We start from the raw sequence: 144,179 nt of genomic DNA, 5'->3' as shown, positions 1-144,179 counted from the left end.
CTGGTTCATCCAGAGTTGGATATGGATCATTACTGCGTGGAACGTATTGATGGCCTGTGGTGAGTTAAGTGAGAGGATGAGGTGTAAGTCGTCGGCGTAATTATAGATTATGATGTCCCATTTGAGAAGAGATTGAATCAGTGGCCGGAGATATAAATTAAATAGAAGCGGGGAAAGGGAGGAGCCCTGGGGGACTCCACAGGACGTGGGGGATTTTTTGGCCATATAAGGGCCTGTGTTCTTCCAGTGAGGAAGGACTTGACCCACTCAAGAGCAGAGCCCTGGATGCCTGCCTGCTCGACACGGTGGAGGAGGATGTTATGATCCACCATGTCGAATGCGGCCGACAAGTCCAGGAGGACGAGGGCTTGAGGACGCCCGCGTCCGCGTTGCTCCTGAGTGTGTCAAGGACTGCCAAGATGACGGCCTTTGTAGAGTGGGCTGGTCGGACGCCAGCCTGATTAGGCTCAAGATGACAGGGGGATTCAATAAAGTTTGACAGGCACCGGGTGACATGGGCCTCAATGATTTTGGAAAAGTAGGGAAGGAGGGAAATGGGGCGATAATTCGACGGCTCTGCAGGGTCGGCGCCAGGTTTTATGAGGAGGGGTACTAAGATGGCCTCCTTGAAAGAAGTGGGGAAGATGCCACTGCTAAGAGATCTGTTGAGTAAGTATAGAATACAGTCTTGCAGATTGAGACATATGCTCCACAACACAGAGGGTGGACAACAGTCATTGGGGAGCCAGATTTCACACAGGTGGCAAGTTTCGCTAGGGAGGTAGGATCCAGAGCGGGAAAGGTAGTGAAGGTCAGGGGATTATTCGAGGAAAAATCCGGGGGAGATGACTGGGGTAGGGGGGTATAGACTTTTTGATTTTTATGATTTTTTCCAGGAAGAAAGAGTTCAGAGTGTCGCAGGCATCCTGAGTAGGGGTCTAGGCTGGGAGGGTTCAGTCATCTGTGGTTAGCTCGTTCAGGACTCTGAATACCTCCTTGGATTTGTCTGCTGTCGATGAGATCCAATTAGAGAAGTGTTCCATTTTGGCTGACCTGAAGACTGATTTATAGTCTTTTCTTGCGGCCAGATAGGACTGTCTGGCTGAATCAGAGTAGTCACGTCTCCAGGTGCGTTCTAACTGGCGCGTTTTTAATTTATGAGCCTTGAATTCGGCCGAGAACCACCTGTGGGAATTCCGATGCCTGGTGCGAGGGAATTTAACTAAGGGGGCAAACTGGTCGCTGGCCGACTCTAACCAGGAGCCTATGTCTTGTTCTAGTTCGTCGATGTCACTGGAGGGGTGAGAGCCTGGGCGAGAGTCGGCGAGGGCAGTGAGGAAGCCCTGGGCATCGTATGTGTTCCATTTCTGTGACAGGCCCCCGGCCATTAGGGGGGCGGAGATCTGGCCAGCCACTGTGATGGTGGTATCCACCAAGTGGTGGTCTGACCAGACACAGGGGAGAATGTCCGGTAGGGACAGGGCCAGGTTGCAGGACCACAACTGGTCCAGAATATGTCCCTTGATATGGGTGGGTTGAGAGACATGTTGAGTGAGATTCAGATTTTTAAGGGTCTCAAAGAGCACAGTGGCATGGGAGCCGGCAGTGGTGTCGTTAAACCAATAGTTTAGATCGCCAAAAATAGCGAAGCAGGAGTGCATTGTTAACAGGGTGGACAGTTGTTCACTCATGATGGAAGAGAAAGAAGGCATAGAGAGGGGAGGCCGGTATAGGAGGAGGAGGGTGAGGGGGCCGATGTCGGTTTGCACACTGATGAGTACGTTCTCCACCTCAGGGAGGGGAAGAGAGTAAGAGGAGATAGAGGTCAGGCGTTTAGATATAATGACTGCCACCCCACCCCCAGTCCGGTCATCAGGGCGATCGGCGTGAAGAATATAGTAATCAGGGGGAGGGCTGCCAGGATGTCTGGAAGGGACTCTGATGTTAGCCAAGTTCCTGTGAGTAGGAGCATGTCAGGGTTGGAGTTAGATAGCAAGATAAAAATGTCCTCGGAGTGTTTCACCAGCGAACGGGTGTTCATATATAATACCCTGATAGACGTAGCGTCCCTAATTGGCGTAGCTGAGGGTGAGCATCCGCCTGGATGGAGTTGGTCAGGGCGCGTGATGCCAACAGCAGATATGCGTCAAATGGCCGTTGGGGAAGGCGTGGTGGCGAAGTATTGTAGATCTCTAAGGGATTGAGCTGAGTATGTGATAAGATGGTCAGCGTGGCATGCCCTGAGGCCCGTCCTGGCGCGGACGGGCGCAGACAGGCTTGCCTTAGGCGTGCCTTCGGCACGCAAATGGCGCTCCCGCTGCGCTCGTCCGCTGCGCTTCCGGTAGATGCACATGTTTTATGCCGGAAGGAGGGGAGTGAGTGGGCATGGCCTAAAAAGGGGCATGGCCTCTCTTGTGGCCGGGAATGGCGTCAGGGGGAGTCTTGTGGTAGGCTGCGTGGCAGCGCTAGGATCCGCTGTGCGTGCCTGACATGGTTCGAGCGGTGCTCTGTACCAATGGGTAGCAGCAATATTGCGTTAGCGAACGCCTGGTCCCTGCAGAGTGTCACGCCAATGCCCATGCTCTTACAGCAAATGGGAACCGTAATCACAGTAGCCTTATGCATTTTTGTAAATAGCGGTAGGCGTGCTCCCCCACTGCGGGCCAGTCATTGGATACAATTGAAAGATGCACGATTGCAGTAGCGACTGCCTGGCCACTGCAGTGTGTCACCGCCAATGCCCATGACCTTACAGCCAATGGGAACCGCAAACGCGGTAGCTTAAAGCTTTTTTTTAAATAGCGGTAGGCATGCTCCGCCACCGCAGGCCGGTCATTAGATGCATTTGAAAAAAGCAGACCTGGAACACCAATTGCAGCAGCTTAGAACCACAGACATTTCCCCAGGAGGCTATGTATGTATGGGAGTGAGCCTAGAATTTCCACTGATTCCAGATACTGCTGCATGATACTCCTCACCACCAACTGCTGCTGCTCCTGTCTCCAGATACTGCTGCCTGACACCCCTCACCATCAACTGCTGCTGCTCCTGTTTACTGTCTCCAGACACTGCTGCCTGACACTCCTCACCACCACCTGCTGCTGCTCCTGTCTCCTGGACCCAGTGATAGCGAGGACTGAGAACATCAGGGCCAGTCCCTTAACCACAGAGGAGCTTGAAGTCCTGGGGGATGAGGTGCTCACACAGTATGGGAGGCTATATGGTGCTCCAGATGTCATGGTTAGTGTTTCATTGTGGAAGTGAGAGTGCAGAGAGTGCAAACATGAAGTTGATCTGCTGCACTATGTGCCTGAGTGTATGGGTTTGTGTCATACGCTGCCTAGCATGCTGAAAGGGGTGTGTAGCCTATTTTACATATTTTCCTACCTCCACATCAGGGTGAGAGGGACATGGATTGGTTTTGCAGCCATACAGTGACACAGCAAGTTTGTTAAGCTAGAGTCAGGACAGAAATTGCCTGCCTGAATGGATGTGCGGGTCCATGGTGTTCTTCACAGGCTCATCTGAGACATTACTAAGGGTTTCCATCCAGAGGGCACTGATGGAAGTGTGTCTGACTTAATAGTGCCACCATGTTTAGGTAGGCATTATGCACAAGAATGAAATGCCAGAGGGTGACACTCTTGGGGAAAATTAATCTATAACACAGCAGATTGTTGTGCTTTCGAACCAACCTTCTTCCATTTTCATCATCATGTGTACTGACTTGCATGTGTAGGCACTGCTTGCCCACTCATATTGTCCCTGCATGTGATATTTCTGATGCAACATGTTGAACCTCAGTTTGAGCCTCCCTGGCCTGCACAGTCACTGCCCAATTTGATAAGAACACATCACTGGATGTAAAGAGTGAGACATATGGGTTGTCTGCTAGACTATCCATCAAAGGGGCTATCTCAGCCCTTTAGATTGCACACGACAGACCTTGTGAGAAGGGAGTGAGATTGTAGGATCATGTTCCTAGATGTGACCTCCATGACATTAAGGTTTGTGCAGTGTTGGACACAGTGATTCTGCCCCAACACATCATTTCCAATGTGATGTGTGTCTTGCTCACCCACAAACAGGATCGCAGATGTGGGCCTCCTACACATAGCTTTCTGTGCTGGAAACCTGCATGTGTATGAGATGGGCAGGTACTGTGTCCACACTCATACCTGCATGCATGTTGGTCTGATAATCCCATGCTTATATACTGTATGTTGGTCTGTATTGTCTCTGCTAAACACATCTGTGAAGTAGTGCTGAGTTGGTATCATGCTCCTGTACTGAGAGACAGTGGTACATAACCCAGTGTCAAAAAAATGTCCCCTTTTGAATCCCAAGCCTGCTGCTCAAAGTCCAACAGCATAAGGCCGTATGGAGGGACATTGCACACAAGGTGTGGGCTCTGGGTGTCTCCAACCGACGGCACACATGCGGTCACAAGAGGTTGGATGCCATCTGCTGGCTGGGCAAAAACGTGGCAGAGAGGACGCTGGGGATGCTCCCTCGGACTGGCAGGTTGGTGTGCAGGAGCATGAAACTACTAATGGCCCGCATCTTAGCTGTGACACAGCATGAGCTGCATGATTGAAGGAGCAACACCAGCAAGGGTGAGTATTCTATAAAGGGTGACTTTGATTGTGAGTGACTGCATGTATTCCAAGCCTGAGCCAGTGCTGAGCTCTGTGATGTTGCTAGTGTGATGCAATGGCTTGTAAGCGGCCTCTGTGTTGGGTGCAGCTGTCATGCATTTTCCCTACATGTACTTTCTCATGTCATTGACGTAATGGCCCTTGACATTGCATTTTGAGTTGTGGCCTTATGGCATCAGCTGCATTTGGGGGGTCAGGGGCATCCCATGGAAGTGAACGGCAGTGTGCCTCATATGAGTGTCCTTTCATCAATGTGTGCAGCGCCTGACCTCAAAATTGTAAGAACTACACATCTGACACCAATGTGCAACTGTAGTTTTGCCCCAAAGTACGACATGGTGGATGGCATGGGCTCATGGCCATTGTGAACTGATATTTTGGAGTCTGTATCTGTGTTGTCTCCTTATGTTTTCTCCAGATGTGACTGTTACAACCTGTTGGGAGGTACATCTTTTCACCCCTCAGGGCCCTAGGTATGCTCAGAGGGATCTGTATGTCTGGTTACATGGGGGCACGGGCAGCCTTATTGGCTGTGCGGGCATCACATGGGTCACTTATGCTTAGTTTGCATGATAACGTGCAATGTTTGACTTTGGAATTAAGGTTGCACAATGTTACTGCTTTGGGTGGTGTGTAACATGGGGTATCATCATTTTGTTTTGTGCTTTGCTTGCTTATGATGTTTGTGTGAATGACACTGAACTGAACCTACGTCTCTGTTTCTTGCAGCATCTACCATGGGCACAGAAGGACAGGGGACGTATACCAGTTATAAGGCATCAGATACAACTGGTACACACGAGCACACTGACACTGATGAGACCAGCGCCTCTGAGCGGGACAGGAGTCTGCTTGATGAATCACAGAAAGAGACACCAACCTGAATGTCATCTGATGCCAGCGGTGTCTCCTCTATGTTGAGGGGTACAGGGAGCGGAAACTTTTTCTCCTCTTCTACCACACAGCGTCCAGTGCCCACCCTCCCACCTACTTCCATTAGTGCTGCATGTGCTTGCATCAGTAAGAAGAGAAGAGTTACCTTCCCCCCAGACACCGCTGTGACTGGCTCTGTCATCCCTGTTGACCTCAGTGTTGAGGCTGTGGAACTTTTGTGCCAGCTGTGTGTGGATCAGACAACTCTCCTCAATGCCTTCCTAGACCATGACAAGAAGTTGGCGCAGGTGGTTGCCTTCATGGAGGGGATTCATTCTGACGTGGGTGGGCTACACAGAACTGTCCAATCTTTGTTCTCCACAGTGATGGCAGCCATTCAGCTGTCACAGGCTCAGAGTCCAGCTCCTATCCCTTTGGACACCCCCTGCCAGTGGCTACTTCTGACTTGAGTAACCACATACCACATACCTCAGGCTCAAGATACAGCACACACAGCATACATCAGCAGCACCCCAAGCGAGGGTGCTGTAGAGGAGATATACATTTAAGAGGGAGATATTAGTGAATTATGTTTTATATATATTTTTGGGGTGGACTAGAAGTAGTGTTATATTTTAAATACAGTTTTACTTGCTTAGTGCTGTTCCAAAGCTTTTTTCTATAATGAAAATCTGCATTCTAGAAGCAATCCGGCATAATTTCCCCTTCTTTTTTATTGCACGTTTGAAGTGTAAATTAAATATAAATTTTTTGTTGTTGATATAGTGTTTATTTACTTGATAGTTTTATGTTATTGGTGTCTTTATTAGTGTGAGGTTTTCATTCGTTGTAGTTAATTTTTTGTTTTGTTTTGGCAGTTGGTTTTCCTATATGGCAAATGCTAATTAGGAAGTTTTTAGTGCTAACTTTTTTTTAAAACTAGTTTCGTTAGTTCAGTGTGTTTTACATTGATTTTAATGTTAAATGTTGTATGCATTATATTTAATAATATTTTACTTATTATTTATTAGTGTGTTTTGCTAATATTTTATGCTTTTAAATGTTTATATACCGTATTTTCCGGCGTATAAGACAACTTTTTAACCCTTTAAAAGGGTCTCGAAAGTCGGGGGACGTCTTATACGCCATGAACAAAATGTTTGGGAGTGGAAACAACGACCAAACTGTCTTGAGCCTTTGTATTAATGGGAAGGCATGGTGTAAAATATGTATCGTTTTGTCAGTAAAGGGTGCTATTGCGTCAGTAAATGTGCCATGGTTGTGTTTGCACGTCGAAGCCTTTTCTGATAAGCATTGGTCTTCTGTAATCTTGTTTGGCCGACTAAATAAGCATTGCTGTTGCAGAGCGTGCTTAGTTTGGTTTGATGGTTGTGTTTGTATTCTGTTGCAAAGTTTTACACGGCATTATGTACGATGTGCGCGTGATGGAGTTGTACACGGAAGGGGTTAAGGAGTGTTCGTTGTGGGTGTCATGGGCTCCCTTTTCGAGCTGAAATGCGCAGAGCAAGGAATTGAAGGATGCGGTGCAACTTGTGGTAGTGCTGGAAAGGAACCCAGGGCAGACGTGTGTGCTATTCACGACTGACACGCTATCACTAGAGTTATGCTGCTCTATAACAAAGGCCACAAGAGGTATGTGGCAGGGGAAGACCAATGTATGTGCAAGGCTGAGCAGAGTTATGCTGCAAGAAATGCCAAGTTATGCAGTATGATGCGGTACAACATGTAGCAGAATAATGATTGTTTGGGCCTTTTAACAACTACTTATGTTTACCGTACATGTTTGATGAAATGACGTTGGAAGAGGGGTAGTCTTATACGGCGAGTATAGCATGAAACTTACATTTTATCAAGAAAAGTAGGGAGGTCGTCTTATATGCCGGAAAATACGGTATTATAAAAAAGCGTATTCTGTTTATAATGTGTGTAGTGAATGTTTATAGTGTAAAAATACATTTTGGGGTAAAGATATGTTCATTTAACTAATTTTTTAATAGTCTTTTTATATAATATGCATACAGAAGCTCTGATACCATGATTTTAGACACTTTGTGGGACTTGTAACAAGACACTACTGACTCAACATGCTGAAAATTGCCTGGGACTGCCATGCTGCCATGAGAGACTGCAATTTGGAATATTGTCTTTGTTGTGCTGGCCCTGACTGCCGTAAAAACACAAACTGGCGTATCTGCACAAGGGACAGGTGGTGTTAATGAAGGAAGTAAGGTGCATGCGAGGCGTCAGGGTTATGCACCAAAACCCACCTGGGACAATTAACCAGATTTTACTTGGGGAGAGGTACAGCAACTCACTGAAGACAGACAAAGGCCCTACAACTACCAACAGGCCATGCGGGTAGGTACGCCCACTGGAGTGGGGATATAGTTATATAGTTATATAGTCATGAGTGATGTCACTGACCATGTCATGAGTGATGTAATGTGTGACGTCATCAGCAGTGCATTACACGCGCAAGTTATAGTGAGTCCAACTAACTATAACGTGGAATTTCAATGGTTTTAAGTCAGTAAAATTTCCAGCTAACTATAACTGGTGTGAAACCTATGGCTTTTTCAGTGAATTTAATAGGTTTTTTAAATGCTAATTCCTAACTATTACTGGTGTGAAACCTATGGTTTTTTCAGTGAATTTCAAAGGTTTTTTAAATGCTAATCCCTAACTATAACTAGTGTGAAACCTATGGTTTTTTCAGTGAATATATATGCATAATAATATAATACCTTTTTTTTAAAGTATATTCATTTTTTTTTTATGTTTCATCCTGGAGCGCTCCCGGTGCGCGGCCCGGTGCGCGTACCGGGGCGCATCCCGGGAGCGTACCAAAAAAAAAAAGAAAAGAAAAAGTAATGAAGGAGTGAGCATGAGCAAAGGGGACAGAGATAGTGGTGTAAAGAGAAAGAGAGCTAGAAGGAAGAACACAGAGGGACTGTGTAATAGATAATAAAACAGAGAAAAGGTATAAGTCGAAGTAACTGAGAAAAGGAAAATGAATAAGGGAGCAAAAGAAGAGAGGAAAGAGGAAGAAGACTAAAGCAGAGGTTCTGGGAGAATGTGAATGGGTGATGAAAGTAAAAGGAAGGAAATCAGAAACTTAAAACAAGAAGGAAAAAACATGAGCGAGAAACTTGAATCCCTGGAGAACCAGGCCAGAAAAAACAATATAAGGGTCTTGAATGTCCCCGAAAATCAAGAAGGATCCGATATCAAAGATTTTGTAACCACACTTCTTGCGGAATACTTCCCATGGGTGAGTAAAGAAATCCTAGAAGAGGATATTCAAAGGGTTCACTGAGATCCATTCGGAAAAGCTAAAGAAAGGAGAACACCCAGAAAAATCCTCGTCAAATTTAAAACTTATACGTTGAAGCAGAGAATACTCGGTGAAGCTTTAAAAAAGGGAGTTTTCAGTAAAGACAGTTGGTCCTTTAGGATAAGGTCAGACATGTCCAAAGCTTCGCAAGATCGGCAGTGGGAATTGGGACAATTTATGACAGAACGAAAATCCCTTGGGGCTGTAGTGCAAATGAAGTTCCCTCCATCGCTAAGAATTATGTGGAGGAATAAAATGCGAAACATACAGGATCCTGAAGAGGTCAAACAATTTCTCAAGATGGTACGAGACAAAACCAGGTCTGAAAATCCCACGAATCAGTAAGAACATTCAAGAAACATTCAAGAAATAACCCTCGAAAAGCAGAAAAGAGAAAAAAAGAGCGCAAATAGAAAATAGAAGAGTCAAGGAGCCTGAAAGGGGCAAGAGAATAGCCCTGAAAAAAGAAGATGGAGGCTTCCCCAGGGAGGGTAAACAAGATGCACATGAAACAAAATTAAAACATATAAGACAGAAAACGGGTGGGGAGCAAATTAGGGAAAAAAGACAAAAAAAAATCCTCAAAATTTCTGAAAATTCGGGAATTCAGGGTCTCAGCTAGTAAAACCATTTTGACTATCTTGCAATACACAAATCAGGTAATAGATGGGGTCAACTAGCAGAAAATTTAATATAATCTCATGGAACGTAAACGGGCTTAGGGTGAAAAATAGAAGAAACAGAATTTTAGAATATCTAAAGACATCAGATAGTGAGGTGATCATATTACAGGAAACACATCTCCTGAAAGAAGAATGGGGCCAGATAATGAAAAATCCTAGGTGGGTGGACACGTATGTATGCACAAATCCGGATTGCAACGTAAAAGGGATTGCTATTATTTCCAAGAAATCCCTCAAAATCAAGCTCGAATCTTCTGAAGTAGACAGCAAAGGTAGGTGGGCAATAGCTAGGGTAAGATCTGGAAATAATTTCTACACAATAGCAGGATATTATGGCCCAAATACAGATGACTCAGAACCACTACAAAAGCTGTATACCCACTTGCTGTCAGCCACTTCTCAAATATTACTAGGAGGCGACTTCAATATAATCATAGACCCTAAAATAGATAGATTCCCACCGGGAAGACATAAAAATCTCCCAAAAATGAGACAATGGCTTGGAATCTACAAGAGAGACCTAAATTCATTAGATATTTGGAAAATAAAAGGGGATAAAAGACAACCTTTTACCCTACATAATAAGAAACTTGGATATAGGTCAAGAATTGATTATTTTTTAATTGATAGAAGCCTCTCAGAAGATGTACTAAAATTAGAACATCTTCCTGCTAATTTATCAGACCACTCTGCAGTTCAGCTTACGGTGAAAAGAACGGAAATTAAAACACAAAACAGAATGACAATCGAACGGGCTATACTGCTCGACCAACAATGTATACAAGAGCTCAGGGAAGAAACAGAACTCTTCTTTGAAAATAATAAGGTAGGCACAACAAGACAGATTACATGGGATACTTACAAGGCAGTCATAAGAGGAACATTTTTAAGACAAGGAGCATTCAGACTAAAAACAAAAAAACATGAGATATGTGATCTGGAAAACTCAATAAAACTGCTGGATGCACAAATATTGGATGAGCGCAGAACAGATAAAAGAGAAGAGGCGGAGAAGGAAAGACAAAGACAAAAAGAATGTCTTGCTGATATCTTGGAAGATAGAATAAGGACAAAATGGGAAGCGAGCAAATTAGCAAACCATGAATATGGGGAAGGTTGAGGGAAACTTTTGGCCTGGAAACTAAAGTCAGATCAAGCCAGGAATAATAGTAAGTATACAACAAGATACCCAGTCACCTCCATCTTTCGAAGAAACGGTAATTAGGCAGGAATTTACAAAATTCTTTGCAGAGTTATACTCGGAAGACATAAACCCCACGCAAGAACAAATAGAAGGCTATGTGAACACCTTAGCCACCCTTGCCCTACCAGAGGAGGAGAAAAAAGTCCTCAATGAAGAATTTTCTAAAGAGGAAGTGGAAGAAACAATAAAGGGATTGAAAAAAGGAAAGGCTGCGGGCCCAGATGCCCTTCCAAACGAACTATATATGGTGCTTAGAGAAACGCTGTCGCCACAAATCACAGACCTACTTAATCTGGTCTATAAACATCACGAAAAGATCCCAGACTCTTGGAATGACGCTATCATAACAATAATCCTAAAACCCGGGAAAAAGCAAACACTATGTGAATCATATCGACCAATTTCACTGCTTAATTGTGACTATAAGATCTGCACAAAAATCATGGCAAAAAGGCTGGGGAAAATGATGACCCAATTGATTCATACTGATCAGAAGGGATTTATCAAAGGAAGACAACTTCAAGATCTGACCCATGAATTATTTGGGGCAATAGACATTGCAATTTCCGAAAGAACCCCTCTTACAATTCTCACTTTTGATGCCGCAAAGGCTTTTCGACCGGGTGAATTGGGCTTTCTTGAATAAGGTTATGAGAAGGAACAATCTGGGAGAATCCTTTTTACACATAGTTAACGAGATTTATAAAACTCCAAGATCAAAAATGTTGGTGAATGGGTGTTTAACCGATAACATACGTATTGAAAGAAGTACCAGGCAGGGTTGTCCACTCTCGCCCCTACTTCTTAATTTGTACATTGAGCCTTTGGCAAATATTTTAAGGGGAAACGAAAAAATACTTTCATTCAAACATCAGGACTGGTCCAAAAAAGTGGCCCTATATGCCGACGATTTAATGCTCTTCACCAACGATTACCAGTTCTCCATAACTGAAATCAAAACCACTCTAGAGAGCTTCGGGAAAGTTTCAGGTTACCTGGTTAACCACTCGAAGACCGAAATCATGACATGGAATACAAATCTTTCCAATCCAAGTATCAAGAAAGAAATTAAATATTTAGGAATAACAGTAGTTCACGATTTAGAAAAAATACCGCAGATAAATCTAAAAAGAGTGGCAAGCGAAACAAGAAAAGGCAGATCAAACATTATAAAAATGTCTATTTTACCCAAATATACTTATCTTTTCAACACAATTCCATTAGAATTTAAAAAGACCTCATTAAAAAAATTACAGGGAGAAATGTTGAGCTTTATATGGGAGTCTAAGGGAACTAGAATATCCTGGAAAAAAATCAGAAGAAGAAAAGATCACCGAGGGATAGCTAGCCCTGACCTGTGGGAGTACTATAGAGCCTTCCTCTTTAAAAACATGAGACCACTGCTGAGAGTCCATCATTACTACCCTGAATATCTCTAAGCAATGACCATGAAAGTCGACCATTTCCTATATAAATTCGGCCATCCAAAATTCTTTAAAAAAATAAAATTGAAGCTTCTGAAGGATGCGGCCAGAATATGGGTCCAGATTAGAGACACTCTAAACATTTCATACTATAGCCCCCTGGCTCCAATGTGGGACTCCCCATTAACCCCAGATTGCTTAAAAGATAGCTTGGCAAACCCTTTAAAAATAGCTAACATAGTGCACTGGGGTCAAATATTAATTGAACACAAGTCAGGTGCCGGTGAGGCAAAGATGGCGGCTGCTTAGTAGTAGCCGAAAGCAGCAGAGCAGTGCAGCTCGTACGGATTGCCCCTGATGGAGATTCACGGTTATGGGTCATTGTACCGCGTTGGTGATGGATATCTACAACACATGAATGGTCAAGAATTTACTTAAAGCACAGTAATCAGGCGGAAACTTTTTGGAAAAACATTCGGATGATTCTGCCGCTCACCTGTCGCGGCTCGGCAGTACGGCTGCTCCAGGAGTTGACGCGGGCGGCTCTCTCACTGTGCTCCAGCCAGAGAGCAAGAGGGCGGGGCTCGAGTGTAGCTTCGCGGGTGCCGCGGAGCCGCAAAACAGAGCGGAGCAGAGCTGCGTGTGAGGCGTTCGAGGCAAGTTCACCGAGGCGTGCAGGTCGGGACGAGGAGCTTGGTGCAAGGAGGCTTTGGGCAGGAAGGCGGCGATCTACAATGGCTCCAAAAGTCAACGCGGGAGGAAAATCTGCCTTAGAGAAAGAAAAGAAAAAGAAGGCTGGGACTGAAAACACGCAGAGTGACTCGGATGGCAAACTTCAGACCCCTCCGGTAAGAAAGCAGGTGGTGGGCAGAACAAGACAGGCAACAGCTACAGCTACGGCCCCAATCGCTGACATATTTACAAAGGCTGGCAGAGAGAAGAGGGCAAAAACTATAATGCTACCAGAGGAGGGGGGCGAACCTGAACCAGTGATAAATGATACAGGCTCTGTGATTCTCCCAGATGCAACTGATTCGATTGATCCTCTCCCCCTCCAGAACACTATAGAATTAATGTCTGAACCTGACCCTGACCCTCAGCCTAAACTAGATATTCCTGGCAAATATGAGAATGAGGCTATGGGGAAAGAGAAAGAGACTAATAGTAACATCATAATGTGTGAGCCAGGGGACTCTAATGCCGGATTAGTTATATGTGACTCCCAGAAGAGCCCAGCGGCTCTGGTTGAGGGCTTGAATACGGCAGAAGATCAGGAGGGACCTAATGTTGGCGCATCTATTAAGGAGAATTTGGCGGCCAGTGGGGAAGCTGAGAAGGTGAAAGAAAATGAAAAAGTCCCAAGTGAATGCTTCTTCTCAGTGTCGGAGGGGGGGAGTGGTCAGAGGACAATGAAGATGAAGAGCTTGGCTCCAACGCGATCTCAGATCCAGATGCAGAAAGCGATCTCGAGCCCGGCTCTCCCGTAACAGCGGTCAAACCACTAAAAAAGCGCAAGTTCCCTCAGAGTGAGCTCAGTTGGGACCATTCCTCAGCGTTGCCCCTGCAGGGGAGTCCCGAGGGAGGTGCCGCACAAATGTCGCTATTAGAGATTATCCACAGCGGGATCTTGGCCCACAGAGAGGAAGCCCGGCAGGATAGTCGAAAATCCCAAGCAGCCGTGAAGAAAATCCAGGGGGCTGTTAGAAAGTTGTCTAAGGCCTGTATTAATTTGGGAGATCGGGTAACTAATCTGGAAGATAGAGTTGTATCTACGGAGGCGGAAGCAGCAGCCGCAGTCAACAAGGTTGAAGCCCAAAACGCACAAGTCATCGATATTCAATGGAAATTGGAAGACTTAGAAAATAGGATGAGACGGAACAACCTCCGGGTTCTCGGGGTTCCCGAAGGGGCGGAAGGATCTAATGCCAGAGCTTATGTCATCAAAATATTTGAACAAGCATTTCCAGAGCTCACTAATTGGAATTGGGCAGCAGAAATCCAAAGAGCTCACCGCACACCGTTTAAAATCAAAAAAGGTACCAAAGAAGGGGACAAACCTAGAGCTATCCTAATCTTCTTGGGCAACTTTGTGCTGAGGCAGACAATTGCGGAGAAGGCAAGACCGTATGCCAAGAGGAACGTTGATGGGATCTCGTTCTTCGTACGCCCGGATTTTTGCCATATAATAGTGGAGAGACGCTGGAGACTCAGGCAACTGATTAATCCATTTCAGCAGAAGAAAATGCAGGCTTATTTAATCAATCCAGCTCAACTGAAAGTCATAAACGAGGGGAGAACTATGTACTTTACTTCTGAGATTAAAGCAAGAGAGTACCTGGACTCTTATGGGAAGTAGAGCAGCTCTAGATATATATGGTGTACGTCTCTGTCTCTAGTATTGGGGGAATTTTGAGGAAGATTCAGGTGAATTGGTAGTCGGGGTGTTTACTTAAAAAAAGGGGGAAAGAAATAATATAAAATGTCAAAAGGGGGCAACAGAATGTCGAGTTACATTTTAAAATGATATCATGAGCTTCACTGTTCTCACTGCGACCATCACATGCACAGACTTGGTCTGAGCGCCTCACTAGCTAGGGAGCAGGGGTGTAGGGAGAAGGTGGGAGGGAGGGGGGCAAGTGGGGGGAGGCGGGTGAATTGGGTGGTGGGGGCTGTGGGGCAGCCAGGGGGGAGGGAGTGTAAGGGTTTGGGAGAAAAATCTAAAAAAAAAGAAAAAATAAGGTGTATCAAGGTAAAAATTGCTAACATTAAAATGCAGCAGGGAAGCTTTATACAAAAATATGTCAAGCATTAAAATTTGTTCAGCTAATGTAGGCGGCTTGAATGACTCAAGAAAACGTCAAAGGGTGGAGCATTTTTCTAAGTTTAATATTGTTGATATTTTTTGCATACAGGAGACCCACCTTCCTTGGGCAAAAAGAAATTTGATGAAATTCAGGGGGCTCGAAATCTTAGCCTGCTCATCTCAAACGTCAGCAATCAGAGGAGTGGCCATCTTAGCTAAGCCTATGGTAGGAGGAGCAAAACGTTACAAGGCTGACAGCGCAGGGAGATGGGTGATAGTTGAACTTAATCTAGGCTGTACAATATGTGTGATATACGGCTCGAACCAGGATGATCCAGAAATCTTTGACTATTTGGAAGGGGAACCAGCTAATTGGCCAACACCCTTAATGGTTTGTGGGGATTTAAATATTTCAGTAGACTGGAACAAAACAGATGATTATGCTGGGCGGAAACCTAAAGTGTTCCGAGCTCTCGATTCCCTTATGAAATCACATGGTCTTAAAGATGTGTGGGCGGTAAGGCTACACCTACTTTTCTTGCCCTAACTCAAAGTATACTAAATTAGACTACTTTTTGATTTCCTCCACGGAGCTGAATAAGGTGCGAATCAAGAAACTTCCAAAATCAATATCAGACCACAATCCTCTAGTTTTGTACTACGATATGAATAAAATGGAAAGGAAACGAACCAGCTGGTCTTTTGAGAGAAAATTATTATTGGATCCTAGATTTGTTGAACATCTCAAAAAATGGGCTGTGGAGTTTTATGTTATTAATAGGTATAGTGCGTCTAGGAATAACGTTTGGGATGCTTTTAAGGCCACTCTAAGAGGAGAGACGATAAGCTGCTCTGCTAGGATTAGGAAAGACGATAAGAGAGAAATCAAGAAGCTTACAGATTTGCTAGTGGTAGCGGAAGAACAGCATATTAAGGACATAGGTCAGGGACGAGAGGGGCGGAGAGTCTAAAAAGAATAACTGTTCTTAAAGCGGACTTGCAGAAAATAATCACTCAGAAAGAAACTAATGAGTATCAGGTTTCCAAGGCAAGGCGCTATGAAACAGGAGAACAGGCAGGTAAAGCACTTGCTCTGCAGATAAGACAAAAGAGACTATGAATTTAATCTCACATATACAGGATGAGGATAAGGAGTATACGAAGCCTAATGACATCTTGAGAGTCTTTCAGAATTTTTATCAAAATCTCTATAACGAAGAGGGCTCTATGGATGAGCATGGTTTAGACTCTGGCTATGCAGATGGTGGGCCGTGCCTAGACACTCAAACTAGAGAAGATCTTGATAGAAACCTAGATATGACAGAATTAACTAAAGCCTTACAGGAACTAGCCTCAGGTAAGGCAGCAGGACCTGACGGAATCCCCCTCGAGGTATATAAATGCTTAGAAAAAAGGAGATCGCACCAATTTTATTGGATCTATTCAATGGTATTTTGTGGTCAGGTATAATACCCGAGTCCTGGAAGGAGACTAACATCATTATCTTCCACAAGAAGGGGAAACCAAGGGAATTGCCGGGGTCTTACCGACCGATATCGCTAACTAACGCAGACACTAAGCTATACTCTAAGATCTGGGCTGGCAGGTTGGGAGGGATCATTGGACGTCTCGTTTCTCCGTGGCAGCATGGGTTTATACCCGGTAGAGGTACTACCGAGCACACTAGAAGAGCAATTGCACTATTTGATGCCCATGGTGCTACGGGGGGCGAGATGGCCATGATCCTCCTCGACGCTGAGAAAGCCTTCGACCAAGTGGTATGGGATTTTCTTTGGGGGATTTTGGTCGGTAGAGGCTTTGGTAATACATTTCTGAGGGCGATTAAGGCTATGTACCTTGATCTGGTGGCTTGTGTTATGGTTATGGGGGAAAAATCTGATAAAATAATGATTAAGAGAGGGACTCGCCAGGGTTGCCCTTGCTCCCCGATCCTATTTTCTCTATATATAGATCCTTTTATTCAAAATATTTTAGTTTCTCGCCAAATTATCCCTGTAGTGTTTAATGGCTTCACTACAAAATTGCTTGCCTATGCTGATGACCTGGCGATAACTACATCTGACCCACATCAAGCAATGCCAGCTTTGGTTCAACTGGCCAACGAATTTGGTCTTCACTCAGGGTATCGGTTAAATGAGGGGAAAACGCAGATAATATGTACTAAAAATATAGTGAAGTCTGATTATAGATTTGTAAATTCAGCCATATATCTTGGGGTCAGAATTAACACAGCAGTTGAGAAGATGGTCGGAGAGAATTATCTTCCCCTTATTCATGAAATTGAAAAGGACTTGAAAAGAATTGACGTGCTACACTTATCTCTGATTGGTAGAGTGAATGTTTTAAAAATGACAATGTTCCCCAAAGTTTTATATCTGTTTAGGGCTATCCCATTACTGTTAGAGGAAAATGTGCTGAGGAAAATCGAATCCACATTCGTTAGCTTTGTTTGGCAGTATGGCAAAGTGAGACGTTCAATTAATTACCTGTCATTACCTTGGGACAGGGGAGGTCTGGCTATGCCGAATCCGAGATTATATCATTTAGTATGCCTCCTTACACAGAAGAACATATTAGTTCAAGCGGAACCACTACCATCTGAAGATCAAACTGAGAGTCAGGTCCCCCCCTCTATCTTTGAGCTGTTATTGGGGAGGAAGGCTTATGGGCTACCGCAATGCGAGTCAGATCGAAGATATTATAGGAAAGCAAGATACAAGATCATTGAAGGGGTTTGGGGAACTTGGAAGGTGATCAGCAAAATTATGAAGATCCCCAAAATAAACACCAATATAAATCTTTGGAAATCTAATCTATTTCCACATCTGGGCCAAAGTACGTACTGTACTGCATGGAGAGAGCATGGGATAATATCTCTGGGCGATGTCATGAAAGGTGGTGCTGTTCTTAGCTTTGAGTAGGTACAGAAGAAGTATGGGATCCCCGGTAGTCACTGGATATTATATGAACAAATCGCCCAAACATTATTAGCTTACAGACCAAAAATTCTACTACTCCCAGATAGCCAATTGATTGAATATCGAAAAAAAGGGAAGGGGGAAAGAAGATAGGAATTGCTTACAATTTGTCTTTGCCTGGCCTCATAGATGATCTGGAAAAAACTGAGGCCACTTGGGCACAAAAATTGGGAGATCCGGATGTCGATATAGACCTTGCCTTAATATTAAGTAAGAAAGTATTTCGAGCTTCAAATCTAAGGTCTCAACACTATAAGACTTTATTTAATTTATACTATACCCCTGCAAAATTATATGGGTGGGGACTTAGAGAAGACGATAAATGCCCCAAATGCAATTCAGGCCCAGCAGATCTATTGCATATGTTTTATTACTGTCCCAACTTGGTCTTAATACGCAGTGAAATAACTTTATTCTTGGAGGGGCTGCTAGGTATTAACATCAACCTATCCCCTACCCTGGTTATTACAGGTACAGACAATAAACATAATGTGGGGAGAGATACTCAGGCGTTATTGTTTATAGCAGTAGCAGTATTACGAATTCTTATCTTGGCAGGTTGAAAGGATACTGTTGCTCCTACATTTCAAATGTGGCTGTCCAGATTGTTAGGTATACATAATTTAGAGGCATGCCTATACGAATTTAAGGGGAGGAAAGCGCGAGAATTTGGTAGAAATATCTGGGAGCCCCTCAAGAATTGGAAGAATTAATAGAAGACACATTTTATGAATACATTATGTATGAGTGTTTTAAGCTTATTAATGTGTTTATAACAGCAATATGAATTCCCTGTGAGATATGAATGTATGTATTTTTACTTCTTTTGTACTTTGCTGACTAATTTATTGCACATTTGGAATGTTATATACGTATAATCTATCAACTGAATATGAATTGGATCTTAATGGAATTACACCTTATTTATCTTTATCAATAAAAATGTTTTTAAAAAGGTGTCAAATATTAATTGGGTCATCACTGATCTCTTGGGAAAATCTTCAAACCATCACCAACTCTACTATTTCCAAATTCAAATACTATCAGCTATCCAGCTGGGCAAAAACTATCACACTTCAGGAAAATGACACTGAAGAACTGGAGAAAGAAATGCAGAAAGTTTTACCAATAAAGAAGGAGATAGCCAGATGGTATTGGGCCCTAATAACATCAGAAGATGAAAATGCTCAGACCGCAGAACTAATTTGGGGGAAGAACCTACAAATTCCAGACCTTGAGGAGGTGTGGCTAAAATCAATCGAGAAATGCTGGGCTACACTAAAATCAGCAGCTTTAAAAAGGAACCATATCTTCACGATCCATAGGGCTTATTGGACTCCTAAAAAATGTTCCAAATTCAAAGGTGCTCAAATCAGGAAATGCCCGAAATGTGGAAAGGAGAAGGCAGATGACCTACACATCTTTAAAGAATGCCCATCTCTCGACGAGTTCTGGTCTGAAGTGGGTAAGACCTTAAGTTCAATCCTTCAACAGCAACTAACTGTAAGTACCACTCTTGTACTTTTTGGGATTGATAGTAATACAGGAGCAGGTAAGCTTACAAAAGAACAAGAAAACTTGGTTTTTGTTTTGATTCTCCTCACAAGAAGAGAGATATTTATTAAGTGGGTAGGTCCAGTACCCCCTGCGGTTGGGGAATGGTTGAACTCAGTTTTGAAAACAAACAAACTAGATAGAAGGGGAAAACACACTAAGAGAAATAAATTCTGGGAAATATGGGAAAGTCACTTTAATCCTAACTAGTTGTCGAGACGGAGTGAAAATCCTATGATTAAGTGATGGTAACTTCTGTTGATGGGTATACTACTCATTGAGTAGTCAATGGTGGCTATCTCTCCCCTACCAACGAAAAAACAGAAAAGTTAATTATGTGATGGCTCTAAAGGGGACTCCTCTGCAAACCCGATCGATTGGGAAACTCCCCTCGCTCACTCGTATTTAGGGGCAGTGCTGGTACCTTCTTTGCAGAGGCTGAAACCCTGGATTCCTAAAAACATAAAATCGCATTATGAGGAAAAAAAAAAAGGAAGGAAAGTAAAGGATGGGGAATGACGGGTAGAGACGGAACCAGAGAAAAGGAACAGCAGTAACGGAGGGAAAGAAAAGAGCAGTGAGTGTAAGTAAAGAGAAGTGAAAGAGAGTGGATAAAAGTAAATAAGGGTAAGATATGGGGAGTGACAGAGAGAAAGAACAGAGAGAGTAAAGGAAGGAAGGATAGAAAGGGACTGAGTGAACCAGAAAAGAAAGGAAAGTGAGGGAGTGTGGGTGAGCAGGAAGACTGAAAGAAGTTGAATGTGTTAGGAAAGTAAGGAAAAGGGAAATAAACATGGAGGATAAGAATAAGTGAGGGAAGCAGATTAAGGAAATAGAGGTGAGGTAGGGTGTGAGAAAAGTAGTGAGGTTAAAGCAAAGGGTGATGACAAACTACATTTTTTAGTCGCACTTACCATATAATTAATGAAAACTTACTTGCATGTTTAAACTACATTTTATATCTGTGAAAGACAAAAGAAAAAAAAGTTATAATTAGTAAAATATATATTTTAAAATAGAAGAAACAGGTCAAGAGGTAAAAAAAAAGTGTACTAAGAAATAAAGCAAGAGTGAAGGATACAGGAACGTAAATAAAGTAATGTAGAAAGACAAAAAAGAGGGAAAAAGAAATAGAAGGAGAACAAATTACTGAAGGTAAGTAAGATACTAAAAGAATGTGACATACCAAAACGAAATCAGGAAAGAGAAGTAAGTAAAAGGAAAATGAGTGAAAGGGAAAGGAGTCTAAATGAGGATCTATTTACAAGAAAAAGGAATTGAAGATGACTGAGAGTGAGTGAAGGGATGAAAGGAATGAGGTTAATATAGAACGATAGAGGAAAAATGAGTGAGGAAGTAAGTACACAGAAAGACAAAGAGAAGGACTGAGTAAAGTGCAGTACAATGAGTGAAGAAAGGAAAAAGAGTAAAGGAGCAAAAGAAGGAAAGAGAGGGGAAGAGAACTAAAGCAGTGGTACTAAGAGAATGTGAGAAAGCTGAAAAGTGGTGCAAGGGAGAGAGGAAATGCAGACAGTTGAAATTGGATTGAGGAGTTGTGAAAGAAGTGGATTAAAGGAACAGCGATGAAACAAAGTGAAAGAAAGGCAGTGTAAGTGAGTAAAGAGAGCTGAATAAGGGTGGAAAAGGGAAAATGAGTGTGAGACAATGGGAATACAATATAAATTACACAATGCAAACTATAGAATGACTTATACAATATGTTACATTGTTTATTTTTGCTGTTCTCAGAATATATTGAATTTCACTTAAAACAGTGAGTTCAAACTCTTCATCATATAACAGTGGGAAAAAAAACACAATCTAAAAGATTGTGTTTAAAAAAAAACATATAAACACACAGGCCACCAAGGTGGCGGCCACCTGCTTTGGCCTCCTTAGGGTGATAAAAAAAATCCTTCCCCTTCTTCCATTTGAGGCCAAGCAGATAATCATACAGGGCCTTGTCCAATCCCGTTTGGACTTTAACAACGCCCTGTATCTTGGAGCACCGGATTACACCCTAAAAAAGCTTCAGCTCGCTCAAAATTGTGCTGCTCGTGCGTTACTTGGAGTCCCACGAAGCAGGGGTAAGAACGTTGCACTGGCTGCCTGTCAAGAACAGAGTAAAGTTCAAATCTCTGTGTATCGCCCATCAGTCAGGCTTTTTGGAAAATGGGACCAAAAATCAACCACTCTTTGATTTCTCCGTATCTTCCCAATAAGGCGTTCGTTCCTCATCTGCATTTCTGGCTAAGACTCCTAGAATCTTTAAAGCCAGAGCAGGAGGACGCTCCTTCTCGTATAATGTATCAGGATTATGGAACACCCTTCCCTTGTACATGAGAAGCAATTCCAACTTAACCAGTTTTCGGAAGCACCTTAAAACTTTTTTGTTTCAATAACCAGAATCCTTGTTTATTCGTCTGAGGGCAATCCTGTTTAGTCACAGCGCCTGGGCGCCTGAGGGCAACTGTAGCGCTTTACAAATTTTATTTTCATTTCATTTCATTCAAACTTACAAATCATATATGTACACTAATCTTTGATTCACTTACTTTTCCTTGAGGCCAAATAGTTGATAGTGAAGGTCCTTTTCGTAGGAAAATACTCTGTTGTTCTCTAAAACTTCCATTTCATCGACTTTCTATGAAAAAAGATCTAAGAACATCTGAAATAATTCTCAACGTTTTCATTTTCCTCCTTGTGTTAAGTTATGACTTATTACTCATACCTTGAACTTTCCTTACGGCCAAATAGTGTCAGATATATGAGTATATTTTGAATTTTCTCTAATTAAACTCTGAAATTACCGTTTACACGAACTTTTCAAAGAAAAGCTCATATGACATTTTCACAATGTTTAAAAATTAATATTCTCTTTTTTGATCACTCATGTTTAACATTTCCTATAAAACTGATATCACTTACTATGAGATCCACTTACAGTACCTATATGAGATAAATAATTTTAAACATTAGACTAACTAACTAACTACCTTTTATTAACTGCTCCCGTCTTCAAAGGCCAATTACCTTTACTAAAACTTTGGTTCTAAAAACACTAGGTAAGAATTTTTTAAGTCAAAAGGCAAACGTTGTTTATAAGTCAAATGAGAATCATTGCAGTAACTCCAACCTTTTTGACATTTTAAGTAGCATGTATAATGTCCTGATGTTGTCGAAGGACCGTCATGATAAATAATAGTTACAGTTCTAAATGTTCTTCCTGAAATTGATAACTGAGAAGCCACACAATTTTTAATACAAGTTGTCAATTTAGTTCCATCAGGTCTACATCGTTGGAAAACTAAAATGACATACTGACCATAAGTTTGTATAAATAATGTGGACAGCATTGGACACTTACATTGGGTACACACCATATTATGATCAGCTGCTTTAACTAGATTATTAAATGACACTGATTTGCAGTCTGGTAAAGTCAAATATATAAATCTTTCAGTGTCTATTCTAGTAGTACTTGATAAACTACAATTGTGGCAATCATGCTGCCATTGATAAGAAAGGCTAAAAAGATTTTCTACATCTACTCCTTCATCTTCCAAAACACCAAACATATACATTAAAAATTCCTGACAATCCTGCTGAATGTTCTGTGAAAATTTATCTTGACCAGAACACATGTCTAAAATATTTTGAATTTCTGTTACACTTTCTATTTTTGCTCTATCACTACTATATTTCTGAAACACAGAATTCAATAAACCGCAGCATCTTTGATCCCGATTTTCAACAATCTGTTCTTGTAGAGTTTTAAGAAAAAAAACAACATTAACCACTACATTAGCATAGCAGTTGACACCAGAACTGTTTTCAAATTGAAATCCAACAACATCTTGAACAGAATGCTTTTTCTTTCTGCTTACAATTACAGTTTCATCTACTTTTTGTCTTTTTGCTACTACCTCACTGCAATTATTTTCATTTCTTCTTTTTCGGCCTACCACACGTTTTTCAAACAGAGGATATTGAGGCAAATGTGGAGCATACTCTCTTCTTAACCTATTGTATTCTTTAACACAATCTAGATCTGCACAAATCTTTGTCTCATCACACTCAATCAAGTACAATCCTGATAAAGTTCTGACTCGTGATAATGCCACATATTCCATACCCTCTTTAAACACACAACTTCCAATGTTCACCAAAGCACTATCTACACTTAAACCTTGAGATTTATGAATTGTCACCGCATATGCCAAACAAACAGGAAACTGTTTTCGGCGAACATATAAGTCTTTTACAAGCAAAAATCTAGCAGAACAACGACTGATTTGTTGTACTTGCTCAATGCCATCAAATTTTATTTTTAAAAATTCAATTCCATCTCTATTTCTATAATTCACAAAATCAACAACATGACCCATTGCTCCATTTACCAGACCTCTTTCAACATTTAAATTCCTTCTCAAAATGATACGACAATTTAAACACACATTCAGAGTCTTTTCAAAACCAGCTGTTTTAGATATACTCTTCTCTAATGAATCCAATTTTGTTTTCCAATTTTCTGACAAAACAATTGTTGCACCCATATGCTCTATTTTATCTATTGCTTCCAGTTTCACAATCTCTTCATTTTCTAACTTTAACATTTTGTTGTTGAAGATGGAACATTCTTGCAGAGTTGGCATCAAACATATCCCAGATTTCTTCTCAGTAATTTTTAAAAAAATATTCTCTGGAAGAATGTTTTCATTTGGATACAAATTTGAAATTAATCGAGCATGTAAAGCTTCTTTCCCAAGCTCACTTACTTTTTCGATTCTTACATCTTGTAGAATATTTTTATAATCTTCATCCTTTGCCTGTCGCATATTTTGAAGCAGTTCTGCATATTTAAAATTTAACCATATATTAACATTTCCAATGCTTCCAAGCGACTTCCTGGTATCTTCATGCGTGAGCATTTTAAACACTGGTTGTCCTTTTACTGGAGTCAACTGCAGTAGATCTCCAAAAACAATAATGTGTTTTCCTCCAAATAACACATCATACTCTGTTCTAAGAATTTCTTGCATTCTCAAATGCACAAAAGCAAGCATTAGATTTGAGGCCATGCTTACTTCATCAATGATAAGAAGTTTCATTTTCTTCAGGACTCTGGAAAGTTCAGAACACGCATCTTCAGATAGCTTGTTGTAATGCGATTTATTATCATGCTCAACTGGTAGCATCAGTAAATGATGTAGAGTAATCCCCTTAATGTTATGTGCTGCCAGTCCAGTTGGAGCGGTTACAACACAAGACAGCGGTGATTCAGTCCTTTTCTGCAAATAAGTTGCAATGGCTTTAATCAGAAAACTTTTCCTGTTCCTGCTTCTCCACTTACGTACAGTCGGACAGGCTTAAATGATGTACATGAGCACTCTTTTTTCTCATACCTGAATCCATGTTCTATCTGTTCTGTGACTTCGTCATATATCATTTTCTGCTCAACGTTTAGTTGCTTTACCAAATCTTCTAAGTTAACTACATCCTCTTGAGCTTGTTCCATAGCTATTTCCACCTCATCCATGGCAGTTGCAGCTTCATTTTGGATAATTGGTCCTCCTAGTGGATCCTGACTCAATGAAGTAGAACTCTGACTGTCTTGAGAACTGTCTCTAGCAATCTCTTCAGCAATTGTGGTTTCTTGCTCTATTTCTTCGTTCAACATTTGCAGATAATATGGAACAACAGGACATTCTATGGTATCCTTGGTTGCATTAAAAGAGTCTTCATAACAGAGAAAATCTCCAAGTAGTTCCTCTTCTGTACGCCATGGCTTAAAGAGTTGCAAAAGAGCTAAATAGTAAAATTCTCTTTTGTCTGGAGATTCGCCCTCAATTTTCGATGATTAATCAAATGGCCTTTTCTCTGCTTCACTAGACATCCTTCATACCCAATGATAGCATATTTTCCATTATTGATATCTTCTGTGATGTTCCTCTTATAACTGTAGTTTTGCAGAACTTCATACAAACAAGTGTTCTCAAGGTGAGTACTTCTATTTGGATAGTATGTATCCAACATGTTTGTCTTCAAAATATCTGTACTGTTTGGTTCTTTTTCCGCCAAATATTCAATTTCTTGTACAGATTTCAAAACTCGGTTTCGTGTTGCAGCAAGACCTAGACTCACCCAAATGATTGTTCTTGATTTGGCATAGAGACTTGCTGATGATAACCGATCAGAACATTCATATGCTCCAATTTCTCGATGCGACAACATCTTCAGACTGAAACTATATAATTTTTCACTTATACTCTTTTCATATGAAATGTCTTCCCACATTTCCTTCAGTTCAATCTTTTCTTTTTTTTGTGATGTAAGACGTCACATAGCGAGCCACTGCAATAGAGTTGTCAGCAGCGAACTGAATATCATGTTAGCATTCCACAAGGATAAAATCACTGGGTTGTAGTCGTTGATGTACTTGGACTCTTCGTTTCTTTTTAAATTGTATGTATTTTTTGGTGATTTCCTTGTCACAGTATGTCGCAGAGAAGACATCAAATTATTTACTCTTCCTTTAGAAATCACTGGTCATGGAAATGCGAAACGACATTTCGTGTAGAATTTCTTCTTGTTTTTAAATTTTCGACGACAGTACTTTCCACAACGATGAGATTGAAAACGTAAAACTTGTTGCCTTAAACTGTTTTCTTCAGTAGTTTTTGGAACAGCACATGTTGAATATTCTTCAATGAAACTCATCACTGTGTCATCCGAATCAGTTCCAAATTTGGGTGCATCTTTAATCCATAACAACATATGTATGTGAGGAGCACCTCTCGCTTGATATTCCTTCCTCCAAAAGAAATCCAAAGCCTCTCCAAGGGGAGGATTTTTTTGTTGGTAATAAAAGACATCATAGCTTCAAATCTATGATTAAAATATCTGCAAACATTCACTAGATCCAAAGAACATAGTTCTCCAGGTGTTTTGAATTCTATATTTTGTATGTTTCCATTTGCCTCTCGTAGAAATTGAAGTAAGTCCTCCCATGCATACTCAGCACAGCTAAGAGTGAGGAACCATGTAGGAGTTCCTAAGTTTCTTAGCATACATTTCAATTCCCCATGACGACAGAACCAATACTCGTTTGTTCCACGCTGACATGCCATGAGATTGATTAGCTGAGATTCCAAAATACTGTCTTGCAGATTGACTTTCACCATAAAGTCCCTCGCCGAAACATTTTGCAGATGAGCTCCACTTTTCAGTATATGATTAACTGCATAAGAAAGCCCAGACAAATCACTTTCATACAGTAGATGAAACAAATACGGAATGCATTGACGAAACCTTGGATCTTCAGCATATAATCTTAAAGTCCGGTATTCAGCTGCAGGAATTTGAACTGGTCGATCGTCATATTGTCCACCTCGACCTGTTGGAAATAACTGTGGAAAACAACGAGCTTCCAAACTTTCTTCCCATACACTAATAGGACTTCCTTTTGCTGCTTTCATTTGAAAAAAATCAATTGCATTCCCCATTACTTCTTTGGAATGCAAAGGATGAACAGTATAATGTTCATATATTTCTTCACTTCTAGACACATCAACTTTTTCAATTTGGCCAACTGAACAATCACTGAGTTCTTCTGTAGCTGTTTCCTCTGCTCCAACACTTACATCTTTATAGTACTCATTGTTTTTGACCAAATACAACGTTGCCTTTTTGACTTTCCTAACATCCACTAAATCTTGCCAGATTTTCTTACTCTTTGTCGGAACCCCATTAACTAGAATAACCAGAGGATCCTCTTCTACTCTTTCTACACCAATTGTATCAATATTTTTCTTGACATCTAGAGGCAAATAAACAACTCTTCCCTTTAATCCTCTTTGTAAATCTGTAGGAGGTAATTTCCCTATCTTAGGCTCCATGCGATCAATAGCTTGAAAAGGATAGACACATTGAATCAAAATTGATTCATAAGTATTTAAATCCATCAATTCAGTAGGAATATCTATCAACTGAAGATTATTATGAACAGCTCTAGCAGGCATTCTATTTTCATTTAATTTTTTCAAACAATAAGTACAAATACGTTGATCAAAACTCAAATCGAAAGAATTCTCCACCAACAAATAACTTAAAAAATCCTTCCATTCACTATTATTTTCCAATTCACATTTTGCATATAAATCAACTAACCTAGTATGAATCTTATAATGAGTCCGTCGACAACACACACAAGTTAAATTAGGCCTTTCACTTGATTTCACCTTAAACTTGGTAATTTCCTCGTCAAACTTTTCTATACTTGAAATCTGTACATTGTCTTCCCCATTACCATCCATTACTATATCCATTTCTACACTGTCTTCTTTGTTCCCAAAATAACAAAACTCAATTTCTTCACAAACAGTCTTCACATCTACTTCAGATCTATGCAAAAAAGCACTGTTTAACTGTTTAAGCTTAAGTGCTGGACTTTTTGCATAATACAACCTTCTCACTAATTTCCTCACCTTATTATGATGCACTGCTAACATCATAAAATGGTGAAAAATACTCTGACATACTTTTCTAGAAAGACAAGCCAGTGAATGCCCATGCAAACCTGTGTTTTCTCTCACTCTGCAAGGATCTAACTCTTGCAAGATCTTCACTTTCTGTTTTACACTTTTCTTACTATATGTACGTAAGAAATGTCGAAGCAAATCGATTGAATCCTGTCGCACACTACAAATACTTCTGCACTTCCATGTATACACTGGACCCTTAGTACGTCTCACCAAAACTTCATCTGCTAACACCTCTTCTGCATCTCTAGACACAAGTTTCTCTTTTTCCATCGGACAACCATCTTTCACCTCATATGCTCGACCACTGGTGTCAACTGCATGCACCAAATCATTTTCCTGAAAGTAACTCTCCTCATTAAAAAATGGCTCAGAACTTGAACTATTCATCCATTCTCCAGAAAATACTTCACAAAAATTAGTCCGATTAATTATTCTTTTCCATCTATTGTTCGATTTGAAAACATCAATTGCCTTGTTAAGTATCCTAATTCTATTAATTACTAAAATAAATAATTTTTTCTTAACTTCAAAAGCCTGATCAACAATCTTCTCTAGACTTTTCTTTTTCTTGTAAAAAGCAGCTCTCTGTTTACCTTTCTTTTAATTTTTTAGCAAATTTAAAACTACCCTATTGCGAAACATTCGTCTATGAATGTCCCTAAATACATTTTGCCTTCTATTGCTATCCATACTCTTCTCTCCTGCTCCTGTAGAGACATTTTTTGAGGGCCTCTCCTTCCTTTTCAAAGTTGCTCTGTCCTTCTGGATCTTCACATTACCGTTAACATTTGTTTTTGTTCTACATATGTTGCGAAAAAAAGACTTAGTTGTCTTACCTGGAGCTTTTTTGGTGTTTTTTGAAGTACTTGTTGTAGAGGATTCCTTTAATTCTGTTGCTGATTTTGTTGTATTCCGTATGGTATTTTTTCTTCTCCTTTGCCTTGACGGCATTTTTGCTTACTTTTCAAATGTTGATTTCAACCTGTGGTAAAGAACAGGGTGTAACAGGAAGTAACACAGAGAGAGGGTGTTAGAAGAGAAAAGGTTGTAAAAGAGACTAAAACAGAGAAAGACTGTAAAATAAGAGACAGAGAGTAAGTTTGAGAGAGGGTGTAAGAGGAATTAAATCAGAGACAGGATGTTACAAGAAGTAGGTCAGACAGAGGGTGTAACAGGGAGAGAGAAAAAAAGTCAGAAAGAGAGAAGGTATAAAACAGACAAAAGGTGTAATAGGGAGTAACTCAAGGCTAGAATATTACAAAGAAAAAGGTTGATTAGATAGTATCTGCATGATTCAAAAAATATATTAGCACAATTCACAATCATGTCATCTATGTTTCCTCAGATTAGTCATATTTTTGGATAATGCTTGGGTTAATCATTTTGTTGCATAGAGAAATAGTCTTTTGTGAAATAGTGAATTTTCAGTAGTGAAATTGAATGCTTGTGCATAGGACCTGTGCTGTGTTTCTAAAATGTAATTTTAAAAACGACTTTGGGGGTAATTGAATGGATTTTATATTTTTCATAAGGAATTAATAGTGTCTTCCTCATTAAATAAATATATTTGAACCTTTTACAATTATGTAATCTGCATTACCTCAGATTAGGAAACAGATTGAGCTTCTTTCTTGTTGGTTTGTGTCATGTTTTTTGATAATGCTTGGTAAAAAGATTTTGCTGCATAGAGGAATTGTATTATGTAAAATTGAGAAGTTTCACTAGTGACTTGGAATGCTTGTACATACGACCTGTGCTGTGTTTGAAAAATCCTCTATCTTGCAAATGTTGATAGCAAGCATTATCAAAAAGCAAGACACAAACCAACAGCAAAGAAACTCAGGGCCTTATTCATGAAGGCCTTGCACCACCGGTGCGTCTCTTTTTTCCCATGTTAAAAGTGACGCACTGGCGGCACAAGGCAATCATAAATAAGGCCCAAATGTAAATACCATTGATTTGCCCCTAAAATCGTTTTCTGAATAACATTTTAGAAACACAGCGCAGGTCCTATGTACAAGCATTCAATTTCACTACTGAAACCTCACTGTTTCACAAAATACAAATCCTCTATCTTGCAAATGTTGTTAGCAAGAATTATCAAAAAGCAAGACACAAACCAACAGCAAAGAAACTCAGGGCCTTTTTTTATGAAGGCCTTGCGCCACCAGTGCGTCACTTTTTCCCATGTTAAAAGTGACGCACCGGCGGCACAAGGCAATCATAAATAAGGCCCAAATGTAAATACCATTGATTTGCACCCAAAATCGTTTTTGGAATAACATTTTAGAAACACAGCACAGGTCCTATGTACAAGCATTCAATTTCACTACTGAAACCTCACTGTTTCACAAAATACAAATCCTCTATCTTGCAAATGTTTTTAGCAAGCATTATCAAAAAGCAAGACACAAACCAACAGCAAAGAAACTCGGGGCCTTTTTTTATGAAGGCCTTGCGCCACCGGTGCGTCACTTTTTTCCCATGTTAAAAGTGACGCACCGGCGGCACAAGGCAATCATAAATAAGGCCCAAATGTAAATACCATTGATTTGCACCCAAAATCGTTTTTGGAATAACATTTTAGAAACACAGCACAGGTCCTATGTACAAGCATTCAATTTCACTACTGAAACCTCACTGTTTCACAAAATACAAATCCTCTATCTTGCAAATGTTGATAGCAAGCATTATCAAAAAGCAAGACACAAACCAACAACAAAGAAACTCAGGGCCTTATTTATGAAGGCCTTGCGCCACCGGTGCGTCACTTTTTTCCCATGTTAAAAGTGACGCACCGGCGGCACAAGGCAATCATAAATAAGGCCCAAATGTAAATACCATTGATTTGCCCCTAAAATCGTTTTTGGAACAATATTTTAGAAACACAGCGCAGGTCTTCTGTACAAGCATTCAATTTCACTACTGAAATCTCACTGTTTCACAAAATACAAATCCTCTATCTTGCAAATGTTGATAGCAAGCATTATCAAAAGCAAGACACAAACCAACAGCAAAGAAACTCAGGGCCCTATTTATGAAGGCCTTGCGCCACCGGTGCGTCACTTTTTTCCCATGTTAAAAGTGACGCACCGGCGGCACAAGGCAATCATAAATAAGGCCCAAATGTAAATACCATTGATTTGCCCCCAAAATCGTTTTTGGAATAACATTTTAGAAACACAGAGCAGGTCCTATGTACAAGCATTCAATTTCACTACTGAAACCTCACTGTTTCACAAAATACAAATCCTCTATCTTGCAAATGTTGATAGAAAGCATTATCAAAAAGCAAGACACAAACCAACAGCAAAGAAACTCAGGGCCTTATTTATGAAGGCCTTGCGCCACCGGTGCGTCACTTTTTTCCCATGTTAAAAGTGACGCACCGGCGGCACAAGTCAATCATAAATAAGGCCCAAATGTAAATACCATTGATTTGCCCCTAAAATCGTTTTTGGAATAACATTTTAGAAACACAGCGCAGGTCCTATGTACAAGCATTCAATTTCACTACTGAAACCTCACTGTTTCATAAATACAAATCCTCTATCTTGCAAAAGTTGTTAGCAAGCATTATCAAAAAGCAAGACACAAACCAACAGCAAAGAAACTCAGGGCTTTATTTATGAAGGCCTTGCGCCACAGGTGCGTCACTGTTTTCCCCATGTTAAAAGTGACGCACCGGCGGCACAAGGCAATCATAAATAAGGCCCAAATGTAAATACCATTGATTTGCCCCCAAAATCGTTTTTGGAATAACATTTTAGAAACACTGCAGAGGTCCTATGCACAAGCATTCAATTTCACTACTGAAACCTCACTGTTTCACAAAATACAAATCCTCTATCTTGCAAATGTTGATAGCAAGCATTATCAAAAAGCAAGACACAAACCAACAGCAAAGAAACTCAGGGCCTTAATTATGAAGCCCTTGCGCCACCGGTGCGTAACTTTTTTCCCATGTTAAAAGTGACGCACCGGCGGCACAAAGCAATCATAAATAAGGCCCAAATGTAAATACCATTGATTTGCCCCCAAAATCGTTTTTTGAATAACATTTTAGAAACACAGCGCAGGTCCTATGTACAAGCATTCCATGTCACTAGAGAAACTTCTCAATTTAACATAATGCAATTTCCCTTTGCTGCAAAACCTATTTACCAAACATAATCCAAAAACATGACACAAACCAACCAGAAAGAAACTCAATATGCATCCTAATCTGAGGTAGTGCAGGTGACATCATTGTAAAAGGTTGAAATATATTTATTTAATGAGGCAAACACTAATAATTCCTCCTCAAAAATATAAAAGGCATTCAATTACACCAAAATCGTTTTTAAAATAACATTTTAGAAACACAGCACAGGTCTTATGTACAAGCATTCCATGTCACTAGAGAAACTTCTCAATTTTACATAATGCAATTCCCCTATGCTGCAAAACCTATTTGCCAAGCATTATCCAAAAATATGACACAAACCAACCAGAAAGAAACTCAATCTGCATCCTAATCTGAGGTAGTGCAGGTGACATCATTGTACAAGGTTCAAATATATTTATTTATTGAGGCAAGCACTAATAAGTCATTCTCAAAAATATAAAAAGCATGCATTTACCCCTAAATCGTTTTTTAAATAACATTTTAGAACCACAGCACAGGTCCTATGTACAAGCATTCAATTTCACTACTGAAAATTCACTATTTCCCAAAATACAATTCCTCTATGCATTAAAATGTTTTAACCAAGCATTATCAAAAAACATGACACAGAACAACATTAAAAAAAACTGTCTGCTTCCAAATCTTCTCCATAGAGCATACAAGTCTCTATCTAAATTAAATGAATCATTTCTTACCTTTACAAATGCTTTGGGAGATAGAGAACAATGTCAGACACACACACCAATTTTTCTTTAGCAGAGCAAAAGGTATGCACTCCAGACATTGCAACCATGAATAGCACAGAAAATCTCTAATTCTACACAGATATGCCTCATTTCAACCAATCAAACTCTTCCTTCACTATTTTCAAACCAACACCCTTCCCCCCTCAGCCCTTTCTATCAGTTACCATAGCAACTCCCTCCTTACTGAACTCTCGGGTTCAAACGTTTATTCTACAATGTTGCAAATGAACTAAGCAAGGATGTTTGACCTCTCAATACACCAGCTTATCCGATGAAATGTTTCTTTAATTGACTTTTTCTTAACCATTCAAATTGCTTCTTTCACAAAACACAACCATGCACCCTATCTTTTACTTTTCAACTATCCGAATCCACCAATCATTGCTTGTGATTCAAGAGCAGTGAAACTCCACAATTATTTTTTTGTAAACTCCTACTATTCCAACTGCCATTTCATTCCCACACTTCATCTGACTGCACCAGAACCTTCTCTCATCATGTATTCTGTGTGGATTATTGGACATAGCTACATCCACTGGGCTCAAAGTTATGCAGCTAGCAGAAATTTTCACAACCTTTATTTAACCTCTTCAGTGCTTATGACAAGGTCAACTTGTCATGGGTTTTACCTGGACTGTGCTTATGACGAGTTGACCTTGTCACAAACAATGGGAAATCTCAATTTCCAGCGCACAGCGGTGAAAACCCTAAGCACCCAAGGTGTTAACAAATGTGGAAATCAAGTGGATTGGCCAGAGAGGATTGAGATGTCACCAATTGATACCATTGGTGAAAACCTTTTTGCATCTGCCAAACCCTGACCTCTTAGTAGTGCACTGTGGTGGATATGACTTGGGCAATTTGACTGGGGTTGGTCTGGAAATGCTTTTAAAGGACACCTTTGATCAATTGATGACACTTTTTCCACAAACTGCCTTGGTATATTCCAATATATGCCAAAGACAGAAATGGAACTGGTCCAACCAATTTTGTCCACAATTTGAGAAAGCACGGAAACATGTGAATAAATCTGTTTCTGCTTACATGAGAGACTATGGAATGGGTTCAATATTCAACAATAACTTGCGTTTCAACATGCAAGATATCTACAGAGGAGATGGTGTGCACTTCTCAGATGAGGGGAATAGAATATTCCTCCTGAATTTAAGACTGTGCATTGGAACCTACTTGTAAGTACCTAAATCAGCCACAGAACCCAAAAGCTCTTTTCAGAGCTACCCTACCTCTGATCACTCAAAATGATTATCTTTCTCTAACTTTTTTCACTATTTTTCACCAGAGTACGCTCCCCGGTACGCTCCCCGGTGCCGTACCAGGCGCTCCCCCGCGAAATTTAAAAAATATTTTTTTTTTGGGGCATATATGCCCCTCCTAAACTCCCCTCAGATAACCTAGAGGGTCAGGGGGTGTCTACTGTGTCCCTTTTTACCCATTCCCAACGTTGTTTGTCCTCCATCTTGTGTCTCAATTCAACCAAAACACAAAATGGCGGACTCCCGTAGCGCTTACCGGTACGCGTACCGGGGCGCGCACCGGTGAGCGCTCACCAAAAAAATGTGGGAAACGAAATTACATAAAAACCACTGGACAGACTTTCACCAAATATAGCATAGACCCTACTACATACCAGTCCCTACCATTATCCCACATTTGATGGTATTCCACTGAGCCATTTGGGCTGTAGCTCTGTCTAAATATCCTGAGGTAAATTACATGACAAAAACACATATGAAAGTGTTGGAATTTACAACCAATTAAAATATTACTTACATTTTGTACTTTTATGTGCTGACATTTGATTGGTTAAGTACATGAATATATAAGAAAAATGACAGGGAAACACAGCCATTTTGACTTATACTACCTGAGGTACATTTTGATTGAATTTTGACAGAAAACTTCAACTACTTTGAAAAAGGTAAGTTGTTAATTTGAAAGGGGAACTATGTTGTGCACTTTAAGTTAATTTGGGAAAACGTTTTCTGATAGTTATATACTATCCCTGTGTAATAGTTATAGATTGAGTTAGGCTTCTCTGGTATAATTATGAATTTACTTAGACTTCATCACATGCACTGCCTAAAAATTACTTCACTGTTAAAAACTCAGAAGTACCTGTCTAAACTTAAACCCAACAGTACCCTAACTCTACTGATATAGTTAATTTTTATGCAATTTTCAGAAAGAAAATGGAAGGAGAAAAACAAGCAAATGTTACTTCTATCGAAGTAAAGGTGGAAAATCCAGAAGAGCAAAAAGATAAAGTTGATTTCATGGATGACTCTTTGGACCAACAGTTAATAGAATGTTTGGAACAAACCGAATCATGTACTTATAATTATGAGGAAATACCGGACAATATTATGTTACAAGTTTTATTAAATTATGAAAAAGAATCAGAAGAATACATTTATATTTAATAATTTTAAATTGTTTGAGACAATATTCATTTTTATATGTAATTCATGAAGTATTACCAAAATAATTATATTATAAAATGAGACTTATAGTATACTGTGCAACTTTTTTGTGTTACATAGTAAGTTTACTCATAGTTACTACCTTTCTCCCACTATATTATCTCCTATGTGTATTTCACATCTCTTTTTCATCATAAGGGAGCAGGATAGACTACCCATGATCCCCTAGCACTTCTCACGGAGTGCTTAAAGGATCTGTTTCTGCTTTCCTGACAAACTATGTTATGGATTCCATATACCACAATAACTTCTGTAACAACATGCAAAATATCTAAAGAGGAGACGGTGTACATTAAATTTAAGTCTCTGCATTCGTACCTACATGTAGGTACTTAAATAAAAAAAACAACAAAAAGAACATTTTTTTAAAACAGCTACTTTTTTTTAAACTGTCATTCTTTTTCCCCATGGTACGCTCCCCGGTCCGCTCGCGGGTGCGCGTACCGGGCGCTCTCCCAGTGAAAAACGGAAAAAAAATTTTTTGGGGGGGTTCCGCGGGGCCCTTTTATGGCCCCCACATCAAACCTAGGGGGTCAGGGGGGTCTATCCTGCCCCCTTTTGGTCATTTCCCCCTTTGTTTTTGCCACCTCTTGTTTCTCGATCCTACCGAGACACAAGATGGCGGCCGTTCCGCACTGTTTGGAATGTTTACAGACACCCGAGAGCCAATCAGCTTTCCGTGCGCAAGTCGCGTGTCGCGCCCGGTACGCGCCCCGGTGCGCGTACCGGGGCGCTGCCATAGATATATATATTTTTTTGAACCTAAATTACTCAAAATCCACTGGAGCACATATCTTGAGACATAGCAAAGGCACATCGGGCTACCAGTCCCTACAATTTTGCCAAGTTTGGTGGAAAGCCATTCAGCCGTTCGGGCTAAAAGTGAGTTCAACCGACCTATGGAAATTAACATGGGGAAAACACGATTTGGGACCCCCCTTTTATCTCGGCCCCCGCTTGACAAATCCCCCCCAAACTTTCAAGGAAGGACCGGAGCTTTTCGAGGCAAATTTGAAAAATTTTTCAGGCAGATTCGTCAACCGGCGCCAAAGTTATTCCAAATAGAATTTTGAGATTTTGCATTGAAAAAAATCCTAACTATAACTACCTACTGGGGACCTGAACTGTTGCAGTTCGTTTTTCGCCAGCGTTAGTTGGAGTGTCCAGAATCCCGCCACCAACACCAGGGAGAAAGCAAGCAGTTTTGTGAATATTAATCCCATGCCGGGCAGAGCACACTGTGGATCAGCCCCTGCTCATTAGACTCTCTGGATATCGTGGCTGAGGTAGTCTTGGGGGACCGGAGGAGGCATTCTGCAAGTTGCACACTAAAGCAGGAGATTCCACCCCAGTGTTTTGTGGGGCGCATGCTGTTCCCTGCCCCCCCCCCCCCGCAATGACAATTTTGACATTCTGTGTCTCACCCTGGCACCGCAGTACCCAGACTTCATCACGCTGCATTCTGGGATTTGAAGTCTTGCCCTATTCTCGGGACTTCACACAGGTGCAGAAATCAACAGCAAGGGGTGGAGCGGGCTTGCAACTGCAAGTGTTTAAAAGGAGGGACTCATCTACAGCTTGTGATTATACCTACAGGATGCTTTGGGCGCTGAAGAAGGCAGAGGGCTGCCGAAATGCATTTGCCATTGTGTAATTAAAAGAAGGCTTCCTACCGTTTCCTCCAGGGTCTCTGTCTCTTTTCTTGAAAGTAGTTCGTGTGGATCAATAGTAGCGTCGCCCAGAGACGCTTTTCAGAGATCCCTATCTCGTCTTGGGTACTGCCTTCACTGGGACCTGAACTGTTGCAGTTCGTTTTTCGCCAGCGTTAGTTGGAGTGTCCAGAATCCTGCCACCAACACCGGGGAGAAAGCAAGCAGTTTTGGGATTATTAATCTTAGAAAGGAGAAGTAAGCCTTTTCATGTACTAACTCTGGGTGCTTAGGTTATCATTTTTACATACTCAATGCCCTACATGCTGGCCCTTTCCTCTTCCTCATGCAAGCCCAGAGAAATGACGCAACTGAGTGACAAACCAGAGGGTTGGGTAATGTTTTCAGAAAATATATTGCTACCAGGCACTGCTTAAAATTCATTTTCTATAAAATTGGTTTGAGATAGACATTTCTTTCCCTCTCGTATAGGCTGCAGAAAAGGAATGTATGCAATTCTGTCTGAGATGATAAATTGTCACAGGGGCACATACTTAAGTCAGCATGGTTATATGTTTTATCCGGATAGACTATCATTAAAGGTATCAGGTTAGTATGAAACCTTAATATTATAAATCTATGTTGCATCCTGTTTACATTAGTTAAATATGAAAAATCTCCTCCGGTAAGAGGTGGGTTCAGGTTATATGCCTGGGGCGCATATTTCTCATTTAGTTGTGCCCTTAGTTATTACTTGGTGATCAACATAAACATGTCACTCATTCTGTGTTTGGAAACCTTCTTACAGGCTAGGGGGTCTTTAAAGAGCTCATGACGACCAATCTACCTTAGCCGTGACTTTACATAGTTGAGCCACCTAGACCTCTTCCATTTGTCCATTGCCAAACAGCTCTTTAGTATTGACTGGTTCAATGGAACTGTATCTCGCCTCCAAATTTTCTGGCAAAACCTTTCAGAGCAACAATGCCCCTCTCCATCACCATCTTTCTTCCCTCCATTAATTTTGCCCATAACAAATCTTTGTCAAAGAGGATGCCGAGATATGGAAACAAATTGACTATCTCTATTTTTTGCAGCCTTGCACACAAGTGCAGTACCTTTCCTTTTTTTGCAGCCCCTGCTATTATTACAAACAACTTGGATTCGTTCGCTTTTAACTGAAGTGAATCCACAAAGGCGACGTATGCATTAATCAACCTTTGTAACCCAATCCCTGTTCTGGAGATTAAAACCTCATCGTCTGCATAAGCCAATAAAGGTAGCATTTGATTGTCGAAGAGGGGGCCATCCCAAGTAGCTACTGTCAATGCCTTTTCTACTCCATTTGTGTATAGGGAAAAGAGAAAGGGGGCCAATACACAGCCCTGCCTTACACCCCGGGAGATTCTGACAGGATGTGTACTGTCTCTATTTTTGGTGTAGCACACTGATACCGTTGCATTTGCATATGATTGTCTGATAAAATGTAATATGGCAGGTTCAACCCCCATCATCTCCATTATGGACCATAGCTTATCATGGGCCATGCAATCAAATGCTGCGCTAAGGTCCATGAAGGCCATGTATAATTTGCCCTCCTTCATTCTGGTTTACTTTTCTATTGTCAGTGCTAAGTTTAGACACTGACCTACAGTCCCCCTTCCCTGCTGGAATCGTAGTGGACCTGGATCAAGCTCTTATTTTCTCTCCCCAACTCTGTGAATGAGAAAGTAGAAGGAGGCCCATAAGCTTTGACTTTGTATCCAGCAGGGAAATAGGTCTGTAGTTTTTTGGGTCTGCCCTGTCCCCTTTTTTGTAGATAGGTAGTATCAGCCCTGTGGACCGCAAAGGGGGGGGAGTTCCCAGTACTATACTATTTAAAACATTTGTTAGTAATGGGATCCATAAATATGGGATTATCCTGAAAGAAGTCTATTGGGTCTCCATCAGGTCCTGGGGCCTTTCCTGAACTGCATGAGTCCAGCCCTTTAACTTCAGTAAGTGAGAATGATAGGGGAGCTTGGCTTAACTCCTGCATTGGTGCATGGTAATTTGTTGTGCATGGGTGTGAAGTAAAGATATTTTCAAAATGTAGTACCCATGCCTCCTCCTCAATGTGTGTGTATAAAGATGGATCATTGGGGGTCTTAAAATGAGGCCCATTTACCATCTTCCAGCACTCAAAACTGTTTCCAGATTTAGCTGCTTCATCCAGATTTTCCCATAAGTCCGCCCTAATTTCCTTTTCTCTTTTGTTTCTTGCTAATTGATATGCGGTCGCAATGTTCTTATTTCTTCATAGTTTCTCGGCTTAGCTTTTACAGCGTATAACAAAGCCTTCCTAGTTTTTGTGCAAACAGGGTCAAAATAGCTCCCATCTTTGCCTCTATTTAGCACTTTTGTTTTAGTTAGGGCTGATTTTATATTTCCCAAGATATTACAGAAGGCTGATGATGTCACATATTACATCACTCATGACATGGTCAGTGGCATCACTGATGACATCACTGATGACATCTCAAATGACATCACTGATGACATCACTCATGACATAATCCAATAAATGTGTGTTTCTGTAAAGTTTAAATATGTTTTGAGATGTCATCAGTGATGTCACTGACCATGTCATGAATGATGTAATATGTGACATCATCAGCAGTGGATTGCGGGTGCGCGAAATATAGTTAGTTCAACTAACTATATAGGAGCAATTTCAATGGTTTTTTAAATGCTAATTCCTAACTATATAAGGCCTGAAACCTATGTTTTTTTAAGTGAATTTGCATAGTTTTTAAAATGCTAATTCATAACTATATAAGCCATTAAACCTATGCTTTTTAAGTGAATTTGCAAGGTTTTTAAATGCTAATTCCTAACTATATAAGGCTTGAAACCTATTGTTTTTTCAGTGAATTTGCAAAGTTTTTTAAATGCTAATTCCTAACTATATCAGGCGTGAAACCTATATTTTTTTTCAATAAATTTCAATGGTTTAGTAAATGCTAATTCTATTAGCGGATAACGTTTATATATGTTATTATCCTTCTGGGACCGCCTGAGCAGCCATTTTGTTTCTCAGGAGAAGTGAGGCACAAGAGAGCACAAAACAAGAGTGGAAAACGCGAAAAGGGGGCAGGGTTGAGACCCCCTGACCCCTAGCCCTTCCCAGGGGGTCCCAGAAAGACCACCAAGTGCAAAAAATGTTTTTATTTTTTTTGCCCTTGGGGGTTCTTTTGGAACCCCCTGAGAAGGGCTAGAAGGTTGGGGGTCTCTACCCTGCCCCCTTTTCGTGTTTTCCACTCTTGTTTTGGGCTCTCTTGTGCCTCAGTTCTCCTGAAAAACAAGATGGTGGCCAACACTTCCTGGTTTGGACAGTTTGGAATGTTGACAGTCGATTGCCAGCCAATCAGAAACTCGCTCGCGCACGTAAAGGTGCGCGCACGTACGCGTACCGTACGAGTACCATACGCTTACGGTGCACGTACTGTGAGTGCATATAGATATATAATTTGATCAAATTACATTTTCTCAACGACTACTGGAGGGATTTTCACCAAATATAGAAAAGGCACTACTGCATACCTGTCCTTAACATGTTGCCAAGTTTGGTGTAATTCCGTTCCGCCGTTCGGGCTGTAGCCGTGTCTAAAGGTCCCATAGAAAATGCAATTTGAAAAATTTCAAATTCAATTTTCTTAAGAACTACTGGAGGGATTTTCACCAAACATAGCAAAGGCACATCTGCATACCAGGCCCTACCATTTTGCCAAGTTTGGTGCAATTCCATTCAGCCGTTCGGGCTGTAGCCGTGTCTAAAGGTCCCTATGGAAATAAACATTGGGAAAACACGTTTTGGGACCCCCCTTTTTTCTCGGCCCCCGCTTGACAATCCCCCCGAAACTCTCAGGGAAGGAGCGGAGCGGAGCGAAGCAATTTTAATGAAAATTACACACAGATTCCTCAATCGGCGCCAAAGTTATTCCCAATAGAATGTTGGGGATTTCCTATGGTAACTAGGTCCTAACTAGATATACCTACTGGCGACCGACAGTAGGTAATATATATATATTTATATATGTATATATATATATTCACTGAAAAAACCATAGGTTTCACACCAGTTATAGTTAGGAATTAGCATTTAAAAAACCTATTAAATTCACTGACAAAACCAGTTATAGTTAGCTGGAAATTTTACTGACATAAAACCATTGAAATTCACACGTTATAGTTAGTTGGACTCACTATAACTTGCGCGCCTGCAATGCACTGCTGATGACGTCACATATTACATCACTCATGACATGGTCAGTGACATCACTCATGACATCACTGATGACACCATCCAGTGAATGTGTGTCTTTCTGAAAAATAAATTTGTTTTATATATGTATTTGTAAAGGTCGATGGAAGAATAAATGTTTAAATAGGTGTGTAAATGGATGTTTTTTTTAAAAAAAATTGGTTGGTTAACTGGCTTATTAAGTGTATCTTAGTGAATACATATATTAGCGAGTATTGTTTAAATATTTAAATGTTTGTATCAGTGTTTCTCTTTGTGTATAAGTGGCTGCAGGGGTTGGTGACTGACTCACTGTTTGTATGTGTTTTGAAGACAGCATATGTGCAGGACTGTATGGGTGGACGAGTGTGTATATGTGTGTGTTAGTGAGTGAATGACTGTCTCACTAGTGTCTTCATTAGTAACGACATATGTTTTAATCTAGTATATGTGAGTATTGATGTATATAAGTGAGTATAGTATATATAGTGAGAGATTGTAGGAGTTCCTGTTTAAATAAGTATGTGTTTCTATAAGTGATTGTTTAAGAGAGTAAGTATGTGTAAGTTTCCTTAGAAGTAAGGTGGTAGTGTGTGTATAAATGTATATGCAAATAAATGGATGTTCAATAGTTTATGTGCATGTGTGAGTATGTGTGTGAGTAACTTTTGGATGACTGCTGATGTGTAACAGGATGTATAGGTGTATCACTACATATGATGAGAGAGTATATATATGAGTGACTATATAGAACTGTTGGTGAATGAGTGGATGAGTATATAGATGGTGGAATTACTGAATTGGTTGTTGTTACTGGTTTGGGTATCTCCATTTTTTTGAAAATGTTTGTTTCTATTTTTTAATATGTGTTTCAAGCGTTACATTACACTGAAATTAGGTCTGTCACTCTGTCACAAGGATGGTGTCATCAGTGATGTCATGAGTGATGTCACTGACCATGTCATGAGTGATGTAATATGTGACGTCATCAGCAGTGCATTGCAGGCGCGCAAGTTATAGTGAGTCCAACTAACTATAACGTGTGAATTTCAATGGTTTTATGTCAGTAAAATTTCCAGCTAACTATAACTGGTTTTGTCAGTGAATTTAATAGGTTTTTTAAATGCTAATTCCTAACTATAACTGGTGTGAAACCTATGGTTTTTTCAGTGAATTTCAAAGGTTTTTTAAATGCTAATTCCTAACTATAACTGGTGTGAAACCTGTGGTTTTTTCAGTGAATTTCAAAGGTTTTTTTAATGCTAATTCCTAACTATATAAGACCTGAAAGCCCACCAGGAATCTCCAGTATGCGCCAGGGGACTGCATTGCAGAGAGGTGTAATGAAGCCACAACCCTTTTTACACCTCTCTGCAATGCAGCCCCCGTGCATGTTTGAAGAGGGGAAACTAATTCCCCTTGCATACTGGGGGCCCCTGGGGGCCAATTAGCCCACCTTGAACCTCCAGTATGCGCCTGGGGCTGCATTGCAGAGGTGTAATGAGACTATGCCCCTTGTTACACCTCTCTGCAACGCAGCCCACTGCCGCGTTTGCAGAGGGGGAACTAATTCCCCTTGCATACTGGGGGTACCTGGGGTCAACTAGTCCACCAGGAGCCTCCAGTATGCGCGAGGGAGCTGCATTGCAGAGAAGTGTAATGAGGCCACACCCTTGTTACACCTCTCTGCAATGCAGGCCACTGGCGCCTTTGCAGAGGGGGGACTAATTCCCCTTGCATACTGGGGGTCCCTGGATCATATCTGCCCAAACACCGATATTCCGAACGATTGTAAATGACTTTTCTTGAGAAACATTTGGATTTGGATTATCATGTCCTATACTTTGGAATTTTTGAAAGACTGACTTTGAGGATGCTATAAATTACTCAAGTCTGCCCGAATTGTGTGGGTAAAATTGATACCTAGTCACTTTTAATAAGAATATACTTATGTCTCGTCTAACATTTGAAAGAAATATCTAGTTATATGACAACGGGATACCGACATAACTTGAAGGAAATAAGAACGCCCTGAAGAAGTTCTGTTGTACAGAACGAAACGTTTCGGCTGGCTGTGGTACATAAACTTAAGGAAAATAAAAGCATTTGAATATACACCAAGATTCAGCGCTTCAATAAGTACTCTAAGTGATATGATTTGATTGGACTCATTGTGAAAGTGGTGCTGTGCCAAACTATGGAATATTCTCCACTACTCTCTACTACTTACTCTCTCCTACTCTCTACTACTCACTCTCTACTGCTCTCTACTACTCACTGTACTACTTACTCTCTACTACTCTCTACTACTCACTCTCTACTACTCACTCTCTACTACTCTCTACTACTCACTCTACTATTCACTCTACTACTCTCTACTACTCACTCTGCTACTCTCTCTACTGCTCTCTACTATTCTCTACTACTCACTCTCTACTCTCTATTACTCACTCTCTACTCTCTACCTCTCTACCTCTCTCTTCTCTCTCTACTAATCTCTACCTCTCCACCGCTACCTCTCTACCTCTCTACCTCTACACCTCTACCTCTCTACCTCTCTCTACACGCACACATATAGACATATATGCATATATATATATGCATATGCATTTATATATATGTATGTGTATGTATAAAAAAAAACAACTAAACATTTTTTTTTCTAATCAGCTACTTTTAAAACTGTCATTCTTTTTCCCCAAGGTACGCTCCCCGGTACGCTCCCCGGTGCGTACCGGGGAGCATACCGGGGAGCGTACCTTGGGGAAAAAGAATGACAGTTTTAAAAGTAGCTGATTAGAAAATCAAAAAAAAAATCAAAAAAAAAAAAAATTTTTTTTTTGCCCCGTGGGGCCCTTTTATGGCCCCCACATCAAACCTAGGGGGTCAAGGGGGGGTCTACTCTGCCCCCTTATGGTCATTTCCCCCTTTGTTTTGGCCACCTCTTGTGTCTCGATCCTACCGAGACACAAGATGGCGGCCGCTCCGGACTGTTTAGAATGTTTACAGACACCCCAGAGCCAATCAGCCTTCTGCGCGCATGTCGCGTGGCGCGCCTGGAGCGCTCACCGGTGCGCGTACCGGGCGCTCCCCCCGCGAAAAACGCAAAAAAAAAATTTTTTGGGAGGCCCCGCGGGGCCCTTTAATGGCCCCCATATCAAACCTAGGGGGTCAGGGGGGGTCTACCCTGCCCCCTTATGGTCAATTCCCCCCTTTGTTTTTGCCACCTCTTATGACTAGATTTTACCGATAGACAAGATGGCGGCCGCTCCGGACTGTTTAGAATGTTTACAGACAACTGAGAGCCAATCAGCTTTCTGCGCGCAAGTCGCGTGGCGCGCCCGGTGCGCGTACCGGTGCGCTTACCGGAGCGCTGCTATAGATATATATATTTTTTTGAACCTTAATTACTCAAAATCCACTGGAGCACATATCTTGAGACATAGCAAAGGCACATCGGGCTACCAGTCCCTACAATTTTGCCAAGTTTGGTGGAAATCCATTCAGCCGTTCGGGCTAAAAGTGAAATCGACCGCCCTATGGAAATTAACATGGGGAAAACGCGTTTTGGGACCCCCCTTTTATCTCGGCCCCCGCTTGACGAATCCCCCCCAAACTTTCAGGGAAGGACCGGAACGCCGCGAGGCCATTTTGAGGAAATTTTCAGGCAGATTCGTCAACCGGCGCCAAAGTTATTCCAAATAGAATTTTCAGATTTAACATTGAAAAAAATCCTAACTATAACTACCTACTGGCGACCGCCAGTAGGTAATATATATATATATAGTCGAGTGAACAAGCGGCGTTCGCGCTGCAAAACGCGTCTCAGACATCTGGCCGAAATAAACATTTGAGGCACAAAAGAAATTGGGTCCGTGTCCTGCTTTGAATCCGCGTGGAGTGTACAAGGAGTCACATTACAGGATTTGAGATATATATATATATATATATATATATATTCACTGAAAAAACCATAGGTTTTACACCAGTTATAGTTAGGAATTAGCATTTAAAAAACCTATGAAATTCACTGAAAAAACCATAGGTTTCACACCAGTTATAGTTAGCTGGAAATTTTACTCGCATAAAACCATTGAAATTCCAACGTTATAGTTAGTTGGACTCACTGAAACTTGCGCGCCTGCAATGCACTGCTGATGACGTCACATATTACATCACTCATGACATGGTCAGTGACATCACTCATGACATCACTGATGACATCTCTAATGACATCACTCATGACATCACTGATGACACCATCCAGTGAATGTGTGTCTTTCAGTAAAATAAATATGTTTTACATATGTATTTGTAAAGGTCGATGGAAGAATACATTTTTAAATAAGTGTCTAAATGGATGTTTTTAAAAAAAATGATTGGTTAACTGGCTTATTAAGTGTATCTTAGTGAATACATATATTAGCGAGTAATGTTTAAATATTTAAATATATGTATCAGTGTTTCACTTTGTGTATAAGTGGCTGCATGGGTTAGTGAGTAGCTACATGTTTGTGTGTATGGGTTATTAGATGGTTTTCAGTATGAGTGTCTGTATGGTTTGGTGGGGGTATTACTTAGCACATAGATGCATCAATGACTGACTCACTGTTTGTATATGTTTTGAAGACAGCATATGTGCAGGACTGTATGGGTGGATGAGTGCGTATATGTGTGTGTTAGTGAGTGAATGACTGTCTGACTAGTGCTTTTTATCAGTAACTACATATGTTTTAATGTAGTATATGTGAGTATTGATGTATATAAGTGCGTATATGTGAGAGTGAGAGATTGTAAGAGTTCCTGTTTAAATAAGTATGTGTTTCTATAAGTGATTGTTTAAGAGAGTAAGTATGTGTAAGTTTCCTTAGAAGTAAGGTGGTAGTGTGTGTCTATAGCTGTATATGCAAATAAATGGATGTTCAATCCTTTATTTGCAAGTGTCAGTATGTGTGTGAGTAACTTTTGGATGACTGTCGGTGTGTAACAGGATGTACAGGTGTATCACTACATATGATGAATGAGTATATGTATGAGTGACTATATAGAACTGTTGGTGAATAAGTGGATTTGTATATAGATGGTGGAATTACTGAATTGGTTGTTGTAACTGGTATGTGTATCTCTATTTTTTTGAAAATGTTAGTTTCTATTTTTGAATATGTGTTTCAAGGGTTACATTACACTGAAAGGAGGTCTGTCACTCTGTCACAAGGTTGGTGTCATCAGTGATGTCATGAGTGATGTCACTGACCATGTCATGAGTGATGTAATATGTGACGTCATCAGCAGTGCATTGCAGGCGGGCAAGTTATAGGGAGTCCAACTAACTATAACGTTGGAATTTCAATGGTTTTATGCGAGTAAAATTTCCAGCTAACTATAACTGGTGTGAAACCTATGGTTTTTTCAGTGAATTTAATAGGTTTTTAAAATGCTAATTCCTAACTATAACTGGTGTGAAACCTATGGGTTTTCACTGAATTTCATAGGTTTTTTAAATGCTAATTCCTAACTGTAACTGGTGTAAAACCTATGGTTTTTTCAGTGAATTTCATAGGTTTTTTAATAGCCAATCTCTATAGGTATGAAATGTAATATTTTTTATGATGAATTTTATATTTTATAATTATGTAATACTATTTTTTTAATGTTTTTTATTTTTTATTTATTTGTTTGCCCCGGAGCGCTCCTGGGGCGCGTACCGATGCGCTCACCGGTGAGCATAGTGCTACGGCGCGCCCCGGGGCGCGTACCGGGGAGCGTCCCATTAGCGCAAATGCCGCAAACGAAAACATCATCGTGACGTTTTGCGTAGCCGCGTCCGCGTGATACGCACGGCGTAAGCGCACCCGGAAGCACCCACGCGCATACAAACGCGCTACGCAAGCGCCGCCGGGCGCGTAGCGTAAGCGCGTCGGGTCATGTGACCTGAAAATAACACTTTTCATTGGTTCAAAACAGTTTTGGTTTCCAAATGATGAAAACCCGGCTCATGTGACCTGAAAATAACACTTTTCATTGGTTCAGAACAGTTTTGTTTTCCAAATGATGAAAGCCCCTACCTTTTTTCCTCATTCTAACTTTATTCTTTGAGTGAGGAAGACCTGCTTTTTTCTCATAGATATGGCTACTGTATTATCTGCAGCTGGAGCATCTGCCCCACCACCACCACCACCACCACCACAAGGACCACCAGAAGATCACATTGGTGGTCAAGAAGAAGAGGAGGAGGAGGAGGAGGAAGAGGAGGAAGGGACAAGGCAGTTCCTGCATGAAGACAATCCCCCATACAAACCAAGAGAGCACTTCATATGGGAGTTTTTCAAAATCCCAAGGGGTTTTAAAAAAGTAAACGCTGCGAAGGTGACTTGTCTCATCTGTAAAGCTGTGCTATCCAGGGGGAACCCTGCTAAAAAATATTCCTTTGGAAATCATACTATGATACGACACATGCAGAGTTTACACCCTAATAACTATTCTGCAGCAGAGGTGAGGGAAATCTGCAGTAACCTACCCCAATCATCATCCAGAACCTCTACAACTCAAGAACCCACTCCATCGGGTCCAGAAGACACTGAAGTGATTCCAAATATACAAACAAAGTTTGGGGGATACAAAATTATTTGTATTTATTGTAACAAAACCATTAGTTATGGTAAAAAAAGCATTACACTAATCACTGTTGCTATGGATCACCACAAATGCCCGAGAAAACCATAAATGTTCCGTTTTTTTTCGTGCTCCAGTTGAGCCATTTTCAACTCCCTTTTTTTTGTTTCTCCCCATAAAAAATACAAAAAAAATATAAAACTGTTCAGAAAGGCCAAAAAAAGAAAAAAATGTTCAAAAAAACAATAATAAATATAAAACAACAAAAAGAATTTAAAAAACAGTTCTTTTTAGAACTACCTCCAATTTATAAAAAAAGGCTTCATTTTTAAAAATCTCTGTCATTCTTTTTTCCTCATGGTACGCTCCCCGGTCCACTCCCCGGTGCGCGTACCGGGCGCCCCCCCCGCAAAAATCAAAAAAAAAAAAACATGTTTTGCCCCGCGGGGCCCTTTTATAGCCCCCACATCAAACCTATGGGGTCAGGAGGGGTCTACTCTGCACCCTTATGGTCAATTCCCCCTTTGTTTTTGCCACCTCTTGGGTCTCGATCTTACCAAGACACATGATGGCGGCCGCTCCGGACTGTTTCGACTGTTTACAGACACCCGAGAGCCAATCAGCTTTCCGCGCGCAAGTCGTGTAGCGCGCCCGATGCCCGTACCGGGGCGTGCTTATAGATATATATATTTTTTTGAACCTAAATTACTCAAAAACCACTGGAGCACATATCTTGAGACATAGCAAAGGCACATCGAGCTACCAGTCCCTACAATTTTGCCAAGTTTGGTGGAAATCCATTCAGCCGTTCGGGCTAAAAGTGAGGTCGACCGCCCTATGGAAATTAACATGGGGAAAACACGTTAAGGGACCCCCCTTTTATCTCGGCCCCTGCTTGACGAATTTTCCCCAAACTTTCAGGGAAGGACCGGAGCGCCGCAAGGCAAATTTGAGAACATTTTCAGGCAGATTCCTCAACCGGCGCCAAAGTTATTCCCAATAGAATGTTGAGATTTTACATTGAAAATAATCCTAAGTATAACTACCTACTGGCGACCACCAGTAGGTAATATATATATATATATATATATATATATATATATATATATATACACACACCAAGGTGTATTGAAGAATGAATACATTTACAAGTGCCTAAAGGAATTATTTTATAGGTGCGTCACTGACTGTATAAGTGAGTGATTGAACATGTCTTACTGAAGGCATGGGTTAGTGACAAAACTGTGTGAAAGTCTGTATTAGTCTCTCCATTGGTGTGTAAGCAACTGCATGGATTGCTGAATAGCTACATGAGTGTCTATGTAGGTTATTAATTTGTTGTCTGAGTATCTGTATGGGTCCCTGAGTGTCTTTGTGGGTGAGTGGGTGTATGGGGCTGTGCATAGATTTCTGAGTGGGTGATTCAGTGTTTGTATGGATTAAAAAGTGCATCTGGGAAGGGCTGTATGGGTGAGGTAGTGTGCCTATGGGTGGGATGGTGAGTGAATAAATGGCTCAGTGGTATATCTGTGACTACATATGTTATAAGCCACTATATGTGAGTGTTGGAGTATATAAGTGAGTATACATGAGACTAAGTTATTTCAAGAGTGAGTGTATAAATAAGTGTCTGCTTCTATCAGTGATTGTATAAGACAGGAAATATGTGTTTGTATCTGTATAAATAAGTGAAGTTTTATTTCTAACAATAATGAAGTTGGTGTGTATAACTGTATACATGATTAAATGGGTATGTGATTGATTCTTTGCATTACTGACTAGGTGTGTGAGTAACTCTATTGATGAGTGGCAGAGTGTGACTGCATGTATAGATGTATGAGTGCATATCATAGTCCTGTATTGATGAGTAACTACATGTATAAGTGATTGGATGTGTGTGTAGACCTAGGAAATAGTGAGTGCTATGTAGTATATGGCGTTCTTATGTGTATGGTTTCAAAAATAGTAGTAAGGCTTTTAGAATGGGTGTATCAAAGTTTTTAGTAGAGCATCAGTGTGTGCATCAGATTGTCACGTGGATGATGTCATGATGTCATTTGAGATGTCTTCAGTGATGTCATAAGTGATGTCACTGACCATGTCATGAGTGATGTAGTATGTAACGTCATCAGCAGTGCATTGCGGGCGCGTAAGTTATAGTTAGCACAACTAACTATAAAAGGCAAATTTATCTGGTTTTATATGAGTCAAAGGTTCAGCTAACTATAACGTCCCTGAAACCTATGTTTTTTTTTGTGAATTTCAAAGGTTTTTTAAATACTAATTCCTAACTATAATGTCTCTGTAAAACCTATGGTTTTTTCAGGGAATTTTAAAGGTTTTTTAAATGTTAATTTCATAATTTAATGTTTCTAAAACCTATATTTTTTCTATTATATTTTAAAATAGTTTTAAACTCTATTATACTTCTTATTTTAAACTCTAAAAATTATGTAGTGTTTTATATCTTCCCCCGAAAATATGTATTTTTTTGGGGGGGGGGAGGAACTGCACTCCCATACCTGTAGCGTGCCAAGCTCCATCACCACATGAATCCTATCCGCCATATTGATAAACTCGTAAATGATGTGCATTTCGTATCCAACGAGTTTGTGGCACCACGTCCCGCGTAAAATCATATACGCATTAAGTCACCCCAGGAGCTACTTTGGTATCCGACGGGTAAGCAGTACCAAGCCCCGCGTTACGTCATGTACGTATGGGGTTGCTCCCGCTGCACTTTGCGTATTTGACAAGTACACGCTGCCAGGCCCTGTGTTACGTCACAGACGTATATTATAGTGCCGGGTGCGCAATTCCCTTTTTTTCTGTCTCAAAAGTATATCTAAATAACTTTAAACAGCATATGAGCAAACGCAAAAATCTAAATTATTTTAAACATTAATATATTTCTTGCTGTAATAAACTTATAGTATGATAAATATATTTTGTCAAAATTGGGTCGGTGTGGCCTCCTTGCGCGCTCAGTGCGCGATTGCCATGTGACCTTAAACAAAAGCATTTGATTGGTTTATAACATTTCTCATTGTAACAGTTGGACGACCCCACCCATTTTACTCATTCTCTCTGCAGCGTTTGATGAGAGACACCTCTTCTGCTTAGAAAGCTTTTTTGAAAAGTGTTTTCCTATATACACATATCTTATACTATACACAACATGCAACGATCATCTTGATCAATATTCATGCTCTGTACATTAGCCTTCCACTTGTGATTACCATGCATTCCAAACGTTCCATCAAAAAACAAATATGTGTTACACGATACCCCTGGTGTGTGTGTGCACAATATTGTGCTCCCTTTCGGCCTGGGTATTGGTGGCTCTAAGGAGTATCATCAGTCACGGGCAGACTGCACATTCTAGATCACATGCCATCTCATTAACTATAGTTTCCACCCTCCGGACACATGCTACACTAATCTAAATTGCACACTCAACAAGGTCAAAACTACAAATGAAACACACATAAGTACACTTCTTGACCAGACAGGAACTAAACAACGTCCAGGTCCCCGGAATGATTATTCACACCCCTACGCTAGCTTGGCGTACACAAGCCCAGCCCACTTTGCGTACGTATAAATAGGATAACCACAACGCCACACATCCCTCTTCTTCCACACTACCTCAATTAATATGCCGCATCCACCTCGCATATCAAAATGCGCAATAAAAAAAAGAAATGGGTCCATGAGGTATACACCATCCTGGCAATCAACACGGGCTCTAAATTGTGAGCCCTACTGCCCGTCGTCTATGAAAGGAATCCATGAGATGAACACTCTCCTGCAATCAACACTCCATCAGAATTTTGAGCACTGCTGCCTGTAGTGTTTGCTCACACAAAAATGACAGCAGGTAAGCAGAGCGGTCTGGGTGCACAGACCCTCCAATTGAGCATGGTGCGGCGGGAGGGGTGGGGTGCTTCAGCCTGGCTGCGCAGGTGCGAACAAACGATATTGCCGTGCGTAATGATGTGATCTCTGACCTCATTCAGTCTCATCTCTGTCTCATTTTAAAGACCTGCTGGACCGTACTGTAGGCCTGATCCAGCAGGCATAGCTGCCCTACAGACACCTCTTGAGCACGTTGCTGCTGGAGGGGTGGGATGCACCAGCCAGAGTGCGCACGAGCAAAAAAGCGATATTGCCATGTTTTATGATTTGATCTTTGTTTTCATTCATTCACATCTCTGTCTCATTTTAAAGACCTGCTGTACCTTAAGGTAGGTCTGGGCCTATAGTCAGCGCTGCCCTACAGACACCTGTTGAGTGCGATGCTGCGGGAGGGGTAGGGTGCATCACCCTGAGTGCGCGCGTGCAAAAAAGCAGTGTTGCCATGCGTAATGATGTGATCTCTGACCTCATTTAGTCACATCGTCTAATTTTAAGGACCTGCTTGACCGTACTGTAGGCCTGAGCCAGCAGGCAACGCTGCCCTACAGACACGTGGCATTGGCTTTTAGGACACTGTAGTGAGCTCCTTACTAAGTGTACATGCACACAGGCTCCCACCACTGCTTAAACACGCGCACATTATGCTTCTACATGTGCTCTGTTCCTTTGTATGTGAACGTTGGTATAACATATTATTATTTAACCTTGTGTATTCTCGTGCACTCCAACTCCTCTTTGAACCACGATTACCACTAAAAGTTGGTAGATCATACTTCAAAAACGAAGGATGCACTCAACTCCTATTTCTATCAAGCTTGAAATAAACCTTCATTTACCTCCAGACGTTTCCACCATTAATTTATTTTTCCCTTTTCAGACATTCCATTGATTGCCACAAGAAGGACGGAGTGGGAGCTGATCCCGCAATAATGCCCTGGCTTTCTGACATCTTCCATCGTGGTATCAAGACACCGTCCCCGACCGGAGATCTGGTCTACTGTACAAACATACCCCGGACTAGGAGCTTGCACCAACACATCGTGGGACACACCAGTGGTGTCATATGAGCAGGGAAGCCTCTGTGTGCAAGACCTTCAATTGAGCACAGTCCAAGGTAAGGAGTTGGGGTGCAGCACCCTGGGTGCACAGGTGCATGCAAGCGATTTTCCCGTAGCTAATAATGTAGGATATATTATCAAAGAACGGCAATATCATTATCACCACTTTAGGGGCAGGAAACCGCTTCTAAAGAGGTGATAAGGGGTTGATAATATGCCCTTGTGAATTCCCATAGAAGCCCAGGTTCACACCAGAACCTGGGCTTCTAAGGGAATTCACAAGGGCATATTATCAACCCCTTATCGCTGCTTTAGCAGCAGTTTCCTGACGCTAAAGTGGTGATAATGTTATCTCCCTTCCTTGAAAATATGGCCCATAATCTGTGGCCTCATGTATTTAATTTTAAGGCCTTGTTGAACCACACTTTTTCTCACTGGCTCCAGCGTCCTAGACAAACAGGTGACGGGAGGGTAAAGACTAAGGGCTAGGTGCAATAGGCTAATGCTCTGTCTCCTCCTCCCCCTCTTCTATTGACTCTCCCTCCCCTTCTCCCTTCCACCCGCTCCCCCTCCCTTCCACTCTCACTATGGTCCTTTCATTAGGGTTACCTTTCTTTACCTCTTACACATAGCACACATACTTATGTTTCATTTTTGTGTTGCAGGTTTCCTACACTGCTTCCACTGGAGTCTAACCCACGTTTTTTTATTATACTGTTTCTTCTATTAAAGTTACATTTCTATTGATTTGTGTTTTAATAAAGGTTACTTTTTTAAAATAAATAACTGTGTATAGATCTTCTTTTTCTGACAACACTGGTCTATCATTTATTGTGAAAATCATCTGTGTATATGAGATTTTAAGGACAACATTATTTAATATTAGAGTGCACCTACCAAGCATAATCTAACTGACTATTAGACAAATTAAGCCTTGGTCATTGTACAACTGCAAGAGTTCTATGAGTGTATCTCTTTATAACACCATAAGTACTGCCTGTGTGATTACAGAACAAATAAGGCACTGCCTAGGACCACCGAGGCTTCAGGGATTGCCGATGCCCAACCTGCATATTTAAGTAAAGACCCGGAGTGTGGTGATCACTGGACTTCAGTTGACCTTGAACCCCCCCCCCCGAACAATTAGTAAACAATACCCGGGAAGGTGGCGCTTCCCTAGGATGCAAAACGTCTCTGTGCCCTTCCGCACCTAATTTACATGTGTCATTAAGATCCCCAGTCCTACAGAGACCCCGCAGTATAATAATTGGATTGGCCATGGAACATTACCTACCAGGGGCCTCATTTAAAATAACGGGTGATACCCAGCTTTTTTTTGTTGTTGTTGTTCTTTTCTCTCCATTTTTACTATCCGCATTATCTCTATTACAGCGATACAAGGTTTTTCTCCTCTCGCTTCAAGTAGTCGAACAAGTATTTGCTATCACAGGGTGGAAGCCATGTACCAACCTCTAATAGCAATCACAAATGTCCGCAAATGCACACCCATGGACATTGTATGAGCTGCGCCTGAGAGGTCGCCCTCCCTAGGACCATGATGCATTTGTTAGTATAAGCGCATACTAACACTACTTACACACGCATAGTACAGCGACCAGAATGTAGTGAAGAAGCAGAGGAAGCGCAAAATCTAAAAATATAAAGCCTACCAGAAGACGGATGACATAGTTCAATGAGCCGATGACCCTGGCATGAGTAGAAACAGCTGCACGAAGAAAACGGTTCTTCAGCACAACGCAAGCAATTTTGAAATATTGGTGAGTGGTGCCTTCTTTTTTCCTTCTCCCGCTCATCGCCAAATTTATGTAGTGAAGAGGCAGAAAGCAGTGGGTCCAATAAGTAGATTTATTACAAGAAAACAAGACACCTGAAACAACCACCAACAGGAGCAGACAGCAAAGCAACCGTCTAATCCAGCACCGTATACAAACTCTGCAGGGTACCCTCATGACAGCCTACATTCTAATATTACATACTTAGATTCTGGTAGAATTACATTCTAACATTCTACTATGACTTACATTGGAATGCTACCCGAGTGTAGCAACATATCTTATCTGTACCACGCCACTCTGAGCAACACCGCACTTTCAGACTGTTAACAGTGTTAACTACCTACTGGCGACCGCCAGTAGATTATCAAGAACAAAATTGCAATAGTTCATTGATTCTTTTAGCTTTTAAAACTTCTCTCTATTACAGTCTTTCTACTTTTCCATATAAACAGTTTTTTAAAAATATTCAAGTACACATCAAAATCAGAAATGCAACGTATTTTATCAGCACTAATCAATTTTTATAAACCGAACAATATTTTTTTGCAACATTTTCTCGAACATTTAACGGTACGTGCAGTTTAAAAGTTGACGATCGTTTTAAGTTTGAAAAGTGCCTTTCAAATGTAAGTAGCAGGTGTGGTTGAGTTGAACAAATTTTATCCTATAATATTTGCTCCATGTGCAAACTATTTTTTCTTAACCAATCACAAAGATACTTTTCCACAAAACTAATGTGCACCCTAGTTTTAAAAAACAATGCTTTTCATCTCCCAATCAGGCACCGTTTTGTATGTGAAAAGAAACTAATTCCCCATCTTTAAACATATCTCCTATTCTATGAAGGAACTGCATGAGCTACTGGCATCTTTCCATACCTTCCAGCCATACCTTCAAAATGCTAGTGTGGATCGTAGGACATAGCTATGTTTTCTGGTGCAAGAGGTATGCAGAACAGAGACGTATTGACTTAGACCTACGTTTACAAAATGTGGACATTAAATTGTTTGGACAGAGAGGACTGCAGTGGTACCAATTGTTGCCTTTAGTTAAAACCTGTTTGCATATCTAACTCCCTGACCTCATGATTGTGCACTGTGGTGGAAACGACCTAAGAACATTGACTTGGGTCGGTTTGGACAATTAATGTTACTTTTGCCTCAAACTGTCTTTGTATATTCCAATATATGCCAAAAACAGAAGTGGAAATGGTCCAAACAATTTTGTCCTCAGATTAAAAATCTCAGAAAGAAGTCAACGGAGCTGTGTCTGCATACCTCAGAGACCACAAAATGGGCTCCATCTACAACAACAACGTACGTTTTGATATGGAAGATATATACAGAAGTGATGGAGTACACTTCACAGATCAGGGAAACCGAGTTTTCCTGAATACTTTGAAGCTGTGCATCCGCACTTATATGTAGCTCCAACTAATGAACACAAGGGCTCTTTTTAGAGCCACCCTATAACTTACAACTTAGACCTGCTATTTTAGGGCCATATAACGTATATATATATATCCATACTAATATTATAAAGAGAGAGCCCAAACCTTTGAGGCGGGTAATCTCAGTAATCACAGCACCAATCACAACATCGAATACAGCGTTGGAAAGGGCAGTTGCAGCAGAAGGACATAGGCTATGCAGACGGCCACCATATACATTTAAAAGGTGATAGAACCGTGCCAGCAAAGTAGTCCCTTGTGGGCCTGTCTGCGTTCTGCTGTGGGCGTGTGCTGGGGGCTTGACTCAAACTGCTGTGGGGGTGTGCTGGGGGCGTGACAAATGCTGGGGGCGTGTGGTACGTTCCGCTCTTCATGCCATGTGAGTCGTACATACAAGCGCCAACTACGCAATTGAGCCGCATCAAGGGGGATGCTGGGGGCGTGACACGCTGGGGCCGTAACAAACGCTGTGGGCGTGTGTCCGCCCTTCATGCCATGTGAAGCGCCAGTTACGCAATTGCGCCGCATCAAGGGGCACGCTGGGGGCGTGACAAACGCTGGGGGCGTGTGCTACATTCCGCACTTCATGCCATCTGGGTCGTACATTAATCAGATCGTCTGCTGTGGCCGTGTGCTGGGGGCGTGACAAAGGCGTTCAACAGGAAGCATGGTAAGTAGTACCCCTGTACCCCAAAACCCAAACCTACTCCTGAACCCTAAAATACCCCATACCTCAAAACACAAACCTAGCCCTGAACCCTTAAAATACCCTTGTACCCCAAAACCCAAACCTACCCCTGAACCCTAAAAATACCCCTGTACCCCAAACCCCAAACCTACCCCTGAACCCTAAAAATACCCCTGTACCCCAAAACCCAAACCTAGCCCTGAACCTTAAAAATACCCCTGTACCCTAAAACCCAAACCTACCCCTGAACCCTAAAATAACCCTGTACCCCAAAACCCAAACCTAGCCTTGAACCCTAAAAATACCCCTGTACCCAATACCCAAACCTAGCCCTGAACCCTAAAAACACCCCTGTACCCCAAAAACAAAACCTACCCCTGAACCCTAAAAAAACCTGTACCCCAAAACCCAAACCTATCCCTAAACCCTAAAAATACCCCTGTACCCCATAACCCAAAACTATATCTGAACACTTAAAATACCCAAAACCCCAAAACATATACCTCAGTACCCCAAAACATTTACCCCTATACCCATACTTACCTTATCCAAACATTAAAAAAAACATGCTTTTACCATTCATACATTTACAACGAATTTCGTTGTAAATGTATGCGTGGGAAAAGCATATAAAATGTAATGCCATGCGTTAAAATGGCATTGCAGAGTCATGGTACTTTCATAATGAAAGTATGCGGAGTGATGGTATGTGGAAAGAAAGTTGCGGAATAATGGGTGTTTACCGTGGGAAACAATCATTCAAAACTCACACAATTCTAATTGTTAGGCGGTCGCCGATGGCCCTCAAGCTGGGGCACACGCGAATTAGCATGTCACATTACACACATTCTATTTCATACCCGGACAACGTCGGGACGGGCTGCTAGTATATATATATATATTACCAACTGGCAGTCGCCAGTAGGTACTTATAGTTAGGACCTAGTTACCATAGGAAAATGGTAAAATTCTATTCCCAATAACTTTGGCACCGATTGACGAATCTTCGCAGAATTTTCAAAACAAATTCTTTGCTGATATCAGCTCCTATGTTGAAAGTTGGGGCGTGATTCGTTAAGGGGGGGCCTAGAAAAAAGGGGGGTCCCAAAACATGTTTTCTCCATGTTAATTTCTATAGGAAACTTTAAACAAGGCTACAGGTCGAACGGGTGAACGAAAGTACCCCACATTTGGCAGGGAGAAGGGTCTTGGTCTATAAAGTACGCTTTTGTTTAGTTGGTGTAAATTTGTTCAGTAGTTTTGGAGAAATATCAAAATTTACAGATATCAATATTTGGAAATTCTGCCATCTGATTGGCTGAGGCGTTACCAGAACAAGCTTGCTGCTGATTGGCTGTGAGCGGTGCAAGCTTTTGCAACTAGGAAGTGTTGGCCGCCGTTTTGTGATTCCATTGAAGCGATTAGGGAAAAAAAGGGGGGGAAAAGGGGGAAATAGGAGGGTAGGTGCACTGTAACCTCTGTTTGGTGTTTAGGGTATTCTATAGAGGGGGTACAAAGCGAGGTATTCACCCCTACTGGAGTGAAAGTGGTGGGCTACAGAAATTAAATGAGATAGTGAGTAGAGTCTGATGCAGGCAAGGTGAGCTGGTGCGGGACTCAGGGTTTAAAGTGTGAGTCTAAATTGTGTGTCTTATGCTGTGAAGTCATGTGCCTTGGCCGCTGCACTACAGTTGTGGAACTAGTGTCCGCATGTATTTATAACTTCTAGGACGAACTACTGACCCGTACTGGTATGAAAGTCCTGGTGTACGGAATATATGCGAGGTATTGTCTAGAGTCTCATGCTGCTAAGCTGAGCTGCTGCTGGAGTCGGGATTAAAGCTTGAGCCCAAACTGTGTGTCATATGCTGTGAAGTCACGTGCTCTGGCCGCTGTGCCACATCTGTGCAAGTAGTGTCAGCATCTAGTTATAGCTACTTGGATTAACTTTTGTTTAGAACATTGTAGCTTGTATATTGGGATTAGGTGGTGTTGTATAGGGAGTGTGAAAGTAAATCAATACGGTATTTGTATAGCGCAAATTACTCACCCCTATGGGTGAGTAGAGCTGGGGATCAAAGCGAGAGGTCTGTGCTGCAAAGTGAGATGGCCTGACGCTGCGCCACAGCGTGTGAAGAATACATTTTGGCGAGGGTGCAGGATTTGGCGTGTGTTTCTACAGGAGTCAACAAAGGTACGGCGGCAACGAGGGTGCAACAAAGCGAACCACTGTGGTTTTAATATTTAAAGCGAGGAGCACTGGCAGCGAGATCCACGCACTGCAGGAATTAACAGACACCACAGGTACCAGGAGGCAATGGGCCGACACGCCCATTGGGCGGAACTCTGTTTACCTTAAGAAGTTCTTTCCTCGCTGCTGCTCCCAGTATGCCAATCCTGTGAGAAGCGCCAGAAACATGTTGGGGACTTATTGGCCATTATGCAACGTCACTGTACTAGTTTGCTGAGCTGTACTACCTGACAGAAATAAAGAAATTGAACACGCTCCGTGTGGTTCTCCAAGCTTTGGGCGCTTGTGTTTGGAATATATGGCGGCCTGCCTTGGTCGCGGAGATACCCCCCCACGGACGTGCGGGTCCAGCGTTGTCACGAAAACAGCGCAAGTGGAGCAGCGTTTGTTTCTTCAGGAGTGAACAAAGGAACGGCGTCAATGAGGATGCGACGAAGCGACCCACTGTGGTTTTAATATTTAAAGCGAGGAGCACTGGCAGCGAGATCCACGCACTGCAGGAATTAACAGACACTACAGGTACCAGGAGGCAATGGGCCGACACGCCCATTGGGCGGAACTCAATTTACCTTAAGAAGTTCTTTCCTCGCTGCTGCTCCCAGTATGCCAATCCCGTAAGCAAGGGTGAAGCGCCAGAAACATGTTGGGGACTTATTGGCCATTATGCAGCGTCGCTGTACTAGTTTGCTGAGCTGTACTACCTGGCAGAAATAAAGAAATTGAACACGCTCCGTGTGGTTCTCCAAGCTTTGGGCGCTTGTGTTTGAAATATATGGCAGCCTGCCTTGGTCGTGGAGATACCCCCCCCGGACGTGCGGGTCCAGCGTTGTCACGAAAACAGCGCAAGAGGAGCAGCGTGCTTTTCTACAGGAGTGAACAAAGGTACGGCGGCAACGAGGGTGCGACGAAGCAACCCACTGTGGTTTTAATATTTAAAGCGAGGAGCACTGGCAGTGAGATCCACGCACTGCAGGAATTAACAGACACTACAGTTATCAGGAGGCAATGGGCCGACACGCCCATTGGGCGGAACTTTGTTTACCTTAAGAAGTTCTTTCCTCGCTGCTGCTCCCAGTATGCCGATCCCGTGAGCAAGGGCGAAGCGCCAGAAACATGTTGGGGACTTATTGGCCATTATGTAACGTCACTGTACTAGTTTGCTGAGCTGTACTACCTGGCAGAAATAAAGAAATTGAACACGCTCCGTGTGGTTCTCCAAGCTTTGGGCGCTTGTGTTTGGAATATATATATATATACATATTACCTACTGGCGGTCGCCAGTAGGTAGTTATAGTTAGGACCTAGTTTCCATAGGAAATCCTCAACATTCTATTTGGAATAACTTTGGCCCTGGTTGAAGAATCTTTCTCAAAGAAGATGGCTCGGTCCGCTGCGCTCCTTCCCTGAAAGTTTGGGGGGGATTGGTCAAGTGGGGGCTGAGATAAAAGGGGGGTCCCAAAACGTGTTTTCTCATGTTATTTTCCATAGGACCTTTAGACTCGGCTACAGGTCGAACGGCTGAATGGATTTATAGGAAATTTGGCAAAACTGTAGAATCCGGTTCGCAGATTACGCTTTTTTTGGAATGGTGTAAATCCGTTCAGTAGTTGCTGAGAAAATTAAAGTTAAAGTCAATTATATATCTATACGCGCGCACGGGTGCGCGCACCCAAGCGGCTGCGAGTGAGCGGATTTTTTTTTTGCTGCGTGACGTCTGTTAACGTTCGATTCGAAGGAAATCAGGAAGTGTTGACCGCCATTTTGTCACTGCGAGTAAATATATTGTTCATTTCAAAGCGTTGAAACATGGAAAGGGGAGAAGGTAGAGATAGTCTTGCTGCGTAGGTTTTCTCGGGGTGTGCAGTAAGGCTCTTAAACGTGAAAAGATATATATATTTTTTTTTTTTAAGTTGCGGGGTGCGCGCACCCAGTCGCGCACACCTATTCACAAGAGTGTAAAAATGGAGATAAATCAGAAGTTTGAGTGCTTAGATATAAGGTGGCTCTGAAAAGAGCCCTTGTGTTAATTGAGTGTTTTCTGCATTTATAAGTAAGTACCGATGCAGAGCCTGATGTTGCAGAGGAAGATTCTGTTTCCCTCATCCGTGAAATGAACACCGTCTCTTCTATAGACGTCTTGCATGTGGTAACGCAAGTTGTTGTGGTAAATAGAACCCATGCTATAATCTCTGAGGAAAGCAGAAACAGATTTATTTACATGTCTCCTTGCTTTCTCAATTTGTGCACAATGTTGATTGGACCAATTCCATTTCTGTCTTTGGCATATATTGGAATATACCAAGGCAGTTCGAGGAAAAAGTGTCATCAATTGTCAAAAGGTGTCTTTTAGAAGCATTTCCAGACCTACCCCAGTGATTGTGCCTAGATCGTTCCCACCACAGTGCACAATTATAAGGTCTGGTTCTGGGAGATGCATAAAAGTTTTCACCAATAGAATCAATTGGTGACATTTCAATCCTCTGTGGCCAATCCACGTTATGTGTACATTTGTTAAACCAAGGTTGCAAATTCGTCTGCTTGCTGCATATTTTTCACTCCAGTGAATATAACTGTGTCCTATTAGCCAGACCTTCATTTTCAAGGGATATGTAGTCGTCCTCCGATCGGTTCTGGAAGTGGAATGGTAGTTAGAAGCTGAAAGTCAGGATAAAAAAAAAGGATGAGGCTGGGTGTGGTTAAAAAAATAAAAATGATTGGTTGATTGTAATAACTGGAGATTGAAGAGTACGTTGCATGTTAATGTTTATGTTAAACGAAAAGTACTATTGGGTGTGAAAAAAATGACATGTAACAGAGCTGTGGATTGGCAGGTGTTTCTGGAGGGAAAACAGTCTTCTTAGTTTGCTGTAGAACGTTGAGACATGAACTTTTGACCTGTGCCTTCAGCCAGGTGCAGAATGAGGTGTTACCATGGAAACAGCCGGAGATGGCAGTTGGTGATGGGTGACTTTTACGTGAGATTGAAAATATTGTGAAGAACAACCAATTGAAATGTAAATTTGATTTTACAATTTTGCATGACGAAATGTGATTGGCTGAAGAGAGTTATATGAGTGTGTATTGACTGGATATCTGTGCCATTGAATTTTGGTTGCAGTGATAGAAGCTTAATAGACAGTTCCGTCAAACGAATATCTGTTTTGTGTCTGTCACTGTTGTACATCGTACAAAGCATTGGTAAAGGTAAGTCTGTAACAGTTTGTTTTGTCATGTACCGTAAAATATAGTTTAGTCACAAACAATGAGTGATTTTCCTCGTAGCCTGAAAGAAAACTATTTTTTGGCTGTCATAATGTGTTGTATTTCTAAAAGTAATTTTATCATTTAAATGTTGAATACGCAGTATAAAATATTTTTAATATAGAGAGTAATTATTTTTGAGATTTTGAAGCGTTTATATATAATGAGAGAAGTTGTTCATGAAGTGAAAAAATGATATTAGCAGAGAGACAGATAATGCAGAAAGAGAGAAAAATGGTAAATTACTAGTGATACCGTCGTCAAAAAATGCTAATGGTTAATGAATTCGTAAAGTTTTTGTCAGTCGACAAAATTTCAGGCTGGTTGGTGGCCGTGGCCTGCACTGGTGGGGGTGGGGCGAGAGGGAGGGGGAAGGGGGCTAAAGTGGTAATGATTAAGGTATTCACAAAGTTTTTGCAGACGACAAAATTATAGTGCGGTTTCTGGTCGCGGTTTGCACTGGTTGGGTGAGAAAGGGAGGTGGTCGAGTGAAATAAAATGAAAAGTTTTGAGTATGAGATTGTACACAGATTTGTGTAGTAAATGTGTTCGTACATTGAGGTAGCAAACGGAGTATAAAAGTATCTCTCTCAGTCTTGCTGTTTGACTGCATCTTCATGTCCCTTCTGTTTTCCATCTCCGTTGCCCTGTGTTATGTTATTGTGTGTGTCTGTCTGTGTCTGCCTTCAGTCCGGGCTGAGGAAGTTTGCTGTGGAGGCACACACAGATAGTCCTATCAAAGTAATTGGAACGTTTTCAAAAAAATAATTATCTAATTGCATTGCTATTTTTAAAGCGCTACTGAAAGTTTTCTTTCACAATTACCGCTTGGTTGCTTTCTCAGAGCAGAGGGTATGTCGTATTTCACTTGTTGGTGCCTCTGCATCTGACTCTGTTCTCTGGTGGCTGGCGGAGAACTGTTTGTTATTGTGGAGATGAAAGGGTGATAAGGAGTGAAATACGACATAGCGTCTGGCCTGTAGAAGCGTGGGAGCAGTGATTAACTCTGAGTCAAGCGGAACTGTGGCGGTGCTTGGTAACAGTAATAATTTTTTTTTTAACAGAGGTACAACTGTCTGTACGGTGCGCGACCTACTAAGAAAGAGTTCACGGGCCGTTATAGGCTTGCAGGTTCTAGTATCAGTAAGTGAGGTCGAGAAAAGAAAACATTCAGGGCCTTATTTATGAAGGCCTTGCGCCACCGGTGCGTCACTTTTTCCCATTTTAAAAAATGACGCACCGGCGGCGCAAGGGCTTCATAAATAAGGTCCTCAGTTAGTACAGCTGAGGTTACGTGGAACACATGAATACTTTTTCAATATATAATCATTTCAGTTGAGATTATGGATTAAAAGAGAGAACGTGAATATTTGAAATGTTTATTCAGAAATGCACTGTTTTGAAGGCAAATCATTATGTAATATGAGTACAGAAATTGCAAAAAACACAGTAATTGGTATTGTCAGTAGTACATGGAATACAAACGCTATAGTTGAAGAAAAATGAATATACTTTGCAAAATTAATTGTACACCCTTATAAGGAAGTATATTATATTTTAATAAATGGAAGAAGGTCTCTGGCCTTTCAGTTTAGGAACCATATATGAAAATGCTAGTGGTTATACATCATCAGTTTATCAATCAGCTGTCTACATGCGAAGCACTATCAAGTTTGTGTTATATTACTGTGTGAGGGGAAAAAAAGGCGACAAAAGCGACAAAATGGCGAGAGGTGCATGTATGTAATCTGTTGGATGGTGCGCAAATCACTATTGAGGAGAACTACTGTATTGAGATATCTTTTGAAGGTTGCAGTATTGCATTTGAAATACAGCACAAGAAACAATGGAAATATTATTGAAAGAACATATTTTTCTGTTATGTATTTTTAAAAAATAATTTTATGGAAAATTAAAAGAGCAGAGGCGTGTGAGGCGGAAATTAGCAGTTGAGAGGCGAAATGGCGTTTACAGTTATAAAAAACTCGTTTAATATTTACACATTAATCAGGGCACATGTAGCATATATTAGCGAGTTTTGCATCGAGTACGTTTGAAATAACATAAGATAAGATATGCAATAGAATTGTTGACATTAGAGTTTAAAAAAATAAAGTTGAAAATCGAGTAGCTGAAGAAAATAATTTAGTCCACATAAAAGACCAAAATTTAACCAGCACGAAACCATAATGTCCACTGTTAGTAAAGCCAATAGGGCTGTTCTTCATAAGAAAATATCCAAAAGAACATGAAGAATATAGGGAGGCAAAAGGAAATGAGAATGTCAATGGCTTGCATAAGAGTTATCGAAGCATTGTGTAGGCAAAGTAGGTAGCTTCTGCTTCTAACAGGAAATCACTGTTATCATTTGAAAGTATGTCAGCTATGCAATGGAAAAGAGGAAAGCAGTATTCATGATCTGTTATTATCGGAGCCTCTATTACCATCAGAGGACAGCTCGGTGGGTTTTCGATGTAGCTCTCTGTTAGGAAAGAGTTATCCGTCCATTGTGTAGGCAAAGTAGGCAGCAAGTGCTTCTAACAGGAAATCACTGTTATCATCTGAAAACATGTCAGCCATCCAATTGAGAAGAGGAAAGCAGCATTCATGATCTGTCATTATCGGAGCCTCTTTTGCCATCAGAGGACAGCTCGGTGGGTTTTCAATGTAGCTCTCTGTTAGGAAATCTTGCGCCGCTGCGAATATATTCTAATGACCCAGAACTCCTTGTATCGCTGCAAAGGCCATAAACCCTCCGTTGTAACAAAGCTGTTCATGATCAATTAACGGATTCAAGAGGTGATTGTAATTCGCTTCAGGAGGTACCAAATTGCAGAGACATAAGTCCAGGGCCCACATGAAATCACAGCTCAGGCAATGAAATACAGGTTGCACACAGGTGAAATACGAATATCGAAATGATAATCGATATGAAGTATTCAAAGTTGAGAGTGCTAAGGTGCCGTAGTAGAGAAGCATCCTCTGTTGAAATAGTTCTAAGTGGTCCGGCTCGTTTGCGAAGACAGGAGGGACATCCATTTTGAATTTACCAAGATGGTAAAGGAAACGATGCAGCACTGCCGGTTCTATAGGAACTCCACAGAAATAGGTCGCCGGCTATGCAGTGAAGAGGAGCAGAATGACTTGATAAATTTTCTAGCAGACTAGTCACTTAAATATTGCTTAGTAGTTATCAAAAAAATAGACTGTTTTGAAGTGGAGGATGCGGTAAAAAATAAGGGAGTCATTTGAGCAAATTGTAAAGGAAGGTCAATTTGTTTTTTACACGAATGCTGTTCTCTGTGAATATTAGCTAAGTGAAAGATATGTGTGTGAGCAGATGCTACGTTAAGTTTTAAATGTGACAATGGAGCTCTTGTTCATGTCTTCCGATTCAAGGTCGGTATTCGCTGCCAAATGCAAATATCAAGAGTCGCATGCGTGGGGTAGATAATCTACATTATTAAAGGAAAGCAAATGGAGAGTTATTTTTACCGCGTTAGCTTTGTTGTTTGAAAAGTTACAGTGATTTTCATTATATGTTAAGAAAGTATCACTGATGAAGAATGAAAAAAAATCCTTATAAATAACAGGGACTGGTGTATTTTAGAAAAGGTGTGTAACATTACAGGAATTGTAAATAAATAAAAAATGTAATTGAAAGTGTATGGTTTAAAAATGAAATGTAAAGGTTTAAAGTAGGCGTTTTGAAAGCGGTTCTAGAGCGCCAGTTGCATGATAGATTTAAAAAAAATACTACATGTTTTTCAATGGGATTATGTAAAAAATATGTGTCTTTATGTACTATTTAGTTTATCTGCCTGTTGCCTATTCTTTGAGTTTTAGTAATGCTGTGTCTTATAACTTTACCAGGGGCGGTTCTAGGCTCATGGTGGCCTTGGGCAGGGAGGGTAGGTAGGGGGTTTGTAATAGGGGGTCCGGGTGGGGTGGAGTGCGGAGTTTAGTGAAGAGGGAGGGGGGGGGCAGGGTGTTTGGTAGTGGATCAGAGTCAGAGGACGCCAAATTTCTGGTATGGGCTGCCACGCAAATATGTATCCATTCTCAGAGGTTTATTATATTAAGGATATATATTAACATGGTGGCCCTTGGGGATTTGTGGCTCTGTGCAAGTGTACCGCTTGCATGTGTATAATGCTGGCCCTGTATTTTTTGTCTATGGACATGGGGCCTTATTTATGACGGCCTTGCGCCACCCGTGCGTCACTTTTCCCATGCTAAAAGTGACGCACTGGTGGCGCAAGGTCTTCATAAATAAGGCTTTTGTTTTTTTGTGACTTGGCCTTTTAGTTATGAAAGCCTACTGTTGCAGGTGCATGAATTTTAACATGGGGAAAAGTGACATATCTGTGGCACAATGCTTTTATAAATGAGAAATTTTGTATTTAGTTTTAATGTAGAGGATTTTGGGGAACTTATTAGTTATGCTTCTTCAATGCTATAATGATTGTATATTGTGTAGGAAATAAGTTTGTAATAAGTTAATAACATTTTATTATTTCCATTTTTAGAGTGTTTGGTGCCCGAAAGCAACAACCTGCCATTTGAATTGTATAATTTGAGAGTATATATTCTTTTTTTCAGGTGAGTTACTTTTTTTGCTTTGGCAATTTCTGTGGGTGGTGATGAAAATAATAAAGAATATTTTTTGAAATGTTTAGAACATGATTTTATCTTAAATTTTTCACATGTGGTTCTATCTGCTTATACTACATATGTTTTTTGAGATGTTCTCCATTGACAGTTCAAATTATCTTTTAATGAGCTTGGTGCATGTGTTCTTTTGGAAGGAGTTGAGATTTAGAAATCATTGGAGTATAATTCTTTCAGGTTTCTTTTAATTAATACTTGTGAAGTGCTCATTATTTTTGAAATCCTCTTGTATTATGTTTGGCAGTGTTTCACCTTTATTTACAGAGAGGTATTATGATATGGATCTAAATGTAATGCTCATGTTTCCTGCATATCTGTGATTATACTATGTATAGGCACTTTTTTCCCTATTAATGTAGAGCTTTATTATGAGGTGGTTCCTTATGGTTAGTATGACATTTTGCATATGCTAAGACATTTACATGGTGAGTATGCTGTTGTAACATAAATGGAACTGTCTCTGTGGGAAGTAGTAATCTGTTAAGTGAATGAAATGGTTTGTATAGTGTGATCCTTTTCTTCAGAGTGCATAAATTTATATTGCACTTTGTAGTGATGAACTAAAAAAATGGGTCTCTAAAAATTATTGTACAGGTAATAAATATTTCAGATATCTAGAAAATCTAAAAATAAATTGTACAGTGAATTGTCTTTTAACAACAGTAATTATTTAATGGAAAAAAGCTCAGTGTAAATGTTTAGAGTTATATTGCCAATTTCTTTTTCAAAACAAGAGGAATGTGGTATCTTACAATATATAGAGTTAATAAGTTAGAGATTATAAAAATATGTGTAGTTTAAAAATTAGTAAAGGTACTTTTCAGTTATACACTTATGGAAAAATATATAATTTAGTCTCTATATTTTTTTAAAAGTATACAGAAGAATAAAAACAAACTAATTATGGAGAATTGGTCAGAAGAGAATCAAATTCATTTTGACATCATTAATGAACTGATGGAGGAAATTTTAGACGTGGTGTTTCAAGAGAAAATTGATGAAAATAATGATTTCATGGACATATCCTTAGATTCAGCCTATTTAGAGCTGATAGAAGAAGATGAGGACAATGGACTTGAAGAAGTCCCTGATGAACTAATGTTGGAAGTTCTTCTAAATTATGAACTTATGAATAAATAAAAAAAAATTGATAGCAAAGCATTCGTGAAGACAGTTTTCTTGACCTATTCGTCGATGATGTGCTTCATGAGAGTGATAAGATATGTTCTCATGAAGTGTAAAAGAGATCGTAGTAAAAAAGATTAAAACACCTATGATGACCAATAGTTCTTGAAAAAAGTGTACTGTTTGTATGCTTTAAAAAATTTTTTTTAAAAATTGTCTATAAAGTTAAAACAGATATGGAGTGTGATAAATTTACAACAAACATTCACTACAGGGTTTACTACTTTGTTCAGAGATTTTCTGTTATTATCTGTATTTCATTAGAAAATGAATGTGTGGTTTTAATTTGTACGGTATATGCTAGTAGTGAACTATAATATTTGTTATTTTTGTGTTTTACAGATTGACAATTTCATCAAAATTATAAATTAAGATGACGACCAGAATTGAAAAGAAGAAACTCTACAAACGGACTTACAGTTTGAAGAAGAAAAGTATTGAAATATTTTCTAAGAAGGAGAGGACGGGTACAAAGAAGAGTGCTCCTGGTAAGCAAACTAAAAAGTTTTTGAAAGGAATTTTGGGAAGGAAAAATGTTAATATTGAAGTTCAGAAGGAGAAAACGACATCAGTATCTAAAAGGAGATATGGAATCAAAGATAAAAATGTTTCTGGAATTAGGAGAGATGAAAGAGTGTACAGTAAAACCCTGAGTAATCAATTCAGCCAAATCAGGAAGCGTATGTTTTACAACAGAGTTGTTTCGAAGTTATTACAAAAGGAGAAAGTTTCTAAAAGAAGATCTGCTTTTTTTAAGAAGAAACAATATATAGAGGGTATTGTTGAGCGCGCATTTGAGACAAAAAGAAAATTATTTATTTTAATACTTAATAGAATAAATATTTTAAATAAGGCGATTCGAGTTTTAAAAGGTAAAAGTAAATGGAAGAGACACATAAATAGGAGTAATTTTTGTAAAGTGTTTTCTGGGAAGTGGATGCATACTTCAACTTCTGAGCCATTTTTTAATGAAGAGAGTTACTTTCAAAGTAACGATCTGTTGCATGCAGTTGACACCAGTGGTCGAGCGTATGAGGTGAAGGATGGTTGTGTTATTGAGAAAGAGAAAATTGTGGTTAGAAATGCAGAAGATGTTATGGTTAGAGAAGCTTTAGAGGGACGTCCTAATGGTCCTGTTTACAGTTGGAATTGTAGTAGCATTTGTAGTGTACGAAAGGATTCAATTGATTTCTTTCGCAATTTCTTACGTAAGTACACTAAAGAAAGTCTAAAAAAAAAATTAAAATGTTGCAAGAATTAGATCAATGCAGAGTGCGAGAAAAAATAGGTCTGCAAGGCCATTCTCTGGCTTGTCTTTCTAAAAAAATATGCCAGAGTGTCTTTCATCACTTCCGGATGTTAGCAGTGCATCATACTAAAATGAGAAAATTAGTGAGAAAGTTGTACTATGCAAAAAGTCCAGCACTTAAACTTAAACAGTTAGATAGTGCTCTTTTGTATGGATGTGAATTAGATGTTAAGAAGATTTGTGCAGAAATTGAGGTAAGTTATTTTGGTCCAGAGGAAGATAATGCAGAAACTGATATAATTATAGAAGGAAATGTGTTAGAAAATGTTGGAAATGTTAATATTGAAAATTTTGAACAGGAAATAATAAAGTTTAAGGTAATTGCAGGTGAGAAACCAAATTTTCCTTGTGTCTGTTGTCGACGCATTCATTACAAAAGTCAAACTAGGTTAGTTCATTTATATTTAAAAAATGAAGATGAAAGTAATGGTCAATGAAAAGATTTTGCAACTTATTTGTTGGTGGAAAACTATTTTGATTTGGGTTTTGAGCAACGTGTTTGTAAATATTGTTATAATAAATTAAATGAAAATAAAATGCCTGCTAGAGCTGTTCATAATAATCTAGAGTTGGTAAATATTCCATCAGAATTGATGGATTTAAATACTTATGAGACTATTCTGATTCAATGTGTACATCCTTTTCAGGCTATTGTTCGTATGGAGCCTAAGACTGGTAAATTAAATCCTTCAGATTTACAAAGAGGATTAAAGGGTAGAGTTGTGTATTTGCCACTTGATTTAAAAAAAAATATGGAAACAATTGGTGTTGAAAATGTAGAAGAGGAACCTCTAGTTATTCTAGTTAATGGTGTACCTACAAAGAGTAAGAAAATCTGGCAAGATTTAGTGGATGTTAGGAAAGTGAAAAAGGCAACGTTGTATTTAGTGCAAAATAATAAGTATTACAAAGATGTATACGTAGAACAAGAAGGTGTAAGTGAAGAAGAGGATAGTGATTTGTCTAGTGGACAAATTGAAAAAGTTGATGTATCCAGATCTGAAGAAATTTATGAACATTACAGTGTTCATCCATTGCATTCCAAAGAAGCAATAGGGAATGCTATTGAATTATTTCAGATGAAAAAGGCGAAAGGAAATCCTATTAGTGTGCGGGAAGAAAGTTTAGAAGGTCGTTGTTTTCCACAGTTATTTCCTACAGGTGAAGGTACACGATATGATGATCGACCTATGCAGATTCCTTCATCTGAGTACCGGACAACAAGATTATATGCAGAAGATCCAAGGTTTCGCCAATGCATTCCATATTTGTTTCATCTTCTGTTTGAGAGTGACTTATCTGGTCTGTCTTATGCAGTAAATCATATCTTAAAAAGTGGTGTACATCTGCAAAATATTTCAGCAAAGGAATTTATGGATAAAGTGCAACAGAAAGATAGTGTTTTGGATTCACATCTAATTATTTAATGGCTTGACAGCGGGGTACTAATGAGTATTGGTACCGTTGTCATGGAGATTTGAAGTGTATGCTTAGAAACTTAGGAGCACCAACATGGTTTTTAACTCTAAGCTGTGCAGAGTATGCTTGGGAAGATTTACTTGAATTTCTTCGGGAGGCGAATGCAAACATAGAAAACATAAACTACAAGACACCTGGAGAACTGTGTTCATTAGATCCAGTTAATGTTTGCAGATATTTTAATCATAGATTTGAAGCTATGATGTCTTTAATTACAAACAAGAAAAATCCGCCTCTTGGTGAAGTACTGGATTTCTTTTGGAGAAAAGAATATCAAGCAAGAGGTGCTCCTCATATTCATATGCTGCTATGGATCAAGGAAGCTCCTAAATTTGGAATAGACTCGGATGAGACTGTACTGTCTTTTATTGAACAGTATGCCACTTGTGACATACCTAATAGTACAACTGATAAGGACTTAAGAGGAAAAGTGTTACGTTTTCAAAGTCATCGCTGTGGAAAATATTGTCGGCGAAAATTCAAATCAAAGAGCAAATTCTACACCAAATGTCGCTTTGGATTTGCACGACCGGTACTTTCAAAAGGAAGAGTCAACAATTTGATGTCATGTTTGCGACATAATATCAGAAGAAGGTCACCTAAAAATACGTACAATTGAAGAAGAGGTGAAGAATCCAAATATATTAATGACTATAACCCAGTCATTTTGTCCATGTGGAATGCTAACATGGACATACAATATGTTGCAGACAACTCTATTGCTGTGGCTCGATATGTAACGTCTTACATCACGAAATCTGAAAAGACGGAACTGAAGGAGATGTGGGAAGACATTTCTCATGAAAAGAGCCTAAGCAAGAAATTGTATACGTACAGTTTGAAGATGCTGTCTCATCGAGACATTGGAGCATATGAATGTTGTGACAGATTATCATCAGCAAGTCTTTATGCGAAATCAAGGACTATTCTCTGGGTGAGTTTGGGCCTAGCAGAAACACGAAACCGTGTTATGAAACCTGTGCAAGAAATTGAATATTTAGCCCAGAAAGAACCAAACAGTACAGACATTTTGAAAACAAATATGTTGGATACATACTATCCAAATAGAAGTACTCTGCTTGAAAACATTTGTCTGTATGAAATACTTCAAAATTATACTTTTAAAAGGAATGTTACGGAGAACATTGATAAAGGTGTACATGCTGTAATTGGACATGAAGGATGTCTGGTAAAACAAAGAAAAGGACACTTGATAAATCATCGGAAACTGAGTTGCGAAACACCTGATAAAAGAGAATTTTACTATTTTGCTCTTTTGCAACTGTTTAAACCATGGCGTAGAGAAGAGGAACTACTTGGAGACTTTGATAGTTATGAAGATTCATTCAACGCATCTAAAAGTAATATTGAATGTCCTGTTTTTAGTAATTATCTCCAAATGTTGAATGATGAAATAGAGCAAGAAGCGACAATTGCAGCGGAGATTGCTAGAGATAGTTCACAAGGTAGTCAAAGTTCGGCTTCATTAAGTCAAGATCCACTGGGACAACCAATTATCCAAAATGAAGTAGCCACCGCCATGGATGAGGTGGAAAGAGCAATGCAGCAAGGTAAAGAGGAAGTAATCGACTTAGAAGAATTAAAGAAGCAGTTTAATGTTGAGCAAAGACAGATATATGATGAAGTGACTGAGCACATTGATCATGGCTTTCGTCATGAGAGAAAAGATGCTCATGTATGTCATTTGAACCTATTCGATTATATGTAAGTGGAGAAGCTGGGACTGGTAAAAGTTTCCTAATTAAAGGAATTACTACATATTTACAGCAAACAACTCAGTCAACACTGCCGTGTGTTGTTACTGCTCCAACTGGATTGGCAGCACATAATATTAAAGGTATTACTTTACATCGTTTACTGATGCTGCCAGTTGAACATGAAAATAAATTACAATATCAGAAGCTATCTGGAGAAGCTTGTTTTGAAGTTTCTAGAGTCCTTAAAAAAATGAAACTTCTTATTATTGATGAAGTAAGCATGGTATCCAATTTAATGCTTGCTTTTGTGCATTTAAGAATGCAACAGACACTTAAGACAGAGTATGATGTGGTATTTGGAGGTAAACATGTCATAGTTTTTGGAGATCTACTGCAGCTAACTCCTGTGAAAGGACAACCTGTATTTGAAACTGTTACACATGAGGAGACCAGAAAGTGCCTGGGCAGTATTGGAAATGTAAATATATGGTCACATTTCAAATATACTGAACTGATTCAAAATATGCGACAGGCAAAGGATACTAAATATGGAAGTATTCTTCAAGATATTAGGATTGGAAAATTAACTGAAGATGCGAAACACACTCTACGAACCCGATTACTTTCGAAGCTGTTTCCTAATGAAGATAATGTACCTGAGAAAATATATAGTAAAGAGGTAGCAGATAAGTCAGTGATATGCTTGATGCCAACTCTGAAAGAATGTTCAGTTTTGTAATGAGAAAATGTTGAATTTAGAAAATCAAGAAATTAAGAAACTGGAAGCTAAAGATAGAAGAGAGCATGAAGGTAGTACTATTGTTTTGTCTGAAAAGTTGAAATTAAAATTGGATTCTCTTCAAAAAACTATATCTAAAACTGCTGGTTTAGAGAAAAATCTGTATGTATGTTTAAATTGTCGGATAATTTTAAGGAGAAATTTACATGTCGAAAGAGGATTGGTAAATGGAGCAATGGGTAATGTTCTTGGTTTTGTCAATTATACAAATAGAGATGAGATTGAATTTTTGAGGATAAAATTTGATGGGATTGAGGAAGTTCAACAAATTAGTCGATGTGCAACTCGTTTTTTGCTTGTGAAAGACTTATATGTCCGTCGTAAGCAATTTCCAATTTGTTTGGCATATGCAGTGACTATACATAAATCTCAAGGTTTAAGTGTAGATTGTGCTTTGGTAAATATTGGAAGCACTGTATTCAAAGAGGATATGGCGTATGTTGCTCTATCGCGAGTTAGAACTTTATGTGGGCTTTATCTAATTGATTATGATGAGACAAAGATTAGTGCAGATTTAAATTGTGTGAAGGAGTATAATAGGTTAAGAAGAGAATATGCTCCAAGTTTACCTCAATATCCTTTAATTGAAAGGCGTATAGTTGGTCAGAAAAGGAAAAATGAGGACAAATGTGCTGAAGTAGTCGAGAAACGATGAAAAAAAGATGTAGCTGTTGTTGGTAGCCGTAGCAAAACTGTTAGTATTGAAGAGATTGTTGGATTTAAGTTTGAAAATAGGTCTGGTGTCAACTGCTATGCAAATGTAGTAGTTAATGTTGTTTTCTTTCTGAAATATGTTAAGGAACAGATTATAGAGAATCAGGAGCATACATTTTGCTATTCTTTAAATTCTATATTTGAAATATGTAGTAGTGGTGATAGTGAAGTAGCAAGTGTTTCAGAACTAAGGAATGTTTTAGACATATGTGCAGGAGTAAATCAATTTTCTCAGAATATTCAGCAAGATTGTCAGGAATTTATCATGTATATGTTTACTGTTTTGGAAGATGAAGGTGTAGATATTGATAGTCTTTTGGCCTTTCTTATAAATGGGAACATAAGTGTGTTAATTGCTCATTTTTAAGTAGTACTGAGATACCCAGTGAAAGATTTTTATATTTGACATTACCAGACTGCAAAGAAGTGCCTTTTAATAAACTAGTTAAAGATGTGCATCAGAACATGGTCTGTTCTCAATGCAAGTCTGAAATGTTATCAACTTTATTTATCCATAGATACGGACAATATGTAATTTTAATGTTTCAACGATGCAGAGCTGATGGGAGTAAATTGTCAACTTTAATTAAAAATGTTGTGGCTTCTCAAGTTTCTATTTCTAGAAGAACATTTGTAACTGTAGCCATTATTTTTCATGAAGGGCCTTCTACATCATCAGGACATTATACAGCTTATTTGAAGTGTGCTAGTGGCTGGACGCTTTGCAATGATAGTCAATTGACTTTTAAAAAACGTTTGCCTTTTGCCTTAACTAACTCTTATTTGTTATTTTTGGAACCCAAATTTCAGTAGAATGACTTGCTGTAGGAAGATGTATACTGTAAAGATCTGAAACTTACTAGTTTACAAATATCATGTAAATGAGGGTGTACAAATTTATAAATGTAATTTGTGTTTGGCATAGCGATAACATCAGGTACAAATTTACTTAATGTTTGATGGTATAAAACATGTTACAAATTTTAATTGTGAAGGTTCAGAAAACAATAGATAAGACTAAGATTAAATAATTTCAGAAAAAAACTACTTAACTCATAGTATTTGGCCACGTGGAAAAATATGAGAGAAGAAAATGAGTACTTTTGAAAATTATTTTAAAACTTATATGAACGCAAGTTTTTGGGAGAGGTATTTAAAAGATAATGAGTTAGCTTATACAATTTGGCCACGCGGAAAGGTATGAGAGAAGAAACTGTGTCTTTCAAATAGATTTTTTATAGGAGATACCTGCACGGGGCTTTGTTGAGATATCTTGAAAAATAAGTGGTATACTTTAATTAGTTTGTAACTGTGGAAGATGTAGTGTGCTTACTCAAGAAATTGCGAATTTGAGGAAAACATTTAAGACATGTTTTTTTCAGGTATTTATAATATGTATGCAGATTTTGTATGGGTTTTTTAAACACAATCATTTTGATTGTGGTTTTTTTTCCCCCGCTGTTATATGATGATTAATATTGAAATCACTCTTGATAGTGAAAATCAATGTATTCTGAGGACAGCAAAAATAAACCATTTAATATGTTGTTTCACTTATTTTGTTACATTGCATTCAGAAATATGTATTATAACAGATTTTTTTTTACTCTCCTCCACAGATATTATATTTATAAGGTAAGTTCAATTAATAATATCTGAGAGTTTTCTCTGCATCTCTCTTATTGTCTCCTATTGTTTTTTCTTTAATAAATATACTTTATAATCTTATTTTTCTTTTTCTTCCACAGGTGCTACGTTTTAAAAAGAAATTTACTTTTTTTTTATTTTTTTTTAGGTAAGTATATATAATAAAGAAATTTTTACATCATTGTGTTATTTATTTGTCTATCCTTGTTAAAGCAATGTCATCTTTTAGGGTGGGAAGATGGCGGCCGGATAGAAGTCCCCGGCTGTGAGCTCCGCGCTCGCCGCGCACAAGACAATGATCATGGACAGCTAGACGAACAGGAAAAAACGTAGTAGATCACTTCTCAAATACCTCTCTATAAGGGGATGGGTGCACGAGATCCTGAGACTTTTCATGCAGCATACGGCGGTCCCTGGGCAGCAGCATCGGACGCCAACAGAGTTTGCCGGAGCATAGTTGCAAGATTGTCCTTCCGCTTCCGGGGCATAAGCGGCAGTGACAGCCACAGCAACGGCAGTAACGTGGACGAGGCACTCTTTCCGGCCCTGAAACAAACACAGTCCCGGGTGAGGAGCAGAGGCAGAGGCACTGCTGAGCTGATACTGAACCGGATAAACTCGGCAAAATCGGAGACAAAGATCACACGCTGCAAAGAAGGAGACTACGAGATCGTAGAAGGGAGAAGGCTGCTCACCAGGGCTTGGGTGCAACAGGAATCCATGAGCAAGGTACAGGGGAGGGTCGGAGGTGAGGGAGTGACTGTACTTGATTTACTTGTGGGCTGTGGGGGAAATAGGGTCACAAAGAGCAACAGTGGAGATAAAAGGGGGAAGGGAGAGAGGGAGAAAGAGAGGGGCTCTGAAGTAGAAACGGAAGTGGATCCAAATATACCAAGTGCTCCTGAAATAGAGAGGAAGTCACTCAAATCAGACTCAGACTCTGGAGCTAGGAGCAAAGGAAGCCCGATAGAAGGAATAGAGGACGGAGCAGGGAGCAAGCGAAGGTCCAGCTACTGCTTAAGAAATAGGCAGTTCTCCAAACAAGTACTTCCAACCAAACAAACAGTTATACCTAAGGTCACAAAAAGAAAGCAAACCACCAAACTTCAGCAGAAAAAGGACAAAATCGTTAAAGCAAAAGACCAGACAGAGCAGATAATTAAAATAACTCCCTCTCTCAGATCCTTTTTTAAAATACAGCAGCAAGCTCAAGTAGGGTGTAAACTCCCAAATATTCTTAACCACCCTAACCCCCGAGAAAAAACTATCCCCCCAGTCGCAAATACAAGTACGAACCTAAAAAACGCCACTATACCCACTATACCCCCTGTTAGCTCCAAAATCACCAACGGAACAAAAGGGAGTGAAAAACCTCAGGGAAAGAAACAAGAAACAATAATCTTCAAAGACCCACAAATGGAGGAGTTGGGAGATATCAACATGCCTAACTCTTCTGGTACTAGCATACCGCAACATGAAAAACCAGCGGCAACAGAGCCTTTCTCCATGGTAGAACAAACAGAGAAGCTTTTGGAAAAATTCATGGACAAAGTCCTAGGAGAAATGAGAGAGAAATTTTCAGTCTCAGAGGCTAATCAGAGCAAGATACAAGAGGTATGTGAGACTTTGGAACAAAAAATGAACGCCCTCGGAGAAAGAGTGGCCGTAGTCGAATCAGTGGTGGAAGATCTCGGCAAGAAAATTGACTCAAACCAGAAAGAAATAAGAAAGCTAAGAGAAAATGAAAAAAGCATGAGTGAGAAGCTAGAATCGCTAGAAAACCAGGCGAGAAGGAATAACCTAAGGGTCCTTAATGTACCGGAGAACCTGGAGGGTACGGACATCAAAAAGTTTATTGTTTCTCTTTTTGAAAAACACTTCTTATGGGTCAAGGAAGTCAATCTTACTGATGACATACAGAGGGTACATCGTGACCCTTTCAGGAAAAACAAAGACAGGAAGACACCGAGAAAGATCCTGATAAATTTTAAAACATATACACTGAAAGAAAGACTACTAAGTGAAGGTTTAAAACATGGTACTTTGAAAGAGGACAACTGGTCCTTCAGGATTCGCTCAGACATGTCCAAGACTACCCAAGACAGACAATGGGAGTTAGGACAATATATGCAAGAACTAAAATCTCTTGGAGCCAATGTCCAGATGAAATTCCCCGCCGCATTAAGGATCATGTGGAAAAATAAAATGCACAACATTAGAGACCCCAGAGAGGTAGAAACCTTTATTGAGCAAATAAAAGATCAACTACGAGCTGAATCAGAATCTCAAGCAAGATGAATACTATAAATTCTAGGCGAAGCAACGAGCTCGAATAGGGCGTAGAATACCGCCCCAAAAGAAGAAGGGAGGCTTCCTCAGGGTGGGAAACAATGAACCTCACAAAAAAACACAAATATCGCAAAAAAAGAATGCACGGGTGGGGAGCAAAATAGGGAAAAAAATAGAAAAAATGTCCTCAGCGCTCACAGTAAAAGGAACTATCGGGACCCATAGAACACGGAAAAAAACACGATACCCCTAACAGGAATGGCGACAAAATCTAAACAATTCAAGGTACTCTCTTGGAATGTTAATGGACTCAGGACACCCAGCAGAAGGAGAAGGATTCTTGAATACCTGAAGGAAGTAGACAGCGAAATAATTATTTTACAAGAAACGCACCTCCTAAGCACGGAATGGGACCAAATAATGAAAAATCTTAAATGGGTTGACACCTATGTTTGCACAAATCAAGATTGCAATATCAAAGGCATAATAATAATTCTTAAAAAAACACTTAAAGCCAAAATAGAGCACAAATCAGTTGATAACAAAGGAAGATGGGCCTTTATTAAAGTAAGAATATATGAAAACTCCTTTACCTTGGCAGGATATTACGGTCCAAATGTAGACGACCCAACTCCCTTACAAAAACTCTATACAGAACTACTATCGACAACTGCTCCGATAATACTAGGAGGTGACTATAACATTTTGATAGATCCAAGCCAAGACAGACATCCCCCAGGGAAACAATCAAATCTACCTAAAATGAGAGAATGGTTAGGTAATTATAAAAATGACCTGGGTTTGCTAGATATGTGGAGAGAGAAAGGAGACAAAAAATATCCTTACACCTTCCACAATAAAAAACTTGGCCATAGATCAAGAATTGACTACTTCTTAATAAATGGAGCACTACGAGACAATGTCAAAAATATAGAACATTTACCAGAACATCTATCTGATCATTCGGCGGTCCAACTAACCATACAAATAACGAAAAACAATATGCAATCAAGATGGACGGTTGACCGCACAATATTCTTAGACCCACAGGCAGCAGAAGAATTAGAGTCAACAACAGTTAATTTTTTTAAGGAAAACCAAACTGGCACATCAAAACAAATCACCTGGGACACATATAAAGCGGTTATTAGAGGAAAGCTACTAAGCATGGGTTCCCACAGAGCCAGAACCTCAAAATCAGAAATTGGAGGTATGGAAAATGATATTAAAGAACTTGATCTTAAGATAATGGCGGAGAACACTTCAGATGTAAAAGAATCGTTAGAGAAACAAAGGCAACAACTAAAGGAAAGACTGGTAAGTCTCCTGGAAAACAAAGTAAAGACTAGATGGGAAGCCAGTAAGTTATCTATCATGAATATGGAGAAGGATGTGGAAAGCTGTTGGCTTGGAAGACAAAAAAAGAGCAAACTAGAAACAAAATAATCTGCATTCAACAAAACAATAGAAACGAAACTGAAGACTCCATAATAATGCAGGAATTCGCGAAGTTTTTCTCCAATTTATATAAGGAAGACATAAACCCCACAGAGGAACAGATTCAGAAGTATCTAGACCATATACCGCTTCCACAACTAACGGAAATGGAAAAAGAAGAACTAAATGAAGATATCACAGTAGAAGAGGTTAGAACCATCATAAAAGGCCTAAAAAAAGGTAAAGCAGCTGGCCCGGATACCTTACCTAACGAGCTCTACCAAATTCTAAGTGACTCTCTGGTGTCACCACTAACAGAACTACTTAATCTAATATACAAAAAAAGAGATAAAATTCCAGATTCTTGGAACGACGCAACAATTAGCATAATCTTAAAACCAGGAAAAAATCCAGCAATATGTGAGTCATACAGACCCATCTCACTACTCAACTGTGATTATAAAATATATATGCAGGTCATGGCGAAAAGACTAGCCGTGATAATGACAAATCTGATAAATCCTGATCAAAAAGGTTTTGTAAAAGGTAGACAAATACAAGAAATCACACATGAACTCTTTGCTGCAATTGATATAGCCATCGCAGAAAAAGTCCCACTAACCATAATCACCTTCGACGCTGCCAAAGCGTTTGACAGAGTAAACTGGACATTCCTTAACAAAGTCATTAGTAAATATAATCTAGGGGGAAATTTCGGTAACATGGTGGCAGAGATATATACCAAACCAAGGGCTAAGATATTAGTCAATGGGAATCTTACAAGCAATATTGACATACAAAGAGGGACAAGGCAAGGATGCCCATTGTCACCCCTGCTTTTCAATTTATATATTGAAGCCCTTGCAGCCTCTTTAAGAAACCATGCCACAATAACCCCTTTTCAACATCAGGACTGGTCTAAAAAGGTGGCATTATATGCCGACGATCTGATGATTTTTACAAATGATTATAAGAGCTCTGCTGCTGCAATAGAGTCCACAATAGCCAAATTTGGAAGAGTATCAGGATACCTGACAAATCAAGAAAAAACAGAGGCTATGAGCTGGAACACACCCGTCAATAACCCATGCACAAAAGAAAAAATAAAATACTTAGGTATCACATTGGTGAAAGACATAGAAAAAATACCTCAGATAAATCTGAATAGAATCGCCATTGAAACCACGAAATTACTCAAAGTATGGGATGGGCTACCTCTTAGTTTCCTGGGGAGATCAAATCTAATAAAAATGTCTATTGTGCCCAAATTTACTTATCTCTTCAACACAATCCCATTGGAATTCAAGAGAGACGCCTTGAAGAAGATTCATGGTGAAATCACAAGTTTTATTTGGTCATCGAAAGGAACAAGAATATCATGGAAAAAATTAAGGAGAGGAAAGCATGAAGGGGGAATAGCAAGTCCTGATCTTATTGAATACTGTAAGGCATTCCAATTTAAAAATATGAGACCACTTCTAAAGAGCTCCCAGTTTTACCCTGACTATCTGCAAAATATGACAGGCAGACGTGATCATTTCCTATATAAATTTGGACACCCAAAATGTTTCAAAAAGATAAAACTGAAGATATTAATCAACGCAGTAAAATTATGGTACCAAGTTAGAAGCACTTTAAACATACCATATTATAGCTCACAGGCCCCCATCTGGGATTCACCAGGCACTCCAGAATGTTTAAAAGACTCTTTGGCCCTACCTTTAAAGGAAAATGGAATTGTAAAATGGGGTCAACTGATGGCAGGAAACATCATAATCCCCTGGAACCAAATAGCTATAAATACAAACGAAACAATGTCCAAATTTAAGTACTATCAATTGACAAGCTGGGCAAAATCGATCACAGATAAGAAAGAAGGAAATGAAAATATGGAGAAAGAAATGCTGAAATCTTCCCCAATAAAAAAGGAAATATCTAGGTGGTATTGGGCTTTAATCACAGCAGGGGAAGAAGATGTACAGATTCCAGAAGCATTATGGAGGAAAGACATACCTGACGTAGATATATATAACATTTGGACAAAATCATTGGAAAAGTGTTGGTCCCACATAAAACCAGCCGCACTGAAGAGAAATCATCTTTTCACAATGCACAGGGCATATTGGACCCCAAAAAAATTATCTAAATTCAAAGGAACCACCGTCAAATCTTGCCCAAAATGCGGACTGGAAAAGGCAAATGATCTACACATGTTCATAGACTGCCCCATGATAGACACCTTCTGGAAAGAAGTGGGTAAGATGATATCACTGGTTTTGGGAAAACAAGTAAATGTAAGTATAACTCTTATTATCTTTGGGATCAACATAAATAACGAATGGGGTAAGTTAACAAAAAACCAAGAAAGCTTACTGTTTGTACTGATACTTCTGGCTAGACGTCAAATTTGTATTAATTGGATTAAACCAACACCACCACAGCATCGGGATTGGCTAAACTCAGTAATAAAAACTAATAGAAATGACAGACAAGGGAAACCGGGTAAAAGGTTTAAATTTTGGGAAATCTGGGAAAACTTTTATAATATGGCATAGAAATCTTAACGAGTGAATGTGGTCTCGAAAAACAAAGTCCAATGATTAAAGCGGAGACAATAATTCAGACTGGAATAATTCCCGTCGAGTAGCCAGGAAGGCTAGCTCATCCCACAAAAACAGAATTATTGATTATGATAAAGGTCACAGGAGTTCCCAGATCCTAAAAACACCGGAAATGAGAAACACCCTCTTCAGATAGACCAATAAGGGACCGCGATGGTACAGAAGGTTTGGATGGAATGGGCTCCGAAGTAGAACCTTACACATATAAGTCGCAAAATGAGGACTAAAAAAAAGTAAAAAAAAAAAAAAAAAAAATGTCATCTTTTATATTAAACACTTCCACATAGGATTGGGTGCATTGTTATAAGGCATGCTTTAAAAGTGATTTAATAAAATGAGCGACATTTCACTGAGTGAGTTTAGCAATACTGATATATGAAAACAATGGTGGAAAATGATATTAAATGTTACATGGTGTTCTTTGCAGGACTTTAAATCCTGTGTTGCAGTGCTAATTCTGCCTCAAGATCAGGGGGCTGGGGGGCTTAGTGGTACTTGTATGGTCATGATAGAGCTACTCCTTTCTGAGCCATGGTTGAGGTGTGTTCATGATAGAGTGGTTCTGTCATGGTTCTGCTTAGTGAATAGAACGTGTCAAGGAAGCGCAATGTTAGTGTTGCGCATGCACAGCGGCAAGTTCATCACAAATGTTGTCCGTCCTGAGGACAGCTGAGGCAATGCTTGTGATGGAGCGGCTTTGTGATGAGTATGGAAGGATTTAACAGCTGTTAAAAAAACCTGAGGGGTCTCTATAAAGAGGAGATATGTGTCATTCTAAAGCCCTGTATTATAAAGAAGTGTTCCTCTGAAGTAATGCGTCTTGAAAGTGGCTGACTGTAATTTATGAGATTTTACTCAGTGACTTTCAGGCCCATGCTGTTTCAAAACTGTGCATGTGCTTGAAGCAGGTGTAGGTCTTGACGCAGCAATTTGAATATAGGGGTATATTATCAAGGGGGTTTATCTGTGTTTTTTGGCTTTAAAAGCCAAGAAAGCAGAGATAAAATTATCTCTCTATTACCTAGCTGCCGCTAACACCAGTTAGCGACAGCTAGTAGGAGATAGCGACCATTTTGGGCTCCACTTTGCATGTCAGTTATATTTATATCTAATGAGATGCAAAGTGGGCGTGCCAAGATGTGAGCAACTGAAAATAGTCTCTAACCTTGCTATCTCCTATTACTAGCTTTTGCAGATATTTGCGCTAAGCGGGAATATCTCTAAAAGGTAACACCTGCCCTGAGCAGTTCTTAGCCTTATTATCCAATGGGAGGTGGATAACATGGCTAATAGCATTAGGTCGGTATTGCATGTATAATGCTGACTTTTCTGCGATATTCATGCTTGCAACGATTTTTACCGCATTTCCGTTAAACCTTGTCAATACCAAGGTTTATTTGCCGTAAAAATCACTGCAGCGCTGCGGTAAATTTTTAGTCTATAACCAAGCAATAGAAATAATTATCGCTATTGCTTGATAATATGCCCCAAAGTGCACTGGTGAGCCTTGCTGTAGCTGCATTACATTTCCCATACAACTCTAGTAATGTATTGTTTTTTCTGCACAGATATATTACACATGTATGCTGTCTTTCTGCCATGGTGCGCCTCATTTTAAATGTGGCACACCATGGGTTACGGAGCAACAGCATACTGTGGTGTACATTAACTGGTGGATATCTGGGTATGAAGTAGTTAACATAAATGTGCCCTTTATGTTACAAATCTGCATTTAGTAGAGATTTCGGCCTTTGCAGTGTTATGTTTTTATTCTGTTATTCTATGTAGATATATAATGTTGCAAGATTGTGGCGTGGGTGTTTCCTTTCTTTATATCTAACAGAATGCATTCTGTATGCTGTAGCAGGAGGAGTACTACATACTTGAATATTCTACAGTGCATATTTTCATTGAGACCGTCACAGAAGTTCAATGGATCCGAGACGCTCTTCTTGTGGATGTTGGCGACTGCCAAGCCGTTGTAGGAGTGGGAGTGAGGCATCTCCAAGGGGTGCAGCGTAGCTCCTTTTGATGTATACAATTGCAGATAGCAGGGTAGAGATGTCCGTGGAATTTATGGATGCTTAGTCACAGTAGAGTGTGCGTGGTGCTCTTAGCACCTCATTACGACACACAGGGGAGCCGCGTTGCACAGTTGGAGATCAGAGACTTAGGAAATAAACCTTTATAGTAGCAAGGGCTCTAAGCGATAAAAATCGCCCGTTCTCGGTGTAAAAAATATCACTGCTATTGGTGGTATTTTTTACGGTGTTAGTGCTTGAAGAAGAATGGAAACATATATGTGAAAGAAAATTCTGTAACAGGCTCAGTATTTCACATTATCGCGTGAAAACAAAAGTTGTTTTCACACAGCAATATGTCCCTTGTAATTAAGGGACGGAGTGGATCTAGTGTTATTTACTACACTGTTATGTGAACGATGTCGAATGTTTGATAAGAGGAGGGTTTAAAAGTTTTCCGATAAACTTTTTCTCCAGGGAAGTGGGTGGAGAGTTCCGTGTAAATTGGAGAATAGAAGCTACTAAGAACCAATTGGAAGAGTTGTTTTCAAGTCACATGACTTCACATGCGCGTCTCAGGTCCTGTACGCGATAGGTGGGTGCGCGCACCCGGTCGCGCACTAAAAGAAAGAGGCGAAAAACATCTCATAATATGCTTTTGGAGCTCGTTTTGGTACAAAGAGTTAGTTCTGAAAAGAACTTTTTTTTTTTTTTGGAAACAAGTGTTATGATGCTTTTGTTTTCTTAAAGTTGCAACAACATTTTTTAGTATGTCATACTATCAAAATGAAGTGAAGAAATTTATCTTTTCTCGGAGCATTTATGACTCTCAATTTTGAGTTTAATTAGAATAAGGCTCTGCTCTCCGTATAGAAGAAGTTTTCCACAGTCTTTGCATTTCATGTGCACCTTCGCAAGATATGGTCTCAAGTCCATCTCAGGACTCGATGGAGATACAGGTCGTCCTGCAGAAGATGTACTGGCCACTTCTGATGGTAATAGCGTGGCCTCCTTTTTTCTTCTTAAAGGTGGTCGCTCATTTCCTTCAGATTCGGAAGATGAATGCGGAACGGCAGCCATTTCAGCAAAGTCTTCTGGAAGATGTTCGACGTTGTTCTCTCTTGAGAGTAGAAAAGAAAGTGAGGAAAGTGGGTGGAGTTCTGCGTGTTAATTCCAGAATAGAAACTACTAAGAACCAATTGGAAGTGTTGTTTTGAAGTCACATGACTTCACATGCGAGTCTCAGGTCCTGTACGCGATAGGTGGGTGCGCGCACCTGGTCGCGCACTAAAAGAAAGCGGCGAAAAATATCTCATAATATGCTCTTGGAGCTTGTTTTGGTAGAAAGAGTTAGTTCTGAAAAGAACTTTTTTTTTTTTTTTTTTTTGGAAACAAGTGTTATGATGCTTTTGATTTCTTAAAGTTGCAACGACATTTTTTAGTATGTCATACTATCAAAATGAAGTGAAGAAATTTATCTTTTCTCGGAGCATTTATGACTCTCAATTTTGAGTTTAATTAGAATAAGGCTCTGCTCTCCGTATAGAAGAAGTTATCCACAGTCGTTGCATTTCATGTGTACCTTCGCAAGATATGGTCTCAAGTCCATCTCAGCACTCGATGGAGATACAGGTCGTCCTGCAGAAGATGTGCTGGCCACTTCTGATGGTAATAGCGTGGCCAGAGCTCTTGTCGATGCCTTTGCAAACTCTATAGGGTGCCTTGGTTTGACATGCCGCTTCATGGTATGTATGGAAAAGGAATATTTTTTCCTTGGATTTCCTCTTAAGAGCTCCGATTTGCATATTGTGCAGGTTACTTTTGGCGCATTCACTTTCTTTTGATCTTCAGGATAAGTGAAAAATTGCCAAATGAAAGATTCCTTTTTTCTTCTTAAAGGTGGTCGCTCATTTCCTTCAGATTCGGAAGATGAATGCGGAACGGCAGCCATTTCAGCAAAGTCTTCTGGAAGATGTTCGACATTGCTCTCTCTTGAGAGTAGAAAAGAAAGTGAGGGAAGTGGGTGGAGTGCTGCGTGTAAATTCCAGAATAGAAACTACTAAGAACCAATTGGAAGTGTTGTTTTGAAGTCACATGACTTCACATGCGAGTCTCAGGTCCTGTACGCGATAGGTGGGTGCGCGCACCCGGTCGCGCACTAAAAGAAAGCGGCGAAAAACATCTCATAATATGCTCTTGGAGCTCGTTTTGGTACAAAGAGTTAGTTCTGAAAAGAACTTTTTTTTTTTGGGAAACAAGTGTTATGATGCTTTTGATTTCTTAAAGTTGCAACGACATTTTTTAGTATGTCATACTATCAAAATGAAGTGAAGAAATTTATCTTTTCTTGGGGCATTTATGACTTTCAATTTTGAGTTTAATAAGAATGAGGCTCTGCTCTCCGTACAAAAGAATTTCTCCACACTCGTTGCATTTCATGTGCACCTTCGCAAGATATGGTCTCAAGTCCATCTCAGCACTCGATGGAGATACAGGTCGTCCACCAGAAGATGTGCTTGCCACCTCTGATGGTAATAGCGTGGCCAGGGCTCTTGTCGATACTTTTGCATAATGCTCAGGGTGCCTTTGTTTAACATGCCGCTGCATGGTATGTATGGAAAAGGAATATTTTCTATTTGGATTTCCCCTTGAGAGCTCCGATTTGCATATCGTGCAGGTTACTTTTGGCGCATTCACTTTCTTTTGATCTTCAGGATAAGTGAAAAATTGCCAAATGAAAGATTCCTTTTTTCTTCTTAAAGGTGGTCGCTCATTTCCTTCAGATTCGGAAGATGAATGCGGAACGGCAGCCATTTCAGCAAAGTGTTCCGGAAGATGTTTGACGTTGTTGTCTCTTGAGAGTAGAAAAGATAGTGAGGAAAGTGGGTGGAGTGCTGCGTATAAATTCCAGAATAGAAACTACTAAGAACCAATTGGAAGTGTTCTTTTCAAGTCACATGACTTCACATGCGCTTCTCAGGACGTGTACGCGGTGACAGTATCTAGTTACGAACGTGATTTGGAAGTAGCGATCTTCTTCAGCGAAGTTTGAAAACGTGAAAAGAAGTGAATTCAAACACATATAGTTTTTACATATTTTTAGAGCTCGATTTAAGTATACAATTGTTAAACTATAAAACCTTTTATATTTTTTAAAAAAATATTAAGGTGTGTACATCTAGTCATGCACGAAAGATTAAAAAGAAATTCGGCTCCATTTAATTAAAAGGTTTATATGAAAAAAAAAAAGCCTAGGTTCAGTGTCTTTAACGTACTATAAGTTCTTTCATTGGTCTATAAAGAAATTCATTAGGTTCAAATTGCAAAGCTTTCACGAAATATATATAGGTGGGTGCGCTCACTCGGTCGCGCATGTAAGATTGGTATGGCGATATTTATTTCAGGTATATCCTTTATAGTTAGGAACTAGCATTCAAAAAACCTATGAAATTCACTGAAAAAACCATAGGTTTTACACACGTTATAGTTAGGAAGTACCATTTGAAAAACCTATAAAATTCAATGAAAAAACCACTGCTGATGATGTCACATATTACATCACTCATGACATGGTCAGTGACATCACTCATGACATCACTGATGACACCATCCTTGTGACAGAGTGACAGACCTCCTTTCACTGTAATGTAACCCTTGAAACACATATTCAAAAATAGAAACTAAAACATTTTTAAAAATGGAGATAACCATATCAGTTACAACAACCAATTCAGTAATTCCACCATCCTCACCCGCCGCTTGGGACGACTCCTGGTGGCCCCCCGCCCTAGGCAGCGCACCCAAACCAACAGACCACGCACGCAACCTGGGCTTCATCCTGGACTCCTCCCTCTCCATGACCAGACAAGTCAACGCCGTCTCCTCGTCGTGCTTCAACATCCTGCGCATGCTACGTAAGATCTTCCGGTGGATCCCCACTGAGACCAGGAAGACGGTCACCCAGGCCCTCGTCACCAGCCGTCTGGACTACGGCAACACCCTCTACGCCGGAACCACCGCCAAACTCCAGAAGAGACTCCAGCGGATCCAGAACGCCTCAGCACGACTCATCCTGGACATCCCCCGTCGCAGCCACATCTCCGGACACCTGAGAGATCTGCATTGGCTCCCGATCAACAAGAGAATCACCTTCCGTCTCCTCACCCACGCTCACAAAGCCCTACACAGCCAAGGCCCAGGATACCTCAACAGCCACCTCAACTTCTGCGCTCCCAAACGCCAGCTTCGTTCGACCAGCCACGCCCTCGCCGCCGTCCCCCGCATCCGTAGAGCCACCACAGGGGGACGGTCCTTCTCCTACCTCGCCGCCAAGACATGGAACTCCCTCCCCACCCACATCCGCCTGACCCAGGACCACCTCGCCTTCAGGAAGCAACTCAAGACCTTGTTGTTCGAGCAATAGCAGATCCCCCCCCCAGCGCCTTGAGACCCTCTGGGTAAGTAGTGCGCTATATAAATACGATGATTGATTGATTGATTGATATATACACATCTACTCATTCATAAACTGTTCAATATACTAACTCATACATATACTCACTCATCATATGTAGTGATACACCTATGCATCCTGTTACACACTGACAGTCATCCAAAAGTTACTCACACACATACTCACACATGCAAATGAACAATTGAACATCAATTTATTTGCATATAGAGCTATACACACACTACCACCTTACTTCTATTGAAATTAAAACATATTTATTCTCTTAAACAATCCCTTATAGAAACACATACTTATTTAAACAGGAACTCTTACAATCTCTTACTCTCACATATACTCACTTATATACATCAATATTCACATATACTAGATTAAAACATATGTAGTTACTGATAAAGACAATAGTGAGACAGTCATTCACTCACTAACATACACATATACACACTCATTCACCCATACAGTCCTGCACATATGCTGTCTTCAAAACTTATACAAACAGAGAGTCAGTCAATCATGCATCTATGTGCTAAGTAATACCCCCACCAAACCATATAGACACTTATACTGATACTAAAAAATCATCTAATAACCCATGTACATATACATGTATCTACTCACCAACCCATGCAGCTACTTATACACAAAGTGAAACACTAATACATATATTTAAAAATTTAAACATTACTCACTAATATTTATTTTTCAGAAAGACACACATTCACTGGAAGGTGTCATCAGTGATGTCATGAATGATGTCACCGACCATGTCATGAGTGATGTAATATGTGACGTCATCAGCAGTGCATTGCACGCGCAAGTTATAGTGAGTCCAACTAACTATAACGTGGGAATTTCAATGGTTTTATGTCAGTAAAATTTCCAGCTAACTATAACTGGTGTGAAACCTATGTTTTTTTTCAGTGAATATATATATATATGCACGAAAACTCCTCCACGCCACTTTCAATTCCACACGGACCGGCGAGGCGTTCACACAGGAGACGGACCACTGGATCAGTTACAGGTTTCTTTATTATTACAGGTACAGCTGGAAAAAGTGCATTACGCGTTTTTGGGCTAAACAAGCCCTTGCTCACATGCAATGACTGTTTGTAACTCATTTAGTTTTATACTGCTAGGTGGCTTACCAATCCCAAATCCCAGCCATCTGACCAGGTCATGTGACCATAGACATAAACAACATATTGAATATTGTAGTTCTTACTGTGCAAATGTGCAAGGAGATATAAATATCAGTTTCTAAACAGAATATAACTTTGTAATCTTTACTTATGACTGGATAAATCCAAGAAGATAAAATAGGGAACTATTTACAAAGAATTCCTATTTGTTGTATCTTGGGAGCACCACATATTAATAGAGAGGACTAGCATGAGAAGGTGCATTTCAAAGTGATCTTCACAGTGCAAAACAGTTCATGTCTAAAGTGCAGAAAAAAGTTTGCTATCATGTGCCAACATTAGAGAATAAAGTGCTACAGTCAATGATAAAACCACCTGTATAAATATGTTGAATTCATGCTTTCTAAACAATTTAGGATAAAACCACATTTTGTCAGATAATGAAGCATGATAAAAACATTTCATATTAAATACAGAGTTTATCATAAAAAACTGATTAAAAAACACCCTGTGAATAAAACAATTGTTAAAATTTTTATTTTTATTTTTTTTCTTGTAAGAAAAGACATCAGGATATTTAATAAATTTACACAAAAGACAGTCGAGGAACTACAAGTATACCACTCCTGGCTAACAGGGAACCTGACTAGCCAGAAGGAAGAGATTAGATGAATTTCAGAACCGTATAGAATCAGTATATATGTTTTTATTCTCATAACCACCCAGGCAACAGGGAACCTGACTACCTGGGGTCATGGAATTCATAACTAAGGAAAGATTAATTTGGCCTCCAGATATGATGAATCGTGTTATAAGAAAGTGTGCAGATCCTCTGTATTATTGAGCCCATTGGGCCATTTACTGTCATACTGGAGGATCATGCTGGACTCTAATTGCCTTAGTTTGAGCTCTCTATTGCCACCTCTGCGTGGTTTGGGCACTGCTCCCACTACATAGTACGTTAAGCAGTTAACATCTTTATTATGCTTTAATTCAAAGTGGCGAGCCACTGGATAGGAAGGGTCGCTGTGTTAGATGGCTCGCAAATGTTGTAAAATCCTGACGTGCACCTGTTGTTTCGTGCTCCCAATATAATTGAGACCACAGGTACATGTCAGGACATACACAGCGAATTCCGTTTTGCAGGTATGGTTACCTACAATTGGAATTTCTTCCGAACTGAAAGGGGTACAGTAGTGGGTCTTATTGACACCAAACTTGCAGGCTCTACAACTAGAGCATTTGCGAAACCCGGATGCTGGTACCAGCCAATTGGATTTCTGTTTTAATTCTGGACTTGGTTGGTCCAGCATTGCTCCCATGTTGCGTGCTCTGCGGAAAGTTACCATAGGTTTAGGTGGTAAGATGGCTCCTAAAACATTGTCAGTAAGGACAATAGGCCAATTTTTGTTAATGATCTTTCTGATGGTATTTTCTTGATCACTAAAAGCCGTAATGAATATTGGACATGTATTAATATCAGCTGTCTGATTCTGTTCTTTATTGATGTTGATCCAGCGGGTCTAAAGAAATTCAGTCTCATATATGTAAACTCTACACCAGGATATGTAAACTTTACACCAGGATATTCACCATTATTTATAAATTATCACTAGGCCCATTCTTGACAGAGACTTGTATTTTGACCTACTGAATCATATGACCTAATTAAATCAAATCTAGCAATCACTTTAATTAAGTCACATTTAATACGCAATGGATCAACTAATGGTAACGCAAAGAAACGATCAAGATCAGCTTTTCATTTCAAAATCTATTTTATTAATTTTATTTCAAAGCAGAGGCATTTCTCTTTATTAGCATTTTTATTTCAGCAAATTAATTAAGTAGAGGCACAACAGATTAGCGAATTCGAACCAACAACAGTATGAGTAAAACTCAAACAATTATTTATTTTATTTTTCCATAACCTATTTCCCTAACTTAGCTAAAGAGGAAAACCTGTAAGTAAAGAAAAATTATTAAGTCTTACGTGAAATTGAAATCTGGCAGCGTCTCTGGAGCACAGGATCGATCGAACAGTGCTCTTAGCAAGGGTGTAATTCTTATAGTATTTTCCTATCTAAAACGAACTAAAAGAATACAAATATTCGAGCAGAACAGGATTTCATTGGTTGATGAATGTCTTTCGATGCGGTCATCATCCGACTCTCACATAGCCAGAGTCACGTTCTCAAAGTGCCATTGTCTATGATGTAAGTCACCGGCAGTTTCCGAAGAAAGAAACATTTAACAAAAAGCAAAACTTCCTTCGTCCACTCACGCTTTTCCGCTGCCGAACAACAAGTACGGCCTTGACCATGAAGCAATCTGAACAAAATGTTCTAAGCTTCCACACAGCCTTTGTTTGCAAGCCTTTCTCCAAGAATTAATGTAGAAAAACATTTTCACATTCCAGCGTAGCTGTGCAAGGCCCACTTTGGCTTACCTTCAGACATCCATTTTAGAAGTAGGCCACAAGCCTTTTTGCATGAGGGTGAGTCTAGTATGCAAGGAAACACAAGACAATAATTAATTCAGGAAATGATAATTATTCTGTTACTCACCCCCTCTACTAAAATTAACCCATTAGCTATGTTACCTAGTTTTGCATACAAACAAATAAACAAACACATACACAATGAGACGACAAAACGTAAACAAAAGAACATTTAAAAGAATGCACATGCTATTATTTTCAAAACAGCTGCAGTTAATAAATAACAAAACAAGAGACAAGGTAAATATATTATTCGAAGCAAAACAACAAACATAACAAGAGCACAAATGGTTAAACCCGCGTGTTTATGATGGTGTATATTACTCTAGGTTGAATCAGTAAACGTGAAAATCATGCGACACACGTTAGTAAAAATAAAAATCATGAGAGTTTCATTTGTCACAAACTTTTCAGAAATAAATCTGAAAGTCCGCTCCATCAATGTCATCTACTGGTGTGTCTGGGAAGAGACTCGCTCGAGTTCTGCTGTTAGCTTTAGCCAAAACTTGATCGAATGTCACACTAGAATATCCTCGATCTTTGAGTCGGTCTCGAAGTTCCCTGAGATGTACCCCGCGATTTTTTAAAATAATAATACATTTTTGGGGGGCCTGGGGGGTCCTTGTGGGAGGGACCCCTGAGCAGGCCTAGGGGTTCAGGGTGCTTTTACCCTGCCCCCTTTTTGAGTTCTACACGTTTGTTTTTCTGCTTTCCTGTGCCTCATTCTACTGAGGCACAAGATGGCTGCCAACACTTTCTGGTTTGGAGTGTTGACAGACAGTTGACAGCCAATTAGCATTCAGCTCATGCTCGGAAAGGTAAACTAACAGTAAGCTGCTATAGATATACACATTTTTTCTCTTTTGATTTTCTCAGGAACTACTGGAGGGATTTTCATCAAATATAGAAAAGGCACTAATGCATACCAGTCCCTACCATTTTGTCAAGTTTGGTGTAATTCCGTTCAGAGTTCGGGCTGTAGCCGTGTCTAATCGTCCTATGGAAATTAACATGGGGAAAACATGTTTTGGGACCCCCCTTTTTTCTCAGCCCCCGCTTGACGAATTCCCCCAAAACTTTCAGGGAAGGAGCAGAACTGAGATGGCCAAACTTTGGGAAAATTGCACGCAATTCCTCAATCGACGTCAAAGTTATTCCCAATAGAATGTTGCTGATTTGCAGATTTCCTATGGTAACTAGGTCTTAACTATATATACCGACCGCCAGTAGGTAATATATATATATATTGGTTCGACCCGGGCCCGCCAAGAGGTGCAGGAAAGATTGAAACGGTTGCGAGGATATTCTCCCTGCTACTGGGCAGCGTGCACTGTCACCGCCGCCCCCGTGAATAATTGAACTGCAACTTCGGGGCTGGAGCGGTAAGGGGACACAAGGAGGTCTTTGGCTCTCACCACAAACAAGACCTGGGGTGCCACTCATGCCACCCTGCATCCCGCCTCACCACTTGGGTGTCATTCCAGCACACTACCTACCTGGAGGCTAACTGGTGCATTCTGGGAGTTGCAGTTCCTGAAGATGCCCGGAACTGCAACAGGTGGGCCTTTAACATCGGAGGCGGGGCCAAAGTCACACGGCTACTAAAGGCATCAGGACACCATTGGGGCGTGAATGGAAGTTTCCCCGGGACTCTTGTGGCGCTGAAGAAGGCTAAATATTGCCGAAATGCATTCGCCTTGCTGGTGTGAATAAAGGCTTCCACACTGTCCCCTGTTGTGGCTTCTACTCTTTTCAAGGTGAAGGAGGTTCTTTCGATATTGTCTGCGTTCTTGCCAGAGACGCAGTTTTGAAGCCCCCGCTCCACTAAAGATGGCCCGCACTTCTCTGGCTTTGCTTCGGCATTTCTTTGTCACCAAGGGATTGGTTCGACCCGGGCCCGCCAAGAGGTGCAGGAAAGATTGAAACGGTTGCGAGGATATTCTCCCTGCTACTGGGCAGCGTGCACTGTCACTGCCGCCCCCGTGAATAATTGAACTGCAATTTCGGGGCTGAAGCGGTAAGGGGACACAAGGAGGTCTTTGGCTCTCACCACAAACATGACCTGAGGTGCCACTCATGCCACCCTGCATCCCGCCTCACCACTTGGGTGTCATTCCAGCGCACTACTTACCTGGTGGCTAACTGGTGCATTCTGGGAGTTGCAGTTCCTGAAGATGCCCGGAACTGCAACAGGTGGGCCTTTAACATCGGAGGCGGGGCCAAAGTCACACGGCTACTAAAGGCAGCAGGACACCATTGGGGCGTGAATGGAAGTTTCCCTGGGACTCTTGTGGAGCTGAAGAAGGCTAAATATTCCCGAAATGCATTCGCCTTGCTGGTGTGAATAAAGGCTTCCACACTGTCCCCTGTTGTGGCTTCTACTCTTTTCAAGGTGAAGGAGGTTCTTTCGATATTGTCTGCGTTCTTGCCAGAGACACAATTTTGAAGCCCCCGCTCCACTAAAGATGGCCCGGACTTCTCTGGCTTTGCTTCGGCATTTCTTTGTCACCAAGGGATTGGTTCGACCCGGACCCGCCAAGAGGTGCAGGAAAGATTGAAATGGTTGTGAGGATATTCTCCCTGCTACTGGGCAGCGTGCACTGTCACCACGCCCGTGAATAATTGAACTGCAACTTCGGGGCTGGAGCGGTAAGGGGACACAAGGAGGTCTTTGGCTCTCACCACAAACAAGACCTGGGGTGCCACTCATGCCACCCTGCATCCCGCCTCACCACTTGGGTGTCATTCCAGCGCACTACCTACCTGGAGGCTAACTGGTGCATTCTGGGAGTTGCAGTTCCTGAAGATGTCCGGAACTGCAACAGGTGGGCCTTTAACATCGGAGGCAGGGCCAAAGTCACACGGCTACTAAAGGCAGCAGGACACCATTGGGGCGTGAATGGAAGTTTCCCCGGGACTCTTGTGGCGCTGAAGAAGGCTAAATATTCCCAAAATGCATTCGCCTTGCTGGTGTGAATAAAGGCTTCCACACTGTCCCCTGTTGTGGCTTCTACTCTTTTCAAGGTGAAGGAGGTTCTTTCGATATTGTCTGCGTTCTTGCCAGAGACACAATTTTGAAGCCCCCGCTCCACTAAAGATGGCCCGGACTTCTCTGGCTTTGCTTCGGCATTTCTTTGTCACCAAGGGATTGGTTCGACCCGGACCCGCCAAGAGGTGCAGGAAAGATTGAAATGGTTGTGAGGATATTCTCCCTGCTACTGGGCAGCGTGCACTGTCACCACGCCCGTGAATAATTGAACTGCAACTTCGGGGCTGGAGCGGTAAGGGGACACAAGGAGGTCTTTGGCTCTCACCACAAACAAGACCTGGGGTGCCACTCATGCCACCCTGCATCCCGCCTCACCACTTGGGTGTCATTCCAGCGCACTACCTACCTGGAGGCTAACTGGTGCATTCTGGGAGTTGCAGTTCCTGAAGATGTCCGGAACTGCAACAGGTGGGCCTTTAACATCGGAGGCAGGGCCAAAGTCTCACAGCTACTAAAGGCAGCAGGACACCATTGGGGCGTGAATGGAAGTTTCCCCGGGACTCTTGTGGCGCTGAAGAAGGCTAAATATTCCCAAAATGCATTCGCCTTGCTGGTGTGAATAAAGGCTTCCACACTGTCCCCTGTTGTGGCTTCTACTCTTTTCAAGGTGAAGGAGGTTCTTTCGATATTGTCTGCGTTCTTGCCAGAGACACAGTTTTGAAGCCCCCGCTCCACTAAAGATGGCCCGGATATATATATATTCACTGAAAAAACCATAGGTTTCACTTCACACATGTTATAGTTAGGAATTCGCATTTAAAAAACCTTAGAAATTCACTGAAAAAACCATAGGTTTCACACGTTATAGTTAGCTGGACATCTCACTCAGACAAAACCATTGAAATTCCCCCGTTATAGTTAGTTCAGCTAACTATAACTCGTGCGCCCGCAATGCACTGCTGATGACGTCACATATTACATCACTCATGACATGGTCAGTGACATCACTCATGACATCACTGATGACATCTCAAATGACATCACTGATGAAATCATCCAGTGAATGTGTGTCTTTCTGAAAAATAAATATGTTTTATATATGTACCAGCAGCCCGTCCCGACGTTGTCCGGGGCAGAAAAGTAATTTGTGTAATCTTGTTACTGAAGAAATATAGAATCATAGTAATATTTCGTGGTAAACGGAGTTAATGGTAATCGTGTTTCCTTGTTTGTCCTTGCACCCCCCTGTGAGAATGTTGTTGCTTGTCACAACACAAAATTTTAATTAGTCCTTGGTGATGTTGCTGAGTGAAATTCTTGCTTGTGAAAGTGGCTTATCTTGTTTACAGTGCAGAATACTGTGATATAGTGCCAGCTTGCAAAGTACTGTTTTTTTGTTTGTTAGGACGTTTTTTAAGCACTGAACTCAACTTTTATCCTTAGCGCCGCAATTACTGGGAGGTTTGCAGTGGTAACACACATAGCGGCGAACGAATCCCTTGCTGTTTCTGCAGCTTCTGAACGCAAGTACTGTGATGGTTATAGTGGTAAACGCTGACTCACTTAAGCCCTAAAACGTGTGAAAGCCTGCCTTTTTTAATTTATCTCATGTCCGTGTGACAATGTTTTCAGCTTCAGAACGCAAGAACGCTGACTCGCTCAAGTCCTGAAACGCTGTGTAATGTGAAATGCGTTGTTATCTACTGTGTGAAAGCCGCGCCTCTTTTGATTGAGGTCATCCCCCTGTGACAAAGCGGGAGCTTGACTAATGGTGAAAACATTTTGAAAAGATTCCTCGCAAGCCCTGCATGTGTTTGGAGAGTTATGTGGCGTGATTGGTCAGCTGTGAAAGCCGCGCCCCTTTGTGTATGCGAGGCCCTGAGCGCGCGAATGTTGCTTGCAAGCCACGCCCCATACATGATGTCAGCCTACCACCCTTCATGCAACTGTAACGCCCAGGTGAATGTATCAACCTCCCCGAATGCGTGAATTTGTGTGCGAGTGATGTGTGTGCGAGTGAATATGGTGCCTTTGAAATACGCTGCACTGTGAGCTTTAGAATGAATGGAGCGTGAATGGTGTTGGAAGAATGTGTAAGCGAGTGAATATTGCGGCTTTGAATGATGCACTGCAATTACGCTGTAATACTGTTTGGTTTAGCACCATCTCCTCGCATCGTGGACAATGTTAACGCCCACATCTTGCCCCTTTCAATGTTAACGCCCACATCTCCCCGCATCGTGGACAATGTTAACGCCCACATCTTGCCCCTCTGACAATGTTAACACCCACATCTTTTCACATGTTAACGCCCAACGCCCACAAGGGACTACTTTACCACTGAGGGCGCACCCACTTTTTAATGTATATGGTGTCCATATATATAGCCTATGTCCATCTCCAGGACCTCCCCTTTCCAACGCAGTATTGGGTGTTGTGATTGGTGGTGTACTTTTCGAGTTTACCCGCCTCAAAGGACACAGTTCTCTCTTTATAATAGTAGTATAGATATGTAAAGGTCGATGGAAGAAAAAATGTGTAAATAAGTGTCTAAATGGATGTTTTTTTTAAAAAAAATTATTGAATAACTCACTTATTAAGTGTATCTTAGTGAATACATGTATTAGCGAGTAATGTTTAAATATGAAAATGTCTGTATCAGTGTCTCACTTTGTATATAAGTGGCTGCATGGGTTGGTGACTAGCTACATGACTGTCGATATGGGTTATTAGTTGGTTTTTAGAGTATCAGTATGAGTGTCTGTATGGTTTAGTGGGGGGTAATACTTACCGCATAGATGCATGAATGGGTAACTCACTGTTTGTATGTGTTTTGAAGACAGCATGTGTGCAGGACTGTATGGGTGGATGAGTGTGTGTATGGGTGTGTTAGTGAGTGAATCACGGTCTCAATAGTATTTTTATGAGTAACTATATATGTGTTAAACTAATATATGTAAGTATTCATGTATGTAAGTGATGTATATAAGTGAGTTTATATAAGAGTGAGAGATTGTAAAAGTTCCTGTATAAATAAGTATGTGTTTCTATAAGTGATTGTTTAAGAGAGTAAGTATGTGTACGATTCTGTAGAAGTAAGTGTAGTGGTGGGTGTATAGCTGTATATGCAAGTAAATGCTGGAAGCATGCCAAGCTCCTCCCTTTGAAAAAAAAAACCTAACAGGGACCCGGAGGATCTTAGCAATCTCCGCACTATTTCTCTTCTGGCTGCTCCATGAAAAATGTTGGAAACATCGATACAACGCCAACTGAATGGTTTTACAGAGAAGAGTAAGATCTTGCATGAAACACAGTCAGGGTTTAGGGCGGGCTTTAGTACCGAGACCGCCCTGATTGAGGTAGCGGAGTCAGTTAGTTGGTCTTTAGATTCAGGGCCATCAGCTATGCTGGTGCTCCAGGATCTATCGGCCGCTTTTGATATGGTGGACCTTGTCAGACTCCAGCAGCGGTTGGGGGATATTGGGCTGCAGGATAAAGCAGTTGGGTGGTTTAAGTCTTATTTGACTAATCGCTCACAGAAAGTGGCATTGGGCCCCTATTGCTCCAAACCAAAGCGGCTAGGGTGCGGGGTTCCGCAGGGTTCAGCACTCAGTCCGTTACTTTTTAACATTTATTTAGCTCCGCTCTTCACCTTGATTGCCAAATGGGGGTCATGGCAATTTCCTATGCTGACGACACCCAACTGGTGTTTCCCTACTCTGAAGTGTCGGAGGCTAGTTTTGCCAGTTTTTGTAAGGGCACTTCCCTTACAAAGAAGTACAAAGTTTGCATGTCTGCAGCCTTTCTTATTTTTCACCTTATTCATCTTCTGCTCAATCAACACATCATTTAAACATACACACACCTACTTGCTCCCTTTCTTGGCTGGGGTTATCAATCATTCTTCTTTCATTCAAATTCAAAGTACAGGCCCTTTATCAACGCTTTTTATTTTAACAACTACCCCGGCATAAGGCACTATGAAATTTGCACACTTGCTCCCTTTCTTGGCTGCACTTATCAATTATTCTTCAATTTCATATTTTGATTCAAACTCAAGGCCCTTTATCGAGCCTTTTTGTTGTAACTACTGTTGCAGTGATTCTACTCCTACACACAACTGTGCATAAAGACTTACGACCTCAGTGAATTACGGTGTTCCAACCCCCACCTTAGTACCCAAACACCCTAACAGAGTAGCAATCAGTGACTCAATGGTTCTTCCTCCTATAGCAAAAACACCAATTATTAGTCAACCCACAACATGCGACTTAGGTTACCTCAAGTAAGGTAGATAACAAGAGCACTGTTTCGTTACATTCTTACACCAGTCCAAAACAAGCACTTAATAAACACACCTGCAACTTTGAAATGTTTATTTCTAACACCGTAATCACATGCCCAGTACCTTGCATAATACAAGCAAACATATTATCAGAAACAAAGTTGTCAGCATTGTTACTATTCCATAAAATACAAAGGGAGAAAGCATCCTATAGTGCAAAAGAGAAACAGATTTAAAATATATCTAAATTTCACCCTCCCTACTTAGAAGGTTAGTTTATAACTATAGAAGATCTCATACGACTACATAGTAGACCCATACCTCTGTTACACAGCAGTAGTGGATCACATTGAGTTCTACACAAACTGTCAAGATACGAATGTTCTCAAACTGTGGGTAATTATGCCTGTATACTTCATTACTAAAGGCGCAAGTATAAGAGATGCCACAGCTGTATATCTCTTATGGCTCGAACGTGCGAACATCATTCCGAATAACACACACAGTATCCAACATAACCTAGATGTTTCATGCTCTCACTATACACACTAGAGTAGCGAGGCAGTCTACAAATGTAGTATATCAAATTATTCTCATATGAAGCAAAATGCTCACCCTTCTCTAAACAATATTGCAAGTGCATGTTGTGTGCAAAGCATAGCAGGAAAACAAAAATGGCGTTTAGGCTTCTAATAAACCCATGCTAACTTAACACGGTGTGAGTGCAAGGCTCAGCCCACAACACATTTCCTTGACCAAAGCACATAATATAAACGTGGGCAAATTACAAACGCAGAGTCCAAGCCTAAAAAGCAGAGTCAAGTTAAATTTTGCAAAAAAAATGATTCGATCTTTGATAAAAAGCAGTAACTAAACATGAAAGAATAGGTAGAAAAATCAGACAGTCTTATTCCACCAGCGTATAAGCACAGTATGTAGCAACAGCCTCCAACAGGAAGTCATTGTTCTCATCTGGAAATATTTCAGCCATCCAATTCAATAGTGAAAATAAACATACATGTTCCTCAACGACCGGAGCCTCTATCCCCATCGGAGGAAAACTCGGGTCATCTTCAAGGTAACTGCGTGCCAAGAAATCATGTGCTGCTGCAAAAACATTCCAGCGTCCCGTTATTCCATGTGTCGCTTCTAAAGCCATAATCCCGCCGACAGAACAGAGCAAGTCATGAACCACTAAGGGGCTCATCAGCTGATCATAATCCGCGTTGGGAGACACCATACTGCAGAGACACAAATCCAGGGCCCAGTCGTAATAACTGCTCAGGCAATGGAACACAGGTTGAACGCATGTGAAAAAGGAGAATTGAAACCATAATTCATTAGCTGCACTCAACGTTGCAAGAGGCAGCGCTCCATAGTAACTAAGCATTCAGTTGCGGACCAGCAACAACCGAGAAATATTGTCGTCAGCTGCAAGATGTGCATCCATATCTAACTAAACAAATTAATACAAGCACACCAGCAACTAATGTGAGCATTAAGCACAATTCACCAAAGATGCTGGAAAAAATCGAATGAAAAAACACCGACAAGACACCAAATATAGTTTCTACAGAAGTCACAAGGCCAATGCTTATAACTTTAAAAAAGTAAGCTAACTCCCTACTCGAGGACGCATTAAAGATAGTCTAAATTTACTCCCTAAAATTCCATGGCACATCTGTATTTAATAAAGCATACACTTCTGTGCGGGTGTTTGCTACATGAAGGACAAATGTTTCTGTAGCATATATAACAGCGACCTCTTTTTGAGACAATAGCGCTCCTATACGGCTCATTTGGTTGACTCTTCTTTCAAGGTCGTAAACAATGGCCAGATGGAAACATCCAGCTTCCCAAACAGAGGAGTAAACACAACTTTTTTATAGCAAGTCACACGATCAGTTACCGTAATCATGTAAGCGATGCCTGCTAACATCGCACAATAAGCCACACAGCTGAATAGGATCTCCAATAAGTGACCACTTCTATCTATTCTCATAGCGCGCCCTGTGCTCTGATTTTACAGTGAGAGAATGATCGCACCATAGTTTCTATTGCTAATCATTCTCAGCATACGCTACGAATACGATAAAACAGCGATAATTTTAACACCGGTCCTTGATAATATGCCCCAAATTTTGTAGCGCGCCCTGCATCACAAAATGCGATGCAGGACACGAATTGAAGGGGCATATTATCAACAACATAAGGCGATAGATTATTGCCGCTTTTATCGGCAGCAAGCTGCCAATAAAGTGGCGATAATGGGCTTGATGATAGGCCCTTGTAAATTCCCATAGCAGCCCAGGTTCGAGTGTTAACCTGGGCTGCTATGGGAATTCACAAGGGCATATTATCATGGCCAATATCGCCGCATTATTGGCAGTTTCCTGCTGATAAAACCAGCGATAATGTATCGCCTATGGTGTTGATAATATGGCCCGAAATTCGTTTTATCAATTTAATTGTTTACTTACCTACAATCATCCAGATTCTGTTGTTTATCATCCCCCACCCTGCCCCTCCCCCGCCCCGCCTGTCTCACCGCAACTCCCTCCACGGGCCGCGTCTGGGCTTGATAATACGCCCTTGTTATTTCCCATGGAAGACCACGTTAACACCAGAATATGGGCTTCTATGGGAATTAACAAGGGTATATTATCAAGACCATTTTCGCTGTTTTATTGGCAGTTTCCTGCCCATAAAACAACGATAATTTTAACACCGGTCCTTGATAATATGCCTGTCAGTGCCATATTATCAGTAAAGGGCAATACATTATCACCGATTTTATCGGCAGGAAACTGCCGTTAAAGCGGTGATAATGGGCTTGAGAATAGGCCCTTGTAAATTCCCATAGCAGCCTAGGTTCTAGTGTTAACCTGGGCTTCTATGGCAATTCACAAGGATATATTATCAAGACCAATATCACAGCTTTACCGGATTCCTGCCGATAAAAGCGGCGATAATGTATCGCCCTTTATTAATAATATGGCCCAAAATCCCTTAATGTACAGAGACGCACAAACTGATATTAAACAAAAAAACATAACAGCATGCATTATAGCAAAACACATTTACTACTATAAAACGTTTAACAACGGACAAATATAGGGGCATATTATCAAGACAGGTGATAACATTCTTGGACACCCCATCTACCAAGCCTCAAATATAACGTTCAAGACGTAGGTAGAGCCCCAAATCCACCACGGTACCTGCCGGCTCCCTGCGTCATTCGGGAGCCGGCATTGCTATTCTTCAAAGAGAGCAGCTTACATGCTAACATTCTAATTTCAAACATGATTTCAACAGTTTGTTATACATTTTATAAAATAATATAGTACTGCACGCTAAAGCAGAAAAGTCAGCACAATTATGATAGAATACAAAATAGAAAAAAAATACATATACTTCTACACTCAACAAACTTGTAACCAGAGTACACAGTTTAATTTATAAAACACCCTACCACAACTAGTTTTTCAAACGCATTGTACAATAAAATGCATCACAAAATAGGTTACATACATGGTGACTCTATAACGTCACATAAAAAAAAGAAGGCCACTCTTACGCTACCAGGAAAACACAACAAAAGTACAAGGCCCAAACTTCCGTTGTAGTGATTTCTTAGTTGCAGGTCTAGTTGTCAGATCGACACAAACACTCCCTCATGACTGGTATACATCCACAGCACACACATTCAGCGCATCCGTCACTACACACGTGACCCTATCTATAAAAAAGACGGAGTCACGTGTTGTACACCATTTTAGAGTTGTTCCCAAAGCACCGAACAAAGGGCCCACTACCACATGCGCGGCCTCTTTGGTCACTGAGTTAGTGGTGCCTGACGCACTGAGCTGGTGAAGAACCTGCGATGATGATGATGATGGGAGCACGAGTATGTCATGAGCCATAGAGGTATCAAGACTCAGCAACACGTATGAGACTTCTTTGTTGAAGATCGTGACAACATCATGAAGAAACTCGTTTCCACAAAAGGTGAGCAGTGACACTTGTGTACGCGTCAGAAGGAGTCAAAGGTTTGTAGCTCACTACATACAAAAATGCGACTTAATATTTTAGACGAAAGCACTCCTTTATAATGTATTAATTTATATATTTAATGTTTTTTCGCAATAGCAGTCATCTAACATGAGCTTTGATTGGAATTCCATAGAGCATATTATCAAACCCATTATCGCCATTTTAGCTGCACTTTCCTGCCGATTAAGTGGCGATAAATTTGTCGCCCAGGCTTGATAATATGGCCAAGAGTGAGTAGTGTACAGCAGCTTCTCTGTAAAATCAGGTATGTTACAACAGTCTGACAAACAGATCCACAACATTATTACGCCACTTTTGAGTCACTTTTAAAATGGGTAAAGTGACGCAAGGAGCTTATAAATCTACGTCTGACTTTTCAAGAAAAAATCTCAACTCCAGACTCTGCGACACAGTTTTAATGTTGTTTTCTCTCTCTTTCTCTCTTTCACTCTCTGTGACATAATTTCTCTTTCTCTTTTAAACTTATAGACACTGCTGTCTACTTGGACGTGTAGAAGAACAGCCCAACTAAAGTTGTGAATTCCACTGTCTGAAGTGTTTGGCCGCAGGGTTTATACAACGGTAAGCACAGAGGCCGAGATCTACAAAGCCTTCATAGCAATGCATTAGAAATAAGTCAGCATAAAGGGCATCAGTAACGCAGTAGGCACTTCCATATAGACACCACTTGAACGCGGCACTATAACAAGTAAAATGTACCAGGTACACTGCACTCGTAAAACTGTAGTGTTACCTTTATTTGTGAAAGGAGAGAGGGCCATAATATCAAGCCTTGGCGACAAAATTATCGCCACTTTATCGGCAGGAAGTGCGGCTAAAGTGGCGATAATGGGTTTCATAATATGCTCTATGGAATTCCAATAGAATTTCATGTTAGATTGTGGAGGACATCTAACATGAGCTTCGATTGGAATTCCGTAGAGCATATTATAAAATCCATTATCGCCACTTTAGCAGCACTTTTCTGCCGATGAAGTGGCGATAAGTTTGTCACCAAAGGCTTGATATTATGGCCCAGAGTTCGTAGTGTACAGCAGCTTCTCTGTAAAATCTATAATTACCTCCGAGCAGTGACAACAGATAGGTTACAACAGTCTGACAAACAGATCCACAACCTTATTACGCCACTTTTGAGTCACTTTTAACATGGGTAAAGTGATGCAAGACGCTTGTAAATCTACGTCTGACTTTTCAAGAAAAAATCTCAACTCCAGACTCTGCAGCACAGTTTTAATGTGTTTTCCCTCTTTTTCTCTCTCTCACTCTCTGTGACATCATTTCTCTTTCTCTTTTAAACTTATAGACACTGCTGTCTACTTGGAAGTGTAGAAGAACATCCCAACTGAAGTTGTGAATTCCACTGTCTAAAGTGTTTGACCGCGCTGTTTATACAACGGTAAGCACAGAGGCCTAGATCTACAAAGCCTTCATTGCAAAGCATTAGAAATAAGTCGGCTTAACGGGCGTCAGTAACGCAGTAGGCACTTCCAAATAGACACCACTTGAACGCGGCACTATAACAAGTGAAATGTTACAGGTACACTGCACTCGTAAAACTGTAGTGTTACCTTTATTTGTGAAAGGAGAGAGGGCTATATTATCAAGCCTGGGTGACAAAATTATCACCACTTTATCGGCAGGAAAGTGCAGCTAAAGTGGCGGTAATGGGTTTGATAATATGCTCTATGGAATTCCAATCAAAGTTCATGTTAGATGAGAAGGGCATCTAACATGAGCTTCGATTAGTTTCCTGTAGATAAAAGCGGCGATAATGTATCGCCTTTTGTTGATAATATGCTCCTTCATTGTATGATAGTATGAAAAGCTTTCCTTTTTTTTTGGTGTAGCAGTTGTACTGTCTTTGCATGCTCAGCGTCGTTTCGAAGCCCACGTTTTCTTTTTTCTTCAAGTTTAACATGCAATCCATTCTTTATATCAATTAGTAAATCTGTTGCTTTCTTTTCCCGGTTCGTGTCATCCGCTGCTATACTTTTGTACAGTATAAAATCATATTTCTTATATATTTATTTGAAAGGATGTGCCGAGGAGTCAAACGTTGATTACGTACTTAGTCCACCGCCATTTTAGTAGAACTCAGTAGTTTTCAATGCTAGTCTTGACTATCTTACTATAGTATTTCAACATTATTTTTTTTATTGTGGGCCATCATACCCCTCCCCCACAAAAAAAAGAAGTTTGTAGTTTTTTTATTTAACTTTTATTAAACAATAAATATAAACGAAACTCAATTATAACAATATTAGAACTGGAAAAATAACTTAAACAATGTTATAAACAAATTGTGAAATGGATTCCAAAAGGTGTCCGATTGTTAATCTGCAAAAGAAAATGAAAATTAGAGTTTAGAATTATGTAGATGTGAGTAAATGAGCTGAAGCATTACGGGGCATATTATCAAGAACGGCAATAAAATTATCGCCGTTTCAGCGGCAGGAAACTGCAGCTAAAGTGGCGATAATGGGCTTGATAATATGCTGTTGTGAATTCCCATAGCAGTGCAGGTTCTGGTGTTAACCTGGGCTACTATGGGAATTTACAAGGGCATATTATCAAGTTCATTATCGCCGCTTTAGCAGCAGTTTCTTGCCGCTGAAACGGCGATAGTTTTAACGCCGTTCTTGATACTATGCCCCTACAAGTTTTGGTAACTCTACGGTTTTACGTGTGCAGTGTGACTCGTTCATTCCAGTTCTGTTATAGTGCTGCGCTCAAGTGGTGTCTATATGGAAGTGCCTAGTGCATTACTGACTCCCGTTATGATGACTTATTTCTAATGCATTCCTGTGAAGGCTTTGTAGATCTAGGCCTTTGTGCTTACCGTTGTATAAACCTTGCGGGTAAACATTTTAGGCAGTTGGTGTCACAACTTATTCTGAACAATTCGTCTACACGTCGAAGACAGCAGTGTCTAAGTTTAAGAGAGAAAGAGAAATGATGTCACAGAGAGTGAGAGAGAGAAAGAGAGAGAGAGAAAACAACATTAAAACTGTGTCGCAGAGTCTGTAGTTGAGATTTTTTCCTTGCGTCACTTTACTCATGTTAAAATTGACTCAAAAGTGGCGTAATAAGGTTGTGGATCTGTTTGTCAGACTGTTGTAACCTATCTGTTGTCATTGCTCAGAGGTAATTATAGATCAAACCCATTATAGCCACTTTAGTGGCAGTTTGTTGCCGATAAAGTGGCGATAATTTTGTCGCCAAGACTTGATAATATCAGCAAATAGGTTTCCTGAAGACACTATTGTTATTTATGCTGGATACCTCACAGACTTTAGCAGTCAGCTCTCACGATATGTGACAGTTTGCATTCATGTGGAGCCATAAGGTTATGTGACATTATCATTGCCAAACATTACAAGCATTCCCATGTGTACTTATCCAATACAACATGGCCACCACCACCACTGTATTTCACCTCATGCCACTGTTTGTATGTGTTTTGAAGACAGCATATGTGCCGGACTGTATGGGTGAATGAGTGTGTATATGTATGTGTTAGTAAGTTAATGACTGTCTTACTAGTGTCTTTATCAGTAACTATATATGTTTTAATCTAGTATATGTGAGTATTAATGTATATAAGTGAGTATATGTGAGAGTGAGAGATTGAAAGAGTTCTTGTTTTAGTAAGTATGTGTTTCTATAAGTGATTGTTTAAGAGAGTAAGTATGTGTAAGTGTCCTTAGAAGTAAGGTGGTAGTGTGTGTATAGCTGTATATGCAAATAAATGGATGTTCAATAGTTTATTTGCATGTGTGAGTATGTGTGTGAGCAACTTTTGGAAGACTGTCGGTGTGTTAACGGATGTATAGGTGTATCACTACATATGATGAGTGAGTATATGTATGAGTGACTATATAGAACTGTTGGTGAATGAGTGGCTGTGTATATAAATGGTGGAATTACTGAATTGGTTGTTGTAACTGGTATAGGTATCTCCACTTTTTTGAAAATGTTACTTTCTATTTTTGAATATGTGTTTCAAGGGTTACTTTACAGTGAAAGGAGGTCTGTCACTCTGTCACAAGGATGGTGTCATCAGTGATGTCATGAGTGATGTCACTGACCATGTCATGAGTGATGTAATATGTGATGTCATCAGCAGGGCATTACACGCGCAGGTTATAGTGAGTCCAACTAACTGTAACGTGGGAATTTCAATGGTTTTATGCCAGTAAAATTTCGAGGTAACTATAACTGGTGTGAAACCAATGTTTTTTTCAGTGAATTTAATAGGTTTTTTAAATGGTAATTCCTAACTATAACTGGTGTGAAACCTATGGATTTTTCATTAAATTTCATAGGTTTTTTTAACTGCTAATTCCTAACTTTATATAGGGCCTCATCCCTATGTGTATTTTAGTGAATTTCTAAGGTTATTTATTAGCAAATGTCTATAGCTAAGAAAGGTATTTTTTTCTAAAAATGAATCCTATATTGTATATTAATATAATCTTTTTTTTAAAGTATATTCATTTTTTTTTTATGTTTCACCCTGGAGCGCTCCCGGTGCGCGTACCGGTGAGCGCACCGGTGAGCGCAGTACATCGGCGCGCCCCGACGTACCCCGAAAAAAAGAAAATGAAATACTGAAGAAGTGAGCATGAGCAAAGGGGACAGAAACAGTGGTGTAAAGAGAAAGAGAGCTAGAGGGAGGAACACAGAGGGACGGTTTAATAGATAGTAAAACAGAGAAAAGGTATAAGAGGAAGTAACTGAGAAAAGGAAAATTAATAAGGGAGCAAAAGAAGAGAAGAAAGAGGAAGAAGACTAAAGCAGAGGTTCTGGGAGAATGTGAATGGGTGATGAAAGTAAAAGGAAGGAGAGTAAAGGATGGGGAATGACGGGTAGTGACGGAACCAGAGAAAAGGAACAGCGGTGACGGAGGGAAAGAAAATAGCAGTGAGTGTAAGTAAAGAGGAGTGAAAGAGGGTGGATAAAAGTGAATAAGGGTAAGACATGGGGAGTGACAGAGAGAAAGAACAGAGAGAGTAAAGGAAGGAGTGTCAGAAAGGGACTAAGTGAACCAGAAAAATAGGTAAGTGAGGGAGTGTGGATGAGCAGGGGCACTGAAAGAAGTTTAATGTGGTAGGAAAGTAAGGAAAAGAGAAGTAAACATGGAGGATAAGAATAAGTGAGGATAGCAGAGTAAGGAAACAGGGGTGAGGTAGGGTGAGAGAAAAGTAGTGAGGTTAAAGCAAAGGGTGATGACAAACTACATTTTGTAGTCACACTTACCATATAATTATTGAAAACTTAATTGCATGTTAAAAGTACACTTTGTATCTGTGAAAGACAAAAGAAAAAAAAGTTATAATTAGTAAAATATATATTTTAAAATAGAAGAAACAGGTCAAGAAGTAAAAAATGAAAAAAAGTGTACTAAGAAATAAAGTGAAAGATACAGAAACAGAAATAAAGTAATGTAGAAAGACAAAAAAGAGGGAAAAAGAAATAGAAAGAGAAGAAATTACTGAAGATAAGTAAGATACTAAAAGAATGTGAGATACCAAAACGAAATCAGGAAAGACAAGTAAGTAAAAGTAACATGAGTGAAAGGGAAAGGAGTCTAAATGAGTATCCATTAATAAGAAAGAGGAATGGAAGATGACTGAGAGTGAGAGAAGGGGAGTCACAGAGTGAAGGGATGAAAGGAATGAGGTTAATATAGAACAATAGAGGAAAAAGGAGTGAGGAAGTAAGTACACAGAAAGACAAAGGGAAGGACTGAGTGAACTGCAGTACAATGAGTGAAGAAAGGAAAAAGAGTAAAGGAGCAAAAGAAGGAAAGAGAGGGGGAGAGAACTAAAGCAGTGGTACTGAGAGAATGTGAGAAAGCTGAAAAGTGGTGCAAGGAATAGAAGAAATGCAGACAGTTGAAATTGGATTGAGGAGTTGTGAAAGAAGTGGAGTAAAGGAACTGCGATGAAAAAAAGTGAAAGAAAGGCAGTGTAAGTGAGTAAAGAGAGCTGAAAAAGGGTGGAAAAAGGAAAATGAGTGTGAGACAATGAGAATACAATATAAATTACACAATGCAAACTATAGAATGACTTATACAACATGATATATAGTTTTTTTTGCTGTTCTCAGAATATATTGAATTTCACTTAAAACAGTGAGTTCAAACTCTTCATCATATAACAGCGGGAAAAAAAAACACAATCTAAAAGATTGTGTTTAAAAAAAACTAAATAAACTTACAAATCATATATGTACACTAATCTTTGATTCACTTACTTTTCCTTGAGGCCAAATAGTAGATAGCGAAGGTCCTTTTGGTAGGAAAATTATCTGCGGTTCTCTAAAACTTCCATTTCATCAACTTCCTATGAAAAAAGATCTAAGAACATCTGAAATAATTCTCTTCGTTTTCATTTTCCTCCTTCTGTTACGTTATGAATTATTACTCATACCTTTTACTTTCCTTACCGCCAAATAGTATCAGATATATGAGTATATTTTGAATTTTCTCTAATAAAACTCTGAAATTACAGTTTACCCGAAGTTTTCAAACAAAAGCTCATATAACAATTTCACAATGTTTAAAAATTCATATTCTCTTTTTGGATCACTCATGTTCAACATTTCCTATAAAACTGATATCACTTACTATGAAATCCGCTTACAGTACCTATATGAGATAAATAATTTTAAACATTAGACTAACTAACTAACTAACTTTTATTAACTGTTCCCGTCTTCAAAGGCCAATTACCTTTACTAAAACTTTTGTTTTAAAAACACTAGGTAAGAATTTTTAAAGTCATAAGGCAAACGTTGTTTATAAGTCAAATGAGAATCATTGCAGTAACTCCAACCTTTTTGACATTTTAAGTAGCATGTATAATGTCCTGATGTTGTCGAAGGACAGTCATGATAAATAATAGCTACAGTTGTAAAGGTTCTTCTTGAAATTGATAACTGAGAAGCCACAACATTTTTGATACAAGTTGTCAATTTAGTTCCATCAGGTCTACATCATTGGAAAACTAAAATGACATACTGACCATAAGTTTGTATAAATAATGTGGACAGCATTGGACACTTACATTGGGTACACACCATATTATGATCTGCTGCTTTAACTAGATTATTAACCCCTTCCACGCTCATGACGAGCTGGGCTCGTCATGGCGTAGCCTCCTCGCACGCTGATGACGAGCCCAGCTCGTCACGTAAAGTGCGGTTTTAAAAAACTCAGCACAGGAGCGGAATTGCGCTAGCGCGCATGCGGTTAAATGACACTGATTTACAGTCTGGTAAAGTCAAATATATAAATCTTTCAGTGTCTTTTCTAGTAGTAGTTGATAAACTACAATTGTTGCAGTCATGCTGCCATTGATAAGAAAGGCTAAAAAGATTTTCTACATCTACACCTTCATCTTCCAAAACACCACACATATACATTAAAAATTCCTGACAATCCTGCTGAATGTTCTGTGAAAATTTATCTTGACCAGAACACATGTCTAAAATATTTCGAATTTCTGTTACACTTTCTATTTTTGTTCTATCACTGCTACGATTTTCAACAATCTGTTCTTGTAAAGTTTAAAGAAAAAAAACAACATTAACCACTACATTAGCATAGCAGTTGACACCAGAACTGTTTTCAAACTGAAATCCAACAACATGTTCATCAGAATCCTTTTTCTTTCTGTTTTGTATTACATTTTCATCTACTTTTTGTCTTTTTGCTACTACCTCACTGCAATTATTCTCATTTCTTCTTTTTCGGCCTACCATACGTTTTTCAAACAGAGGATATTGAGGCAAATGTGGAGCATACTCTCTTCTTAACCTATTGTATTCTTTAACACAATCTAGATCTGCACAAATCTTTGTCTCATCACACTCAATCAAGTACAATCCTGATAAAGTTCTGCCTCGTGATAATGCCACATATGCCATACCCTCTTTAAACACAGATCTTCCAATGTTCACCAAAGCACTATCTACACTTAAACCATGAGATTTATGAATTGTCACCGCATATGCCAAACAAACAGGAAACTGTTTTCGGCGAACATATAAGTCTTTTACAAGCAAAAATCTAGCAGAACAACGACTGATTTGTTGTACTTGCTCAATGCCATCAAATTTTATTTTTAAAAATTCAATTCCATCTCTATTTCTATAATTCACAAAATCAACAAAATAACCCATTGCTCCATTTACCAGACCTCTTTCAACATTTAAATTCCTTCTCAAAATGATACGCCAATTTAAACACACATTCAGAGTCTTTTCAAAACCAGCTGTTTTAGATATACTCTTCTCTAATGAATCCAATTTTGTTTTCAAATTTTCTGACAAAACAATTGTTGCACCCATATGCTCTATTTTATCTATTGCTTCCAGTTTCACAATCTCTTCATTTTCTAACTTTAACATTTTGTTTTTGAAGATGGAACATTCTTGCAGAGTTGGCATCAAACATATCCCAGATTTCTTCTCAGTCATTTTAAAAAAAATATTCTCTGGAAGAATGTTTTCATTTGGATACAAATTTGAAATTAATCGAGCATGTAAAGCTTCTTTCCCAAGCTCACTTACTTTTCCGATTCTTACATCTTGTAGAATATTTTTATAATCTTCATCCTTTGCCTGTCGCATATTTTGAAGCAGTTCAGCATATTTAAAATGTAACCATATATTAACGTTTCCAATGCTTCCAAGGGACTTCCTGGTATCTTCATGCGTGAGCACTTTAAACACTGGTTGTCCTTTTACTGGAGTCAACTGCAGTAGATCTCCAAAAACAATAATGTGTTTTCCTCCAAATAACACATCATACTCGGTTCTAAGAATTTATTGCATTCTCAAATGCACAAAAGCAAGCATTAGATTTGAGACCATGCTTACTTCATCAATGATAAGAAGTTTAATTTTCTTCAGGACTCTGGAAACTTCAGAACACGCATCTCCAGATAGCTTGTTGTAATGCAATTTATTATCATGCTCAACTGGCAGCATCAGTAAACGATGTAGAGTAATCCCTTTAATGTTATATGCTGCCAGTCCAGTTGGAGCGGTTACAACACAAGATAGCGGTGATTCAGTCCTTTTCTGCAAATAAGTTGCAAGGCTTTAATCAGAAAACTTTTTCCTGTTCCCGCTTCTCCACTTACGTACAGTCAAACAGGCTTAAATGATGTACATGAGCACACTTTTTTCTCATGTCTGAATCCATGTTCAATCTGTTCTGTGACTTCGTCATATATCTTTTTCTGCTCAACGTTTAGTTGCTTTACCAAATCTTTTAAGTTAGCTACATCCTCTTGAGCTTGTTCCATAGCCCTTTCCACCTCATCCATGGCAGTTGCAGCTTCATTTTGGATAATTGCTCCTCCTAGTGGATCCTGACTCAATGAAGTAGAACTCTGACTGTCTTGAGAACTGTCTCTAGCAATCTCTTCAGCAATTGTGGTTTCTTGCTCTATTTCTTCGTTCAACATTTGCAGATAATTTGGAAAAACAGGACATTCTATGGTATCCTTAGTTGCATTAAAAGAGTCTTCATAACAGAGAAAATCTCCAAGTAGTTCCTCTTCTGTACGCCATTTCTTAAAGAGTTGCAAAAGAGCAAAATAGTAAAATTCTCTTTTGTCTGGAGCTTCGCAACTCAATTTTCGATGATTAATCAAATGGCCTTTTCTCAGCTTCACTAGACATCCTTCATACCCAATGACAGCATATTTTCCATTATTAATATCTTCTGTGATGTTCCTCTTATAACTGTAGTTTTGCAGAACTTCATACAAACAAGTGTTCTCAAGGTGAGTACTTCTATTTGGATAGTATGTATCCAACATGTTTGTCTTCAAAATATCTGTACTGTTTGGTTCTTTCTCCGCCAAATATTCAATTTCTTGTACAGATTTCAAAACTCGGTTTCGTGTTGCAGCAAGACCTGGACTCACCCAAATGATTGTTCTTGATTTGGCATAGAGACTTGCTGATGATAACCGATCAGAACATTCATATGCTCCAATTTCTCGATGCGACAACATCTTCAGACTGAAACTGTATAATTTCTTGCTTAGACTCTTTTCATGTGAAATGTCCTCCCACATTTCCTTCAGTTCTGTCTTTTCTTTTTTTGTGATGTAAGATGTCACATATCGAGCCACAGCAATAGAGTTGTCAGCAACGAACTGAATATCCATGTTAGCATTCCACATGGACAAAATCACTGGGTTGTAGTCGTTGATGTACTTGGACTCTTCGTTCCTTTTTAAATTGTATGTATTTTTGGGTGATTTCCTCATCACAGTATGTCGTAGAGATGACATCAAATTATTTACTCTTCCCTTAGAAATCAATGGTCGTGGAAACGCAAAACGACATTTCGTGTAGTACTTTTCCTTGTTTTTGAATTTTCGACGACAGTACTTTCCACAACGATGAGATTGAAAACGTAAAACTTGTTGCCCTAAACTGTTTTCTTCAGTAGTTTTCAGAACAGCACATGTTGAATATTCTTCAATGAAACTCATCACTGTTTCATCCGAATCTGATCCAAATTTGGGTAGATCTTTAATCCACAACAACATAGAGCACCTCTCGCTTGATACTCCTTCCTCCAAAAGAAATCCAAAACCTCTCCAAGGGGAGGATTTTTTTGTTGGTAATAAAATACATCATAGCTTCAAATCTTATGATTAAAATATCTGCAAACATTCACTGGATCCCAAGAACACAGTTCTTCAGGTGTTTTCAATTCTATATTTTGTATGTTTCCATTTGCCTCTCGTAGAAATTGAAGTAAGTCGTCCCATGCATACTCAGCACAGCTAAGAGTGAGGAACCATGTAGGAGTTCCTAAGTTTCTTAGCATACATTTCAATTCCCCATGACGACGGAACCAATACTCTTTTTTTCCACGCTGACATGCCATGAGATTGATTAGCTGAGATTCCAAAATACGGTATTGCAGATTGACTTTCTCCATAAAGTCCCTCGCCGAAACATTTTGCAGATGAGCTACACTTTTTAGTAAATGATTAACTGCATAAGAAAGCCCAGACAAATCACTTTCATACAGTAGATGAAACAAATACGGAATGCATTGACGAAACCTTAGATCTTCAGCATATAATCTTAAAGTCCGGTATTCAGCTGCAGGAATTTGAACTGGTCGATCGTCATATCGTCCACCTTGACCTGTTGGAAATACCTGTGGAAAAAAACGAGCTCTCAAACTTTCTTCCCATACACTAATAGGACTTCCTTTTGCTGCTTTCATTTGAAACAAGTCAATTGCATTCCCCATTACTTCTTTGGAATGCAAAGGATGAACAGTATAATGTTCATATATTTCTTCACTTCTAGACACATCAACTTTTTCAATTTGGCAAACTGAACAATCACTGTCTTCTTATGCAGCTGTTTTCTCTGCTCCAACACTTACATCTTCATAGTACTCATTGTTTTTGACCAAATACAACGTTGCCTTTTTGACTTTCCTAACATCCACTAAATCTTGCCAGATTTTCTTACTCTTTGTCGGAACCCCATTAACTAGAATAACCAGAGGATCCTCTTCTACTCTTTCTACACCAATTGTATCAATATTTTTCTTGACATCTAGAGGCAAATAAACAACTCTTCCCTTTAATCCTCTTTGTAAATCTGTAGGAGATAATTTCCCTATCTTAGGCTCCATGCGAACAATAGCTTGAAAAGGATGGACACATTGAATCAAAATTGATTCATAAGTATTTAAATCCAACAATTCAGAAGAAATATCTATCAACTGAAGATTATTATGAGCAGCTCTAGCAGTCATTCTATTTTCATTAAATTTTTTCAAACAATAATTACAAATACGCTGATCAAAACTCAAATCAAAAGAATTCTCCACCAACAAATAACTTACCAAATCCTTCCATTCACTATTATTTTCCAATTCACATTTTGCATATAAATCAACTAACCTAGTCTGAATCTTATAATGAGTCAGTCAACAACACACACAAGTAAAATTAGGCCTTTCACTTGATTTCACCTTAAACTTGGTAATTTCCTCGTCAAACTTTTCTGTACTTGAAATCTGTACATTGTCTTCCACATTACCATCCATTACTATATCCATTTCTACACTGTCCTCTTTGTTCCCAAAATAACAAAACTCAATTTCTTCACAAATAGTCTTCACATCTACTTCAGATCCATGCAAAAGAGCACTGTTTAACTGTTTAAGCTTAAGTGCTAGACTTTTTGCATAATACAACCTTCTCACTAATTTCCTCACCTTATTATGATGCACTGCTAACATCCTAAAATGATGAAAAACACTCTGACATACTTTTCTAGAAAGACAAGCCAGTGAATGCCCATGCAAACCTGTGTTTTCTCTCACTCTGCAAGGATCTAACTCTTGCAAGATCTTCATTTTTTGTTTTAGACTTTTCTTACTATATGTACGTAAGAAATTTCGAAGCAAATCGATTGAATCCTGTCGCACACTACAAATACTACTGCACTTTCATGTGTACACTGGACCCTTAGTACGTCTCCCTAAAACTTCATCAGCTAACACCTCTTCTGCCTCTCTAGACACAAGTTTCTCTTTTTCCATCACACAACCATCTTTCACCTCATATGCTCGACCACTGGTGTCAACTGCATGCACCAAATCATTTTCCTGAAAGTAACTCTCCTCATTAAAAAATGGCTCAGAACTTGAACTATGCATCCATTCTCCAGAAAATACTTCACAAAAATTAGTCCGATTAATTATTCTTTTCCATCTACTGTTCGATTTGAAAAAATCAATTGCCTTATTAAGTATCCTAATTCTATTAATTACTAAAATAAATAATTTTTTCTTAACTTCAAAAGCCTGATCAACAATCTCTCTACACCTTTCTTTTTCTTGTAAAAAGCAGCTCTCTGTTTACCTTTCTTTTCATTTTTTAGCAAATTTAAAACTACCCTATTGCGAAACATTCGTCTACGAATGTCCCTAAATTGATGTAACCTTCTATTGCTATCCATATTCTTCTCTCCTGCAGCAATAGAGACATTTTTTGAGGGCCTCTCCTTCCTTTTCAAATTTGCTCTCTCCTTCTGGATCTTCACATTACCGTTAACATTTGTTTTTGTTTTACATATGTTGCAAAAAAATGACTTAGTTGTCTTACCAGGACCTTTTTGAGTGTTTTTTGAAGTACTTGTTGTAGAGGATTCCTTTACATCCGTTGCTAATTTTGTTATTTTTCGTATGGTATTTTTTCTTCTCCTTTGCCTTGACGGCATTTTTGCTTACTTTTTAAATATTGATTTCAATCTGTGGTAAAGAAAAAAATAACACATTATAGACCACTATTAGCAAACAACAAAGCAATCACAATAAGCAAACAATATAAACACTAATTTGCAACATATCTAAGTTTATATCACAGCAACTATATAACTAGGAGTAAGACAAAGAAAAACAGCTAGAGGGAGTAACACAAAAACACAGAGAGACTCAGACAAAGAAACAGGTAGAGGGAGTAAAACATACAAAAGGACTAAGACAAAGAGAGTGTATAATATGTTGAAAGACAGAAAAAGGATGTAATAGGGAAAGGGAGTAAGTCAAAAAAGGGAGTAAATCAGAAAAAGGATGTAACAGGGTATAAAAGAGAGAAAGGGTGTAACAGGAACTAACACAGAGAGAGGGTTAAGAAGAGGAAAGGTTGTAAAAGAGACTAAAACAGAGAGAGCCTGTAAAGGAATAGACATAGAGTAAGTTTCAGAGAGGGTGTAAGAGGAAGTAAATCAGAGACAGGATGTTACAAGAAATAGGAGAGACAGAGGGTATAACAGGAAGAGAGAAAAAAAGTCAGAAACAGAAAGAGAGACTGTATAAAACAGACAAAAGGTGTAATAGAGAGTAACTCAAGGCTAGAATATTACAAAGAAAAAGGTTGATTAGATAGTATCTGCATGATTTAAGAAATATATTAACACATTTCACAATCATGTCAACTATGTTTCCTCAGATAACTCATATTTTTGGGTAATGCTTGGTTAAAACATTTTGCTGCATAGAGAAATTATCTTTTTAGAAACACAGCACAGGACCTATGTACAAGCATTCAATTTCACTACTGAAACCTCACTGTTTCACAAAATACAAATCCCCTATCTTGCAAATGTTCATAGCAAGCATTATCAAAAAGCAAGACACAAACCAACAGCAAAGAAACTCAGGGCCTTATTTATGAAGGCCTTGCGCCACCGGTGCGTCACTTTTTTCCCATGTTAAAAGAGACGCAACAGCGCCACAAGGCAATCATAAATAAGGCCCAAATGTAAATACCATTGATTTGCCACCAAAATCGTTTTTGGAATAACATTTAGGAAACACAGCACAGGACCTATGTACACGCATTCAATTTCACTACTGAAACCTCACTGTTTCACAAAATACAAATCCCCTATCTTGCAAATGTTCATAGCAAGCATTATCAAAAAGCAAGACACAAACGAACAGCAAAGAAAATCAGGGACTTATTTATGAAGGCCTTGCGCCACAGGTGCGTCACTTTTTTCCCATGTTAAAATTGACGCACCGGCACCCTAAGGAAATCATAAATAAGGCCCAAATGTAAATACCATTGATTTGCCACCAAAATCGTTTTTTGAATAACATTTTAGAAACACAGCGCAGGACCTATGTACAAGCATTCAATTTCACTACTGAAACCACACTATTTCACAAAATACAAATCCCCTATCTTGCCAATGTTCATAACAAGCATTATCAAAAAGCAAGACAGAAACCAACAGCAAAGAAACTCAGGGCCTTATTTATGAAGGCCTTGCGCCACCGGTGCGTCACTTTTTTCCCATGTTAAAAGTGATGCACCGGCGCCACAAGGCAATCATAAATAAGGCTCAAATGTAAATACCATTGATTTGTCCCCAAAATCGTTTTTTGAATAACATTTTAGAAACACAGCGCAGGACCTATGTACAAGCATTCAATTTCACTACTGAAACCTCACTGTTTCACAAAATACAAATCCTCTATCTTGCAAATGTTCATAGCAAGCATTATTAAAAAGCAAGACACAAACCAACAGCAAAGAAACTCAGGACCTTATATATGAAGGCCTTCCACCACCGGTGCGTCACTTTTTTCCCATGTTAAAAGTGACGCACCAGCGCCACAAGGCAATCATAAATAAGGCCCAAATGTAAATACCATTGATTTGCCACCAAAATCGTTTTAGGAATAACATTTAAGAAACGCAGCACAGGACCTATGTACAAGCATTAAATTTCACTACTGAAACCTCACTGTTTCACGAAATACAAATCCCCTATCTTGCAAATGTTCATAGCAAGCATTATCAAAAAGCAAGACACAAACCAACAGCAAAGAAACTCAGGGCCTTATTTATGAAGGCCTTGCGCCACTGGTGTGTCACTTTTGTCCCATGTTAAAAGTGACGCACCAGCGCCAAAATGAAATCATAAATAAGACCCAAATGTAAATACCATTGATTTGCTCCCAAAATCGTTTTTTGAATAACATTTTAGAAACACAGCGTAGGACCTATGTACAAGCATTCAATTTCACTACTGAAACCTCACTGTTTCACAAAATACAAATCCCCTATCTTGCAAATGTTCCTAGCAAGCATTATCAAAAAGCAAGACACAAACCAACAGCAAAGAAACTCAGGGCCTTATTTATGAAGGCCTTTTGCGCCCACGGTGCGTCACTTTTTTCCCATGTTAAAAGTGGTGCACCGGCGCCACAAGGCAATCATAAATAAGGTCTAAATGTAAATACCATTGATTTGCCACCAAAATCGTTTTTGGAATAACATTTAAGAAACACAGCACAGGACCTATGCACAAGCATTCAATTTCACTACTGAAACCTCACAGTTTCACAAAATACAAATCCCCGATCTTGCAAATGTTCATAGCAAGCATTATCAAAAAGCAAGACACAAACCAACAGCAAAGAAACTCAGGGCCTTATTTATGAAGGCCTTGCGCCACCGGTGCATCACTTTTGTCCCATGTTAAAAGTGACGCACCAGCGCCACAAGGCAATCATAAATAAGACCCAAATGTAAATACCATTGATTTGCCCCCAAAATCGTTTTTTGAATAACATTTTAGAAACACAGCGCAGGACCTATGTACAAGCATTCAATTTCACTACTGAAACCTCACTGTTTCACAAAAAACAAATACCCTATCTTGCAAATGTTCATAGCAAGCATTATCAAAAAGCAAGACACAAACCAACAGCAAAGAAACTCCGGGCCTTATTTATGAAGGCCTTGCGCCACCAGTGCGTCACTTTTTTCCCATGTTAAAAGTGACGAACTGGCGCCACAAGGCAATCATAAATAAGGCCCAAATGTATATACCAGTGATTTGCCCCCAAAATCGTTTTTTGAAGAACATTTTAGAAACACAGCGCAGGACCTATGTACAAGCATTCAATTTCACTACTGAAACCTCACTGTTTCACAAAATACAAATCCTCTATCTTGCAAATGTTCATAGCAAGCATTATCAAAAAGCAAGACAGAAATCAACAGCAAAGAACCTCAGGACCTTATTTATGAAGGCCTTGCGCCACCGGTGCATCACTTTTGTCCCATGTTAAAAGTGACGCACCAGCGCCACAAGGCAATCATAAATAAGACCCAAATGTAAATACCATTGATTTGCCCCCAAAATCGTTTTTGGAATAACATTTAAGAAACACAACACAGGACCTATGTACAAGCATTCAATTTCACTACTGAAACCTCACTGTTTCACAAAATACAAATCCCCTATCTTGCAAATGTTCATAGCAAGCATTTCCAAAAAACATGCCACAAACCAATAAGAAAGAATCTCAATCTGCTTCCAAATCTGAGGTAATGCAAGTGACATCAATCTAAAAGGTTCAAATATATTTATTTAATGAGGCAAACACTATTAATTTCTTCTAAAAAATATACGCCATCCATTTACCCCAAAATCGTTTTTTATTTAACTTTTTACAAACACAACACAAGTCCTATGTACAAGCATTCAATTTTACTACTGAAACTTCACTATCTGCTTCCAAATCTTCTCCATAGAGCAAACAAGTCTCTATCTAAATTAAATGAATCATTACTTACGCTAAGGATGCCTGGCCTCCACCTTGGGGGTGCCCAGGAGTGGACGCCTCACAGGGAAAGCCAGGATGGGTTCCACAGCGGTATTCGTACAAGCGCCCTTGCGGGTGAGTAGTGCGTTATGCAAGTATCAATTTACATTTACTTACATTTACAAATGCTTTGGAAGATTGAGAACAGTGTCAGACACACACACTAATTTTTCTTTAGCAGAGCAAAAGGTGTGCACTCAATACACTGAAACCAATACTGGCAGAGAAAACCTCTAATTCTACACACATATGCCTCATTTCAACCAATCAAAACTCTTCCCTCATCTTGTGTCTCAATTGTACCGAAACACAAAATGGCGGACTCCCGTAATGCTGCCGGTGCGCGTACCGGGGCGCGCACTGGTAAGCGCTCCCTAAAAAAAGGTGGGAAAGTAATTTACAGAAAAACCACTGGAGACACTTTCACCAAATATAGAATAGGCCCTACTACATAGCAGTCCCTACCATTTACACAAATTTGGTGGAATTCCATTGAGACATTTAGTCTGTAGGCCTGTCTAAATATCCTGAGGTAAATTACATGACAAAAACACATATGAAGTGTTAGAATTTACAACCAATTAAAAAGTTACTTTCATTTTCTACTATTATTTCCTGACATTTGATTGGTTATGTACATGAATATATATAAAAAAAAGAGAGGGAAACACAGCCATTTTGACTACTACTTCCTGAAGTACATTTGAAAAGGAATTACACTGAGAACTTCAACTGCTTTCTCAAAGGTAAGTTGTTATTTTGGAAAGTGAAGTATGTTGTGCACTTTAAGTTAATTTGAGAAAAAATATTCTGATAGTTATATACTATCCCTCTGTAATAGTTATAAATTGAGATAGGCTTCTCTGTTATAGTTATGGATTGAGTTAGCCTTCTCTTGTATAATTATAAATTTACTTAGGCTTTATCACATACACTTTTCTATATTTCTAATTCCAGCCTGATACCATACACTGCTCAAAGATAACTTCACTGTTAAAAAATCAAAACTACCTGTCTGAACTTAAACCCAACAGTGCCCTATCTCTACTGATATATTTATTTTTTATGCAATTTACAGCAACAAAATGGAAGGAGAACAGAATATTTCTTTCGAAATTGTTTTGGACAACAACCCTGAAGAAAAAATTGCTGAGAATGATTACTTTGGTTTTATGGATGAGTCTCCAGACCATCAATTAGTTCAGTGTGTGGAATCAATAGAATCACAGAATGAAAATTAGGACATGCCAGACAATATATTGTTAGAAGTTTTATTAAATTTTGAAAAAGAATCAGAAAAATAAATGTATATTTAATAATCAAAAATTGTTCGAGACATTATTCATTTTTATATGTAATTCATCAAGTAGTTCCAAAACGTTTATAATATAAAGTGAGACTTATAGTATACTGTGCAACTTTTTTGTGTTACATAGTAAGTTTGCTCATAGTTACTTCCTTTCTCCCACTATATTATCTCCAATGTGTATTTAACATCTCTTTATCATCTCCTGCCTCCATGTTGTTTCTGCTTTCCTGACAGACTATGGTATGAATTCCATATACCACAATAACTTCTGTAACAACATGCAAGATATCTACAAAGGAGACAGTGTATATTAAATTTTAGACTCTGCATTGGTACCTACATGTTGGTACTTAATAATAAAATTTAAAAAAACAACAAAAAGAACAATTAATAAACATACAATTTTTGAAAAGTCTGTCATTCTTTTTTCCCCATGGTACGCTCCCTGGTGCGCTCCCCGGTGCGCATACCGGGCGCTCCCCCCGCGCAAAACGAAAAAAAATAATAATAATTTTTGCCCCGCGGGGCCCTTTTATAGCCCCCACATCAAACTTAGGGGGTCAGGGGGGGTCTACTCTGCCCCCTTTTGGTTATTTCCCCCTTTGTTTTTGCCACCTCTTGTGTCTCAATCCTACCGAGACACAAGATGGCGGCCGCTCTGGACTGTTTCGAATGTTTACAGACACCCGAGAGCCAATCAGCTTTCCGTGCGCAAGTCGCGTGGCGCGCCCGGTGCGCTCCCCGGGGCGCGTACCGGGGCGCGCTTATAGATATATATATTTTTTTGAACCTAAATTACTCAAAATCCACTGGAGCACATATCTTGAGACATAGCAAAGGCACATCGGGCTACCAGTCCCTACAATTTTGCCAAGTTTGGTGGAAAACCATTTAGCCGTTCGGTCTAAAAGTGAGTTTGACCGCCCTACGGAAATTAACATGGGGAAAACACGTTTTGGGACCCCCCTTTTATCTCGGCCCCCACTTCACGAATCCCCCCCCAAACTTTTAGGGAAGGACCGGAGCTCGACGAGGCAAATTTGAGGAAATTTTCAGGCAGATTTGTCAACCGACGCCAAAGTTATTCACAATAGAATTTTGAGATTTTGCATTGAAAAAAATTGTAACTATAACTACCTACTGGCGACCGCCAGTAGGTAATATTACCTACTGGCGGTCGCCAGTAGGTATATATAGTTAGGATTTTTTCTCTATGGGATTTTTGAAAATTCTATGTCTAATAACTTTGGCGTTTGTGGACGGAATTGGCTGAAATTTTCAGGAAAATGGAACATTTTGTTTCTGAGCAGCCCCTGACAATTTGGGGGGTTTCATCAAGGGGGGGCCGAGAAAAAAGGGGGGTCCCAAAACGCGTTTTTCCCATGTTAATTTCCATAGGGCGGTTGGCCTCACTTTTAGCTCGAACGGCTGAATGGATTTGCACGAAACTTGGCAAAATTGTAGGGACTGTTAGCCCGATGTGCCTTTGCTAGGTCTCAATATATGTGCTCCAGTGGATTTTGAGTAATTTAGGTTCAAAAAAAGATATATATCTGGGCGGAGCCTAACCACACATCTGATCTGATTGGCTGTCAGCACTTCATCCAAGAAGTGTTGGCAGCCATCTTGGGACCAATATACATGATAGCACCTCATTAAAAAGCATTGTAGTTAATAGAGGGTTTTAGGACTTTAGTTACATTATAAATCATTTGTTGATGGTACCATACTCGTTTTAGGAATTGTGGTGGGTTCTAAGGTGATTTTACCATGTGAAAAAACCTTCTGCTGTGATATCATGAATATTGTTTGAAAGAAAACTAATATCTCATGATTTTCCCACAGTGGTTTGGAAGGGGATCTATAAGCTAAACTGAAAGCATATTTTCTGTAAATTCACATTATCTTTCTCAGTCATGTGAAAATTAAGTCTGACATTCTCAGTAAAACATGTACATCCAACAAGGACAGAGACTGTCAGTTGATTCCTTTGTGTTCTACTGCAGCCTCCTAGAGTGTTCTAAAGAACAACTAGAGCGCTAACAGTCCTACTTATTACAAAGGTATGGCACACCTGAAGCCATCTTGATTGGAATAAAGTGGTAACTCTTAAAACATTTAATTTAAAAAGAAACAACATGAGGGGGTATATTTTGCCATAGAAAGTATGATTAGTGCTGCAGAATGAAAAATTAGGGCACATTTTGAGTGACTTCTCAAATCCTTTTCTATTTCATTAAAACATTCTGACATGCAGTCTCCCAAAATGGCCACCAGAGACAAAAGAGCCCAAATGTAGCCCAAATATCACCCAGATGTAGCCCAAGTATAGCCCAATGACAGAATGTCCCAGAGTGTTCTAAAGAACAACTAGAGCGCTAACAGTCCTACTTATTACAAAGGTATGGCACACCTGAAGCCATCTTGATTGGAATAAAGTGGTAACTCTTAAAACATTTAATTTAAAAAGAAACAACATGAGGGGGTATATTTTGCCATAGAAAGTATGATTAGTGCTGCAGAATGAAAAATTAGGGCACATTTTGAGTGACTTCTCAAATCCTTTTCTATTTCATTAAAACATTCTGACATGCAGTCTCCCAAAATGGCCACCAGAGACAAAAGAGCCCAAATGTAGCCCAAATATCACCCAGATGTAGCCCAAGTATAGCCCAATGACAGAATGTCCCAGAGTGTTCTAAAGAACAACTAGAGCGCTAACAGTCCTACTTATTACAAAGGTATAGCACACCTGGAGCCATCGTGATGGGAATAAAGTGGTAACTCTTAAAACATTTAATTTAAAAAGGAACAAAATGAGGGGGTATATTATGCAATAGAAGGTATTATTAGTGCTGCGGAAAGAAAAATTAGGGCACATTTTGAGTGACTTTTCAAATCCTCTTCTATTTCATTAAAAAATTCTGACATGCAGTCTCCCAAAATGGCCACCAGAGACAAAAGAGCCCAAATGTAGCCCAAATATCACCCAGATGTAGCCCAAGTATGGCCCAATGACAGAATGTCCCAGAGTGTTCTAAAGAACAACTAGAGCGCTAACAGTCCTACTTATTACAAAGGTATGGCACACCTGAAGCCATCTTGATTGGAATAAAGTGGTAACTCTTAAAACATTTAATTTAAAAAGGAACAAAATGAGGGGGTATATTTTGCCATATGAATTATGATTAGTGCTGCAGAAAGAAAAATTAGGGCACATTTTGAGTGACTTCTCAAACCCTCTTCAATTTCATTAAAAAATTCTGACATACAGTCTCCCAAGATGGCCACCAGAGACAAAAGAGCCTAAATGTAGCCCAAATATCACCCAGATGTACCCCAAGTATAGCCCAATGACAGAATGTCCCAGAGTGTTCTAAAGAACAACTAGAGCGCTAACAGTCTTACTTATGACAAAAGTATGGCACACCAGAAGCCATCTTGATTGGAATGAAGTGGTAAGTCTGAAAACACTCAATTTAAAAAGGAACAACATGAGGGGGTTAATTTTGCCATAGAAAGTATGATTAGTGCTTCAGAAAGAAAAATTAGGGATCATTTTGAGTGACTTCTCAAATCCTCTTCTATTTCATTAAAAAAATTCTGACATGCAGACTGAAACATGCACTTTGAATACCAGCAGCAGACGTCCCTGGTGAGCAGTAGCTTTACTACAGTGATCTAATGTGCAACTAGAGTGCTAACATTCAGAATTTATGGCAAATGTGTGACACATCTGAATGCCTTCTTGATGGAACCAAAGTAAACAAGCATTGAAAATGCAATAGATCTCGCCCTCGTTTAAGTTAAAGCCATTCTGTTTGTAATGAGGTGGCTTTTTAGCTTTGCTTTTATTAGTGTTTTTTCAACTTTCATGTAAATAACATGCATCTGTATGCATATAAGTATATGTATGCATGCATTTATGTTTGTATTTATATAGATATACAGATGATATATGTTTATATATGTATGTATATATATATATTCACTGAAAAAACCATAGGTTATAGACCATATATAGTTAGGAATTAGCATTTACAAAACCTTGAAAATTCACTGAAAAAACCTTAGGTTATAGACCATATATAGTTAGGAATTAGCATTTACAAAACCTTGAAAATTCACTGAAAAAACCATAGGTTATAGACCATATATAGTTAGGAATTCGCATTTACAAAACCTTATTTTACTCACACAAAACCATTGAAATTCCATATATAGTTAGTTGCACTAACTATATATCGCGCACCCGCAATCCACTGCTGATGATGTCACATATTACATCATTCATGACATGGTCAGTGACATCACTGATGACATCACTGATGACATCTCAAATGACATCACTGATGACAACATCCAGTGACTGTATGTTTCTGTAAAGTTAAAATATGTCTTACATATTGAAGAATGAGTGGATGTATAAGTGTCTGGATGAAGGATTTAGTAGGTGCATGACTGACTGTATGAGTGAGTGATTAAATGTGTCTCACTGATTGCATGGGTTAGTGACTAAACTGTCTTAATTTGTGCATCATTATGTCTGTTGTTCTGTAAACTGTTGCATGTGTTGATAAGTAGCTATATGAGTAACTATATGGGTTATTGATTGGTTGCCCAAGTATTTGTATGGGAGACTGAGTGTGTGTGTGGGTGGCAGGGAGGTGTATGACCCTGTGCATAGATGTGTGAGCAGTTGATTCACTAGATGTATGGTTTCAAAAGTGCATGTGGAAACAGCTGTATGGGCGGTTGACTGTGTGCATGAGTGTATTGGTGAGTGAATGGATATCTCAGTGCTACATGTCAAAGTAAGTACATATGTAAAACACAGTACATGTGAGAGTTGACATATATAAATAACTGTGCATAAGAGCCAGTGAATGTGTGAGTGGCTGTATGGATGATTGTGAACTTGTATCAGGGATTGTATAAGAGAGTAAATATGTGTTAGTATATGTTTGAATAAGTAAAGTTTGTATAACTGTATAGTTGAGGAAATGGAGGTGTGATTGATTCTTTGCATGACTGACTAGGTGTGTGAGTAACTCCATGGATGAGTGACAGTCTGTGAGTGTCTGTTTACACTGATTGTATCTAAGGTTATATTAGAGTCTGAAGAGGTTCATTGTATTATCACATGAATGATATCATCAGTGATGTGATCAGTAATGTCAAATGAGATGTCATCAGTGATGTCATCAGTGATGTCATTTGAGATGTCATCAGTGATGTCATTTGAGATGTCATCAGTGATGTCATCAGTGATGTCACTGACCATGTCATGAATGATGTAATATGTGACATCATCAGCAGTGGATTGCGGGTGCGCGATATATAGTTAGTGCAACTAACTATATATGAAATTTCAATGGTTTTGTGTGAGTGAAATAAGGTTTTGTAAATGCTAATTCCTAACTATATATAGTCTATAACCCATGGTTTTTTCAGTGAATTTTCAAGGTTTTGTAAATGCTAATTCCTAACTATATATGGTCTATAACCTGCTAGAATTAGCATTTACAAAACCTTGAAACTTCACTGAAAAAACCATGGGTTATAGACTATATATAGTTAGGAATTAGCATTTACAAAACCTTATTTTACTCACCCAAAACCATTGAAATTTCATATATAGTTAGTTGCACTAACTATATATCGCGCACCCGCAATCCACTGCTGATGATGTCACATATTACATCATTCATGACATGGTTAGTGACATCACTGATGACATCACTGATGACATCTCAAATGACATCACTGATGATATCACTGATGACATCTCAAATGACATCACTGATGACATCTCAAATGACATCACTGATGACATCTCAAATGACATCACTGATGACATCACTGATGACATAACAAATGACATCACTGATGACATCTCATTTGATATCAATGGTCAAATCACTGATGATATCATTCATGTGACAATACAATGCATCTCCTCACACTTTAATATAACCTCTGTTACATCCAGTGTAAAATACAGAATATAATTTTTAAAACCATTGACACACCAATACTAGTTACTACATACGCACTCACTGATTCCCATGTCTACACACACATTCACTCATTCACCCATACAATCATTCATACATAAAATCACTCATCTTTACAACACTATCATATGCACTCATACACCTATACAGACACTCACACTCTGCCACTCATCCATGGAGTTACTCACACACGTAGTCAGTCCTGTAAAGAATCAATCACACTTCCATTTTCTAATCAATACAGTTAAACATAGAGTACCTTACATTTTCAAACATATACTAACACATACTTACTCTCTTATACAATAATTGATACAAGAACACATTGATCTGCACAGAGTCACACATCTCCCAACCAGCCACACACACACTCAGTCTCCCATACAAATACTTGGACAATCAATCAATAACCCATATAGTTACTCATATAGCTGCTGATCAACACATTCAGCAGTTTACAGAACAACAGACATAATGATGCACAAATTAAGACAGTTTAGTCACTAACCCATGCACTCAGTGAGACACATTTAATCACTCACTCACTCATACAGTCAGTCATGCACCTACTAAATCCTTCATCCAGACACTTATACATCCACTCATTCTTCAATATGTAAGACATATTTTAACTTTACAGAAACAGACAGTCACTGGATGTTGTCATCAGTGATGTCATCAGTGATGTCATTTGAGATGTCATCAGTGATGTCATCAGTGATGTCATTTGAGATGTCATCAGTGATGTCATCAGTGATGTCACTGACCATGTCATGAATGATGTAATATGTGACATCATCAGCAGTGGATTGCGGGTGCGAGATATATAGTTAGTGCAACTAACTATATATGAAATTTCAATGGTTTTGTGTGAGTGAAATAAGGTTTTGTAAATGCTAATTCCTAACTATATATAGTCTATAACCCATGGTTTTTTCAGTGAATGTTCAAGGTTTTGTAAATGCTAATTCCTAACTATATATGGTCTATAACCTATGGTTTTTTCAGTGAATTTCAATGGTGTTTTAATAGCAAATATCAAAAGCTTTAAAATGTGAAGTACGTGGTAGGTAAAAACATTTTCGTGTTTATGCACGCTGATGTGCTTTGAACGCTGCCCCCCCCCCCTCTTTTCTTTTAGGAGTATTCTCTCTTTGCAGATAGTGAAGGGTAGGGAACGCAGGCCTTTGCCCCCGTTGTAATGCGTTGTGCCTGCTTCCCTCTCCATTTGATTGATTGTTATCCAAGCATTTACTGTTTTAGAATTGGTTCTCTTTGGTTCATTCTCCATTTACAAACAAGCACAGAGTCGCAATACTCTGTTTAGTCTTTGCAGATAGTGAAAAATCGTTAAAAAAACAAAAGGAATCAAGCAAAATCAGTAGGCCATAATGGGATCTCTTTTTGACCTCGCTAAAATAGAAACATTAGGAACAACCCCTCATGAGAAATACCAAACTAGTGAGAGGAACTCAGCTCGACACCATGATGGCTGCAAGACAGCTCGGCTCCGCCGCCCACCCCGCCCAAAATAACGACAAACCCTATGCAAATATTATAAATATATACAACACACTAGCAAAGTAACAGGGTAAAACGTTTTATTAAATAACTATTTACATGGCAGCCTGCTGCAACATCGATCCAAATGCATGCCGCCATTCCCGGAATTTCTCCCCGACTACTCTGTGGCCTACGAGATGGATCAGTATGGGCAAATATACACTTGGGGATTCACAAGCAACAACAAGCCTTTGTATTTGGGGCTCAAAATCAACAACAGTGACAGAGAACAGAAGCGAACTAAGCACTCAGGGGCTACGTTTAAACGTATCATCATCTCCCCAGAGGTTCATCACCTTTCACAGATATGCACTCTGATCTCCTTGGCCTCAGTCAAACATCAATAGTAAGATTTTCATAGGTGAGTGTAGGTTCATGGTTTTCCATCCACAGACTAAAAGCCTGGAGTGGGACTGAAAGAACCATAACTAGGTAAGAAGGAAGGCAGAGGCTGCAGGAAGGACTCTGGATATGGTATGTTGCTTGGACCCTGAGATGCTTCGATGTCACTGCCTTGCACAAATGGCATAAGATGTTGGGTGCCATAGTTGAGTGTTCCGAGCAGCGCTTGTAACACTGTCTGAAGCTCATTTGCACCTGCTGCAGCTTCACTATTCTCAAAGTAAGTGGGGGCTGTTTGATGACCTGACTGCATTGGAAAGCAATGTGATGCGGTGCCTCCCTGAACCGCTCGACGGAGGCCCCCGAGGGGCGTGTGGTGGCACGGACTCGGAGGGGGCGCTTGGCTCCTGCCCCCTCCCCAAGTCTTGTTGCCCTGGTGTGGCCTGAGATCGCCCCCGACATAGGCGGCCGGCTCCCGGGGTCAGGCGGAATTTTTTGCCTTTTGGTGACTCTTCCATTCTGGACCTTGTCCCACAATCTGTTTGACCTGAAGACACGTCCTGCGGTGCCCTAGTCCGGCCATCACATATACCTGCGCCAGGAGACGGTGTGGGTTGCACTAGAAGGGAGAGGCGGCGCGAACGAGCCTCCCCCACCTCCCCAGGTGGAGCTTTCTCAGCTACACCCCAGCGCTTCACTCGGCCAGCTGACTTGCGCCCGCTCTTGCGGCACAGTGCCTCGCTCGGCCAGCTGAATTGCGCCTGCTCCACACCTTGTCCCACAATCCGTTTGACCTGAAGACACGTCCTGCGGTGCCCTGATCCGACCATCACATATACCTGCGCCAGGAGACGGCGTGGGGTGCACTAGAAGGGAGAGGCGGCGCTGACTCCTTAAATGCCAGCGTCTGGGAAGAGCTACTCAGATGTCGCACTTCACTGCCTAGGGACTACCTATTTGGATCTCTTGATGTGCTAGGCTTATCCGATATTTGGGAAACTGCCATAGACCACCAGTCCTTCAAAAAGTTGGCAAAAAAATCTGCCCGAATAATCTCGGCAATAGAAGATAAGAAAGACCTAGCCAACAGGGCGCATGGATGGATAACGGTGGGAGATTACGGCAAAATACGGCCACAAGCATATCTTAATATCGGGATGAAAATAAAAATCAAAGAAAAGTTCCTGAAATTGCGCCTTGGAGCTATCCTGATATTACCGCACTTGCCGCCATGGGAGAGAACTCACGCCTCGGCCCTATGCCACCTGTGTAAATCTGGCAAGGAGGACATCATCCATGTGATATGTATTTGCCCGAGACTAATGGACCTGAGGCTCAAGCTGTTGCTACCTTTTTTTAGATCACATGCCGTTCGGACCTGTAGGCAGGCAGTTAAACTTTGTTTTTCCTCCAGCGATATTAAACTGAATTGTCAGGTTGTGAAGTTCTTTGATTTAATGCAGGAAAGATTCAAGCACACTTGAAAGATTCATTGGGACTTAATAACAACCTTGAATTGACAATAGTAACTGTTGTATTTTAAATAATTTGTACTGTTATATGGCATTTTAAATAATTTGTACTGTTATATGGCGTTTTATATTTTTGTAAAGATTTTAATTAATCATATACAAATAAATATATTACTTACTTACTTACTTACTTACCCTCCCCAAGTCTTGTTGCCCTGGTGTGGCCTGAGATCGCCCCCGACATAGGCGGCCGGCTCCCGGGGTCAGGCGGAATTTTTTGCCTTTTGGTGACTCTTCCATTCTGGACCTTGTCCCACAATCCGTTTGACCTGAAGACACGTCCTGCGGTGCCCTAGTCCGGCCATCACATATACCTGCGCCAGGAGACGGCGTGGGGTGCACTAGAAGGGAGAGACGGCGCGAACGAGCCTCCCCCATCTCCCCAGGTGGAGGTTTCTCAGCTACACCCCAGCGCTTCACTCGGCCAGCTGACTTGCGCCCGCTCTTGCGGCACAGTGCCTCGCTCGGCCAGCTGAATTGCGCCTGCTCCACACCTTGTCCCACAATCCGTTTGACCTGAAGACACGTCCTGCGGTGCCCTGATCCGACCATCACATATACCTGCGCCAGGAGACGGCGTGGGGTGCACTAGAAGGGAGAGGCGGCGCTGACTCCTTAAATGCCAGCGTCTGGGAAGAGCTACTCAGATGTCGCACTTCACTGCCTAGGGACTACCTATTTGGATCTCTTGATGTGCTAGGCTTATCCGATATTTGGGAAACTGCCATAGACCACCAGTCCTTCAAAAAGTTGGCAAAAAAATCTGCCCGAATAATCTCGACAATAGAAGATAAGAAAGACCTAGCCAACAGGGCGCATGGATGGATAACGGTGGGAGATTACGGCAAAATACGGCCACAAGCATATCTTAATATCGGGATGAAAATAAAAATCAAAGAAAAGTTCCTGAAATTGCGCCTTGGAGCTATCCCGATATTACCGCACTTGCCGCCATGGGAGAGAACTCACGCCTCGGCCCTATGCCGCCTGTGTAAATCTGGCAAGGAGGACATCATCCATGTGATATGTATTTGCCCGAGACTAATGGACCTGAGGCTCAAGCTGTTGCTACCTTTTTTTAGATCACATGCCGTTCGGACCTGTAGGCAGGCAGTTAAACTTTGTTTTTCCTCCAGCGATATTAAACTGAATTGTCAGGTTGTGAAGTTCTTTGAATTAATGCAGGAAAGATTCAAGCACACTTGAAAGACTCATTGGGACTTAATAACAACCTTGAATTGACAATAGTAACTGCTGTATTTTAAATAATTTGTACTGTTATATGGCATTTTAAATAATTTGTACTGTTATATGGCGTTTTATATTTTTGTAAAGATTTTAATTAATCATATACAAATAAATATATTACTTACTTACTTACTTACTTACCCTCCCCAAGTCTTGTTGCCCTGGTGTGGCCTGAGATCGCCCCCGACATAGGCGGCCGGCTCCCGGGGTCAGGCGGAATTTTTTGCCTTTGGTGACTCTTCCATTCTGGACCTTGTCCCACAATCCGTTTGACCTGAAGACACGTCCTGCGGTGCCCTAGTCCGGCCATCCCATATACCTGCGCCAGGAGACGGCGTGGGGTGCACTAGAAGGGAGAGGCGGCGCGAACGAGCCTCCCCCACCTCCCCAGGTGGAGGTTTCTCAGCTACACCCCAGCGCTTCACTCGGCGAGCTGACTTGCGCCCGCTCTTGCGGCACAGTGCCTCGCTCGGCCAGCTGAATTGCGCCTCGAATTGGTAGTCTACAGTGTTTCTGGATGTTTCAGACTGAAGCTGGCGTCAGCATGAGAACACCACCATCTCATGGCTCCGTCGTGGCCATTCCGAAAGCAATCATGGCAGCCGCTCCCCATCGGAAGCCTGCGGGAGTCGGGGGCCCCGGTGACTTTTGTAGAATCTTCAAGGCTGAGGGGACGCTTTCGGGAATGGGGCCCATGCCCTAGCAGGCAAGCGTCCGAGTTCCAAGGTGTCCCAGGGCCATTTTAGTGGACCAGGCCCAAATCCAAAGAGCCGGCCGCCATTTTGAGAGTCCTGTTGCAGCCGCCTATCGCTGCACCGCAAGAGTGGGCGCAATTCAGCTGGATGGAGGGCGAGACGCTGTGCCGCAAGAGCGGACGCAACTCAGCTGGATGGAGGGTGAGGCACTGTCCCGCAAGAGCGGGCGCAATTCAGCTGGATGGCGGGTGAGGCACTGTGCCGCAAGAGCGGGCGCAATTCAGCTGGATGGTGGGTGAGGCACTGTGGCGCAAGAGCGGGCGGAACTCAGCTGGATGGCGGGTGAGGCACTGTGCCGCAAGAGCGGGCGGAACTCAGCTGGATGGCGGGTGAGGCACTGTGCCGCAAGAGCGGGCGAAACTCAGCTGGATGGCGGGTGAAGCACTGTGCCGCAAGAGCGGACGCAACTCAGCTAGATAGCGAGTGAAACGCCAAGGGGCGCCCCACTGCAGCTGAGGAGCCTCCACCTGGGGAGGCGGTAGAGGCCCGTTCGCGCTGCCTACCCCCCCTGGGGCGCCCCACGCCATCTTTCGGCGCAGCATTGTAGGATGGCCACACCAGTGCGGCAACTTGCTGGACACCACCTCGGTGCCATCCGGATCTCGGCGCGTTGTGCTGCCTTCGGCCTATTCGCACATCGGTCCACTACTGACGCCGCCTCACAGGCCAACGGATTTTGTAGGCTTTTTATAGCCCAAAGCCGCATAACAGGTCATGTGACTTGTTTATAAAACTTTTCATTGGTTCATTTTACTTTTGGTTTCCTAATGATGGAAGGCTTGGTCATATGACCTAAAAATAACACTTTTCATTGGTTTAGAATTTTTTTTTTTCCCAAATGATAAAAGCCCCACCTTTTTTTTTCACTCTGACTTGTAAAGCAAAGGACTCAGATACATTTACAGTTTATCACTAACAATGTTCCAGGCTAATGTATTTTCCCGGGAAATTTACAACTGTGCTGCAAGTAAAATATTCCTATTTCGAGAAAAAGGGCGTTTCTTCGTCCCATGAGGGAGCCGTTAAGCAAAAGAGGCTCGGCCTGCTGTCTTAGTCGCTGATAGGCCTGAATATCGGAATCTTATCGATCACTTTATGTTGCAGGAGTGGAAAACACAACAGCCCTTGACCATTTATCTTTACAGCATTCCTGCGTATTATACCTTTTAACCGTCATGTAATCGGGCTGCTTTATATCACTTGCCTTTTACTGATTCGAAAACAGTGACTATTATTCAAAACTTTACCAATCTAGGTACTAATACCATGTTTTGTTTTAAAAACCTTTATTGTGAAAATGTCAGTATACAAATACGGGCCTATAACCACGTGGGCCGGCCACAGAGCAAACTGGAATCGTATATGATGAGGGGACATTTACACTGTAGAAGAACGTAACGGGCGGGCCATTAGGTTGGAAGAACTAAGGTGTCTAACAGTTGCGGAATCGGTGGACGTAAATTTTATAATTAAAGTACGACAGGGCCAGTTACAATAAAATTATCTAGATATACATTTGCGGGCAAGTACCATGGGTGACGTTAATTCGAACTTTCAATAGTACAGTAATCAATAACACATCAGAACTTAATATCAATAGGGATGTCCAAATGTTCAATCAATTCTCGTCCCCGCCCGCCATGTGCTTCAAAACTGCATACGTATCTCGTGATATCAAGGCTGGGCAACCAGTACACAACAAGGAGTTGCGAGTCCCATTTATACCGGCGCCATTTTGGGCGAGGCCGGGCAGGTCCAGGATATAGTCAAAATGTCTCCACCAACCAGCGGTCGGACCAGAACCCCTTTCGGCAGTCAAAAAAGGTTCCGTTAAATGACAACAGAAGAGATAGGCAACAAGAACCATCAGTCAAAAGAGGGGAGGGCAGATTCTTCCCTACCGGGTCACGTTCGGGCTCCACCGGAACTGATCGAATTGGTAGTCTACAGTGTTTCTAGATGTTTCAGACTGAAGCTGGCGTCAGCATGAGAGCACCACCACCTTGTGGCTCTGTCGTGACCATTCCGCAAGCAATCATGGCAGCCGCTCCCCACAGGAAGCCTGCAGGAGTCGGGGGCCTCGGTGACTTTTGTAGAATCTTCAAGGCTGAGGGGACGCTTTCGTGAATGGGGCCCATGCCCTAGCAGGCAAACTTCCGAGTTCCAAGGTGTCCCAGGGCCATTTTAGTGGACCAGGCCCAAATCCGAAGAGCCGGCCGCCATTTTGAGAGTCCTGTGGCAGCCGCCTATCGCTGCACCGCAAGAGTGGGCGCAATTCAACTGGATGGTGGGCGAGACGCTGTAGCCGCAAGAGCGGGCGCAACTCAGCTGGATGGCGGGTGAGGCACTGTGCCTCAAGAGCGGGCGTAACTCAACTGGATGGCGACTGAAACGCCAATGGGCGCCCCACTGCAGCTGAGGAGCCTCCACCTGGGGAGGCGGGGGAGGCCCGTTCGCGCCGCCTCCCCCCCCCCCCCCGGGGCGCCCCACGCCGTTTTTCGGCGCAGCATTGTAGGATGGCCAGACCAGTGCAGCAACTTGCGGGACACCACCTCGGTGCCGTCCGGATCTCGGCGCGTTGTGCTTCCTTCGGCCTATTCGCACAACGGTCCGCTACTGACGCCGCCTCACAGGACGACGGATTTTGTAGGCTTTTTATAACCCAAAGCCGACTAAAAGACAGGCCAAAGCAGCCCATTGTTGCTACTCCGGGGAGGGAGGAGCAAGGACAGTGTCAAACGGACGGTGAATGCTTTGAGATGGATGTTGCAGCAGGCTGCCATGTAAATAGTTGTTTAAAATGTTTTTTTTAACGTGTTTACTTTGTTGGAGCGTTGTATATATTTATAAGTTATTAAAGTGTTATAATCCTACTACTTTGCTGGAGTGCTGTATATTTGTAATGTGACACATTCTTGTGAAGACTTTGATGTACAGAAAGGCATCCCTGGAATCTTCCGCTTCAGGCTCGGTCCCACACACCCTTACAGTGAGAATCCCCTCCCCAATCACAATACAGGATCATTATCAGATAGTAGGAACAGCAGGACATTCCGCCGATTCCCAGAATGCGTGTGGTGTGACGGATCTCATGGGGTGGGGGCCTTGATCTACTGTAACTCCTTTGAAGAGAGGTGAATCTTTACAGATGGGGCCATAAACTACTTCCGCAGGGCTACGTAATAGCCTGGGACCGGCCTGGACAATCGGACACAGAGGAAGAGGAGTGTCAGAGGGTGCGGTAGTGAATAGGGTGAAAGGGAGGTGTCGGGCGGGCACGGGGTGTGATTCTCAGGGAAGAGCAGCGCAGATGGGGGAGGTTTATGGCCCATGCATGAGAGAGAGAGCGGGGGTGACCAGTGCGTGGGGGAGATGCTTGCGAGGGTAGGGAGCCGTGCTGAGGATCGGCGGCGTGCAGAGAGTGGGTCTGGTCAAGGCATCTAAAATGGCTGCCGTGCACGACAAAAGTGTGGCATTGGAAAAAAAGCAAGATGGCGCAGACAATGTTTATCAATACGGATTAATTTTCCATAGAGAGAACGGGGGAGGTCAGAGAGGGGGGGTGTTCGTAGCGCCAGGGAGACGCGCTGGTGACCGGCGAGGGGCAGATGGGCCATAGCGCTTTCAAAATGGCTGCTGCTTGCTAGAGCGTACATGCCTGAGTGGGGACAAGGTGGCGCCGATTATGTTGACATCGCAAACCAGATTTTAACACTTAGACATGAAAGTGAAAACTGCACCATTGCTCCCCCCCCCGACTGACACCCTCCTTTGCCTCAGCTTGGATCGTCATTTGCTAAAGTGTTCAAAGACCCCACCGTGAGTATAAGCACAACCGGGGCCTTACTGCACACCCTGAGAAAAACTACGCAGCAAGACAATCTCTACCTTCTCCCTTTTCCATGTTCCAACGCTTTGAAATGAACAATATATTTACTCGCAGTGACAAAATGGCGGTCAACACTTCCTGATTTCCTTCGAATCGAACGTTAACAGACGTCACGCAGCAAAAAAAGAATTCCGCTCACGCGCAGCCGGTAAACGTTCCGTTAGTGCAAATACCGCGTTAGAAAGGCACATCGTGACGCGTCCCGTAAACGCAACATATCGCGTTACTACGTAATGCCCCTTATGACGTGCTGCGTTAGCGCACCCGGAAGTGTTCTGGAACGCGAACAAAGGCGCGAAATGTAAAGCCCCGGAATCGATCCGAGGCGCGGCGCGGAACGCGGAACGTAAGCATAACAGGTCATGTGACGACTAGTTAATAAAAGTTTTCATTGGTTGACTTTACTTTTAGTTTCCTAATGATGGAATGCTTGATCATATGACGTAAAACAAACACTTTTCATTGGTTTAGAACATTTTCTTTTCTCAAATGATGAAAGTCCCACCTTTTTTCCTCACTCCGACTTTCATTTTTATGAGAGAAAGACCTGTTTTTGTTTGCTAAGACATGGCATTTCTATTAGCTGCAGCTGGTGGATCTCCACCACCTCCACCACCACCAAAGAAGAGAGGACCGACTAGCCAGGTCATCTTCGACCAGGAAGTAGAAGAAGAAGAAGACGAGGAACAGGAGCAAGGGACAAGTGGCTTTCTGAAAGAAATGCCAAGAACGTCCCGTGTGAAAGTGAATTTTATCTGGCAATTTTTTTCTTTTCCTTCTCATGAAAATAAAGTTAATGCCAGGTACGTTACCTGCCTCATCTGCAAAAAAACACTCTCGAGAGGGACCGAAAAAAAATATAGCTTTGGTAATCATACCATGCATCGGCACATGGAGACTTGGCACCCTCTTAATTATTCCAAAGCGCAATTTCGAGATTTGGTGGATAACCCCCGACCGGCAAAAACATCCACCAATGACTTAGCAATAAGTGAGTCAGAGGCAAGGGAAATGGTTCCAAATCTGCAAAAGAACTTTGGGCAGATGAGATTGACTTGTGTAGAGTGTGGAAAATTAATTTCATGGGGAGAAATGAGTATAACTTTAATAAATAGATCATTTGAAAATCATCAATGTCCAAAACGTCCTAGAAAGTAATTTCTTTTTTGTTGCTCCTGTTGAGCCCTTTGAAGTAAATCATTTTTGTTTCTCCTTCCTCAGAACTACCTTCCCTTTTAAAAAAAATTGCTAGAATGTTTAGCACTCTAGCATCCTCTATTTCTATTGATACGCTTCCCGGTTAGCGTTCGGGTACGCGAACCGGGAGCGAAGTAAAACATTTTTTTTTAAAAAAAGACAAATTAATAAACAGAGAGTAATGTGAAAAGAAAGAAAAATAGAGGGAGTAACACACAGTTACTGGTTGAAAGAGGGACTGATAAAAGAAGTGAAAAGAGTAGTATAAATAAGTAATAGAAAAAGAAATGAAGGAAGTAGCAAAGACAGGAAACTAAGGGTTAAAAAAAAGAAGCAGAGGAACTAATAAAAGTTAAATCTGATAGACATGTAACGTAAAAAGTACTAAACGCTTACCTTATAATTGTCATTACCGTAGTGTATTATCATTTTCATACTTTTAATCTGTGTAAGAAAGAACAAAAAAATTTAAATTAATACAAGATGGTAAAAAAAGAGTGAGCATAAGACAAAATGAATGTTAAATGTTAAATGTGGTATACTAGTAAAGCGTACAGCTGACCCAGCAAAGAGGCGTCCCGGCGCTGTATACCGCTGGGGAACCCATCCTGGCTTTCCCTGTGAGATGGTCCCTCCTGAACATCCCCAAGGTGATGCCAGGCATCCCCGGCGCTGATGGGGCTGTTAGTTGAGATTAAGCAAGCTATTACCCAAAGTTGCTGAGTGGGACCCATGGTTGGAGTAGGCACCGAAGCGAGAATTATCGAGTCCGCTGACCAAGGCCCAAGATCCTGCCACGTCAGGAATTGAACCCTGGTCCCAGGCCGACCTCTGCTTCTGGGTCTGCCGCCTCTAATCAGTGAGCCACACCAATCCATATACATATTAGAAATCACAATTCAAGGTAGAAAATTAATTAAACATATTTAATGGTTTATTTTTGCTGTTATCAGAAAAAGTCAAATTTCACTGAAAACAGTGAGTTGAAGGTATTCATCATATAACAGCGGGGAAAAAAACCACAATCAAAATGATTGTGTTTAAAAAACCCAAATAATATAAATAAGCAGAAATAGGAACTTCTCCAAAGTAACTTACTTTCTATGACGTCAAAGGATATCCTATGAACAGCTTATACTCAGTTGTGCTGTTACTATTTTCTGCCCGCCACTTTCTGAAAGATAAACTCAATTGTTTTAAGAAAACTGAGACATACAAAGCAATTTGAAACAGCACACTAAGTTACAGCAACACCTAGAATCATTGTAGTCCAATTACCTACCCTAAATTCTGACTTCAAAAATCAAGTTAAAAGGCAACATTGCTTCATACTCAATTAGTAATGTTTGCTGAAAGAATAGCCATTTTTTAAATTTTAAATAAGCTGTGTAATATCCAGATGTTGTCAAAGGACCAGCATATTATGTAATAACTGCAGTTGCAAATGTTCTTCCTGAAATCGATGACTGTGTAGCAAAAACATTTTTAATTAGACTGGACAACTTATTTTCTTCCAGTTTATGTAGTTGAAATTGTAAAATGACATTTCATCCATAAGTTTTCAAAAATAATGTGGACAGCATTGCAGACTTACATTTCCTCTACTCCTTATTTTGATCTGCTGCTTGACTTTGCTTATAAAAACAAACAGTTTTCGCTCTGTACTACAATTATCCACAAGGCCATATATAGTAGGAGCCATTAGAACCTCTGTAAATTCCTCTAAACAAATCCCAAGCTTCCTTTCCTAAAATTTTGGTTGTAAGAACACCAGGTACGAATTTTGAAGGTGGAAAGGCAATCTTTTTTTAAAAGTTAAAACCGAATCATTGCAGAATGACCAACCGTTTCCAGATTTCAAATAAGCTGTGTAATGTCCTGAATTAGTTGAAGGACCGTTATGATATATAATTGCAGTAGTTTTAAAAGTCCTTCCTGATATTGACAACTGCGAAGCCACAAAATTATTAATTAAAGTTGTCAATTTAGTTCCATCAGGCCTACATCGTTGGAACATTAAAATGACATACTGGCCATAACTTCGTAAAATTAACCTGGACAGCATTTCAGACTTACATTGGATGCACTTCATATTTTGATCGGCTGCCTTTACTAGCTTATTGAAGGATACTGATTTACTGTCAGGCAAAGTTAAATATATAAATCTTTCTGAGTCTACACTATTAGTACTTGATAGCCTACAGTTCTCGCAGTCATGCTGCCATTGATAAGAAAGGCCAAATAGATAATCTACATCTACACCCTCATCTTGCAATACATCAAGCATATACATTAAAAACTCCTGACAATCCTGCTGAATATTTTCAGAGAATTCTGTTTGACCTGAACATTCGTCTAACAGAAAACGAATTTCAGACACACTTTCTACTCTCGTTTTATCAGCACTACATTCCTCTAACACAGAATTCAACAAACAGCATAAACTTTGTTCCGAATTGATCACAATCTGTTCTTTGAAAGTCTCTAGTGAAAAGAGAACATTAACAACTACATTAGCATAGCAGTTGACACCAGAACTATTTTCAAATTTAAAACCAACAACATTTTCAACAAAATTCATTTTATTCCAGCTTCCACTTTTGGGTTCATCGACTTTTGGTCTTTTTGCTACAACCTCCCTACTATTACTGATATTTCTTCGTTTCCGGCCTACCACACGTTTCTCAATCAAAGGATATTGAGGCAAATGTGGCGCATACTCTCTTCTTAACCTATTGTATTCCTTAACACAATCTAGATCTGCACAAATATTTGTGACATCACAGTCAATCAAGTATAAACCCGATAAAGTTTTGACTCGTGACAATGCTACATAAGCCATACCCTCTTTGAATACAGAACTGCCAATATTCACTAAAGCAGTGTCTACACTTAAACCTTGCGATTTATGAATTGTCACCGCATATGCCAAGCAAACAGGAAACTGCTTACGGCGAACATATAAGTCTTTAACAAGCAAAAACCTAGCAGAGCAACGACCAATTAGCTGTACTTCCTCAATGCCATCAAATTTAATTTTTAAAAATTCAATTCCATCTCTATTTCTGTATTTCTCAAAATCAACAACATTACCCATTGATCCATTTACCAGACCTCTTTCAACATGCAAATTCCTTCTCAAAATGATTCGGCAATTTAAGCACACATTCAAAGTCTTTTCAAAACCCGCAGTTTTAGATATAGTCTTCTCTAATGAATCCAATTTAGATTTCAAATTCTCTGACAAAATAATTGTTGCTCCCATATGCTCTATTTTGTCAATAGCTTCAAGTTTCACAATCTCTTGTTTTTCTAAATTCAACATTTTGTTGTTGAAGATGGAACATTCTGCAAGAGTTGGCATCAAACATATTCCAGATTTCTTCACAGTAATTTTCTGAAAAATATCCTCTGGCAAAACGTCTTCTTCTGGATATAAATTTGACAGTAAGCGTGCATGTAAAGCTTCTTTACCACGCTCAGTCACTCTCCCGATTCTAATATCTTGTAGAATATTCTCGTAATCTTCGTCCTTCGCCTAACGCATATTTTCACGCAGCTCAGCATAACTGAAGTTTAACCATATGTTAACGTTGCCAATGCTCCCTAGGCACTTCTTGGTATCTTCATGTGTAAGCAGTTTAAACACTGGTTCTCCTTTCACTGGTGTCAGCTGCAGAAGATCACCAAAAACAATGATGTGTTTGCCATCGAATAACACATCATACTCTGTTTTAAGAACTTCCTGCATTCTTAAATGCACAAAAGCAAGCATGACATTGGAAACCATGCTTACTTCGTCAATGATAAGAAGTTTCATCTTCTTCAAAACTCGAGATACTTCACAACAAGCATCTCCAGATAACTTGTGGTATTGTAATTTGTTATCATGCTCCACTGGCAGCATCAGTAACCGATGCAAAGTAATCCCTTTAATGTTATGAGCTGCCAGTCCAGTTGGAGCGGTCACAACACAAGACAGCGATGAATCAGTCCTTTTCTGCATATAACATGAAATTGCTTTAATAAGGAAACTTTTTCCAGTTCCTGCTTCTCCACTCACGTACAGTCGGACAGGCTTCAACGACGTACATGAGCACTCTTCCTTCTCATGACTTAATCCATGCTCAATTTGGTTGGTAACTTTGACATATATTTTCCTCTGCTCAACGTTAAGTTGTCTTTCCAATTCTTCTAAGTTAACCGCATCCTTCTGAGCATGTGCCATGGCTCTTTCCACTTCAATCATGGCAGTGGCAGCTTCATTTTCAATAACTGGTTCTCCTAGTGGATCCTGACTCAATGAAACAGAACTCTGACTATCCTGAGAACTGTCTCTAGCAATCTCCGCTGCAATTGTTGCTTCCTGCTCAATTTCTGCATTCAACATTTGTAGATATTTTGGAAAAACAGGACATTCTATGGACTCCTTGCCTGCATTGAAAGAGTCTTTGTAACAGAGGAAATCCCCAAGCAGTTCTTCTTCTGCACGCCAAGGCTTGAAAAGTTGCAAAAGAGCTAAATAGAAAAACTCTTTTCTTTCGGGAGATTCGCAATCCAATTTTCGATGATTTATCAATTGACATTTTTTTTGCTTGACCAGACATCCCTCACTTCCAATTACAGCATACACTCCTTTATCAATATCTTCTTTGATGTTCCTCTTGAAAACGTAATTTTGAAGAACTTCACACAGACAAGCATTCTCCAGGTGACTGCTTCTATTTGGATAATATGTATCCAACATGTTGCTCTTCAAAATATCTGTACTGTTTGGCTCCTTCTCCGCCAAATACTCAATTTCCCGTACAGGTTTCAGAACTCGATTACGCGTTGCAGCAAGACCAAGACTCGCCCAAATGATACTCATAGATTTGGCATAGAGACTTGCTGAAGATAACCGGTCAGAACATTCGTAAGCTCCAATTTCTCGATGCGACAACATCTTCAGACTGAAACTGTACAACTTCTTACTGAGGCTCTTTTCATGGGAAATATCCTCCCACATATCCTTCAGTTCTGTCTTTTCTTTTTTTGTGATGTAAGACGTCACATACCGAGCCACAGCCATACAGTTGTCAGCCACAAACTGTATATCCATGTTAGCATTCCACATGGACAAAATCACTGGGTTGTAGTCGTTGATGTACTTGGACTCTTCGTTTCTTTTCAAATTGTATGTGTTTTTGGGTGATTTCCTCGTCACATTATGTCGCAGCGATGACATCAAATTGTTAACTCTTCCTTTTGATAACACCGACCGTGGAAATGCAAAACGACAATTGGTGTAGTATTTGTCCTTGTTTCTG

Source organism: Lissotriton vulgaris, chromosome 4_1 (genome assembly GCF_964263255.1).
Source record: "Lissotriton vulgaris chromosome 4_1, aLisVul1.2, whole genome shotgun sequence".
Taxonomy (NCBI): domain Eukaryota; kingdom Metazoa; phylum Chordata; class Amphibia; order Caudata; family Salamandridae; genus Lissotriton; species Lissotriton vulgaris.
This window is presented reverse-complemented; position numbering follows the sequence as displayed.